This window comes from Ochotona princeps, chromosome 4 (assembly GCF_030435755.1).
Source record: "Ochotona princeps isolate mOchPri1 chromosome 4, mOchPri1.hap1, whole genome shotgun sequence".
NCBI lineage: Eukaryota > Metazoa > Chordata > Mammalia > Lagomorpha > Ochotonidae > Ochotona > Ochotona princeps.
Window position 1 is genome coordinate 10,885,556 of NC_080835.1, and position 143,603 is coordinate 11,029,158.

At 43.9% G+C, this 143,603-nt stretch overlaps 5 protein-coding genes and 1 pseudogene across 6 annotated transcripts; 3 read left to right on the forward strand and 3 right to left on the reverse strand.

The window, feature by feature from the left end:
• The first annotated feature begins 2,791 nt into the window (after positions 1-2,791).
• LOC101519268 (olfactory receptor 5A1-like) lies at positions 2,792-4,273 on the forward strand. The gene has a single exon (XM_004585484.2). The coding sequence runs from the start codon at positions 3,258-3,260 to the stop codon at positions 4,230-4,232; it is 975 nt and encodes a 324-aa protein (XP_004585541.2). The 5' UTR covers positions 2,792-3,257; the 3' UTR covers positions 4,233-4,273.
• A 21,531-nt stretch (positions 4,274-25,804) lies between these two features.
• Positions 25,805-28,417, forward strand: MPEG1 (macrophage expressed 1). The gene has a single exon (XM_004585485.2). The coding sequence runs from the start codon at positions 25,863-25,865 to the stop codon at positions 28,014-28,016; it is 2,154 nt and encodes a 717-aa protein (XP_004585542.2). The 5' UTR covers positions 25,805-25,862; the 3' UTR covers positions 28,017-28,417.
• Positions 28,418-31,068: 2,651 nt separating this feature from the next.
• Positions 31,069-62,111, reverse strand: DTX4 (deltex E3 ubiquitin ligase 4). Its single transcript, XM_004585279.2, has 9 exons — positions 61,485-62,111; positions 53,252-53,978; positions 47,309-47,370; positions 46,792-46,953; positions 44,478-44,539; positions 43,388-43,540; positions 40,090-40,251; positions 35,990-36,079; positions 31,069-33,671 (listed from the first exon to the last, which is right to left on the reverse strand). The coding sequence occupies exons 1-9, from the start codon at positions 61,693-61,695 to the stop codon at positions 33,438-33,440; spliced, it is 1,863 nt and encodes a 620-aa protein (XP_004585336.1). The 5' UTR covers positions 61,696-62,111; the 3' UTR covers positions 31,069-33,437.
• Positions 62,112-77,508: 15,397 nt separating this feature from the next.
• FAM111A (FAM111 trypsin like peptidase A) lies at positions 77,509-83,999 on the reverse strand. 2 transcript variants are annotated; one of them, XM_058662993.1, is made up of 4 exons: positions 83,934-83,999; positions 81,421-81,516; positions 80,962-81,072; positions 77,509-79,371 (listed from the first exon to the last, which is right to left on the reverse strand). In XM_058662993.1, the coding sequence occupies exons 3-4, from the start codon at positions 81,040-81,042 to the stop codon at positions 77,620-77,622; spliced, it is 1,833 nt and encodes a 610-aa protein (XP_058518976.1). In that variant the 5' UTR covers positions 81,043-81,072; positions 81,421-81,516; positions 83,934-83,999; the 3' UTR covers positions 77,509-77,619. The 2 variants fall into 2 exon arrangements, with proteins under 2 accessions (XP_058518976.1, XP_058518977.1); XM_058662994.1 differs by lacking the exon at positions 83,934-83,999 and having other exon boundaries at positions 81,421-81,668.
• A 17,356-nt stretch (positions 84,000-101,355) lies between these two features.
• Positions 101,356-114,973, forward strand: LOC101520259 (glycine N-phenylacetyltransferase-like). Its single transcript, XM_004585487.3, has 6 exons — positions 101,356-101,476; positions 108,452-108,540; positions 109,710-109,817; positions 112,452-112,578; positions 113,324-113,495; positions 114,344-114,973. The coding sequence occupies exons 2-6, from the start codon at positions 108,463-108,465 to the stop codon at positions 114,756-114,758; spliced, it is 900 nt and encodes a 299-aa protein (XP_004585544.2). The 5' UTR covers positions 101,356-101,476; positions 108,452-108,462; the 3' UTR covers positions 114,759-114,973.
• LOC118760003 (rRNA-processing protein FCF1 homolog) lies at positions 104,138-104,652 on the reverse strand (annotated as a pseudogene).
• Positions 114,974-143,603: the final 28,630 nt, after the last annotated feature.

Genomic DNA, 143,603 nt, shown 5'->3' on the forward strand with positions numbered 1-143,603 from the left:
ATCTATTTCTTAGGCCAAAGCTTGTACTCCAGGTGCTGGCAGAGCTGAATCTCATTGTTGTCCCAAGGCTCTGCTCTTAGGCATCCAACTGAAATGCAGAGCTTAAGGATGTCTCTGAGTCCGCTCTTTTCTTCCTTAGGATGGTGCCTGGTAAGTCCTAGAATCCCAGAATAGTACAGTAAGACAGATCATTGAAGCTGGGAAAAGCAGAGCAGGGAAGATGCTTGGATCTCCTCTGCTACAGCTCCGACTTCAACCAGAGGCAACTGGATTTACCTTTTCATGTTCTGTAATTCTGCAAAAAAAAAAAAAAAAATCTGTGGTTTTAAAAACAGGTCTGTTTTACTTACAAATAGAAATAAGGAAGGAAGAAAAATGGGCCAGAAAGCATTAATCTAAATTAGTCCTAAACTACCTCCTAGAACGTTAAAGTTCAGAAAGGCAAATAGTTTTGCAGAGGTTACAGAATATAAAAGCAAGACCAACAGCACTTGAGTCAGAGTTGAGCTTTCTGGTGGGAACATTCTGTGAACGTCTAGACTCCTAGATGTATGCAGTGTGATTGCTTTTGGATCATCTCCATTCAGTTTTGAGATACCGTATTTTAAAAAACAAAAGAGTGGACACAGTTACTCCTGGAGAATGAAGAATCAATTCTCTGTTCACCTCTGGTGTCAATGATCTGTTCAGACACTCATTCCATTTCTTTTGGAATCAGTTTTGTTATCTATCATGGGGAAAGACTAGGTTAACTGGTTTATGACTTTCATATTTTATAATTCTAGCATTTTAGATGTGTCTTCAGACTTTTTGGGACATTTATGAAGTATTTAAGATAGGGTAACCCCAGTGATGAACAGATTAGGACAAGTTTACTGTGTCTATGTAGTAACTACATAGTAACTATTGGACAACCCTTTATTTGGCCTAAGAGTAACACAATCACCAAGCACTGATGATAATGCCAGACACTGAAGCAGATCAGGAGGGAAATAAATGACCAGGGTAGATAGTTCATTTTTTCCCCTTCATGTTAGTTTTTCCAGGTTGCCTTAGACATGTCTCACAAAAACCATCTGAACTGCAAATACCATACCTCCAATTCCTGGTTCACTTGGGAAATATTGCATTAGAAATTCATTCCTGTGTTCTAGATTTGCAACCTTCAGGACAAAAAGCTTTTCATAGTCATTTTCAGAACTCAGACTGTACAAAACCATTTTTGTCCAGTCAGTTGGGATGGGAGTAGGATAGGATCTATTGTAGTCATAGCTGTTATAGTCCAATATACTTCCCAGGGTCAGATTATTTAATTACATCCATGAAAGAGACCCTGGAGTCAACAAATTAGGGTGTAAACCTCAAGCCGGTCACTCAGCACAGCCTTGAGCTTTCATAACCTCAGCCGTCTTCTCATCTGTAAATGTGGGTTTTTGGAATGGCAGTTAACCTCACTCAGCAAATGTTGCTTTAATGCCTGCTTTGTAATAGCTCTGGACAAGTCTTTGAGGACCTAATAGCCTAGCGGAGCTTGTAGTTAAGGAGACAGGAAGTCAGCATGTTGATGCGAATCCAAAGTGTACAAAGTTTTATTAAGGAAAGGGCATGTAGTGTTTAGTTATATACAAGTTCATTCACTGAGTTCAGGCAGCAGGGATGGTGGAGAAAAGACACTGAATGGACAATGAAATGGTATGAGTTCAAATTCTGCCACTACAGATTATTTGAAAAGTAATGAAAACAGTTTTTATCTCTAAAACTTTTTTTTATTTCATTTGATATTCTTAACCTATGAGGTAGTTCCATGATTGCCTCCATTTTACAGTAAAGGAAAAATCTCAAAAGGTGATTAAGCAATCTTGTGTCCACTTGTCCAAAGCCACAAGGTGGTGAGCAGGAATTCAAGGATTAGAAACTAGTTTTACCTGACCTCAAAACCCTGCTTTTGATGACAACAAATAACAGAAACACACTAAAAATAAGTGGCACTGGCCCAAAAAGCAGGCAGACAATTACATATACGTTGCTTAATTTGAAAAGGAAATGTAATGTATATGATACAAACCATTTCTTTATTTCTACCTCCAGATGCTTCCGTTCAAAATAACAAGGTGATCTATGTAAGAATTGCAGAAAATAATCAGAAATTAGTTTTTGTTACACTTTTAAAATGCCATGGAATAGACCTTCTAGGAACTAAATAGAGCAAAAAGGATGAATTTGGTAAAATGCACTTCTGATGGCAAATGTAGAGGTACAGAAATAAGTAGTGGGTGGGGAGGACACAGCTTGCCTGGCCTGATAAGGTTTCCTGTTTGGAGGCTTCATTTCTCTTATACTGTCCATGCTGCTCCCAGTTACGTGGTTAAAGAATGTTTCCTAACTAATCATACCTCTGAAAACAGCTTCTGCTACATCTAGGCTGCCAGATATTGTTGCAGTAAATCAAAATTGACCTGTGAATTTATCTCTCTTGTGAATTAAGCTTAATACTTTGAATTTATGAATATTCATTAATCTATATATCATTGGGATTTACTTCTGTCACAAACTTGTCCATGTTTGTGCACAAGCAGCAATAGGATTTTAATGTCAGACTTTTTTTTTAACCCTATTGTGTAGTCTCTAAAAGGTATGCCAATTTTTCACAATTCCATGTGGTTCACCCAGGTGCTTAAAGGAAAAAGACAACCTTAACCCATAAAACAAAATATAATAATAAGAAACACAATTTGTTTTACCAAATGTTTTGAATTATGATGTTTCTTTTTAAATTTTTTTTTATTTTGCATGATGATTACATGGTTGATCAGGCTGTAAAGAATCAAAGGTTAGGGAAAAGTGGGTGAAATCATTGTTTCCAAATTTTCTATTTCTTTTTCTTGTTTCTGACAGGATGTAAATCTGAGTAACCTAATAATTTAATCCCATTACTTGGTGCAACTGAAAAAAAGAATACTTAATTTGAGTATTATTTATAATTTTCTTTGATAGTATCGTGGTGTTAACAATGAAGCCTGATTTTCCAATGTGGAAACGATGGGGAATTATTCTAGATCCTGTCAGTGCACAAAAGGTGACAGTGATCTTCCTGAAAGACCCAACTGATGGGGTCGAGAGAATTTCTGCATCAGAGATAGGATGTTTGCCTTTCGGGGTTTCCTCTGATTCTGGGAGTCTATTATTCTCCTGTAGATTCTGGTTACCATTGCCCCAAGAATTTCCTTTTGGGACTCTGAGGGAAACAGAGTTGATCCATGGATGTGAGAAGGAATAGCACACATTTCATCCTTTTGGGATTTCCAGAATGTCTGGAGCTGCAAGTTCTGCTCTTTTTGTTGTGTCTGGGGATCTACTTCATGACTCTGGCTGGGAACCTGGGACTCATCGTACTCATCAGCAGAGAGTCACACCTCCATTCTCCCATGTATTTCTTTCTTGGTAACTTGTCCTTTGTGGACATAGCGTACACTACCTCCGTAGCCCCCAAGATGCTCTGTGACTTCTTCCAGGCACAGAAGGTCATCTCCTTGGTGGGCTGTGCAGTTCAGTTGTTTTTCTTCCTTGCGATGGGAGGCACCGAGTGCTGCCTCCTGGCAGCCATGGCCTATGATCGATATGCTGCCATTTCCAGTCCCCTACTCTACACAGTGCTCATGTCTCCCACAGTCTGTCTCAGGTTGGCCACGACAGCCTATGCTGGAGGATTCCTCACTGGTCTGGTGCAAACCAGCTTCATATTCCAGCTCCATTTCTGTGAGCCACGAATCATTAATCACTTCTTCTGTGACCTGCCACCCCTGCTGGGCTTGTCTTGCTCCAGTATCTTCCTCAGCCAGTTGGTAAACTTTCTAGTTGTGTGTGCAGTTGGTGGCACATCAGCTCTTGTTGTTTTGGTTTCTTATGGCTACATCATTGCTGCTGTTATACAGAGCCATTCAACCCCAGGGCGGATGAAGGCTTTCAACACCTGTGCCTCTCATCTGACCACAGTGATTCTCTTCTATGGCTCTGGGCTCTTCTCATACCTTCATTCTACCGTTGGGTACTCACAGAGCCAAGATAAAGTGGCTTCCATGTTTTATAGTGCTGTGGTTCCCATGCTGAACCCCATCATCTACAGTCTGAGAAACAAAGAGATCAAAGATGCGTTGAAAAAACTCAGGAAGAGGAAGAAGCAGACACTCTTTCTGTGGTGTACAGGTTCTGCAGTTGAGAATAAGTTTTGCTGATCCTAAATAGGCGTAAGAATAAGTGGCATGAGACTCTGAGTAGTATTAGAGAAACTCAAATAAAATCCCTAGGCTACATGTCCATGAACAGGGGCTTGTGTTTTTTATTTAGTATTTTTTCTCATGAGCTGATATGGCTTCAGTTTTGACCATTTGCGATAGAATATAAATATCACTTCCCACAACATTGCTTAGCTGTGACAAATCAAGTGCTTCAGATGGAACACCATTCCAGGACTACTGACATTCACCAAGGCTCTTTTTATAATACAACAGTTCTCCCACCAATTGACTTAACAATTAGGCACCGATCTTGAATTTCTGTTTGACTTGGATTCCTACCCAATCAAGCACTGTCACTGACCAGGAAAGTTGATTTTGGGCTAGGAATCTGATTCCTGTCTCATTTGACTTGAGCAATGGTTACTCAGCCAAAGGAGGAAGAGGAAGCTGTAAACCATGTTGCAGAAGAGCCAATGCCACATCATCAGGGTTATTAAATCCATTGGGGCCCAAAAACAGAAGTTCCAGAGCTGTAAAGCAACGCCAAGCAAAAACCATCAAAAAGTTGAAATGAGAAGGCATAACAGAGAATATAGTGTTCATAATGTTAATTTTCATATTTCAAATTTTCCTGTGATGGGGAGGCCACTAGGTTTAAGGAACAGGGTCAGAGAAGGGAGATTTTTCTCTGGCAGCTCTGACTGTACATCTACTGAACCAGTTCTGTTCTTGGCCTTATATGGCTATCTGACTCTCTCCTCTGCCACTCCAGCCTCACTTGACTTTTATGTCATGCACTAGCAATTGTTGACCGTCTGCTGTCCCTGGAATTTAACCTCGGTTCGTCCCATGATTCTGACATCCTTGTTTTAATTTTCATCCTTTATTTTAGACAGGGGTCCCATTCCAGGATACAGTCTGAGATAGGAAAATCACGTCAGTGAGTGTGTACCGGAATCGAATGTGAATTTTTAAGTTGTCTTTGATCTTGTTTTAAAGATGGCTCTTGAGGAAAGGATAATAAAAATTGCGTGTTTAAATCATGGTGAACTGTTACAACTCACCCTAAATCACGTCGGCTATGGCCATAACTATTCTGCCTTAATGCCACTGTAATTCATGCTGTTGTCATTTGATCTGTCTTCTTGGATTATTGGCTGTTTATGCAGGGGAACAGTGGTGACTTGGACAGCAAATTCCACTGTAAAGCCTTCCTCCATTGCAACCTCCTGCATGCTAGATTAAATGTATGGCCTTCCTATAGCATTCTCTATTTCACCTTTTGTCACCTTGAGATTTTGTCATTTTTGTATGTGTGTCTAATTGTTAACATCCTTTTTAAAATTTCCCCTCTATTCTTTCTCCCAAATAGGACATGACTAGGGGAAACTATGTGTCTAATGAATATTGGTTTAACAAATGAATCCAAGTTCACTTAGCAAGTAATTTAGAGATGCTATAGACAAAGAAGAGAATCAGCCTTCACTGAATTGTTATATCAGGAACTGCACACCACAGTCTTAAAAAATTTTATTTTAATTCAGTAAAATAAATACTGATTCCTTGTTTGTCAAATTCAAACCTACAGGTGAAAAAAATCTTCTTTGACACAACCCTCAATGTAATTCTGTTTTTATAACCCCCAAGAAGCATTAATTGTCATGCTGTGCCCCATCATCTATGATACATAAATGTATACATTTATGCACATTAACATTCATATGTACTTGAATTGGAACTGCATTGTATGGTATTTTTGTGTGTATTAAGATAAATGGTATCTTACTTAATAATTATTCTACACATTGTGTTATTGCCTTTAACATTGTTCCTTGAAGCTCTTTTGGTGTTGGAATGTTCATATCAACATCCATCTTATTGTTTCATAGAATTAAATGCAAAAGTTTGTTTTATTCCTCCCCTGATGGACATTAGGCAGTGTCCAAGTTTTGCTTGTTACATGAATGTCCATCAGGTTGAGATACACATATTTGTAGATGCCATTTCATAGGCACCTTTTAACAAAGGAACTGGGAGACTGAAGTGCTATTTAGAGGGTGTGTGTCCAACAGTGTGACAGGCATCTTGCTCCTCACACTTTGAGGAAGTCATATGATCAGTTAAATTGATTATTCCTTTAGTTCTTGAAACAACCAAGTGGTTTATTGTCCTCATTTACATGACACTATTATTTTAGTTCTCACAATCACATGATAATTGCACTAGGGTTGAGAAAACCTTTCCAAGGTCTATTGACTGACCAATAGACTAGTGCATCCATAGATCCAGACATTTGCTGCTTGGCCAGGAGAGTTGTCCAACCTGCTGTGTTTTCCATCCTCTGATGAGGCCCTCGCTGTCCTCTGCTAACCTAGATGAGCTTGCTGTTATGTCCCCCGTGTGCTTCTGGGCATGCCCTCCACTAAACAGGCATGAGCAACTGAGGAGGCCCAGACTCCATATATGCAATTCAAGGTTGGACCACATATCTTGTGATTTTTCCTTATGGCTAGGGTTTGAATCCATTGGTCTAGTTGGAGAGTCCCCCGAGAAACCTCATCTGGGGTGACCTCAGATTTAACTCTTGCGTGCACCAGCCAGCACAGGGTCAGGTTTGGTCCATCACCTGCACCAACCAATGCACATCCAGGTGGCTGTAGCTACATCGACAGTTCTACCCCAGCCCTATCTCTCATGCAAACTGGTGGGTGTTGTAGCCTAGCCCAGCACAGTCTGCCAAAGCATGGTATTCATACACACTGATGGGTGTTATCGCCTAGTCAGGACAACTCCCAATAACCCCCATCAGACCCTCAGCCCAGGTTTCTGCATTTGACAGCAGGTGCTGTGGCCAAACCTGGCAAGGCCAGCATCCCATTTGACTCTCATGAACACTCTTGAATGCTGTGGCCTAGCTCAACTGGCCCCACCCCCATATCTGGCCCATATGTATGCTTATGGGTGCTGCTGTATTGTCTGGCCTGGCCTGCTGCCATCCCTGGCTCACCAGCGCGAGCTGCAGCCTAGCAGGGGAATATACACAGTTCTACCAGGCCTGCTCCCAGCTCTGGATCTTGTGCTTGCTAGAGAGTGCTATAGTCCAGCCTGACATGACTTGCACCTAGTCCCAGTACTTGCCAGTGGATGCTGTGGCCTAGCCTGGCTGGCCTGCACCTGTTCTGGCTCTCACATGTGACAGAAGGTACAGCAGTCTAGCCCAGCCTGGCCTGCCCCCAGACTCAGCTCTCTCACCAGCAGAAGCAACAGTCTTGCTAAAGTTCCTCTACCAGGCCTCCTTCTAGCCCTAGGTCTTGCATATGCTGTGACCTGGTCTAGCATGGCCTGCCCCCAGTCTTGGCATTCATCAGCAGGTGCTGAAGCCTGGCTCAGCCCATCTTGCCTTAGTTCCAGCTCTCATAGGCAGGTACTAGAGCCTAGCCTAGCCTGGCCTGCCCCTATCCCTTACCCTCACGTTAACTGGCAGGTGCTGCAGCCCAACATGGCTTGGTCTTCCAGCTGTTCTGACTCTCATTTGTACCAGTAGGTACTGCGGACTGGCTCTGCCAGGCTTGCCTCCTTACCCAGTCCATACATACGCTGATGGGTGCTGCAACCTGCTCTTCTGTCAGCTTCAGCTCTTGGGTTCACCAATAGGAGCTGGGGCCTAGTGGGAGAATTCCCCAAGTTCTCCTACCAGGCCTTCTCCCAGCTCAGGATCTTATGTGTGTCAGCAGGTGCTGCAGCCTAGCCTGTCATGGACCACTCCAAGTGCTGGCACTCACTGATAAGTACTACAGCCTATCCCAACGCATTCTGGCTCTCCTGAGTGCCAGTGGGTGCTGGGGCCTAGCCATGTCCTGCCCACCTCCAGACACAGCCCACACTCAGGTTATTGGCTGATGGTGCTACAACCTTGCCCAGCCAAGTTTGTCCTCAGCTCCAGTTCTCTTGCTCACAGTGGGAGCAGGTGAGTCCCCAAAGCTCCTCTATCAGGCCCATTCTCAGCCCTGGATTCTGTGTGTGCCAGTGGGTACTTTGACCCAGCCTGGTGTGGCCTACTCCTGGTCTTGGCGATTGTCGGTGGATGCTGCAGCTTGGCCTGGTCCAGCCTAAAAGAATTAAGGGAAAACAGATACATTAAAGCACTGAAATACACCAATTGAATACAAATTGTTTCATCTGATCTGAAACTTTAAGTGCTCTGCTAATCTGAAGTAGATGAGGGAGACTTCATCCATCCCAGAAATTAACTTAGAGCTTTGGATACAGGCTCTTGAGGGACGCCTTCAACTTCAGGTATTCTGTATGAATAATATTGACACCTTTCTCTGTGTGACTAAAAACCCTCAGCTCTGTTTTATCCTTCTCAAATTCTCTACTTAAGCATGGTCCATTGTAATTTGCTTAAAGACTAGAAGCGAGTGATGTAATGTGAATTTCCTGGTTTTGGTTTATGTTAGCAGATTCCTGACTCCTGTGGGCATTGGCATTGGAATTCATGAGGTTAGGAAGCTGCTACCTTGCAGAAGGTTGATAACTTCAATTGTAGTGACTGGCAGATAACAATGATCGTCCTATAATCCCAATGGCTATAGCACACGATGACAACAAAAGATTTTACGATTTTATTTCTTAACAGAACAATTTTAGAATTAGTTTTATTAACAAATGACTGAAATGAAGAAGAAACTTAAATGTTAAAATAAAACAATTAATTATGAATGAATTTCCAAAAGTTAGCATAGTTGTGAGACACCCCCCATCCCAGCATATAGTGCCTGTGTCTGCATTCAGCGAAAGGATTGGCCATCAGGTAGTAGACTAGCACAGGCAAGCAGGCTTGAGTGGCAGGGAGGGAAAAGGGTCAGGTAATAAGGGTGTATCTGATGCTTTACAGTCTACCTCCAGATGGAACCACATAAGACTTCAACACACATCATGATTTGACAATCCATTCAGCAATGTTTATACTGAAGGACTCTGACAACATCCCTCTGACAGCACTGCCTGATTCTCAACCTGTGTTGAACTGTGTCACTGCAATGGAAATGTGAGCTATTCCCACATTGGCCACTGAGAAATCCTGAGTATAATTAGTGGCTCGTTTGCAGCAAGAATTTGGGTCACTCTGGCAAGCACTTTTGTTTGTATTCCTGGCTTTACTCTTCGGCATCTCTATTTTTTTTTTTTTTGTTCTTTAGTCTTTTAATTTGATGTTTCTATATTTACAAATTCCTCAAGCTGTGTGCTTACACATGTTGGAGTAAAGTAAAAAATAAAAATGACCAAAATTCTCTGTTCTACTCATAAGGATGATGCATTTAAAAGTGAATTTGTTTTAAAAAAGAAAAGTGAATTAGTGATAACTTCTTTTTAGTCAAAAATGTCAGAAAATTGAAAAGAAGTCTAATTAGGAATTAGGAGAATTTCGCTCTTGTTTTTTTTCTAATTTCTAAAATAAAAGCAGAATTCTCAAAGGTACAATTCTAAGAAGATAGCCATACTCCCTCCCTCTGTCCCTAACCTCCCTTAACCTCACCCTTTACTTTCTTCTTTTTTTCTTTATTTTGTGCATAGCTGTAATTCTAATGCACTCTATAGTCACAAACATAATCTACCACTGACCATCAAGTAAAAAAAAATAGACATGCCACAATTCCACAGCAGTACAAACAAGACTAAAACAATGATTACACCCTACATTTCATTTCTTTTTTATGATGATTACATGGTTGATCAACATCGGTAAGATTGAGGGATAAGGAAAAGTGGGTGAAATTATTGTTTCCAATTTTTTAATTTCTTCTTATAATTTCTGGGGGAAGGAGAGAGGTAAAGAGGTAAAGCCACGCCCAGCCTCCCAGATGACCCAGGGGTAGGGGAACCACCACCCCATATCAACCCAGGGTCCTGATGTGGTGCATGTTCTGAGGGTTTGACCCAGGTGGTTAGGATAGTTCTGAAATGCTGTCAGTTTCATGGATCCAAGGGTTAAGTGGTCCTCCCAATGTCCATTGGCTGACATTTTCCACCTCAAGTCTCCATTCACCCGGGTTTGCATGCACTGCTCCACCTTTTTCATTCGTAGACAGGTCTCAGCAACTGGGCCAGGGGACCTGATGCCAACCAAACCCCTGCTCACAGTGCTCACTAACCCAACACACTCCTCACAGCTGGGCCCAAGGATCCAGGCCAGGTGACCCAAGCCCCACTGGATACCCCAACCTTGGGGCTCATAAATCCAGCACCCACCTTCTTGGTAGACCCAAGGACATGAGACAGGCAATCCCAATACCCACTGATGAAAGGCTGGCATGGCTCACCTCACCTCAGCATCCACCGTCGCATTGCGCATCCTGGCTAAGTCCAGCCTGTTTCCAGTTCCAGCACCTGCTGGTGGTTGTTACAGCCTAGCCCAATCCAGCCAGGTCCCTGTGTCTTCTCTAATGTGAACTGGCTGGTGGCCCAACCTAGCCCACCTGAACTGTGTCCTGGTTTTCATATCTGCCAATAGGATGTTATGAACTGGCTCAGCCTTGTCTGTCCCCAGACCTGAGAGCCCCATGTATGCTGGCAGATACAGTAACTTGGCATGGTCTGGGCTGGTCATTGCCTTGGTTCTTGTGCTTACCTGCAGGGACTGCATCCCAATGAAGGAGTCCCCCAAGCTCCCCTGTTGGATCTCCTCAGATTTCACATTGGCAGGTCTTGCGCACAACAGTGGGTCCTTGGCCCAGGTTGACCTTGTTCACTTCTTGTCCTAGCAGGAACAGTGACTTTATTGAACCAGCGCATACCCATTCTGGTTCTTACTGTTGAGTGTTGCAACCCAGCCACACCTGGTCCACACCAAACATAGCTTTTGTGTGGTTCAACAGGAGACAGACCTATCACAGCCCATTCTTCACCTATCCTGGCTCTCACAAGAACCAGTGGGTACTGGAGTGTAGCCCAGTCTGTCACTCTCCAGATCCCATCCCCACCCATGGGGAGGCTGTAGCCATGTCCAGCCCAGACTCAGCTGGGGCGTCCCCTTAGCTCCCCAGCAAGGCCTGATCCCATCCACAGCTTTTGGGCATGCCAGCGGAGATTGTAGTTTTGTAGGGGTGAGTCCACATATCTCCCACAGATTCTGGTTCCAGACCAGATTCATTCACATGCAAGCTATTGTCATGTGCAGCCTAACATCACCTGTCCCCTGTTCCAGCTCTCACTGGTAGGTACTGTGATCTTGCTCTGTCAGGTAGGCCCCTACCTTTAGCTTCAGTGTATGCCAATGAGTGGTGCTTGGTGATGGTCGAAGCTAATTACTCCAGTTCAGGTCTCTGATCCTTTAATGCCCTCCTGCTCCCCCCTCCAAACCATTTGGTCTCAGTCCCTCGCTTACCTACACGTACAGTGGCCTTATCCATGGATGTCCCTCAGCAATAATTCTTGACCTGGGCATGAGCCCACAGGTCATGTTCAGTCCCACATATGTTATCCCCCAGTCCCTCTGCAAATCAGCACAAACCAAGCCTTCAGAACATGCCGCTGGGTGGCCTGAGGGCTTTGTCCAGCACCGTTGTCACCAGGACCACTTGAGCAGCTACCTGTCCTAGGCAGGAGAGATCCCCTACCAGCATGGCAGCTGGCGACTGTCTGAGCAGCTGCATCCTGTGTTTCATTTCCAGAAGCATTTTTATTCTATATTAACAACTACGTATCAGAGAAAATGTATAATACCCATCTTTTAGAGATTGGCTTATTTCACTAAGCATGATGATTTCCAATTGCATCCATTTTTGTCGCAAAAGGTAGACTCTCTTTTTTATGGCTGCGTAGTATTCCACAGGATATTTTTTCTTTGACCAGACATTGGTTTCTTTTTTTTTTTTTTTTAAAGATTTATTCATTTTTATTACAGCCAGATATACACAGAGGAGAGACAGAGAGGAAGATCTTCCGTCCGATGATTCACTCCCCAAGTGAGCCGCAACGGGCCGATGCGCGCCAATCCGAAGCCGGGAACCTGGAACCTCTTCCGGGTCCCCCACGCGGGTGCAGTGTCCCAATGCATTGGGCCGTCCTCAACTGCTTTCCCAGGCCACAAGCAGGGAGCTGGATGGGAAGTGGAGCTGCCGGGATTAGAACCGGCGCCCATATGGGATCCCGGGGCTTTCAAGGCGAGGACTTTAGCCGCTAGGCCACGCCGCCGGGCCCCAGACATTGGTTTCTTTATCTAAACATCAGTTGGTAGACACTGGGTTGCTTCTCTATCTTAGCTATTGCTAATTAAGCTTCAATAAACACAGTAGTACAAATAACTCGTATGCTAAGAAGACTCTTACTGTCCTTTACTCATTTGTTCACTGGATGGCTTGTTTTGTTGTTGAATTACTGAGTTTTTTATAGAACCTGGATATTATTCCTTTATCAGTTTTATAGTTTACAATTATTTTTCTTCCATTCTGTAGCTGCTTCTTAAGTTTGTGGATGATTTCCTCTGCAGTGCAGAAACATCTTAGCTTGACATATTCCCACTTGTTTATATATTCCCATTTTTTCCCTTAATCACTTGTGTTCTGGGTTTTTTTCCAAAAAGGTTTTGCTTATACCACTGTCTTGCGGAGTTTTCCTCATGTTTTCCTCTAGTAATTTGATGCTATCTATCTATTTGTCTATCTATCTATCTATATTTTTGTGCATTTATCTGTATCTATATATCTTTTGACTGTTATTGAAAGGCTACCCTATTATAATAATATTGGAGGAATCACTATAGGGAGAAGGAGCATAGGAATGGAAAATTATTGAGCCTATGGAACTGTATCATAAAAAACAAAAAATATCTATAAGATAAAATAAAACCTTATTCAATATTTAAGAAAGACATGGATAATTTGACTTCATTCTTTCCAATTTGTATCCCTTTGATTTATTTTTCTTGACTAATGGCTCTGGCTAAAACTATATTGGTCTATGAAACTCTACTGAATAACAATGGTGAAAATGGGCACCCTCTTCTGATTTTGGATCTTAGTGAAAATTCTTCCTGCTATTCCCCATTCAATACAATGCTGGCTGGGGTTTGTCATAGAGCACTTTGTGTTGAAGACTGTTCATTCTAAACCAAATTTACTTAGGTTTTTACAATGAAAGAAAGTTTTATTCTATCAAATGTTTTCTTTGCATCTATTAAGAACTATTAAAAACTATCTCACAAAACTGTTAGCTATGTCTTGACAATAGAATGCTGAACTCTGCCATTGTCTATGTCTACAATGATGGACCTATGACTGTTTATAAAAAACTACGCTATAGTAATAATATAGAAGAACTCAGTGGGATGGGGGAGGGAGGAAGGGAAATCCCAGGGTCTATGGAACTGTATAATAAAGTGATAACAACAACAATAATAAAAAGTAAAATAAAAGAGAATTATTTTTCTGCCCTGTGATGGCTTTAACTAAAGTACATGAATGTTTGAACCTTTGACCATTACTTACCAATAGTGGTGAGCTGAAAATATAGCCTGCCAAAGATGTGTACATTCAAACCCCTAGATCTTGTGAATGTATTTTTATTTGACATAAAAATCTCATTAGTGGGAAATGTGTTGATTGCAGCAAAAACTTGGAGTGATTTAAAAATGACTCTGCAAGTTAAGAGTGCAGTTGGTTTCTCCAATCCAAAAAAGCAAAACCACAGATACTCTGTAGCCTCCAAAAGAATAATGTTCTGAAAGCACTTTGATTTTAGATGTTGGAACTTCAGGAGAAGAAATCTGTGTTGTTTCAAATCACAATGTTTATGCAAGTTTGTTGTGATATAATGGGAGATTAAAGGAGGGCTGCCTCATTCTTGGATCAGCGAAATTGACAGCATTTTAGTGCTACCTAGACAACTTGGGCAGAACCCTTGGATGATGCACCACGTCGGGACCCTGGGTTGATATCAGGTGGAGGTTCCCAACCCCTGAGTACTGAGACGTTTTGGAGACTGGGTGTGGCCCCCGCTTTGTGTCTCCCCTTCATGTCTGCTCTTCTCCCAGAAATTAGAAGAAGAAATAAAAAAAAATTGGAAACAATAATTTCACCCACTTTTTCTTATCTCTCGATCCTACCCATGCTGATCAACCACGTAATCATCATCAACAACAAAAAAGTAATTAAAATTTTAAAAAAGAAAGTTAATACAAAGATATACATAATGACTTTGTTCTACTGTGACCAGTGTGGCATGAATTGGAATAATGTGCAATTAAGAAAATAAGAAAAGACATACAGAAGATAAAGAATTAGCAGGCCTAGAGTGGTGGCCTAGCGGCTAAAGTCCTCGCCTTAAACATACCGGGATCCCGTATGGGTGCCGGTTCTATTCCCAGGAGCCCTGCTTCCCATTCAGCACCCTGGCTGCGGTCTGGGAAAGCAGTCTAGGACGGCCCAAAGCCTTGGGATCCTGCACCCGTGTGGGAGACCCAGAAGAGGCTCCAGGCTCCTGGCTTTGGATTGGCTCAGTTCTAACCGTTGTGGACGCTTGGGGAGTGAATCATTGGACAGAAAATCTTCCTCTCTGTATCTCCTTCTTTCTGTGTATCTGACTTTGCAATAAAAATAAATCATCTTAAAAAAAAGATTAAGACTATGAAAGTGGACAGCCAGAGGGAAGCCCCCTTCTGATGGAGGAGGTCGACCTAGAAGGCTTGTGGCCTCATTCTCTTATTGAACTGCCTGGGGAGTCAAATTACAGGAAGTGATGTGGCACAAACATGGATAGCTATGTCCCATATTGATGTTAATCAGCCAAAGCTTGATGATCAGGAAGCAACTGTGTGGCTCAGGTACTTAGAAGCGAGTCCATGACTGTTTCAAGGTCACCCTAAAGCATACATGTGGCTCAACTGTAGACACTCAACCTGCAAGGCCTGAGCCTTGCTCTTGGACTCATGCCCACTTGCAGATCAAAGCTTCTGGAATTTGCCCTCGGTCTCTGGCATCAGCAATCTGTGAACTCAAGTTTCCAGACACAGTGTGCCCTGTTCTTCCACATCCAGTCATGGTGTTATTTATTTATTTTACAAACTGCCTATGTTATCTCCCATTTCCTGTTTTTGTAAAAGTTGCAATAACCGAATTAGTGTACCACATAAACAAAATTTATTTTTTTTTACTGTTATTTGCCTTTTTTCTTGCTATACTACCTCTCACCCTTTCTGTTTTGGTAAAGGTTGCAATAATCAAGTTTGATGCTGGCCAGCATAAGCAGAATATTTACAGCTACTTGATATCCATTTTGGCAGAATTCCCTCCCCTAAAAGAATAGATTCCAAATGTTTCTAAAAATATGTGGGATGAGGCTTATGACCTCTCTGGCTGCTTTATGCTGAGAGGGGCATTATTATTGAGGGACTCTAGTAGGGCATTGTTCTGAGGGTCTCTGGTGGAGTGTAGACTTCCTCAGGCAGGCAGGTTCTATGAGGTCCACCTGGAACCTGAAGGTTTCTTGTTGTTTGCTCACAAGCACAAGGCAGTTCTCATCTTTTCCAGTTGGGAGCCTCCTCATTTGGGGGTTTCAGTGCTGCAAAAGACTGGAAGCCTCAAGGCCAAAGACTCAGTTTTAGATACAGGAGAATTGTTACAGGTTTAAATCATTTGTCAAAATTAAAAGCTTAGCTCTGAGTATTTGAAATGAAACTATAAATTATATCTTGTTAGCTCCTTCATGTTTCAAATTTTTGGAGCAACTAAACCCAATAAATAGATGTAATAGAGAAAACTTTTTTGAAACGCGTAAAGCTTTGCTACCTAGGTCAGTTGCAAAATGCAGAAAAAAATCTCAGATGAAGGAATTAGCAGAAGAGAAATTCATCCTGTGGGAAAGTTAATGCATCATCCAAAAGAATTGGGCAATCTGGTCTCAGAGCAAAAAGAGCGAGCTTATTTTTGACATTCCCTTTTGATCTCAACCAAACTAAGCTTGCACAATATTTGACTTCCACAAACCTTTTGTGACACACTTATTCCTTCTCTTTCTCTATCAGTTTTTTCTTTCTGCCAAAACATCCTTTTAACCTTTCACAGTCAAGAATATATTCTCATGCTTATAGTTTTCTGTCTATACCTCTCTTTCCTACCTACTGGTTCTTTCAGTTCACCTCACAATCTTAATGTCTCTGAATTAAGATAAAAAACACATCCTAAAAGAAAATACAGTTTAATCCATAGCTACTTTATCGAAACTTGAATTCTGAAAATGGCCAAGCAATATTTGAATCCAGGTAGGAAACAGGTAAATAATTTTTGTACTATTATACTTTTCCAAAGGGTTGTGATCTTGAGGTCTTAGGGAAACATTTAACCTCGAAGACAGGACATTTCAACAAAGTACCAAAGCACTTTGCTAATAGTAGACGTTTTTGAGAATTACATTGTGGATGGCAAAAGATTTCAACCAGTCCTGATTTATGATAACTCAGCAGTTTGTTGTATTTTAAGAAGTAGAGTAGGGTTTCATAGACCTTCTGCATTCTAAGACAGTGGGAAACAATCAGAGACATCTGTAGTTTCAAAAAGACACCTATGGATGAAGGGAGGACAGGGAAATCTTAAATTGGTGGACAGAAAACCTTTCACAATTTAACAAATGAGAGACATGTTGCCTTGAGTCAGAGCAGTTAGAGACCGCTGGCGGGGGGATGGGGCCCTCCTTCCCCACCCACAGGAGCCCCGCTCTCCTCCAGCTGCCAGGCTCCAGGACCTGACTTTTCCTGCTCTCAAAAAGAGAAAGTAAAAGAAAGCAACTTTTCAATCTGTTGGTGGATTTTTTTTAACATGACTTCCACTTGCTCCCACACAGGAAGCTCTAAAGTATGTTTAGGAAAGCAAGGATTATATTCAAGAACAGTAGAAAGAAATTGTGTAAGTACTCTACAATATTGTCTACTGAAAGTTTGTTACTCTGTTGGCAAGAACTGCCGTCTGCAAAACTCAAGGTAATGACTCCAAGATACGTTGTGCTTGCAACACGGCTGAATCCTGTCTTCAGTAGCTGGCGGCAACATTTGGCTGAACTCTGTCTTAGATCACTGGTGGTAGTATTTGCTCTAGGCAATACTTCCTCTTCAGGTGCTGTGTTTGGATGGCATTTTACTGTGGCCTGTGTGGCATGAACAGGGCTGGAGAAGATATGACGTGCAATTAAGAAAATAAGAAAAGAGACAAACACCAGATAAAGGTTATGATGGAGGAGGTCGACCTAGAAGGCTTGCTGCCTCAATCTCTTATTGAACTGCCTGGGGAGTCAAATTACAGGAAGTGATGTGGCACAAACATGGATAGCTATGTCCCATATTGATGCTAACCAGCCAAAGCTTGATGATCAGGAAGCAACTGTGTGGTCCAGGTACTTAGAAGCGAGTCCATGACTGTTTCAAGGTCACCCTAAAGCATACATGTGGCTCAACTGTAGACACTCAACCTGCAAGGCAAGGCCTGAGCCTTGCTCTTGGACTCATGCCCACTTGCAGATCAAAGCTTCTGGAATTTGCCCTCGGTCTCTGGCATCAGCAGTCTGTGAACTCAAGTTTCCAGACACAGTGTGTCCTGTTCTTCCACATCCAGTCATGGCATTATTATTATTATTACTGTTATTATTGTTGTTATTATTATTATTATTTACAAACTGCCTGTGGCACTATCCCTCCGGAGTATACTGAGGGATCTTTTAAAACAGAAACCCTATGATCTTCACATTCCTGAATAAAACCCCTCATTTGTTACATTGTCCTCAGGATGCAGTCCACAGCCTTGATCATAGGTATATACAATGCAGAATAAACCCCACAGATGTGATTTTAACTGTACTCAAACTACACTTATCTCCAGGGTCTCCACCCATCTTCTCCATCCTCTCTCTGTTTCTATCTCTATTTCACTGTCTCTGTTTTCTCTCCTCTGTCTCTGTATTTCTTTGTTCTCTTACGTCTGTCTCCATCTCTACCTTTGTTTTTCTGTCTGTGTGCCGCTAGTTGCCCCTCCATGTAGGAGGATCATTATGACCCCCTGGGTCAAGACCCCCTTTAAATTCTCTTAGTATTCTCGTCTTCCCTTTGTCTAAAGCTTCTTACTCAATGTCGTGTTCCCATTAGACTCACCTCCATGCCAAAGCAAATAATATCTGATATATAGCCCAAGAAATGTTGGTATAGGAAAGCTGATCTTAATTCTGACCATTTTTAGGGGGTGTTAATGACCTTTTGTGATGAGTTTATCTGTTCTCCTGTTTACAAATAAAGAACTGAAGCTCCAAGTGGTGAAATACTTTGTGAATATCTCACAGCTGGTTAACAAAAGATATCCTTTCCAGCCCAGCAATCTTTCCATGGACCACGCACCAGCTGACCACAGCTTGTTGACAACTTAGTCCAAAGGAGGTGAAAGGTTCTAGAAGGAAGGATAATGCGTGCAGCACAGTCTGAGAACTTCTGCTTCATAGTTTGGCAGCTAACTTGCTGTTTTCAGGGAAATCATGCTATGGCAGCTGAATTCTCTGGAGTTTTACAGCTAGGGAAAGTTTCCTTTTTCTTCTCCTAATTAGAATGCCTAAACTGCAGGGAACACCAACACAAGGTTCCAAGTGGCAACTTTCAGACAGTATTGCAGGGAATGCCAGGATTCTGTATAGGGAGTGAAGCTATGTCAATGGCTGTGAGAAATGGTCTCCTGCTCAACCAAGGCAGCTTTTCTTTTAAATATTCTATATCTTAGCTTCTGTGTAAGCTTGTATTTGAAAATATAGGTTCCAGGGCCAAAACAATGTTTATAACCCTCAGGTATAATCCAATTCTCTAATTAGATGAGTGAATAAATTGGGTATCGGAGGAAAAAATGCAATCTGCATGGGAGTGACAGCGCAAGAACTGATTTTTCCTAATTCCTCACGTCCTCATCAAACACTTTTCTCTCCACGAAGAATTCGCTCATTTTATCACACACTGTGAAAGTTAAGCAAAAAGGGTAAGATCTGGCTCTTGTTAACAAGCAACTGTCAGTAAAAACAGTCTCCAAATTGCTCTTCATCTAAGATTCAACATTTTTCATCTTTTCCTTGCTCTACCTGACTTGCGCAGAATCCGTTCCTGCTCTGTGCCATTCTTTTCATTTTCCTAGCAAGAAAAGTAGAAGGAAGGACAGACTTCTTTGAAGACCTGAGCTTTCCTCATAAGAAAAACAGTCATTACTTCTGGACAAAGGATCTTGGATTTCGATAAAGGTGTTATTTGATTTGCAGCAGCGTGTGATCACAGCAAAGTTCCTTCTCAGAGCTGTGATATCCCAAACTGTGTGGACCATCAACTCTATCTATGAAAAGATGAACCATAATTAAAAACAATTTAGCTGGTTAAGCTGACACCTGGAAACTCCCCACCCCAATGTATTCAGGCAGACCCAAAGACTCAAGCTAAAATCCTAAAAGGGGAAATACGTGAGTGCCAAAAAGAAAATATGCAAAATTGGTACTGTCAGTGGGCGCTAATGGGTTGTCTGAGACAAATGTAGCTCTAGTAACAGAGGATGGGGGTGGCAGGCGATGAGAGGCTGTCGAGGCTACTGTTCCTATGTGCTTGGGAGATCAGGAAGGTCTGAATCCGCATATACAGGAGGTGTTAGTTCACACTGACCCCCCCAATACAAACACTGGGTCAGTGTAAGGCCTTAGCTGAGGCAAAGCAAAAAGCCACAACGGGGCAAACTGGCTTCTCAGAGCAAGTGTTTTCAGTAGGAAAGGAGCTCCAGAGGAACAATTTACAAACCACAGAGGAAAAGTATCAACAGAACGTACCAATGGGAAATTTTGTAAACCACGGCTCCACAGAACGCAATTTAACTATTTTAGTAAACCTACAGTTGTAGTTTTTAGTTGGAGCAGGTTTCAGTAACTGAGACATAGGATCCTGGACCGTGCATCGTGGACCCCAGAGAGGACCACAAGGAACCCTCTTGTTTTGTATTGGGGAAGCAGAAACTCAGTGGGAGGGAAATGACTCATCAATTGTTATTGACAGGTCAGCGGCAGTTTGAGGAAGAGAAACCAAGGGTCCAAAGTCCTGGCCAGATGCTGATTGTCCTGTGAGGCATTCATTTTGCAAGGCAGGAATTAAAACTCTGGAGGTCAAGAGAAAGGAGGAACAGAAACGCCTGCCTGCATACCAAGGCTTGGAGAAAACCAAGAGCGAGAGGCCCTGGTTCTTGTTTCCAGAGCTCCAATCTGGCTTTATGTGAACTAGGAATTTGAAATAAATATATCCTACTTTTTTTTTGCATAATGTTTACTTGTTTCTCTTTCTTATTAATCTTCTATTTTTCTGATTCTTTTTTGTGACTGCCTGCAAGGAAAGGTGTTATTACAATCAGGAGGTCAACTTTTGTGGTAATCCCTCCTTTCTTCCCAAACTGTGTCCCATTTTGCTTGCGCTATCATGCATTGCATAAAGGCGTGTTGATAAATGGCAGCAGAGACACAGTGGTGGGTCCATGAGACTTTAATGAAGCTACAAGGTTATTCCCTGGTGATAGCACAGCTGTTCTAGCATTGTAGCCACCATAAAACTGTAATGATACATATTATCCACCCTTTGTGGTATTGCTTGTGTAAACACACCCACAGGTGCTGCCAGCAATGTAAAAGAATAGTACATTCCATTAAGTACAGTAAGATAAACAATGATGCTACTGGTATACTTACTATATGTTTTATTATTTTTATAGTTTATTCCTTTTGTTTTTTTTAAAGATTTATTTATTTTTATTACAAAGTCAGATATACCGAGAAGAGGAGAGACAGAGAGGAAGATCTTCTGTCCAATGATTCATTCCCCAAGTGACCGCAACGGCTAGTGCTGTGTCAATCCAAATCCGGGAACCAGGAACCTCCTCCAGGTCTCCCACGTGGGTGCAGGGTCCCAAGGCCTTGGGCTGTCCTCGACTGCTTTCCCAGGCCACAAGCAGGGAGCTGGATGGGAAGTGGAGCTGCCAGAATTAGAACCGGCACCCATATGGGATCCGGGCGTGTTCAAGGCGAGGTCTTTAGCCGCTAGACCATGGCGCCAGGCCCTCAGAGTGTATTCCTAATCATAAAAATGTTTATTGGGGCTGGGGTAGTGGTGTAACGGGCTAACCCTCTGCCTGCAGCACTGGAATCAAATATGGGCACCAATTCATGTTGCAGTTGCTCCATTTCTGATTCAGCTCCCTGCTTATGGCCTGGGAAGCAGAGGATGGCCCAGGTCCTTGAGACCCTGGAAGTACTGCTTTGCAAGTAGTGGAAGCTAAACCCAGTGAGTGTGCTCAAAATTATCAAAGTAAATCTGAACAAAAATAACTAATAATGGGGGCTGATGTTGTGGTAAGACAGGTTCAGCCATCTGCTGTGAAGGCAACATCTCCTTTGAGTGCAGGTTGAGTTTTGAATGCTTCACCCCAATCCAGGTCTCTGCTAAAGCACCTGAAAGAGCAGAAGAACCAAGTACTTGTGCTCCTGCAACTCTTGTGGAAACTCTGCGTGAAGATCCAGGCTCCTGGCATAATCCTTGCTTAGCTCTGGCTGTTGAGGCCATTTAGGGAGTGGATCAGTGGATGCAAGATCTCCCTCTTTCTGGGTATGGGCCAGTTGGGCAAGGACATTGTTCCTGCTAGGATAAGAGGTGGACAAAGTCAACCTGGGCCAAGGACCCATCGGTATGATGGCAAGATCTGTCACTGGGAGAAGATTGGATAAAGGAGTTTGGTGAACCTCTGATTTTTAAAGATTTACTTATTTTTATTTCAAAGGTAGAGTTACAGAGAGAACGAGAGACATAGGGAAAGAAAGAGAGGTAGAGAGAGGTTTTCTGTCCGCTGGTCCACTCCCTGAATGGTTGCAATGGCCAGAACTTAGTTGATCCACGGCCAGGAGTTTCCTCTGGATATCCTACATGAGTGCAGGGGCCCAAGTACTTCAGTCATTGTCCTTTGCTGCCCCAGAACATAAGAAGGGAGCTGGATGGGAAGTGGAACAGTGGGCACATGAACTGGTGTCAAGATGTGACATCAGTGTTGCAGGCGGAGGATTAACCTCCTTTGTCACTGCCCCTGCCCCTGGAGTTTCCTTCTTCAAGCATTTATTTTTTGAAAGGCAGAGCAATGGAGAGAGAGGGCGAGACAAAGATCTTGCATTTGCTAGTTAACTCCCCAGAATGGTCTCAACAGTCAGGGTTGGTTTGTGCCAAAGCCAGGAGCATGGGACTTCATCCATGTCTCCCACATGGATGGCAGGGAACCAAGCACTTGGGCCATCTTCCTTTGTGCAGCAGCTAGACCATGAACCCACTCGCTGGTATGGGATGTCAGCGTGGCAAGCGTCAGCTTAACCTGCTGCACCATAATACAAACCTCTGCTTTGTCACATCGGAAGCACACTCCTTGAGTCACAGACACATGTCTTCCAAAGGGAAAGGAAAAGCAGAAAGGAAATAGTTCATTAGGGGAAAAAAAAAGGATAGGGAAAGAATGCATGAAAGAGGAAGGGAAAAGTACTAATACAAAAGGGAAATAGAGTGATTCTGGCTGGCAAACTCCGGCTTAGCTTTTAATGGGAATCTGCAGATTTCAGTAAAACCTCATAATTTTACCCTCCGGATTAGAGGAAATCAGAAACTCTCGCATTCTTGCATTTGTGATTATAAAACATCACGCAAGGAAGCACCTGTGCAGAAAAGATCGCTGTGTTCACTGGTACCCCCTACATTTTCCAGAACAAAATGTATTCCAGTATTTATAAAAGTTATTGTGATCGGATCTACTGAACAGATGAGGATCCTGGATTCCTGCTTCAAATAAAAAAGGAAGGGGTCCCAGCAAACACTAGCCAGGCGCTCGCTTCAGACCACAGGCGGAATGCAGAAGTGGGAAGCAGCTGGGCCAGGGCCAAGCCCACACAGAGTTGAGCCTCATGTGTGAGCTACATGAGCACCCCCTGAGGATGGTGTCAGAAGGCTCACACGTGCTCAAAGTGAGAAAGAAAGCTGCCTTGGGACTTCCCTTTGGTCTGTTTGGGAGGAAGTGAAATCGCCGTTGGGCAGTGCAGGTGCCTGTCTTTGTGGGAGAGCTGCCTCCTTCCTTCACAGTGTAACCTTGAGGTTTTAGCCACAGGCCCTCAGTCCTCCGGGGCAGCCATCTGGAGCGGTTACTCGGTCACTTGTGCATTTCAGGACAAGAAAAGAGCAGAGGAAATTGCTGGTGAGCAGAGCAGGACAGGAAAGGTGTGGGCGAACGGTACTGTTCCAGCCCTTGCCAGCACTTCCTCACTCCTGAGCATTATGAGTTGTTCTTTCTGCTCCTGGCATGAAGGTTCAAATCGAGCCTAAACTGCCATCACTGGCACTTCCATTTTCATTGTTGCTTCGCTAACTGACATGAAAATTTCTTTGCATTCAGCTATCCACAGACCTTGGATCATTTTGGGCAGACGAACATTCTGGAATAACTTGCTGCTTTTGCTTTTTAGGTGTATTCTGGGTGATTATTTCCTGAGTACAAAAGCAATGATTACTTTGTACTCCTCATTGTTTGATATTTAGTAGGTTCTCAAACTTAATTTTATTATTACAAAGTTACATAAGCTACACATTTTATTTTCAATTAGGATGTGTCTTGACAGACAAGTTCACTGTTGAAAATTCAAAACACGTGCAAAAAAAGTGGGACAAAAATTTGGAAATGATCCATGGCTACTAATAGTGGGTTAGGATACACTCTACTAGTTGTACTTGTTTGTGTATATTTTGGGTCATGTGAATGTGTCATCCTTTTTATTAATGTGATAGCGTAAGAATTTACCATGTTCACCAAATTGCCCGAAGTAATACTAGGCTACAAGATATTTTGGCATAAGAATGCCATACAGTTCCACTTTTGTTGGTTCTTTCAGTTCCCCTACGCTGCCCTCTTTTTCCTTTGATAAAAAATGAGCAGGAAGGTTGAGAAATAAAAGAAGGATGGAAGGAAGAAGCAGGAAGTGAGAGGGAGGGAATAAAAAGGAATGAATGGAAGAAAAGAAAGAAGGAAGAAGAAAGAAAAATAGGGAAAGATTTGTAATTTAGAGAAGCAGGACCATCTGAATACACAATTGTCTGTCTCACCTTGTTTCCATTCTCATTTCAGGTGAGTGAGTTTCCAATAGGATCTAGTTCAGATCTTACAGAGGGTAAGAAATCACCAGCACCTCTACACAACTGTCCTGCAAGGTGTCTGGGAAGGCAGTGGAAGGTAGTTCAAATGTTTGGGCCCTGTCACCTCTGAAGGAGACCCAGATGGAGTTTCTGATCCTTTGCTTTTGCCAGGCCTAGAACCAGTTATGCTTATTTCTGGACTGAATTAGCAGGTGGAAGCTCCTCCCCACCCCCATCTCTCCTTTTCTCTTAATTACGATTTTTAAATAAATATTGTACAAAATGGGCATATTTTTATTCTGAGGAACTATCTCCAAATCAGCTTGAAGAGAAATGTTCAGCTATTTTCACACACTTACATTAAATACTAGAGGACATTCCATTCTGCTTTTTAAAGTTCTGGCATCACAGTGAATGCATACACTTACACCTAGCTGATTAACAAACTTAGCCAGAGTGTCCTGTGCAGAGGTTGGTTTCCTGGTCAAGTGTAGACTTCACAGTGGATGGATGATGTGGATCTGTCCTCCCTCACAGCGTGGAAACTGCGGCATGAACACACCTCGAATGTGGCAGATGTATGCACTTTTATTTCTTGGGCACTGACTGCTTTTGGTAAGTCAAAATCTAGATTACAATGTGCTGCTTTTCTTGGTTAGAGTACCTTCGTCTGAAAAGAGGCACCAACACAGTGTAGGAAGGCTTGCTGCCACCGTCGATTCTTTAGGCAATGTAGACATATCTTGCATAAGGCAAACAAAATCCTCTTTGGATCCCTGTAGCTCTTCCAAATAATACCATCTCCAAAGCCCCATGCTCAGGGCTTATAACACTGAAATGCCATGGGATATGTGTCCAGGGCTGTTGTTGTTCTCTGCTGTGGGAGCAGCCTTCATCTCCATGAGAACGGAAAGCACAGGACTGGTCTTGACCTGCTCTGGACTGCTGTAGTCTAAGTGGGCTGTCTCAACAAAGTTGATGTTGCTACTCCCTGTTGCATTTTCAGAGAAAGGAAACTGAAACTGAAGTTTGAAGCAGTCAGAGAGAATTCAAAACAAATCCAAAGGAGTTAACAAAAATCAGATCCAACGTCTTCTGCTGGAGGAAGTGGTAAGCATGGGGTCATTGTTTTTCTGGGGGCTCGCTGTGGGTACAGAGTAATTAGCAGGAGTTGGGGACAGTTAGGGTGGTGAACTTAAGGACACAAAACTGTTTGCCTATCCCATAGAGCAAAATTTCTGGAAGTCCTCATGGCGGTAGCATTCCAACTGGCTCTCATTTCCTCATTTTGTAATTCTGTCTAAAGAGGAACTGGTGCGTCTAGGAGAACTTGAAATGTCTGTTTCAGTAACTGCCTTCTTTTCAATCCGTTCAGTTTGCAACAAGCCTACTCGCCCCTGCCTGCCTTGGGGTGGTGTGTAGCTGAGGCAGCTTGAGCCATGAAGAACTTCAGCATTGCCATCCTTTTCTGGGCTGTGGCAGCCTGGGCAGCAGCGGTGACAATTCCTGGGGAGACAGACAGAGCTGGATTTCAGAAATGCAAGGAAGCCCTGAAGCTCCCTGTCCTTGAAGTCCTGCCCGGAGGAGGCTGGGATAACCTGCGGAATGTGGACATGGGAAGGGTGATGAATTTGACCTATGCCAACTGCAGGACCACAGAGGATGGGCAATACATCATTCCAGATGAAATCTTCACCATTGCTCAAAAACAGAGCAACTTGGAGCTGAACTCAGAAATCTTGGAATCCTGGAAAAATTACCACAGCAGTAATTCCTACTCCATCAATGCGGAGCTCTCTCTTTTTTCCAAAATCAATGGCAAGTTCTCTTCTGAGTTCCAGAGGGTGAAGACGCTCCAGGTGAAGGATCAAGCTATAACCACCCGAGTTCAGGTCAGAAACCTGGTCTACACAGCCAAAATCAACCCAGACTCAGGACTGAGCAGGGCCTTCAGGAAGGAACTCACAGACATCGCTGACCGCCTGGAGAACAACCAGACGAGAATGGCCACCTACCTGGCAGAACTCTTGGTCCTTAACTATGGCACCCACGTTATCACCAGTGTGGATGCCGGGGCTGCGCTCATCCAGGAGGACCACATAATGTCCTCCTTCTTTGAGGACAGTCGGAACAACCGGGTCTCCCTGACCGCATCTGCTGGAGCTGCTTTCCTCAACACTGTGAACTTCAAATTTGAGGAGAACTACACTTCCCAGAGTGGCTTCACCAAGAGCTACCTCTCCAACAGAACCAACTCGAGGGTGCAGAGCCTGGGAGGGATTCCTTTCTACCCCGGGATCACCCTCCAGACCTGGCAACAAAACATTCCCAACCACCTGGTAGCTGTTGACCGTGCTGGGCTGCCCCTGCACTTCTTCATCAGCCCTGACATGCTGCCTGACTTGCCGGGCCCCTTGGTGAAGAAGTTGTCTAAGGTAGTGGAGATGGCTGTGAGACGCTACTACATGTTCAACACCTACCCTGGCTGCACAGATGTTAATTCGCCCAACTTCAATTTCCAGGCCAACATGGATGATGGCTCCTGTGATGGGAAAATGACCAACTTCTCCTTTGGTGGGGTTTATCAGGAATGCACACAGCTCTCAGGGAGTGACGCTGATGTCCTCTGCCAAAACCTGGAGCAGAAGAATCCACTTACTGGCAACTTCTCTTGTCCCTCTGGCTACTCGCCAGTCCACCTTCTAACCCAGATCCAAGAGGAGGGTCACAACCACTTGGAGTGTCAGCGCAAGTGCAAGGTCCTCATCTTTTGTAAGACAGTGTGTGAAGATGTTTTTCGGGTGGCCAGGGCTGAATTCCGGGCTTTTTGGTGTGTGTCCAATGGCCAAGTACCTGAAAACTCGGGGCTGCTCTTTGGGGGCCTCTTCAGCAGTAAGAGCATCAACCCCATGACCAATGCACAGTCATGCCCAGCAAGCTATTACCAACTGAAGCTCTTTGGAAGCCTCAAAGTGTGTGTTTCTCAGGACTATGAGCTGGGATACAAGTTTCTCGTCCCCTTTGGAGGGTTCTTTAGTTGCGAAGCTGGAAACCCCTTAGCAGATCCTGCAACCTCCAGAGATGTAGGCGCACCTTCCCTGAAAAAGTGTCCTGGGGGCTTCAGCCAACACCTGGCCCTCATCAGCGACGAGTGTCAAGTGTCCTACTGTGTCAAAGCTGGGATCTTCACTGGAGGGCCCCTGCCACCCGCCAGGCTCCCGCCTTACACACGGCCACCTGTCATGAGTCAGGCTGCCACCAACACCGTCATAGTGACCAATACCGAGAATGTCAGATCCTGGATTAAAGACCCTCAGACCCAGCAGTGGCGGCTAGGAGAGCCTTTGGAACTGCGCAGGGCCAGGAAGGACATCCATGGGGAAGGTGACGGTCTGTCAGGATGGGCAGCGGCTGGTGTCACACTTGCGGTCACCAGCTTCTTGGCAACTGTCATCGCCCTGGCCATCTATGGCACCCGGAAGTACAAGAAGAAGGAATACCAGACGATCGACGATGAGAGGCAGAGCCTAGTTCCAGACATCACCCCAAGTGGAAACACCCCTGCTATGGAACAGGAGCACAACTCAGTTTAAATTTCTTTGTGTGAAGTGTTTTACTTTCTCTGTAACCACAGCTTCAGGTCTGTCTTTCCTCACTTCTCTCTCTACTTCTGCCCTGCTAAGTCCTGAAGAGGCAAGTGCAACCAAAAGCAGGTATGGTTTTGTAACCTCTTGTTTAGATCTCTGTGCCAGGAAATAAATGGAGCCATGCAGACAAGGTGGTGGGTGGGGACAGGGAACTGCAGTGGCTTTTAAAGCAGAATCCACCCTGAGGACTCATCCATAAAGGGGATACTCCTTTCCAGGTATGTGTGTCCCCAGTGGTTTTCATCTGGGTACCTGTATGTAAAAAATAAGAGGGGGAATGGTGACATTTGGATATGGCAATTGTGATTTTAATCTGTGGCCTGCCTGGTTTGCGATTTTGAAAGCCACAGGAATTTCTGCCTTTAAACGCGTACTCCCTTTCTGTTGCTTTCACTCCACCAGGAAGACTTGTTCAGGCCAGATCACTCCTCACTTCTCATTGTCAGATCCTCAGAAAATATTTTAACACATAGATTTTCATTATAATCAAAGGGGATAGATGAGTAGAAGACGAGGGGTCAGCAAAGGTAAAAGCCGGGAGAGATTTTTTGGTGCTCAGGGGATGTTAGGATTTGTGTTCACAACCAACTAATGGATCTTTCTCTTGGCTCATCATAAAGGGACACTAAGAGGAATGGCAGACTTGGAAAGATCAAGAATTACAGTGTAATATTCTTTCCTCTTCTAGGAATGCCCCTGCTGCCTCTCTTCCCCTCATATGCCCACATGCTCGCACACACAAGAAATCAAACATTGTTACTGTTACATCCATCCTGAAAATTAAAGCCAAGCAGAAAGCAGCAGTAAGACACCCTACCTTTTTCCCCCAGCAAAAAGGGGGTTGCCATGATCAGCCTATGTTTTTAAGTAAACCAAAAGAGGCAGCCCGCACCACTCACTCGTTTCAAGCTGAGTTCCCTGGGGCATCCAGTAGGATGCCAGGAGTGTCATGTGGAAACATTCAGGCTTTTGCTTAATTTCAATGCCTAGTTCACCTAAATGTTAGGTATTTCTACATCATTAATGTTTCTCTACAACATTTAAAAAATTGTATATTTTTACTTCTCCAATCAAACATGATTAGTGAATTACATTGTCCCTGAAAGATAGTTCGTTCTTTCTGTGTTAATACTTGCAAGTAAGGTCCACGGCTTACTCCTTAATTTCCAACTCAGATATAGAGAATTTGAGCCGTGCCTTCCTGGCGGCCCGGCCAAGGTCATGGATTTCTACAACTTGAGCATTTAACTCTGTCTTGTAAGCACTGACATGTTCTAAACCTCTGGGTGTTCTGTGGTCTTTGGAGTGGTTGCATATGTTGCAAGCAAGCTAACCACTTTCTGGCAAATACTGATTTTCCAGTAACTTCTTTGAAGAATACTGAATATAAGCAATGATTCCCACACCTTTAATGTACTAACTGCCCACCAAAAAAGGACTGTTTTTCACATACTAGCATTTCTACTAACCAAACAGCATAGCAGTATGAACTAAAATAGGGACAAGGGAGCACGCCAAATGTACATCATTTTGAAAGCAACATTTGCCACATCATTCTGCTAAGTTGGAACTTGATGGGGGAGCTCAGAGCCTCTGCGTTCTGAGTCTTGGTATCTTGGGCTGGGAACTGTGGAAGGATTCATCCTGGCTTCTAAAGAATCCACACCCAGTGGGTTATGAGAAATGGAGAGAAAGTCAGGTGGTGCAGGTGGCTTTATGTGTGTTTTTTATTTTTGTGTTCTCATTAGTATCATGGTGATCATACTGAACATGTATTAGGAAAAAAAACCAGCCTGCGAACACCTGAGTCAGGTGAAGGGGCCCTGAAGAAGCGAATCTCTGGGGGTGATGTTGTGGCACAGCAGGTTAACTGCTGCCTATGCTGTTGACATCTCACGTTGGAAGGCCAGTTTGAGTCCTAGCTGCTCCACTTCTGATCCAGCTCCCTGATGATATGCTTGGGAAAGGAGAAGAATATGGCACAAGTACTTGAACCCTTGTTACACGGGAGACCCAGAAGGAGTTCCAGGCTCTTGGCTATGGCCCAGCTCTGTCCTGGACATTGTGGCCCTCTGTGGAGTGTCCCAGCAGATGAAGATGTCCTGTCTCCTCCCTCTCCCTCTGCTTTTCAAATAAACGGTTTTTTTAAAAAGTGAATGTTCGTGATTTTAGAGTGGTGTTCCCCCAAGATGTCTTCTTCGTTTCCTCTGCCATGTGTGTGGTTTACTTCATTAGGGGACAAGGAATCAAGCCAGATCAGATTTGTGGGTGGTAAAGAAAGTTAAAATACAGGAAAGGGACTCCCCCACCAGCATCCAGTGTAAAGACTTGTGGTTGTTTATGGACTCGGAGAGGGAACCCAATGTTGCACAGATAGGTGCCTGCATCTGCAGAAAGCAGAAGGTCAACAGTACATTGCGGTTGTTCATTTGCCATTTATTGTTCTGCACATACACCTCAAGAGCACCAGGTGGCGATGTCCTCTCACAGAGCAACACCAAGGACTTCAAAAACACACCAGTTAACAGAACAATTCACATTAGGACATACATCTGTCCCCGCCCCCAAACTCCCACTGAGATGCTGGGCAACCACAGATAAGGAAAGGGGGCACAGGGGCCCTTCTTGTACCACATGGGCCTCCCCTCAATCCTCTTCATGCACATCACAGTGCAATACCAGGACGAGTACTTTTGACCAATTATAAAACCACAGAGTCCAGATTTTACAAAAAAAAAAAGGTAGAGCAGGAGGGAAATGAAGACACAAAGGCACATACAACCACAGATACACATCTGACCTTTCAATGGATAAGCATCGGTAAGTTTGGTCTCCAATCCTGTTCTCCATCCCTGGGGACTGGCGCAGGGTGAAGCCATGCTGCTGGTGCTAAGACCATGGAAGGAACAGCACTGAATCCACCACTTGGGCCAGGAGAGCACAGCAGGGCTTCTGGTGGGACAATGTCCTGCGTCACAGTAGTCTGCACAGGGCCCTGCTGGTGGCATTCTAGCTGAAACTAAGACCACACCTTTCCAGGCAGGCACGAGAGAAGGAACAAAATATGCCCTTTGCCCAGCCCAGTGTTGGGAGGGAATTGTGGATCTCTTCCGTATAACAGGTCCCACAGGGACAGTGCCACAAGGATGAGGTAGCTCCTACTGAGCATGCCCAGACAGGGAGAGAACAGGGCGCAGACACAATCCACACCCCAGAAAGATTGGAAACATGAAGACAAACTCTCAAAGTGGTTAGGACCACTGCTGCACGGACCCTCCGACACAGTCTCTTTTGGCTGCTCCTTCCCCACCTGTGCCTTCTTCTGCTGATGCAGAGGAGCCAGCCACTCCCCCAGGCTCTGTTTCTAGCAGTCAATGTGTGTTTTCTTCCCTTCCCCACGTCCTAGTGCCTCGTTGTTTTTTTTTTTTTTTTTTCTAGCCAGGAGTGTTGAAGATAGGCATGATACTAAGCCTACCTCGAGGCTCTCCAGCAATCTTCGACACTTGATAAGCTGGCCAAGGATGTGGTCGTGGCATCAAGCACCATAGGAATGCCTCTTCCACTCGATTCAGATGTTTCCTTGTCAATTGTGGCCAGAAATTGCCCCATGGTGCAGGGAGCTCAGGATCTGGGTACTGGTTTGCTGGTGAAGGAATGGTTCCTCCTAACGAAGCTCCCTCTTGTACAGTCAATAAACAGCCCATTAGAGTGAGAGAAGGCTCAACACCCCTGTGTCCTGTCCTCCAGAACAGGGTGATCCTCCGGTGAAGGCACTGCCACACCAGGGCCAGAAGAGCCATCAGCCCAACAGGAAGTTGGCCTCCCATTGTAACACCAGTACCATTTTGAAGGTTCCTTTGCTTTAATTTTTCTAGCATCAAAATCATTTCAAATACTATGAAACACATATGCATATATATACGTTAAACCTCCAGAACATGAGGTATATAAATTCAAATGAGCATCCAGAGGAACTTTCCCCAGACACATAGCTCAAAGAACCCACTATCAAAGGGGCAGTTGGGTTTCCCTTCTTGATCCTTTCTGATCCCCAATTTCTTCTTTAAGGAGAATCAGAGGCAAGAGGCATATGTGGGAGGAATTAGGGCCTGGGGACACAATGAAGATACAACCTGGACCAAATCATAATGGAACTGCAACCAGTTAGAAATGGGCTAACAAGGCTTCCTGTTTGCTCCAAGTCAGTGTGTAATAGATTATGGAGCCCAGCACCATCTCTGGGCTTTAATGAGCAAAGCTGGATGGAGAGACATCAAAGTCATGGTAAAAAGGACTGGGTGGAATTAGCTCTGATCCAGTCCCATCACCTCATCACATCTCCTCCAGCACAGTCCTGTATCCGCCAGGTTTAAGCTTATGATGGGATGGAGTGGACAAAGAGACCACAACTCAACTGCTCAATCCTTCTCAGAACCAGAGTCTGGCATCATGCAAGACAGAATGAGGACTGTGATGGGGCTCTGCCACACCCACACACATACACAGATGGCACAGAGCCCAGTATGGGCTCCAGTCACAGTGACTTGATGAAACTCATGGAATCTTTGAGCTGGTCTGGGATGCGTTGGGAAGAAGGCTACAGGCTCCTCTCCCTGAGGACAGTTCAGATGCTCAATGGATGTAGGCTCTGGTTTGATCAGAGAGGGGCTAGAAACAGCATTGTGGAATGCCAACCCAGAGAGGCATCCCAGAGCCCAACCACCTCAGAGGTGTGAGGAGGAGGGGAGGGTCTGGAGAAGCCCAAGGACCATGATGAGAGTTGATCCGGCTTCCAGAGGTTTCTGACCCTCACAGCAGGAACAGCTTCCTCACTCTACACCGAGGCATCTGACTTCTGACGTTACAACAGGTGAGTGTTTCACCCCTTCATTCCCCAACCTTGCACAGTGAGAGCTCCCTGCCTCCTGTGGAGGAGAGAAAAGTGAAACTCCACTCTCATGTGGAGTGGAAGCAGCAAGAAAGCTAGCTGAGGCCAGGAGCCTTGGGTCTCGTAGGCTGGGGTGTGGAGTGCCCTTGCATGGTCTGTCCCCTGTGTGTGCTGACCATGCCCTTGCTTGGGGCATGTGGAGGGGGTGAGGCTTACTTCCTACCCAGCACCACCAACTCCATGGGAACCAACCCAGCATGGCCTTCATCTCATGCCCCCTTTGTATTGGATGGGGTTCATGAATGACAACACTGTATTCAGTCTATCTCCCCCTGGTTGCTGGACTGAGAGGGGTGAGGGCTAGAGACAAGACAGAAGGGGAGAAGTGGGTATTGAGAGGCCATGGTACCAAATGGCACCTAGACCCTCCTCCCTGTGTGCCCTCCATGGCCCCCTCCTACTTCAAGAGTTTTCCAGCTTCAGTCCTTCTCCTGGGCAGTACTGTCCTCAGAAATGCCCTGGGCAGCCAGTTCAGCCAGCACGTTATCCAGGTAATTGGCATCTGGGTAACCGTGGCCAGTGAGGTTAGAGCCAAACTCTGTCTTGTGGTGGACCTCATTCCAGATGACGGTATCTGATTCCCCCGTGGTGCTAGAAGTACCGATGGCGAAGATGAGGCGGCGATCCCAGGCCACAAGCAGCAGCTTGAGAACCTAGTGGGGCAAATATGGGAGACCCAAGGTGGGAAGTCAGTGTTGCTCGAAAGCTTTCCCTTGGACAACAGTGTCCTTCCTAGGGTCCCACTCCTGTCCGTGTCGTGATGCCCTAAGCAACAGAGTGGCAGGGAAAGGCATTTGAATGTGTAGTCACGTGACCATGAGTTGAGTCTTGGCTTTGTCACTTCCATTTTCTTATTTATTATGATCTATTTCTAAAAGTGTGAGCATTCAGTAAATAAATGTGAGTCCAGTATTCCAAACCACAGACAGCTACAACAGTTCCTAGCTTACCAATGTTCCTCTCATGAACACAATGTTTTGCCCACCTAGTTAGATATTATTGCCGCTCTGTATGTATTAGACACCGGAGGCCTGATGGCACACAGCTATTTGCCAATCCTCACTAACAGTCAAACTAGGACTGAGTCTGGGTTGGTTTAACAGTAAGTCTATACTCTGTTGCCACACTTTCCTCTGTATTAAAGGCCACAGTCAGGGTCCTGGGATGATGCTGACATGAAGCAGTAAGGTGGAGAGCGACTGGGAGGGGAAGGCTGAGGTCCACATTGTAACAAGTTGTAGGAGTTTATGGAGGGAGCCCTGCAGGAAGGGCAGCCCCTGGCAACAGGACTCCAGTTTTAGCTGTAGAACCACACAGCAGAGTCATTTAGCCAAGCGCTGGGGAGCAGGTACCGACACAGAAACCAGGCTGTGGAAGGCAATGAGGCATCAGGGCTGGGCACCATGCATTGGCCTACCATCCCTACTAGTTCTCTCACTGTTTCAAGCTCCCATCATGATGCACTCGGGCCCCACCCGCATCTGATGCCATCAGGTCTATCACAGCTTGCGCTGCAGTAACAAGCCTCCAGGGGCTCTTAATCAGGCTTCCACATGTCCACGTAAATTTCCTTTTTTGGCCCTCACCCTGATTCCCTGGAAAGGGACAGGATCACAGTGGGGTTTCAGGAAGTGAAGACACATGGAGCTGACTGGAGCTGACTACTGGGTCTGAATGTTTATGTTCCTCCCAAATTCAGCTGTTGAAATCCTCATCCCTACCCCCAAGGTGATAATATTAGGAAACAGGTCCTTTGAGAGGTGATTATTATTGCATAAGTTGGACTGGAGCACTTCCAAGTTGGATTAGAGGTCCCTCTATCCCTTGGGTTGTGTCCAAACCCAGCAAGAGGGCACCATCTGGGAACCAGGAAATGGGCCCTCACTGACAGTGCTTCAATCTTCTACTTCTCAGCCTCTAAAATGCTGAGATTAAGACACTATTCTGCAACCTGACTCGCTGACATGCAAGGTGCATGAGACATAAGGGTGCTCAAATTTGTTGCCGACATTCGGAAGGAGGGCTAATTAAAACACACGTCTTGTCCAACATTTTCCCAGAGCTTCCTTTAGGCCGATGTTCTTATCCCTTTTCAGACTATGAAAGACTGTGAAAACCTACTGTTTTTGCTGGTCTCATATATACAATCATGAACATATTTAAAAATTTTTAATGTTAGGGTTCCCAGAACCACTAAGGTCTGATCATGAGCCCTCAGACTCCAAAAACTCAATGACTTGTTCCCTTCGACCTTTTGAGGAAAAACACCCAAGAAATGCACAAGTGGAGAAGCAGAAAATAACCTAGCACCAGTTATAACTTCAGTGTGTTGTCAGACCAGTGATAGCGCTTGTTTAGATGAAGGAGGCCTTACTTCTATATTTCCTTTTTCTTTTTATGCTTTGAAAATTTGAGGAAAGGAGGCCAAGAGATACAGAGAATGACCTCGTATCTGCCGTCTCGCTCCCTAAATCCCTGTGGTAGCCAGGGTTGGGACAGCAACAGGAACAAAGTCAGGAATCGGGGATATAGTCCAGGTTCCCACAGGAGTGGCAGGAACTCAAACACTTGAACTGTCACCTCCTGCCTGTAGGGTCTCCATTGGCAAGAAACTGGAGTCGGGTGCTGCTGCTGGAAGCTGTCCTGCAGAGACAGACGTGAGCCTCTCCGCCACCAGGTGACGAGAACACGCTCCCAGATATCATCCCTGGTCTTAGCTCCAGGATCAGCCTGTAAGACTAACGCTTAGGCAAAGGTTCCTACAACAGAAGGATTACTGTCAATGATCTCTGGGGGGTGGGAACCCCAAAGCCCTGTCTCCATGCATCTGCTAAAGGATTTCTACTCCCATTAGATGCAAACATGAACCATCACCTGTGTGCACCCAGAGTTCAAAAAGACCCAGTGCACTGTGGGAAGCAAAACATCAGTCCCGAACATGCAAAGAAAACCCCACACCTTCTGCCCTTACCTTTCTCCCTTTCTCGCTGTCTGGAAGGTAACAGTGTCGTGGGAAGCCACGGGCACTGAAACTCTTCCCAGGATTTGGATGCTCTGGCCCCTAAAAAGGAAGCAAGGGCATTTTATCAAAACGCTTCTGATGAGTGGAGTAAATTAGGATGATGATGACAGTAATGACAAGCACAGAATCTGCACAGGGAATAGCAGTGTGATAGCCATGTAACACACATGTTTTGCTATCCTTGGGAGTGGACTTAAAGCTGGGTTACCTGGAGCCCTCCCTTGGGAATTTTCTTCCCATTCCTTCAGTAGGAATGATGTGGAATACTTGCCTCCTGGAACTGCTGTGAGTGTTAAATGTGTGTCGTGTCTGGTGCTTAGGAAGAGTTCAGTAAATGTCTGATCTTAGCATCATCATACTTTTGTGTTTAATCATCGTCATCATCATCCATTGCTTGAGGAAAGAAAAAAAAAATTCCCAGAGAACTAAATTACATCAGTGGCTTTGCTAGCTTGAAAGCCCAGGTTTTCTGGGGCACAAATTCTGGATGTTTCACACTTTAGGACCCAGGCAGATGACAAACTTTTCTGAATGATTTCCTTGTCTAACATTTTTTTCTTAAACAATGTGGATTTGGGACATCAGTGACACAAAAATCCAGTAACATGTCAATATCGTCACCCATGGCTGCTTTTGAGGAAAAGAAACTGAAACACAACTGAGCCATAGTCCTCGAGTTCCTTTAAGAAACCTGTGAAAAGCAACCGATTTTCTCCCTGGAATGGTGCGTAATTCCCCTCTCGCTACACAAATTTCCATCTGCTTTTTCTAAGCTCTCCCGAGCCCTGCTTTGGGGATGGAGTCCTGTTCAAAACCTCTAGGTGCAACCAGTATATCCTGATAATCCCATATGGCAATTGGCCCAAGCTTTCACACAGATGACCAGGAAGCGTGCTTTGGCTCAACACATATGAGTGAATAAATGGCCAAACTGCAAGGAAATAGATTTTTCATTTTCTCTTTTATGGAAATGGTTACAGATGATTAAAAAAAGACTTCTCTCGTTTCAATAGTTTTCAAAGTCATGATGGAAGATCATGGATTGTGTGGCTGCCTGAATGGTAAGACAGGTGCCATGGGGTCTCAGACAGATGAAAGAAGTAACAGTGTCTCCCTGGAGATGCAAAATCAGACAGACAGAAACTGCATATTTGTGGAAAATCATTACAAATGTATAACATTTCCATGGCCATGGTTATCACTAAGCCTGGCTGCCTGGCTGCCTGGCTGAAAGGCAACTTCAGCAGTGGCTCTAACTGCTCTGCTCCTGCCTGAGGGGGCCCATGGTGTGGCTGACTCACAGTCTGTAGGCACTGACCCAGCAAGGCTGTGAGCAACCAGGGCCATTACCACCTTGGCTCAGTCCCTGGATTCCTGCCCAGCGAATTAGTCCCTGCAGTGAAAGCAACACTCGAAAGACTCAGCTCCTCACAGAAGCCCAATCCGTGTGGTCCCCAGACTGGGCTGCTAAACAAACATCCTGCTGCTAACTCTGAGCGCAGTCTATGGAACAGTCGTGCTCACCACAGGGGGATGCGTTTCCCTGAAACATGCTGGGGTTCCCCATGGGAGCCAGGGCCTTAGTAGAGGTGGTATTTGGCCATCTCTATACACGAGTGCAGGTTCCCTTTTCCTTAGCCTTGGAAACGGGAAAAGGGCCTGTTCCAAGACAGTTGTCCCACCTGATCTTCACTTGCATTGGTCTGTCTTCTTCCTGTCAATGTCATCTGCTGTGTCTGACTTGTAGATTTGTGTTCCCACCCCTGTTGCCCTGACCAACCTCACAACCATTCCAGAGAACTCTCCTGACTCACATCCAATGGTAATTCCTCACTCCAGTTCTTGCCATGTTCAGGCCCCATCACTAGTTGACTGAAGCTACTGCGGCAGCTTGTTGGATTAACTGCAGTTCTTTTCCCTGGTCATGTCTCACTCTAGCCTGACCGAAGCCTAATCTTATAGTGTCCCGTAATCGTGATCATACATCAACAACCTTCATAGGCTCCCCGAAGCCTGGTCAGTACACTCCGTGGCTCCCAGCCTACCTTGCTGAAGGCCTTCTCTGACCTGGTTTAAAACTTGGCTCACTTCCCAGTTCCAGATCTCCATGTTTCCTCCCCACACCCCCTTTGCCACTCATTGGCTCTTACTGCCTTTGGACATCACCACTTTCTGCTTTCTAGACTCTGTTGTGAACTCCACATAAAAATGCCCTCCATTTCTCCATGTCTCTCAACATTCAGCTACACAGTGCCCTGTAACAGTCTTCCAAAACTCTACCTGGCAGGCAGACAGAAGCCTTCCTCCTTACAAAGTAGGATACTCAAAGGATGTTGGTGACCAGACGTGGAACCCCTGACTAATGTGCAGGTGCAAGGGTTGTCCCCATCCTCACCTCAGCTCTGCGTGTTTGGTGTCCAGTAGTACAGGTGAGTAAATCCAGCTCAGAAAGGTCAAGTGTCTGTCCTAAACCAGTGGTTAATCAAGCCTCACCCAGGAAGCATCAGCCAGTTTTATGAGGCTTTGACAGGCTCATGAATCCACTCTGTCTACACTGACTGCCATAGCTTTTATCAAGGACACCCATCAATGTTTTGTTCGGCAGTTGGATTAGTGAAGTGTGTGTTTCCTTCTCCGGCTGGCTGGCTGGTCCCTCAAAGAAGAATCAGCTTTTATTTAATTCTTCCACAGGAAATCACGCCTTTCTCTTTTATTTCCGCTATCTCACTTGCCACTACTTGAAAGTTGCTTATTTATTTGCTTGCTGACTCTGTTGTTTTTCTGGCACCACTACAAAGAGAACTTCAGGGAGCAAGGACTGACTTGATGTAGCTTATTGTTTCCCCAGCACTTGAAACATCCCTAGATCATAATCCACATTGAAATGCTTGTTAAAGAAGAGATAAAGGACTGGATTGTGAGGCAGTTTCTGGCACCCATATGAGTGTCCATTTGAGTTCCAGATGCTTTTCTTCGAATCCAGCTCCCAGCTAATGTGCCTGGGAAAGCAGTATGAGACGGCCCAAATTACCTAGTCAGCTGCCACCCACATGGGAGACCAGGATGGCGTTTTAGGCTCCTGGATTTGTCTTGGACTAAATCTGATCACTGTTGTAATTTGGGGGTGTGAACCAGAGGAGAAAAGATCTCTCTCTCTCTGAATGTGTGTGTATACAAGTTGTATGTGTGTCTTCCTCCCTGTGACTCTTTCAATTACATAAATAAATCTTTTCTAAAAAAAGAAAAAGTGGTAGAAGACAAGTAGGAGAGAGGAAGAGGGAGAACTAGTAAATATTTATCAAGTGTATGAAGCCACTGTGCACCCTATAACATCCTGAGATCTCTCACCAGTTCTTTTGGAATTGATAAATAAGTAAAAATTTTTAAAGCTTCATCATGTGAAGGATCAAACTGACATATAACAACTATGGGGGATTTTTTTTTTAATCTGTTCATTACAACTGCCTTTTAATGACTCAAAGAGACAAGAAAGACCCACAAAATATCAAAGCTGAGGATATATCAAATTACAGATGCAAATATCACTTGGCAAAGAAACTCTACCTCTAAAGAATTATTCGATAGATACACCCATGTGTATATAAGGTTGCAGCATTATGGCACTATTTATTGTAGCAAAAGACTGGAAACAATGCATATGTCCATCAAATATAGACTGTTGACTATATATTAAAAGACATTTATACAATGGATTATTATACAGACATAAGAAAGAATGAGGAAGCTCTCTGTACCAACATGAAAAGATCCATAGACTGTATTATTCATTGAAAAATACAGGATGCAAAACAATGTGCCCAAAATGTCACTCTGTGGAAAAACAGGAGGGGTGGATGCTATGTCAGTTGCAAATGCACAAAGAACCCTGATGGCGGTATCAGAAAGAACAATGGTGGTTACTGGGGAGGAAGTTGAGGGGTTGAGAATGCACACGTAGGAGGACAAGGGTGGGAAGGAGAGTTCCACAGTATAATATTTTAGCTGCAAAAATTTCAACTTCAAAAGTCTACCCCTGAGGGTGGGCTCACCTGAATGCCAGGGGGGATGCTGTAGATGATGCGGATGGTTTTGCAGTCTGGGTGGCCTGGCAAGGAGTGCGGGATCAGGTGGTACTCCATCTTCCCAGGAGGCTGGGTGCCTGTCTTCACCCCATAGATGGTCTTGCAGGTTGGACACTGCAGACTTCCATCCTGAGAAGGCAAGGCCAGAAGAGCCAGGCTGCAAACTGTGTCGACAATGACCTCTCCACCCAGTTCCAAAAGGTGCCAGAGACAAAGAGGAGAGAAAATGAACCCCAACGAGCATTAGGTCTGAAACTGGCCCAGCTGCTCAGGCCCTTTCTACTCCCCAAAGCAGTAAGAGTTCAATTCCACAAATACCCTCAAAGGCCCTTCTAGCCGACATGAGACATCTCTGTCCTTGAGACAGAGTGTAACTTGCTGGTGTGGGGAAACACACACACACAGCAAATTCATCTAGGCTCTAAGCAGCAGAGGAGTGCAATACACAGCAGGAAACCAGCCAGCTGCTGAGAACAGAAACCTGTTAACAGTAAAGATGCTTGAATCCCACATCAGGCTCAGTGAATTAGAACCAGGAGGCTTCAAAGTATAGTGGTTCCAAATGTGAACAGTGAAGTCAAACTGCCTCTTTGATTCTCAGATCTGCCATCTCTCTCCCTTCTGACCACCTTGGACAAATTAAGGGATCACTCTGCTTTCTTAGGGAGCTAGGAGAAGGGAAATATATGTCTCACTGATTGTTGGGAGGATTAAATGAGACGATCCACAGGAAGCGGTTAGCCATTAGAATCTAAAGTGTTCTGATTTCTGTGGGGAAGACTACCATGCATGCAAGTTTGAAAGCCTTTGCTGTACAAGAGGAGTTCAACACTAATGGGTTGTAGCAAAAGAGGATGACTGTGAGAAAACGGTCCTAGGGGCTGGTATTGTGTTGCAGTGTGCTAGCGCACCACTTGTGACATCAACATTCCAACTGGAGTGCCCGGTGAAGTCTGGCTACTCCACTTCCCATCCAGCTCCCTACAAATGTGTCCAGTGGGAAGAATTACTGGGACTCTTTGTCATCTGTGTGGGAGACCAGGATGGAGTTAGTCATTCCTGGCTTCAGCCTGGCTCTGCCCTAGAAAAACTGAGGAGTAAATCAGAGGATGGAGGATAACTCTCTTCGTTTCGCTGTCTTTCAAATAAAAAGCAGATATGTGCATAAATATATATGTGTATATATATACATATATATACATATATGTGTGTGTGCATATGTTTTCTTTAAATCATCTTTGAAAAATAATCTAGAGGGTGTAGGGTAAGTTCTATATAGATAATTAGAGGAGGGAATGACATCATGGGTTAGGACATTCTAAATCCCACAGCAGAATCTACATCTTTTACGGTTTTTGAGGCCTAAATTTCTGACATAATCAGGAAGAAGTCATTGGCCTCCTTCCATCTGAGAAGAAATCGAGTCACGGCAACATGAAAGGACCCACTGCCACTCACAGCTGGGGAGTCTATCTAAGCCCCCACAGGCCCTGAACCACCCCTCATTGGCCCTGCTTGCAGGAGGGAGAGGGGGACAGAGGTTCTGCCTACAGAGATGTCAAGAGCTGTGGTTTGATAGAGAGAACTGGGCAGGTGCTGCCTGGAGAGGAGGGAGGCAGCCAAGCACAAACCCCATTCCTGGGCTCATGGAAAGAACTGGGGTGAGGAGAAGCCAGGCACACACGGGCAGGGAGAGAGGTCTGTTCGCTGTGCTGTCACACAGCTGGGACCAAAGCTCTCGGGGACATTCCTGCATCTTCTGGAAGACAGAGATCCTCAGCTGAGCTAATGAGAGAGACTTCCACTCAAGTTCTACTCAGTTCATGGAACTGTTGGAACAGCAGGTGATTCAAAGCCCTGGTGCAGAGAGCCTAGGATGGCATTTGGCAGAATGCTCTGGAGACACCATGTAAAGAAAGGCAGAGTGTATAGATATCTCTTGCTAATACTTACTTCAGCTGAATGCTTTTTTTTTTCACCAAAATGGTAATGAGTGTGCTAACAAACCCCTATAAATCCAAAAGGACTTATGAAAATGTAACGTCCATCCAAAACTTCTGGCTCTGGGGTTGGGAAAGTGAAATGTGGGATCTAGATTTACATCTTCCATCCGTGACTGGCATCCCCTAAAAGCCTAGCCATATGGAACACTGAGAAAGAGCCCAAGATTAACACGTTGGGAACTTATACTGTATATAAAGATGAAGGGGGAGGGGGAGAATGATAGTCACAACACAAGGGAAATATCAACTCGAATAATAACAGTATTAACTGAGTCTAAAGCAGGGGTTGTTTTATTTCCACGCTCCAGAGGGAAAATGTCTTCCCAGAGATGATGAACCATCTTGCCCCAGGTCCTGCAGCTGAGAAGCCAGGATTTAGCCGGGTCTGCTGCCTCTTATTGTTTCTCAGACACGAGGCTCATGGAGTAGTCCCCAGGATCTGGATACTTTGGGGAATGAGTAAGAAGCTGGAAGTTATTTGTGAAATCTCCAGGGCAGGTCTGGAGAGATGAGGAGGCTTCACATTCACAGTGAAGAAGGATGACACGTATTCCAGGCACAGGAGAGACCATGAGAAAAGCCAATGACTCAGAAAGATCTCAGACATTGGCAGGAGAGAACGGCCACAGAGGAAGTCTCCCAGGAACCTGGAAATCAGCTCTCCAGGCTGAGACCACCTCACAATCCACTAACAGACAAACACCACAAACAACCTTCCCCTCTTCCAACAGAGGAGTTCCAGGGTGGGAAATGCCAGGTGCACTGTGGCAAAAGTGTGTATATCTTTGAAGGGACACCTTGATGGTTGTCTGAAGACAACAGACCATAAACAAGATTCACTAGCCTTGGAAAAGGGAGGTTGACTGGGAAACCCATTACACCAGCATCAGTGGGGCTCACCAGGGGCCAACAGTGGCCTAGCAAGGAGCTGCAATAATGGGTCACTTTTTTCAATACTCTGATGAGTCAAACTTTTCACTTCCCTTTGATAGCCACAATCAAGATTGGGACAGTTGGGTAGCAAGGCCCAAAGGGAGGGTGAAAAATAGACTTTGGTCAATGTGGCAATAAGGTGGATATTTGATCGAGCTGAGAATAACCAAGATTGTCACTCCCATTGGTCTGGGATGCATCTAGGATACCCAAAAACACCTGGGTGAGGACTACAGAGGGCCTCATGCTTCATGATCCATATCCCAGTGTGTGTGTGTGTGTGTGTGTGTGTGTGCGTGTGGTCAGCAGCCCCCAAAGCCAGCACTAACCTTGTTCCCATTGTTGTACATGGCGACCAGGCAGTAGATGTGATATATGTGGCCACACCTGGACAGCTTGCCCACCAGGTCAGGCTTGACTGTAGGCTGAGGACCCTTGTAGCCTGAGGGGGCTGTGAGGCGCTCCATACAGATAGTGCAGTCCTGGGGGAGGAGAGGACAGAGCAGAGAGGCTGTGAGTTCTCCCCTGGCCTAGGAGACCACAGTAACCCCATGATGATTCCTGCGAGATCTCAGAGACCAGATGAGCTGTTCTGAGTTCCCTTCCACCAAGCCCACAAGTTAGGGTGCCTGTGCTTTTAGGAACACAAGCATAGCTTTGTCTTGCTTTAAGCAAAAGAGATTTCTAAAGTAATTCCCTATAGTGGTATATGTTACCTTGGGCTGATTAACTAAATGGTAATCTCTCGGACTGCTGTGAAGATACACCATCCCTCCTTAGTGTCTTCTGATGGCTTATGAAAAACAATTGGTAACTGTTGATAGACTCATAAACTTTTCTTCAATGGAACTTTTGTAAAGGGATTTATAAGGGTCTGGAGGAGCTGCTATTTAAATAAATTGATAACACGCTTTCTCAACTTCAGCACTTTAGACATTTTGGATTGGGTCATTCTTTGCTGTGGGTACCTTGCTGGTCATGGTAGGATAGCAACATCCCTGATCTCTCCCCAGTAAATGTCAGTGGCATCCCCTTATCCCTCTCTCCTCCTCAACATGTCAACCATCATTGTCTCCATTGACATTCCCTGGGGATCCAATCATCTCCACGAGAACCATCAGTCTATAAAATCCATGTTCCCGTGACTTAACTGACCATTAAGGGGGTTTAGAAGCAATCAGCACTATGCAGAATGGGGAGGTGGGTGGAGGCAAGGTGCACTTGAGGCTCTGGACCACAAAACTTGGATTCCAGCATCAGCTCTGACCAGCTCTGACCAGCTCTGACCAGCTCTGACCACCTCTGACCAGCTCTGACCAGCTCTGAACCAGTCAGGGCTGGAAAGCAGTTCCTGTTTCCTACAGAAAACTTCTGGAATAACAGAAGAGGTTAGCCCTGCCTCCCTTCCCTTCTACTCACCTCATCAGGTGGGTGCCGGACCTTCTGCAGGTACTTCTTCAGCACTTCTTCTGGAGTTTTACCTGTGGAGACAGGAGGCTTAGTGGACGACCAAGGTGGAGGGGATGGATCAAACAGCCTGGTCATGCATGCAGGCCACAGAGGGGAGTTGCTAGTCAAGTTCAAAGCATAGTCTATAACTGGGTTTAAGAATGTGAAAGAACAGTTAGCTCTCTGTGTCCAGAAGCTGTACATCCAAGGATTCAACCAATGGATCAGATACACTGAAAAATGTTTGCATGTGTGTCGAGCATATACAGACTTTTCTTATCATGGTTTCTTAAACTGACCATAGCAGCTATTTACGTGGCATTTATATTGCATTGGGGATGAGAAATAATCCTGAGGTGATCTGCAGTATACAAGATGATGTACGGAAGCTATATGCAAATACTATGTCATCTTATGTGAGGGATTTAGACATCTCCAGATTTGGGTATCCTTGAGGGGTGCTAGAACCAAAGCCTCATGATCCTGGAGAGATGGTGGAACAGCCAGTGAGGTGATCTGAGGCAGGGATGGGGTTTATATCTGCATTCTCCTCTCAGAGTTACCCTCCTGAGAGCCTCCCATCCCATCTATTGCTAAAAAAAACCTACTTTTTAAAACAGATTCTATTTTTTAATTTTTATTGGAAAGTCAGATATATACAGAGAAGAGGAGAGACAAAGAAGATCTTCTGTCCACTGATTCACTCCCTAAGTGGCCGCAATGACTGTAGCTGAGGCGAACCAAAGCCAGGAGCCAGGAGCCTCTTCTGGATCTCCCGTGTGGGAGTCATCCTCGACAGCTTTCCCAGGCTACAAGCAGGGAGCTGGATGGGAAGTGGAGCCTCTGGTATTACAACTGGCGCCCATGTGGGATCCCGGTGCATGCATGGCAAAGGACTGTAGCTGCTAGGCTACCTCACCAGGTCCAGAAAACCTGCTTTTAAACCACATTCACTTGACAATTTATTAAGTCCAACCTTAGTGTATAGTGCAGCGTCTAAATGAGATTCGTTTTACGGGAAACCAGGAAGTTTTGAGCCACAGTGCCAGGACCTTCTCTGTGCCCGGAATGGCGCTGCTACTGCCAGCAGACACCGCCCCTAAGGAGGAAAAGGATGAAGTTCTGGGAAACACCTTCTCTGACCTCAAGGACATGGGGATTTTTCTGGGGACTCTATCTGTAGGTCATAGCTCAAGATCAAGGTGGAGGATGGGAGGTACAGAGGGGTAAAGATCAGTGCCACCTTGGGTTCTCTTGGCATCTTGATTTTGTCACCTTATAGAATGAGGAAGTGTGGTTGTACCTGTCTTAGATAATTGCTCTGACAATTTGATGAGCTAATGGAGGCACTTTGCCAGGAAAGGGCCCTCTATGTGCTATTTTAACAATAACAGGAAGAGTGTGAAAGTGTGAAACCCTGTCACTTCCCACCAGACTGGGAGCAAGGCAACTGAGTTCATCCAAGCAGGGAAACGTTCATACACTTAAAATGCAGGAAGTAGATGATGCAACAGCCAAAAACTGGGAAGCAGCAGGCCCTGCCCTCCCACTGTCTTGCTTCACTTATAAGAATTCAACTTCTATTAATGGAGAACTTATTTCTTGCCAGGTCCCAGGCTAAGTGCAAAATCTGTGAGATCCAATTTCAACTTCAAAAAAAAAAAAAAAAAAAACTTGCTTAACAGGGATGTTTAAATCCTCTCACAACCAACATAGATCAAAACGTGCAGCCCCAGAGCCGAGCCAGGGTCCTGCTGGGCTGCTGGCCTGTAGGCAGGTGGGCAAGGGTCCCTGAAGCAGGATTCGCGTGGTCAGAAAGGCTGGAGACTCTAGAAGGACAGCAAACAGCGGGAGCTTCCCAGATGGCATGGATGTGCTGCAAGGCATACCAACTGAAGGCAGGCTGTGGGCATTCTCACCCCATTACAAAGATGAGAAAACAGTTTCCACATTCCCATGAAGCATCCAAGTGGCTGAGTCAAGTCAGTTTGGGTTCTGACATCAAAGTTCTATTTCTCTATCCTATGTTCTCTTTGTCACACTTTCTGTGTGACTATCTCTTGCATTATCAATTTCTGTTTCTCCAAGTATGTCACCAATCCACACAGAATCCACTCCACTGTAATCCTAAAAAGACCCCTACGATTCAGATCCACACAGCAGATGCAGAGATGAACACCCAAAGAGGAAATCCCTGCCTAGGAACACTGGTGATGGAGGTAGAGTCAGAGTTAGGAGCCAAATCTTTGACTCCAGAGCTCTCAGAAAGTAATGAGGAGGGTACCTTTCTTGGCTTGCTTTTTGGTCGTCTTGCGGCTTGTGTTGGAAACCCCTGGAATGGACTTGATTTCGCTCTTGCTCACGGGGGGTGGGTGCAGGACCAGCTTTGGTGGCCTGGTGAGGCATACAGGCAGCCCTGCTGCACTCATGAGGATCCCGGTGATGCCTGGAAGGGTTGGTTATGGGTGAAGCAGGACTGGGGAATCGACTCCTAGCACTCCCTTAAACCCTCCCTCCCTGTTCGCTCTTTTACTTCTTCCCTGCAGACAGTGATAATTCACAGATCCTCGGATCCACCCTCTACTTTTCCAAGAAACTCAAGCATTCTCTGGTCTTCAGTAGTAGGTTTTGCTTTTAGTAATCATTTCTGTCCCAGGCTCTTCCTGCCTGTTCAATGCAGTCCCTAAAACCCTCTTTTGCTTTATTGAACGCCCGAATGGTGTTCTTTACAACTGCTCTCCACCTATTTCACGACTCTTTTTTCAGCACTTTAAACATGTCTGACCCAGAGTGGTTCTTACCTGCCAGGGCGGGATTGACAGGACTGGTCCCATTTAAATTCTTCACTGGGATGGTGGGAACCCTGTGAATGGCAAAAGTAGATATATTGTAATTTGGACAAGTGGGGCCAATGATGCAGCAAGTTCTCAACACGGTAGCTGGGAATGAAGAAAGGGATGTCTCCCGAACCTAACCCAGCCCACATCACTCCATGATTTGGTACCCCAGAGAACGGATCGACTCCTCAACACCCATTTGGCACTCCCATCAACATCCTGCTGCCAACACTCCCACGCTAATCGCCAGGTCTCTCTGGCCTCCTGGAATATCTCTTGCCTCTTGATCTTCCTCCTGCACACCAGGCCTGCTCCTGCTCAAAGCATTAGTTCTCCCTTTGGCCTGAGATGCTCTGCTGCCACAGCAATGCCTAGCTACTTCCTACACTTCCCAAGTCTGGGCTCACAGCTCACTTTCATGGTGAGGTTCCTGAGACCACCTTATTTCTTTATTTGACAACCTGCTCCTCCATCGCACCTGCGGGCCAATTAACTTTCTCTTTTGCTTAGTATTTTGTTTGTTTAGGAGTTAATTAACTACTTATTCATTTGAAAGAGTTAGAGTGAGGGAGAGACAGATCTTCCAGCTGCTGGTTCACTCCCTAAATGGCCACAAGGCTGGGGCTGGTCTAAGCTGAAGCCAGGAGCCAGGAGCTTCCCACAGTGTCCCACAGAAATGGTCCATTATCTGATGCTTTTGCCCAGGCCATTAGCATGGAGCTGGATTGGAAGTGAATCAGCAGGCACACAGACTGGTGCCCATACGGGATGCTGGCATTGCCGATGGCAGCTTTATCCACTATGCCACAAAGCCAGCCCACCAAAAACTTTCTCACCTTGCTCCTCCCCCACCCATACCCCCTGGAACTTTAGATATTTTAAAGCAAAATGTTACTTCTTATCTCTCTTTCTGGAGCTTCATCTCTACAAGGGCAAATATCTTGGTCTAGTTTGTTCAGAGCCTGACTCAAGGAGACATTACATTTGTATTTGTTGCAGATTTTGTTTTAAAAAGAAGCTCAGAGTTCAAAAGAGCCACCTGAGTAAGACACTTAAGAAAACAAAACAAGACAGAACTTCAGCCCTAGGTCAGAATCCATCATACTGTGAGGTCCACAAATACGCATTTTTCCAAAGCTCCAGAGGATACGGATGTCACCAAGTCCCAGTCCAACATCTGGAAACCTCTGCTTGAACAGCTGTCACTTCCCTTTTTCCCTGAAATGTGTGAATATCAGGCTGAGCCTCCTCCCTTTTCTGTCCTCCTCTCCAGACACACAACAGGCTGGAGAGGAGCTGGCACAGCTGCCTGGGAAAGGCCAGACCCCCCACAGTGCTGGCTGGCAAAACACGGGGCTCATGGGGCTAGGGTCAGCGCCAACCCCTCTGCCACCCAGGCTTTCCCCACAGCTGGGCTTGGAGATGCCATTGGGTCTCTGCCTTGGGGAGCCAGATGGCTTGAAAAGTCAGCAGCTCTGCTGTGGGAAAGCCAGTGGAGGTGCAAGGAGTCCTTATCTGTCCCTTTGAATAGCACGTACTGAGCTCTGCACAGCAAGGCACAAGACACAGGAGCTCCTTAGCCAACAGGTTAGAATTGTTCACACGGCCAGGGCTCACCTCCTACCAGAAGTGATACTCACTGCTCACAACCCAGCCACCTATGCAAGTGGGACTATCGTCAACGCCCTTACATAGGCAAAGGCGATGCATGCAGACACGGACTGGCCTAGGACCCCACGGCTGGGGATTCAGTTGAGAAAATCTGGCTCCAGAGCCCATTCCTTAAGCTACCCACTCCAGGGGGCCAGCTCCTTGTACCCTGTTGATCTTCACCTCACCCCTCCCTGCAGAGAACATGAGTGTCATGGAGTGTAAAGAATAAACCTGCCACCAGGAGAGGGGAGAGCCGGAGTGGGTCCTGGAGGCTGAGCACGGGGGTCAGTGTGACTCCATGTGTCCCTAAGGATGCGGGCTGGCTCTTCTGAGCCTGCACAGGTCCCTGTCTTTTCCCAGGCACAAAAACACATGTGTCCAAGTTGGGGGAAGCGTGTGAAGCAACAGAAAGGGAAAATGCTTGTATCTCACCAGACCACCAAAGGCAGCTCTTCTTCGGAAGCTGTCCCTAGGATAATGAAGCCCAGATGAGGGGAGGGAAAGCTGAATTCAACACAAGGGCCCCTGGACCGAGTAACTAGGGACAGACTCGGTTCCGACAATGTGGCTCCGTGTCTTGTCTCACAGGGCCTGGCATGGTATGGCGCACAGGGTGTGACGAAAACTAGGTTTGAGGTCCAACCCTGCAGGGGGTCCTTACTGAGTTAGTTAACTTTCCTGAGCACAACTTCCCCATGTGTAACCCTGTGAGTGCCTTGGGTTAGTAAATGCCAGAGGCATGTGGCATTACCATCCCAGGTCCTAAGAACAAGAAGAAATCCTGAGCCGCAAACTAACTGTCTCCCGAGCACAGAAGATGCTGGGGTGAAGATGCCACCTCCTGTGGCCTATTCCCCAGCTCCCCAGCAGGGGCCAGCACTGACTCCCCTGACCCGCATCTTCTTATAAGGCCCCCACTCCAGCTGATAAGTAGCTGTGATCTGTCACAAAAGCCACCTTTGTTCCCACAAACTGGACTGGCAGGTTTCCACACCCAATCTAGCCAACCAGGAAATACTCCAATACCCAGATCAGCCCAACGACTTGGGGGCAAGGTCTGGAGAGACAGGGGTGGGGGGGTGGGGTGGGCTGCCCATGGCAGGGTGGGGGAGGGGCTAGTATACATGAAGACGTTGGAGTGTTGCCTGGTCAGGGAACAGAGTTTGTTAACCAGCTCTGGGAAGGAGGGGAACAATTTGTGTATGAAGTGCAGAGGGTATAACAGAAGCAGCCCTGCACTGGACTTAGGGGGTCTCTATCCTGGTCCTAGCTCAGCCCTGATATGGGTGGGTCCTGGAGCCATTTCCCTCTGACCATGCCTGAGTCACCCCAGTTGCAAACAAGGCACCCTAAATGTTTGCTCATGGATCCCTCTGAGGATTCAGGTTCCTCTTGGCAAAGTCTCTGAGTCCCTGTGAATCTGCGTGACTGTTTACATTTCTATTTCCCAACTGTCAAAGCACAGTGGGTGTAGTGAAGACTTTACCTGCCTTGGTTTTCTACTTTTTTCAGACCCTTAGGGACATACAGGTCAAGTGTGAAGTGCAGAGTGAGGCCTGGGCAGTTCTTAGCATAGATGAGTTGGAAACACCTGCTCACCCCTTTCACACGGCACCTGATTAAAAGAGAAAACCTTAGAGAACAGCCCACGGTGTTGATGCTGGGCACAGTCAGTCCGGGCTCCAGCCTGGGCCCTCCTGGAAATAGCAAGCAGTGACCGGCGGGCAGGCGAGAGGCCCTCTTACACCCTCCACGCTGCTCTGCTCAGCTGGAGCTGACTGAAGCACCCGTAAACCAATCAGGAACCATTTCTTTCTCTACCCCTTCTGTTGGATTGTTCCTAGGGTTCAAGTTTTAATTTCTTTCACACACACAAAATATAAAACTTAGAAAAAAGAAGAGCTGAGAAGGCGGTGGAGTCTGGGCGGAGGGCGGGGAAGGGAGATGCCGGCATACAGGGCAATGAGAAGTGGATTTCCACCTACAGGACAATGGTCTGGTCTCTATAGCAACCAGGGCCTCGCTGGACAGAGAGGCCTCAACTTTGGAGGAGAGGGCCAGAGGGGTGACTCACACCCCCACTCTTGCTTTAGAAACTCCCTGCCTGTGTCTTTGAATAATTTACAGAATCTTTTGTTCCCCCTTCCGAATGCCCCCGTCTCTTCGCCCCACTTCTGCACCCTCTCTGGTCTTCCTTTTTTTTTTTTTTCCGTGGGAAAGTTGCTTAGAGAGGTCATGGGCAGAGGGAGGGGGACGGGACAGTTCGACGACAGAAGGTCGATGGCAGAGCCAGACAAAGGGAAGAAACACGCCAATTAAAGAGCCACAAAAGGCTGGGGGAGAAGATGGTAGCGGGGTGAGGGAGGTGGTGAGGTGAAAAGCAAAGGGCTGGAAGGTAGAGAGGATGGGCGGGGCCTTCCTTGTCCGGAAAACACTGCAGAGGGAAAAAAAACCCGTCGTGTTTCTATAGCTCTTTTGAAAAGCCTGCCTAGGTCTCCACCTCACTCTCTAGCTCCAAGCCTATTGGCAATTCCTCACAGAGGAGGCGCAAGGTGTTGGTGTCCCTCCTCGGTGATGGCAAGGAGCCAACCAGCCTTTGTGAAGGGTCCCCGAGATGAGGTGGCCATCAGATCCTGCTTAGCTGAGACTTCAACTCAACAACTGTGTTCACAGCATATATTCAATATTATATATATATATTTTAATAATGAGCAACACAGCAGCCGCTATCGACTGAACACACCAAGCCTGGCATCAAGTCTTTATCTGAGTGTCTCCTCCAATCCCCAAGACAACCCCAGAAGGAAGGAATGAGTACTACCCTCACCATTTACAGATAGGAAAGTGAACTGCTCCTATTCCAAGCAACACAGCAGAGAACCTGGGTTAGGTACAGCCAGTCAGCACAGACGCTGTCAGCAAATCCCCATGCATCTGGCCAGCCTTAGCCATTCATCTATTGTCTATCCCTCCAATGAGGACGTGGGATATACCCCAAAAAACAGAGGACCAGGAAATCCAAATCTGGGTTCCTGCACCTACAATGCAACTCATGGGTGACCATGGGTGGCCCAACTTCATTGTGAGCTAAGTGCCCCAGTGCAAGGGAGTGAGGTGACGTGAAAGAGTCCTTCTAGTGAGCTGCCAAGGGGTGGTCCCTTTTGGAGGCTTTCAGGATGACCTCATCCCCATTCGCTATAAGAGGATGCTGGATTTAGCAACAATCCTGTGGCTCACCCAAGAGGCAGAGGCAGGGGTAGAGCCCAGGCCTCTATACCCACAGGCTGCTTGTCCTCCCAGTCTGCAAGGTACTCCTGCTCCCTCCTCCAAGCTCTAAACTTCCAAATGCAGAGATCAAACTGAGTATAAACAGTGTCTCCTCCAGGCAGCCTGGGGTTGTCAACTCTTACACCGTCCTGACCACCAGGAGCTCAGGTAGGTCTAGGTCCCTCTGCAGAAAGGGAAGATTAAGGAGGACCGGGAGGCTGCCAGGAAGCCAGGGGCTGGCAGCCAAAGGATGCGGAGGTCGCACAGACCTGGGCAGCTCCTGCTAGTCTGTGATCAGGAAGATTCGGAAGAATCTAAAGCAGTGCTAATAAAATCCACACTACCAGGCCATCATGGGAACAATAGACAATACATGGGAAGCGTCCAGCATAAAGTAAGTGTACCCTAAATATGGGCTACGTTTGCGATTGGAAGTCACTCTCCAGCTTCCAGAGGAACAGCAGGAAAGGAACTAACCCTCCTTGGGCACCTACTGTGTGCTGGGCCAAGTGCTATCCACTTAGTAGGGAGTCAGAATCCAGGCTCTCAGCTTACGCTTCCTAAACGTTTGAATGACAGTCATTGCCTCCATCTTGTTCCTCTGTAAAATGGGTTTACAACACCTACCTCACACAGTAGCTGTACACATTGATTGGAAGGGTAAGGCTCTAGACTAGAACACAGTGGGAGTTCAATTAACATTGCCTATGATTATTTAGTATCCTTAGCCTCTAAAATTCTCACAGTAAATGTATCAGGACTGTTCCTGCCAGTATTCACAATTGAGAAAGTCAGACTTCTATTATGTTACCCTCGCAAAGGCGGTAAGCCTCAACTGGAAAGATGACACGTGTCCAGCATGACACCCTCCCTCTTGCACCTGCTCCCTCGGGCCTGCAGCTTTGGGGTCAGTCCCTCTGCCATCTCAGAAGTCAGATTTCATCCTGGCGGGGAGTGAGTGCTTTGTGGAAACCTGAAAGCACCTACCCGGAGGCGATCAGTACGCGGGACTGGGCGACAGCCAGTCGCTGCAGGTTGGTACGATTCAAGGTGGCCAAGGCTGCCCTTCCTGTCCTGCTGTTTGCTCCCGGGGGGCTGGCGGGAGAGCCCGCAGTTGCCCCAGCTGGTGTGTTGGAGGCTTGTCGCCGGATCACCTGCGGTGGAGCGGTCTTTACTGGGCCTCGAATGGTACCTGTGCTGTCCGGTAGCTTGGCTCCAGGGCCTGGTGGTGAAGACAGCTTGGCTACTCCAGAGGGGGGTATGTTTTTGCGGGCTGCAGGGTGTTGGGGGGGCCCAGTGCTTCCGTTGGTCACAGCCGCCTTAACACTCCTCACCAAGACACACTGTGGACAGGAGCAGGGTGGCGCAGGGGGTGAGGAGGCTGGCTGGCCAGGACTGACTGGCCAGGACTGAGCCTTAGGCAAGGTGCCAGTGACCATGGGGTAGATGAGATCCAGACGGCGGCGGACACGGCGCTGGCGCTGCGTCTGCCGGTTGATCTGGCCCATGGTGCTGAAGTCGATGACGTAGCTAAAGCCGATGGACGTGAGGTCGATCCAGGGGTGCTGCTTCTCGTAGGCGTGTTGAATGGTGATGCCCACCTCCATGTCGTAGGGCGTCCAAGAGCCATTGTCGTTCTCCCACTCCCACACCACGCCCTTCCCAGGGGCCGAGGATGGGTCGTAGTAATTGCGGCGAACTGGGCGGAGGGTCCCTGCCAGAGGGGCATAATAGGGGAGAGGTCAGGGTCAGCATGGCCATCACAGGAAAATACAAACTAGTCTGACTGTGTACACGGCACAACGCCCACCACCAAGGTGTCAGCTGGGACAGGGACACATTCCTGCTTTTCAAGGGTCTGCACAGAGGAGCCACAATCAGGTAACAGAAAAGATGGCCTCTGGTTTGGAGGATGGTTAGCAGCCAAACACATTCACCAACTGACCAAGGAAGGGCTGTAAGTCATGTCTTTCTTATAAAACAGGATAGCAACATCTTTCCAGGGATTTTATGAAATTAAATGCAACTCACTTATTCATTCAACAAACACTTATTTGCACATACAAGGTGCCTGATTTCATGTGCAGACCTCATGATTTGCACTGAGGCATAGGAAACCCATTGATTCATAGCAGATGTTCACTAGTGCCCTCTCTCTCCTTGTCCCTCCAAAGGTACTTGCACTGAGGGTTTTGGTTATGGAAACATTCAAGCCCCCTAAAAGGCAGCATCATCTTAATTTTAACAGTCTTAGCGTGAAACTGAAAAAGACCAGGCTTCATCCAGGGCAGTGGGACAGCAGCAACGAACCAGCAGGACAGAGGGTCAGTTGCCCACCTTAAGCCCCAATCCAGAAATGGTGTCAACATCAAGGCTGAACATGCATGGGCAGGCCAGAGAGGGCTCCCAGGATGCTGGAATCTCTGCATCTGTTGGCTTAAGCTCTATCCACCAAAGTGGTGGGAAAAGACTCCCCTTCCCTGGCCTCTGACCCACCCCCTCCTCTATCCCGGGGGCGGGGGAGACACCAAGATTGGGGACAGAATCCCATTCAAGAGGGGAAGAAAAGGAACAATAGCTATTCAGGCCTCTGCAGGGTCATAACCCAACCCCCCCACCCCATCTCCAAGCCCCTTAATGACCCAAAATATCACCATTCAGATACACAAGGGAGAAGAAGAACAATCCCCGATTCAGCACCCGGGCCTCTGCCAGGGGACATGGGGGGTCTCAGGATGGGAGGAGGAGAAGCGGTGGGGGGGGGCAATGGTTCCCTAGTTAGCCTCCATTTCCTTCCTAAATGGCCAATTTGCTGTAGAACAAAGAATATGGACTTTGGGTCCAACAGGGAAGGTTCTGCCCCTTCTAGCTGTGTGACTAAGCCTCAGTTTCCTCATCTTTTTGGGTCCCCGGTAGCTGCTTGAAAGGGTGGATTTGAGGATTAATGGAAGGAGTGAATACACAACACTGAAACTGCACCTGTCACATGGAAAAGGAATGTGAGCTGGTGATTATTATTGTGATTTATTTTCTATTATGTCTGAGCAGGATGGTGGCAGCATGGGGAAGCTTAGATTGGGGGATGATGTGGGCATACATGTGAGAGGGGAGGGCTCTATTTAACCCATAGTTGCAGATTTCACTGTTTGCAAAGGATGTCACATATCCCATCCATAAAATCTTCATGACAGGCCTATGAAACACCCTTCACAGATGAGGAAATTAGATTTAGAGACTTTAGGGGGCACGATGGCAGTTTTCTATTCAGGGCAGGGATAATGGACTTGACCCATTCTCGAACATGGGCTTAAAAGGCAACATTTGAACAATACTGTTGTCAATCCTGCAGATGCCAGAGGGTTGGCCTGGAACATCCAGAAACAATGTCCACCATCTACCTTTGCAGGCTGACCTTCCTCCATGCCCTGTATTGCCCTCTGCTCCGACCCATCAGAGGTGCCCTGTCTCCTCACATGTTGCCTTAGTCTCCACTCCCCACTCCCTCTGTCCTCTAAGTACCTTCCACAGAAACACAATCCCTTGTCATTGTTACTCAAAGCCTCCTTGTCATTCAGGTTCTACGCCATTTGCCTTCCACTCTTTGAAATGTTCTTTCAGCCCAGACCCTGATTTAGTGACATCTGGAATGCAGCCCCTGGCCACACCAGCTGTACATCTGTTTTGGTACATTCCTGTAATCCTTATGCGGGCGCAGAGTACTGCTGCATGGCTCTGTGCAGCCTAGGGCCTAAGGGAAGGCCTGGCAATTACGGAGCTCCATGAACTGTGATGTAATTGATTGAAGACTTCTGACTACTTTGATGTTACATCATTTATTACTTATTGCTGAGTTCTCATTAGCTGCTGTGAGAAATGCGACATTCAGGCATTCCTCAAGTAGCGCACCGTGTACGCCAGCGAGAGAAGACCACTGTGCGAGGCACAATATGCCAGAAGAATAAGCCAACAAGTGCATGTTGGCAGGAAATCTGACCACATCCCCTCCCTGACCAAGTCCCTTCCAAGGCCCTAAAGTCAGGACTGCAAGGCCCTAAAGTCAGGACTGCAAGGCCCTAAAGTCAGGACTGCAAGGCCCTCCACCACCAGCCTCGGCCGCCCTCTCACGTTCTAACACATTTCAGACACACAGGTCTTTGACTCTTCCCATTTCTCTGATTCTGAGCGTCTTTATAGTTCTGGTCCTTACGCCCACACACTCTGGCAAACTCTTCTCTGCTCAGCCTGCAGATTAAAGCCATTTCCTCAAGGAAGTCTCCCTGGGCTATGCTGGCCAGGTCAAACTCTTGCATGTATGCGTGTGTGTGTGTATGTGTGTGTGTACATATACATAAGTAGAGCTAAACATTCATAATGAATTTACCTCCATAGGCACTTACACATCTATTGAAGTGGCTACTTTATCTTCCCCACTAGGATTCTCAACCCCATTCGAGGAAGCATCAAGCTGTGTGAACACCATATCTCCCTTGCCTGGTGTGTCTTATGGGGTTCCATACATACTGAGTAAATGAAGTAACGATGCCTTGTGGAACATTTTAAGAAATGGATGACAAGCAACGCAGGACTGACCACGAAAGACAGTTTCAATAGGCAAAATGGCAATGCATTTTAGTAGCAGGAACCTGATGAAAAGCTGGCAGTGAGGAAGACTCTGAGGGGGCGCATGAAGATAAAGGGGGCTTTTGTTCGGTGGGAATAGAGAGTATAAGAAGATAAGCATGGAGAGGTCCGTTAGAGCTGGAGAATAGAAGGTCCGGAATGCCAGGCTGTGACATTTAATTTGCAGCAATGGAGAGCCAGTGGACCTTGCTAAAAAGAAATGACAAGACGAAGGATTTTCTGTTAATTAGGTTCTTGGTGAGTAGAAGGCTCCTGGCAGGAAAAAGACAAAGAGGTGACAAAATAGAGCAATGCTACTGGGAAGAAATGGCTAACATTTGACCAGGAGCAACTGAATACTTCTCAAAGTGAAAGCTGCTTCCTTCAGAATCTCCTGGGGTGTGGCTTGGAAATGCCCTGAACTCAACTAACTGGTTAGCATCTCCAAGTCCACGACCCCAGCATCTGCCTAAGAATGACCATCCTGGGTTTATATCCTACACAATAAGTTTCACCTGTTGGGTACCATATTAAGTACCTGTTCATATCAGGCACCCAAATAAGATCTTGAGTGAAGGAATGAGTCAAAGAATCCTGTGGTTTTAACCATGGGAATGTGGCAAAATGATAATGCCACTTAGCAGAAAATAGGCATGAGTTCGTTTTTGGAGAAGAAGTGTTGAGTTTAGTTTAGCCCTAGAACGATCTCACAGTAAAGAGATCTAAGAGGGTGGGAATTCATTCTCTGATAATTTTAAGAGACTCTCTATTTGGGGGCATTGCTAGTCCTGGACTTCCGTATAATCAGGACAATATACTAGCTGCCATGAGGACCAGTTCCAACCTCTCCTAAGAGACAGTAACATAAGGAAAAGATGCATAATAGGACAGAGACAGAAGATGCTTACAAACAAAAAATGGGGGAGAGAGAGAGAGAGATCCCAGCCCTCTGACATGTACACTCTAAGGCTTTCAAGCTGTTCAGGCTTCTGGGAAACGGGGGGCAGTGTCTTTCAGGCACGCCATCCACATCCATGCAAAGTGACTGAATGCTCTCAGCCCATGGCCTGTCCAGGAAATCCCAGGTCTCTCTGATCAGCACCTTGACCCTAACTAGAATCTTCCATTAGAACAAAGACTCAGATGTTCTCCTTGTGCTATCTCCTCCATGCCTAGAACAGTGCCTGTGCCAAGCATATACGTTCAGCAGTTGAAAGTCAGACACAGAACACTGAATCCTGCAACTCAGCTTTGCCATGTACTAGCACAAACTCACGAACAACAGGAGGAGACACATAGTGCCTCCTGCGTACGCTATTGTGCGGTCAAACTGGTGTCTGTTCCCTCCATCCTCATTCAGAGAAGGGGTGTCGTGGTGTCGAGGCTATAAAAAAGTCTGCTTCTGTCAAATCCCCAGCTAAATTCGTTTTCCCTATATAGGCCTTCTCGTGACACTCAAGGCCTAAGGGAGGCAAAACTTGCACAGAAAATTCTGACCTAGATAAAGCCCTTCTCTGCACCAAGCTATTTATTAGCACCATCCCTGGTACAGGAGCAAAGTCATTCACTTGCTGATCTGCAGGATGGAAACAAAGTAAAGAAGGGATCGTACACTTGCTGGTCATTCTACAGAGGAAAAGCAAGCCTGGCAAGTTAAGGGGCTTGCTTATGGCCCCACAATAAGCAGTGAGTCTGGGACAAGCATCTAAGTGGAGTGTCCCCACTCTCAGCCTAGGTCTTCCCCATGTCCCTGCTGCAGGACTCAGGGCAAGCGATGTTGAAACAAAGCCCCATAGACACTGTTCTACAACCAAAGAAGTAAGCCCAGCCAATGTAATGCATGGTGGGTGGAGAGCAGAGCCCACTGAGTGGGACAGAGGATGAGTCCCTCGTCTCAGTCCATCTCTTCCTTCCTTTCAGATTCTCTGGCCAAAAATGCCAAGAAGAGGCCAGGAGAGTATGCAGAAGAGGTTGGCATCCCTAGGAAGCTCAGAGTAGAAGCAGGGCCCCAGGGAAAACAGAGGCGGGCAGACGGGTGTCTACAGGCTCTTAGCCATCTCCCTGGAGACAGGCTGGATGAGGCCCAGAGCCCGGGAGGGGAGAGGCTGAGGACTGCCTTGGCAGCCAGGCGGGCAACTTCTAAAAAGGACAAAAGTCCACGTCAGGAAACGTCCCCACAGAGAGAAGGCAACAAAAAGAGAGAAAAATTGCCTCCAGGCAGGGGACTTCCATATCGCTTTTGTTGATGGGGATGTTTCTGGTTCCCAGATTTAAACTGTGGCTTGGGGGGACGGTGGGTAATTTAATTAAACATTGCCAGGGCTTGGCTGGGGTTGCCTGGGAAGCCGGTGGTATAAAGTTCCTACCTTGTCACGGTCCCATCAATGAGCTGCATTGAAAGGAGCTGTGTGTGTGTGTGTGTGTGTGTGCGTGCTGGGAAGAGAGAGGAGGGGGCTCAGGACCAAGAAACCCAGAGATTGCATTCTATGTTGACAAGTTCCCTCGTGGACCCAGCACGCTTAGAAACTGAGCCCTGGGGGGGGGGTTCAGAACCTGGCCCAGAGGGGGAAGGTGCTTGGAATGGTTGACCAGCTGACCACAGGAATGAGAGGTTGAAACCAAAGCAGTGTGAATGCAAAACATACCCAGAGACAAGCTTTTAAAGGAGCCGGGGCTTTTGCTGTACAGTGCAAGCACCCTCAGCTTCTGCCTAAGCTGCTAGCCGCCAGGCCTCACACAATGGAGATCAGACCCGGGGAGAGGGGGAACAACGGCTGTTTTTCAGTTCAGATTTCCCTACAGTCCTACTTTGGTCAAAAGGCCCTTTTGGGCCATGACTCTTCCCAGGTGCCAAGCTCATCCAAGGCACTGCCAGACACCATGCTAGAAGAACCACACCCTTCCTGGGTACTAGAGGGGGATCCCACCTTTCATATCTTCAGGGTAGCTCTCAGGACTGTACAGAGGTGTACTCTATAAACAAACACCTGCTCCTAAAGATGTTGTGCAGGATGGCAATCCCCTGACAGGTGCACTGGCTGCTGTGTTCCCTGAGTTGTCCTCCACTGCGCAGTGCCGGGACTCACGCACCTCTTTCTCTAGGCTCACCTGCCTGACCTCCATGCAAACTGCACAATTCCATCCTTTCCTTCTGCCAGCCACACTCACTGCCCTTTCCCGTTCTCTTACAACTCCACATCCCCACCAAGACTGAAGCCTGAGTGCTAACTCTCCTGGAAGCCTTTCCCCAGAAAGCTCTCCTCCTCAGTTGGCCAGTGTCTGCAAAGTCCTTGGCAAAGTGATTCCTGCGAGTTGGGACTAAAGATGGGGACAGGAGGATGGGAAGAAACCCCTTTCCCATGACAATCCGAATTAGCACACAGGATGTGGGGGCTTTCCAAGGAGGCTGAGATGCCTGCCCCAACAGCTGTTCTCTGAGCCGCAGGCTCTTCTAGTCATCTTCTCCACTCCCCTCCACCCCGCCACCCCCAGGACACCTGCTTTTCCAGGCTCCTTGGTGTGCCTCTTGGGAAAGCAGAGCCAAAATTCCAGAACAGCCCCTTCCCCACCCGAGTCACTGGAGTGTTTGCAAGGAACACAAGAACATCAGGTGCGCTTGGATACACTCCACCAAGCCAAGAAGTGCAGCTGTGGCCTGCCCTCCAATGACCCCTGTGCGCCCTGACCTCCACCCTGTCAGCCTCCCTTCCTGGCTGTGACCTGACCAATCTGCCCAGCTGCGAACTGGGAGCCTGGCCACCAGAATAGCAACTTGATTCTCCGGAGAAGACAGAAATTAGTTCAGCGCGTTGGAAAGTCAGAGTGTACCCGACCAGCTGCAGTTGCAGGAGGAAGCTCCCGGACAGTTTCTCCTTAGGAATCTATCGCCCCACCTCCTCCTCCTCTGGGGACAAAGGGAGGGAGCGGCTTCCCTGCCAGGCATTCCGGAGCCCCGACCTCCCCCTCCTCTCTCCATCTGTTGCTTTGGCACTCGGAGCGCACAGCAGAGGTACTCGCTAGCGCAGCAGCGCGGATGTCTCACGCTCCGGAATCTCCTGTCTGGGGAGCACGGGGCGGGGGGTGGTTTGTCCCACACTACACAAGATCTGGATCCTCCAGGGAATCCTTTCTGCCGCCTGCAATTTGCACACCTAGCACACCGCTGGGAGGGATGGGGAGGAGGAAGTGCGTGGCAGGCCCAACGGTGCCTGGGGCACACGCGGCAAGGCAAGTTGTGGGCAGCCAAGCATGCGAGAACAGGAAGCTTTGGCGAGGGGCTGGGAAGGCTTGTGGTCTAGGGCGGCCCTAGAATTTCTGCACCAAAGGACGTGGGCAAAGGAAGGCAGGAAAGGGACGCGGGGTTCCTAGCCGTCAGGTTTAAGCTGGGTTTTCATGACCACGACACCAAGACCACCTGCACGCACGCACGTGTGTGTGTGGCCGGGGCGTGTCCTGAGAGGATCAAGGGAAGTTAGGAGCTTTTTGTCAGCACCGCTCAGGTGACACCTGTGCGCCGCGGTGGGCTCACGAGGCGGGAGACCCTCGGGCAGGCAGGGAAGCGAGAGCGGGCTGGCAAGCAAGGTTGGGGCTGCCGGCTCACCCGTGTCTTGTCGGAACTGGTTCATGGACTGCAGATCGATGATGTAGGGCGCAAGCCGGCTGTCCACCTGGCCCAGCACCACGCTGCCCCCGGCGCGGGGGCCGGCACGGACCACCGCCTCGATGTGGTGGCTCACGGCCGGGCTGTAGGGACGCCAGCGGCCGTGCTCGTTCAGCCATTCCCAGACCACCACGGCCGAGGCCAGGAGCATGACGAACCCGGGGCTGCGGCAGCGAAGGCGGCGGCGCTGCGCTGGCCGCCTCCCGAGCGCGGCGTGCCCGACCTCCTCCTCTTCCTCCTGCGCCGCCGCCTCCGGGCCTCGACCGCGCCCCTCGCCGCTCGCCCCGACGCCCCGGGCAGCCTCAGCTCCGGCCCATGGGCTCCTCCCAGGCCACGCATCCACCGGGGCCCGGAGAGCGGGGCCGCCTGGCTCGGACCGCGCGCCGCCGCCGCTGCCCGGGTGCGCCGCTGCAGCCGCTGCTCGGCGGGGTCCAGTCGCTTCATGCAAATACCCGGCTTTCTGCAAACAGGCCGGCGCCTTGCAAAGCCCCGGCCCCCGGCGGCCGCGAGCTGGCGCGGACGGCGAGGCGAAGAGCAGGCGCTTGCACCAGTTGCGCCGCGGGGCTCTGCAGGCGCCGGGGTGGGCTCCCGCCGCGCGCCCGCGCTCGGAAGGCACGCTCGGTCCCTTCCCCGCCCCTCCCCGCCCCGCCCCGCACGGCCGCCCGCGGGCAGAGCTCCCCCTCCTTGTGACTCCGCTCAGTCGCTTCCAGAAGGAATCGCTCCTTCCCGGCCGAGCGCCCAGGCAAGCCCTCGCCCTCGGGGGAGCCCCCTGTCTCCGGGTGCACGGGTGCCCCCCGTCATGGCTCGGCGCCCGGACCGCTTCGCAGCCTCCTTTTCCAAGATGGGGTTTCCCTCCTCCCTGTCCTTTCTGCACAGCCTGGTCCGAGGCACTCGGGGGTCTCCGGCTCGTGCACACACGCGCGCACCCCCACGCCCCCCTCGTCAGGCTGCTATTACCTCATCTGCGCCTGCATCCTTAGCTGTCCGTCAAGGATGCAGAAGCCACGCCCCCGGCTCCTCGCCCGGTGCCCCGGCGCTGACGCGCCCCCTGCTGGCCCTCAGCGTCGCGCGCCGGGCCGGGGCCCTGCACCTGTTCTTGGCTAATGCGGTCCACGGATGGAGGAGTTTGTATTACCCATGTTAAGAGCATGGGGAGTTTTTTTTTGACCCGAAAAGGAGTTAATGGAGTCAAGAAGATACATGGTCAATCCAGTGATTCGCCAGCGTTTCTATGGCCAAAAAGTATGAGACACCAGGGCAAATCCAAGGTAGATTTAGTTGTTTTGGTCCTCTATAGTTACGGTGAAAAGTAATACAAAAAGGGGCTCTGACTCAAAGGGAAGGCTGAAATGAGGATTACATACTAGTCTTGTCAACATTAGCTTGCCACCACACAAAACAATGTATCTTGTCAGAATTCAAGACAAAATGTGGAAAAATTAAAATGGGTTGTTTGTTAGCAAATGGGATTATCATCTTTAATAATGTTTTTGTAATATGATATATCATTTTATGTTTTAAAAGACACGGACGAAAATAAAACCTAACCTACTTTTTCCCCCTGTGGACTGTCCAAGAACCCTCCCCCCGCCTATTACTATTGTAATTCCTAAATCAGGAATTCCTAGGAGGGAAAGCAGTGTACCAGATAAGAGGAGTCATTTGAAACATGAATAGGAAGCAGAAAAATGACCCTTCCCTATCTATTTCTAGCCTGATTTTGAACCTTCTTTTCTTCTTAAAATATTTGTTTATCGAAAGGTGGAGTGATTCAGAGAGAGAGAGAGAGAGAGAAAGAGATTGATTCTGACCACGGATTCATTCCCTGAATGGATGCAACAGCCTGAGGCAGATCGGGCCAAAGCCAAGACAGGAATTGCATGTGGGTGGCAGGGGCTGAAGCAGTGGGGCTATTATTTGCTGCTTTCCCAAGTACATCACTAGGAAGTTAGATTAGAAGTGAAGCAGTTGGAACTGAAGCTAGCCGTCAGATATGGGGATCCATCATCACAAGAGGTGGCATAATGTGCTATGCTACGAAGCCAGCACCGTATTCGGTCTTGTGTCTGGCATGTTAAACGTGACGGAATATTACAGTAAAATTGAAATGCACAGTGACGCAGGAGAGAGCTGTTACACAGTCCAATTCATTTGTAAGAGGAAGTAAGTAGATGGTTTGGCAGTATTAATCAGTTATAATTGTAAACGTACATTTATTAATGTGTCACTTATAAGTCATAACAGATAATTTAGAAATAACCTATTAATCAATGAGAAGCATATGGTTCTTAGGTATTCTAAGAGAATCTTAGTTAATCTGTACCATAAATTTCTAAAAATCTCAGCCATCCCAGTTCAGAACCAAAACTATGTTTTTTATTACCTCTAAGTGGCATGGAATTGTTGACCAAGTGACATACCCAATTTGTAACTTGGTCATACTGTGGCCATGTTAAAACTTGACCAGTTAAGACCAATTTGAATGAAGCAGTTTTTAAAACTGTCCAATGATACAGTTTTATGATGCTTGTAAAAATGTTATCAGCCGTAACATGAAGGTTCTATCAAAATGCCATTCCTTTTCTGTGGAATATGCATAGACAAAACAGCTGTTCCTCTCCCCTCCCCGCCCACCACCCAGCTACCTGTTGCTCTAGTAGCAAGCTACTCTAAAGCTGTTGGGTGAAAACAGCACCATGGTGTTTGGTCGGCACACAAGTCTGCACTTTGAGGAGGACTCCCAAACCCAAGGACAGCCCGTCTCTGCTCCACACGAAGTGGGCAAGGTAGTTGGGAGGATGCATGGAGGGGACTCTGTCGGCAAGCCCCTGACTTGTGCTCGATGCCACTGTTGTCAGGGAACAGGTAGGACTAGCATCAAACCCCGTGCCTACACCTCGCCTGTGCTTCTTGCTGACTCGCCTGCCCACAACACAGAGGTTGGTTTCCAACTTAGTTTGGCTCAATAAAAAGAGCCAGACAAAAGCTTAATTCCATTTTTTTTTTAAATTTTGAAAAGTTTGGAAGGTTTTTTTTTTAAGGTTTATTTATTTTTCATGAAATTCAGAGTTACAGTGAGAGAGAGGGAGAGGCAGAGAGGGCTCATCCATCTACTTGTTCACTCCCCAAATAGCCAGAGCTGGACTTGTCCAAGGCTGGGAATCAGGAGATTGTTCCAGGTCTCCTAAGTAGGTACAGGTTCCCAAGAACTACTTTTTTTCAGGCCATAAGCAGGGAATTGGGTTGGAAGTGGAACCGCTGAGACTTGAACTGGTGCCCATGTGGGATGCCAGTGCTACAGGCAGAAGATTAGCTTGATATGCCACCATGCTAGCCCTGAATACACAGTTTTAAAGAAATGAGACAAAATCTCATGGATTCTCTTCCTCCACATTGTCCAAACTAGATTTATAAAACTGCAGTACAGAGCTTCTGATGGCACCAGAATAGATGCAAGTCCACACCTTCACTGATGCAGCACATTGGGCTATTCGTTACACAACAGACGCTTTCTGTAAAGTGCACAATTGTGTTACCTCTAGAGTCCTTTACATTGTCCTTCCTTCTCTTTTCATTCTACTTTAACCCTTAGCAATCATGAACATGTTCTGCCTGCTTGCAATTTCATTATTTTCAAGAATGTCAATGGAACCTTAGAGGCTTTGCACCTTTTGGAATGAGTTTTTTCCTACGGCACACTTCTCTAATGATTCCTTTAAACTGTTGTGTATCTAAGGAATCTGTCCCATTTTATTGTCCATGGACACTTCTTTGTATCAATGTGCAACTATTTGTCTTGTAGTTCACCCACTGAAGGACCTATTGTTTCAAGTTTGTACTATTATTAACAAAGCTGCCATATACACCTTCATACAAACTTGTATATGTCTATCAAGTTTCTACGACTTTGGGATGAAGTTATTTTGTCAACAAGTTATGTGTTCATTTGAAAGGCAGAGCATCAGAGAGAACACACACACATGCGTGCGTACACACACACACACACACACACACCCACACCCACACACCTTGTATGTGTTGGCTCACAGCCTCCAAATGGTGTTAATGGCTGGGGTTGACCAAGGCCAAAGTCAGGAACCCAGAATGGCGTCTTGGTCTCTCACATAGGTGGCCATCTTCTGCCTTTCCCAGGGAATGCAACTGGATCAGAAGCACAGCAGCCAGGCTTTCAACTCAGCATTGCAATAAGGGATACCAGTGTTACAAGCTTCAGCCTGACCTCCTGCGTGACAATGCCACTCCTTGTATGTGTGCTTCTCAGGGACCTCACCCGTGTCCCATTTTCAACAGCACACTAATGGTCTGATCGCTGCAGCCTCACTAGCGCTCTGTGTTGTCAGGGTGTGGTGTGTAGTGATGCCTCATTGTATTTAGTTAGTGTTTCCCTATTGGCTAATAATGTTGAACATCGTTCTGTGGGATTATTTGCCATTTAAATGTCTTGCTTGATGAAATATCTGTACATCTAGTTTGTCTTTTTTCTTTAACTGTTGAAATGAAACATTCTTTAAGTTTTCTGTCATTATGCTTGATGGATATGTGATTTCAAAAGATTTTCTCAAAGGATCCTGGACGCTCTGCCATTGTCTATACCCGCAATGATGGACATAAGACTGAGTATGAACAACTATATGTTAGTAATGATATAGAGGAACTGGGGGAGGAGGAAACTGGGGAGGGGATAAGGGAATATGAAACTGTATTATAAAATAACAACAAAAATAAAAAAATAAAAAAAAGATTGTCTCTCTGATTCATCTTTTTATCCTCTTTACAGAGCCTCTCACAAAGCAATTTTTAATTTTTAGAATTTATTTTTAAGCAACCCAAATTTATCAATTTTTCTCTATTTTAAATTTTACTTTCCAAGTCAATGGTAAGAAATCTTTGGATAGCCTTAGGACTTGGATATTCCTTCCTAGATTTTTATAGCTATAAGACTTACAATTAAATCAGTGGTTTATTTTGGGTTAATGTTTGCATAAGTAGCAAGGTTTCAGGGAGTGGTTCATTTGACTGATTGGTTGCTTGTTGTTGCCGCCTCATCGCTTGTTGAACTGTTTCATTTCAGCTACTTTCACGTCTTTGATAAAAATTGATCAGGCATATTTAGGTGGATCTATTTCTGGTTTTTCTGTTCTGTCCCATTGATCTGTGCAGTCATGCCAACAATGTCACACAGTGTTGATTGACAAGTTGTAGTAAGGAGTTATAGACTATCTAATTACTAAGTTGGTAAATAGTGTTACCCTATTTTATTCTTTCTCTTCTTAAAATAGAATTATTTTCCTTTATTATTTTATGATACAGCTCTACAGGCTCTGTCAGCCCTCTCCAATTCTCCCCCTTACCCTCCCATTGATTCTCTTTATATTTTTACAATAGTGTAGTCCTTCATAAACAGTCATAAGTGCATCATTCTGTTATTGAAGTGTATCGTGATATTGTAGGCATGGACAATGGCAGAGAGTCCAGCATCCTATTGTCAAGATATATTTAACAGTGTTATTGGGAGTCCAGCTTTGCTTTGGAAGGAGAGATGCAGATTGCAGTGTGTCTTCACATTTGGACAGGATAGTCTCTATTACACAGTTATAATACACCCCTACAAAGGAAAAACTGTAAAGCAAAACAACAGAAAGAAAAATAAAAATTTCAACAACATGAAGTTAAACAACATGATACTGAATGACCAATGTATCGTTGTAAATAAAAAAAAAAAGCTTCCTGGAGAAAATGATGCTACTGTATAACCTATGTCACTGAAGAAATTAACCAGAAAACATTTTTAAATAAATGAAAATAAAAATTTAACAAAAATATCAAAACCCATGAGATGTAGCAGAAACAATATTGAAAGGGACATTTATGACATCAGGTGCTTACCAAAAAACTCAGAAATATCTCAAACAAATGACCTAATAATGCATCTCAAGGACTTATTAAAAACAGAAAAAATGATCAGGAAACAAGAAATGATAAAAAGCATGGCAAAAATAAATGTAATTGAAACTAAAAAAAAACACATAGATTGCAACAAGAAAGAGCCATTTTTTTAAAGAAGATGAACAAAGCAAACTTTTAGCTAGACTAGCAAAGGAATGCAAGAGAGAAAAACCAGGTAAACACAGAGATGAAAAAGAAAACATCCCAAGAAACTACGAAGGTGATCTCTTCATGGTGAATGGATCCTTTGTTCATTGTGTGGTACCCGTGTTTATCTCTTTCATGTTTTTCACGTCAAAGTCTATATTATTTGATATAAGAATGGCTACACCAGCTTCTTTTCTTTTATGTTAGCCTGGAATATCTTTTCCCACACTTTCACTTTCAGTTTTTGCATATCTTTGTTGGTTAGATGTGTCTCACGTAGGCATACATGGGCTTTGCTTTTTGATCCAGTCTACTAATCAATGACACTTCATCGGTGAGTTGAAACCATTAACTTTCAGGGTTAATATGGATAGCTGGTAGGTTGATGCTCTCATTTTAGCAATGGGTTATTTTTTATTTGATTTAGTCTTCCTTTGCTGTTTTATTGGGACATTCTCCACATTTGCCTTTGGTTTGGTAGTGCTATTCATTTAATCCGTCAATAGAACATCTTTAAATATCATTTGTAAGACAGGTATAAAAGAGGTGAATTCTTTGAGCTTTTCTTTGCAGTTCAAGAATTTTATTTCATTTTCAAAGACAAAGTACATTAGTCTGGACTGACAATTTTTTGCTTTTAGAATCTGTAATATGTTCTGGCCTGTAGGATTTTCTCTATGAATCTGTTGAAGAGAACTGGATTATCATGTTTTGTGATGAAGATTTCTTTTGATCAATCCTACTGGGAGTTCTGCGCCCATTCTGTAGTTTTTTTCCCTATTTTTTTCTCCAAACTAACGAAGCTTTCTTTTATTATTTAAGTGAATACATTTTTAAACCCAGCTTCTCTTTCTGTGCCTTCTGATAGCTTTCTCATAATGTCCCTTAATTCTTGAATACTTACATAGTTTAACTTAGTTCCTCTTCCAGCTTTTTCATTTTCCATCATGGTTGAGGAAATGTCTTCCAATCTGGAGACTCTTCTGCCTTGCTCATTATTATTGAGACTTTCTATTGAGTTTTTAATTTATTCCTTTGTGTCCTTCATTTCTAATAATTCTTCTTATATTCTTCATTTTAGGGCCAGTCTCTAAACTGTGTTGCCCACTTGTCTACAGGCTGATTTTACTCATTGCATTTGGTACCTGGTTCTTCATTTGCAGTCACTTGTGCCACTCGCTCCAGCAAGTTTCAGTCCTGGGCTGTTTTGCTAGGATTTTACCACAGTCTCTATAGCCCCAGTTCCTAGCTCACCAGTTTCAGCACCCTGTGATCTTGTGCTGTGGTCACACCATTGCCTGCACAGCCTTTCTCCCACTTCTGGTTCAGACAGTGCCAAGGATTAGGGAGACACGAGTTGTCCTAAATCACTGGGTTGTCAGCAGTGCTGTTCTTGGCGGAATCTGCTGGCCATTAGATCTGAAGGCAACCAGGACCTATTTTGGGTGGAATCTGTAGGATGCCAAGTTGGTACTATTTTTTCTGTGAGACAAGTGCAATGCATTGAGCCAGAAGTGAATTCTCTCCTGGCATAGGCCTGTGCAGCTCACCATTTTTCCTTCAGCCCCACAACATTTTCCTCAGTGCACAAAATGGTGCCCAATGTGGCATTGGTTGGGGTCTTGGCCTGCTGACCATTAAGTCTGGAGGTCACCCAGACCTATTTTGAGCAGAACCTGTAGGGTACCAAGCTGGTACCCTTTTCCCTGTGGGACCAGTGCATCAAGACAGAAATGAGCTTGCTCCTGGCTCAGCCCATTGTTGTCCCTTCAGCCCCACAGCTTTTTCTTCCTTACACAAAATGGCACCTGATGTACACTGGTGTGTGTGGGGGTCTGAGCCATGAAATCCACTCTGTTTCTGCATCTTCCTGCTTGGACTCTGCCACTCTGCTTCTGTTTATGGTCAAATCAAGCAAGTCTGCAGAATGGGCAGTTCTGTCCCCAGTCTACCACCTTTGCTCCTGATGAACTCCCCTTTCATCTCATGACCATCACAAATCTGCCGTTACCTTTGTTTCACTTCACAATTGCTTGCTTGGGTTGACTTTGTGGCAGTCAACTGTCACTCTCTAACACTTACTAGGTTTCTGCATGGATCAGGCTGAGAGTAAGTGCATACATGGCAGGGACCAACTTTTATTCTTTGGGCCCTTAAAGATGGCACTAAAATTTCCATGTCCTTCCCACGTTTAAGTAATGTAACAAAACGAAGTAGAGTTCATAAAAGACTTACAACGCTTCTAGAATAAAAGCCAAATTTCTGAATTTAGCATAGAACAGGATAGAAATAAATATTTGAGGCTTGAGTTGGGACTGCTAGGAGGCTACACTAAACAAGTGGGACTGACCTGAGGATGACAGACTGAACATTCTGCAACTCAGACTCAATTCAGTTTTCCCCTGACTGAATTAAGGCGTTCTGATTTCACGTTATATCTGACACTACGGTCAACCCTTCCTGTTGTATAAGACAATAGCATGTGGTAAAGCAAAAAGCGAAGTGTTCCCCAGGAAGGCTTTAGTAAAGCTAAGGTAATAGCAAGGCTGGTTGGTTGAACTCTGGGATATACCATCAGCAGTTGCCTACCAATCAGGGCTTTCTGTAATTTTCACTTGTTAGTCAACAAATAGCAGTCAAACTGTTCCAAAAAGAGGATGCCAAGTGGAAGACTCTTCCTCAGGTGCAGTGATGTTGGCAGCAAAGTTCCAGGTTTATGTTTGGCTGTTGAGAAGGCATGCACTTGGTAGCTTCCTCAGGCAGGTGGCGATGTTGTACTAGAAAATAACTAACATCTTGGCATCCTCTGCCTGTGTTCCAGTCTTTACTCACATTCTCTGTTTGGACTTCATGCTGTGTGAACTAGATCATCCATAGTGGACAGAGAGGAGAGCTGGGGGGATGAGTTTCATGTCTGTCTGAGTTCATTTTCTGATGATATTTAGTACTTTATGGTAAAGAAATTCATTTAGATCATACTCAGCAAATTAAAACCCAAGGTCAAATGAACCCATCCATTAGGCTTCTGGTGAGAGTGTCTCTGGTTGCACCACAACAACACAGGAAAAAAATGGAAAGGGCAGCTGGGTATGGAGGGGCCAAGGGTGTGAAGTGGTTTCACTTTGTAACAGCCTGTCCTATTTTATTGAAAGTTATTTGTTTATTTCAAAGTCTCAGTGTGTGTGTGTGTGTGACAGATAGGAATTTTTAAAAAAGATTTATTCATTTTTATTGCTAAGTCAGATATACAGAGAGGATGAAAGACAGGGAAAAAGATCTTCCGTCCAATGATTTACTCCCCAAGTGACTGCAACGGCCAGTACTACACCGATTTGAAGCCAGAAGCCAGGAACCTCCTCCAGGTCTCCCACGCTGGTGCAGGGTCCCAAGGCTTTGGGCCATCCTTGACTGCTTTCCCAGGCCACAAGCAGGGAGCTGGATGGGAAGCGGGGCTGGCGGGATTAGAACCGGCACCCATATGGGCATGTTAGGAACTCAGTTGGGTGTCTCTGCTTTGGGAGCAGGAACAGAAGCACTTGAGCTGTTCCCAGCTGCATTAGCAGGGAGCTGGATTGTCAGCACCTAACTTGAACTGGCACTCTGCTATCAGATGTGGCCATTGCAATCAGTGGCTTAACCAGGTGTGTCACATGGCCCACACATTCCAACCGGCTCTCTTGGAAACCAACTCACTCAACAGATGAGCAGCATTAATGCCTTTGGAAAACAATGACTCCGTTACCCAACTAACCTGCCCCAGCCCCATCTCTTAAGGGATCCACTGGCTTTCTTTCTTTCTTTTTTTTTTAAAGAGTCATTTATTTTTATTGGAAAGGCGGATATACAGAAAGGAGGAGAGACAGAGAGGAAGATCTTCTTTCCGATGGTTCATTTCCCAAGCAGCCGCAATGGCTGGAGCTGAGCCAATCCTAAGCTAGGAACCAGGAGGAGCTCTTCCGGGGCTTCCACGCAGGTGCAGGGTCCCAAGGCTTTGGGCTGTCCTTGACTGCTTTCCCAGGCCACAAGTGGGGAACTGGGTGGGAAGTGGAGCTGCCGGGATTAGAACTGGCGCCCATATGGGATCCGGGTGTGTGCATGGTGAGGACTTTAACCCTATGCTATCGTGCCGGGCCCGATCCATTGGCTTTCAACACTACCACCGTGAGCACCAAGTTTCTTGTTTATGAACATTTAGGGGATGCATTCAAAGCACATCCAAATCGCAACAAATCCAATGTGGAGCGGCTGCTGAAAAGGATCCCCTCTGACACTTTGGGGGTGTGTAGTGCTGAGACACAACACATCACTCCACAACAGACATGTCTTGGACTTGCCCAAAGACCCCATCCATAAGGTCACTGCAGCTTTCTTTTCCCATTGCAAGTTTAGCCTAGACCCCATCAGCTAAATTAGCTAAATTTGGTTGCTTCGCTGTCTCTGAGAGCACAATGAGAATTGGAGGTTGCGACCACTGTTCCTGTCTAGGAGCTAGGGGAATACATGATGGCCAAAAAATGGTGGTAAGGATGGAGAGGGAAGGCCAGTGGAGACTTGGAGAGAAATTGTGGTCTCCTTTAGCTCCTTGCTTGAGGGTCAGCTCCTAAGCACTATTCTTCATGACGTCCCAGGGTTCATGAGCCCCCAGTCCCAGAGATCCCATTCTTCCTAATACTCTGAACCAGCATCATATACACGGTCTCGGGTTCATCCCTTCATTCTTGGTGATTGTTGTCACCTCTGTGCTCAGCATCTCATTCTCTAACAGGACCGAGCAGGATGACTTGCACCTGAACTCCACAGAGCCGTATGTTTGAGATCTTCCCTCTCCAAAGTCTCTGAGTACATTTTTAGAGATTGCCTGGTGTCTGTCTCCCCTGGAGACAGGATGGCCTTACTTCCATCTTTAATGTTTCAAAAGCAGCTGAAGTTAAGGTAGGAAGTAAAGGAAGGAAGAAGAGGTATGTATATGATTTTCAGCTTTGAATGGCTGATTTGTGTTCAACCAAGTGAATTTATAAAGATTTGATTCACCCGAAATTGTGTATCAAACAGTAAGATCTTTGTTTCTGAGATCATTGCTGTTGGCTTTGAGGATTCTCTCACTCAGCAAAAATAGCTACGTTGCTTTTCTGTGGGCCAAAGGTCCTGCTGCCTCATTGTCATTGTCCCTTTCTTGCTTCTGCCTGGATAACTGAGTAACAGAGGTAAACCCAAGGCACCATCTGACTACTTGCTTCAATGAAATTTCTGGCTATTCAGATTCACTCATCAGAAGGTCAGAGGGAGGGCCGGTAATCCTTCACTTTCACCTCTCCCGAATGTTCCTCACTAGGGTGAGAACATTGGCTGCCACATGGTAAGGAATGTTCTCATATTTCTGAATCCATGTCACAATGATTTTGGTCTTCCTCATCTAACCATGTAGGTATAACATTGTGTTTGTTTTCGTCTACTCAATCTGTCCTAGCAAAATTTCATAGCCTCGGTGGCTTACAAACAACAGAAATTGATTTCTCATGGTTCTGGAGCCTGGGAAGCTATGAGGAGCATAATAACAAAATGTGTTCAAGAATATTTTTGCACACAAACCATTTTCTCAAAATGTGAAATGTCTGATATTAACTGAGATACTGTAATGTTTAACCTGTGTGTGAGATGTGTGAAATATGAGTTCATGAAATGTAATATTGTGTGTTATCTTCTCCCCTTCACGTGAGGAGCAACATAAAGTGACATGTCAGTGTCATGTCTGTGAACTAGGACTTGGTGGTGATATCATTAGGAGTGTGCACAGATAACGTTCACTGACCACCGCCCGCCTCCCAACCTCCAGTAGTCTGTAAGGAGCAGCAAATGACATGGACTGAAGACTAACCAACCGGCAACAAGTGCCGGAGAGACGGAGCCCAATGGATATAAAAAGGGGCTCAATTGGACAGGCCGGTTGCTCACAGCTAGCTCGGGAAGGAACCAGACTGTGTCTCAAGTGCCAACAAGCGGGACTGAAGAGAGAGCCTAGCACCTCTCCACCGCCACCTCACCTCAGGGATGACTGCCTCTGCTTGTCTCTCTCCTGCTCCATCCAGGGCACAGAGTAAGCGTGATGGCCTCAGGGCATGTCCTCCTTCCTAAAAGGAAGAGGCCTTCAGGTAGAGATTCAGGATGGGATGTGCGTGAATTAGAAATGTTAATTGAAGTCATTATTAAGTAGAATTTAAGTTAGTTGTGTGGATAAGAATAAGGCATTGAAAGGCATGATCCTGTGAGTCTCTTTAATTCTGCTTGAAGGTAATAGAACTACTGACAGACACCCAGGAACAAAGTGTTACCCGACTTCACATCTGGGGAGAATCCATCCATCAAGGCTCATGCTTTCCAGCTGTGTTGCCTTGTGGCGGGAGCATCAAACGAAAGACCAGAATGGCCCCACCTCTTCATATTGCTGCTTTGGAGATCAGATGACATTTGGAGGGGTACAAGTTTTTCAGACACGGGATTTTACTATTAACAATAAGTAACCTGGATTTTCTCAGAATTTTTGATTCCAAGAATGCAGTGAAAAGTGAGAGACAAGCATACCTCCAATGATGGAAGGGGAAACTGAGGCACAGAAAAATGTTCTGTTTCGCAGTGGTAATGAATGAAGTGAAAATCAAGACTAAGATGCTCAACTGTCTTTCCCAGTAAATAACGTAATTTTTTTCATGAATTTTGTATTGTCAGTCTTATTTATAAGAGATTGTTTTTAGAACAAAATCTAAACAGCAAATTTAAACAATAGAAAATAAATCTAAAAAAAAAATCTGTTTCCCAAATCTTGAGGGTATATGAAGCTATATTAGAATGTCCTTGAGAAGTAGAAACAGATACTAATATTATTTTGATCTGAAAAATATTTTGAAATTTAGTTCTTGCATAATACACATTTTTCATGAACTTTGTGAAGATTCATGTACATGGATTTGAATTACTTTCTTGCACAAAAAAAACTTAGTTTCAGTTCCATTTTATGCCAGTTTTCTGGTACACCCTTATGTTTTCTCAGTTTATTCTCATTATGGTACATGAGGAAACTAAATAATGGCCCTCAAAGACTTGTTCACATCTTGGACACGTTTGTAGGCCCTGGAGCCTACGAATGCTGCGGAGTGTGGCAAAGACAGCAGATGTGGTTATGTTCAGGGTCTTGAGCACATTAGCATGTTCTGGGTTATCTTGTGTTGCCCTGAATGTCCTTACAAGAGGCAGGGTGACATTTCACATGAATAGGAGAGGAGGAAGACAACCTGACCAATGAGGCAGGGACTGCAGTGCTGTGGCCACAAGCCAAGGAATGCAGGAAGATCTTGGGGAGAAAAGAAACGAACTCTCTAGAAGTAGCACAGCCTTGCTAGTACCTTAATTTCACATTACAGATGAGAGTTCTATTGGCTTAATTATTTTAAGACTCTTAAGCAATGCAACAAACTTCCAAAATTTTGGTTTCTTAAAACAAGAAACCCTGGTGTCTTTCAGCACTGTTCTGCAGAAAAGCAATGTGAAATCAAGCGATTAGTAGAGGCAGGTCCCTCCGGAGGGCCTGTTTGATACTTCTCCTGCAGTTTCCACATCTGGGGCGTGTGGACGCATCATTCCAATCTCTGTGTCCATATACATGTGTACTTCTTTTCTGAGTCTCTCCTCTCTCAGTCTTAATGAAGTCTGCAAAGCCCCTTTGTATTCACAGGCAACAGTCTTACGACTGGGACAAACAAGGCGTCTTCAAAAAGTTGACTGAAAATGAGTAGTATGTGAAAACTAAGCATGAGTTTTAAACCTTTTTACACCAAATTAATTTCTTTTTTTAAATTCATGTTTTCCATGAACTTTTAGAAGTAAGGGTACCCACTATTCAGCCCACATATTCCCCTGAGCCTATTACTCCATTTCAAAAGAGTGCTGCACCACCATGTGATTGGTGGACTGGCTGTATTGGCAGATACTGTAGGAGTGAGTGATGGTAAATCCAGACCTAAAACTTGGGTTTTCTAGCTACCTGGCTTTCAAAGCTAAGAACAAAGAAAATCAGAAGAAATTTACATTCTGAGATATTTATAATACCTTTCAAATAAAAATAAATGAATTTGGAAAATTAAAAAATAAAAAAATATGAGAACTGTTTTTTTTTTCTCCAGAATTTCTGCATCAGCATCTGCCAATGAGGAAAACTCATCAGAAGCTTGGAGGGTTGAAACTAGATGGCACTCATTCCTTTGTGGAAGATGACAGCATTAAATAGCACTTTTCCATATCTCCACAAGGTTCCATCTAAACATTGTATCTGACGCACCAACTGTACAATCTCTTTGTAAGTTATTAGTAATGTAGTGCCATCACAATGACAAGATATGGTAACTTTCCAGATATCCCCACATCAATCAGCAACTTCTTTCATCTTCTAATGTTTTAGTTGGACATCCTCTAGTTGCAGCTTTAAATATTCGCTTCTTCTCTCCACTCCTAATTCTTAATACCTCCTTCCTATAATGCATATAGGGGCACTTTTCCTGAATGAATTCAGGATGATGTGACTTTTATGCACGCATATCCTAGGTCACTCAGGACAGCTCCAATTTCTGTTACATATATTTTTAATCCATTGATGAATACATGGCAATCCAAACTATCATTATTCCTAAAAGCAAAACCCAAACCTGAAAATACTGAACACTAACAAGTTTGTGGAAGTAGTATCTTCAATTAATTAGTAATACAAATGAAAAATGGTACAGTCACTTCAGAAGACAGTTTGGCAGATCCCTACAAAACCAAATACAATCTTCCCATACAACCCATTCATTTTTCTTCTTGGTATTTGCACAAGTGAATTGAAAAACGTGTTTTCATATGAACACTTGTACACTAGTGTTTACAGAATCTTTATTCATAATCAACTAAAGCTTTAGGCAGCTAAGAGATATTTCAAAAGATACTTAACAGTTTGTTTTCTGTTCATAAAATCCAGTATTAAATCAGTGACACAAGAAAATGAGTTTATCATGCTAACTTCTCTAGACATGGAGGAACTTTAATTGCTTATCTAAATCAAAGACGTTGTTCTAGAAAGGTAACATATTATAGGACTGCACTTATATGACATTCTGAAAAAGCAAAATTGTAGGCAATAAAAAGACAAGTGGTTCCAGACATTCAAGGAAGAGGGAGGGAAAAGTGGCAAAACTCAGGGGATTTGAAGTAGTGAAACCATTATGTCTTAATGACAGACACATTGCTCACGTGTTAAGACCCTCACAACCTTGTAACACACACTGGGCTTTAATGTGTGCAACTGAAATATTACAAGGAGGGCATCTGGCAAAAATGTTAACACGATGATTGGGACTCCTGACTCTCTGCCAGGGTTCAACTCCCAATTCCAGCATTCCATTGATGCGTACTCCTATCAAGGGTGACGGCTCAAGTACTTACATCCCTGCCACTCCCCTGGGAATCCCATACTGAGCTCACTGCTCCTGGATGCAGCCTGGCCCAGCCCCAGCCCCAGTTGTTGCAGACATTTAGATATGAGTTCTTTCTCTTTCAAATAAATGAAAATTTTTAAAAAAATGATAAAAATCATTTAGAGATCCAAGGGACAAAATGCAAGGTGTGAGAGGAAAAGTGCTGATCTAAATAGCTGACAATAAAAGGAGCAAGCTAAAACCAAAGTAACCTGCATATAAGTACTCTGTTCAGGTTGGTAAAGATATTTCTCACTTAATCTACCTCAAAGAGTTGTTAGGATTAATTTCTTCTGTGCTTAGAAAAAATGCCTTAAAATCTGCCTATGATAGTATTTTTTTTGTGTGTGTGTGAAACTTGTCCTTTTGGAATTTAGAAAACTGTTATAATTGCTTATGGAATAAAAACTCCAAAAGCAATTTCTTCAAAGGTAGTAAACAGGCTAAATTCTCAACAATCCTCAATCCTCATCAGACTCCATTTCCACATCCTGTTGATTCACACACAGTTCTTCATACAACCTACTATTGTTTTGACTAATATCAAGGAGAATGGACTTTGTAGTAGGGCCAAATTCAACGATACTGGAAAACCCAGGTTGGTACTTATGTTCAAAACCAGCAGCATGGATGGCCACCAATGTACCATGTGAATCAAACACTGGGGAACCAGAAGATCCAAAATAGAAACAAGTATCATAAGTGATCACATCGGCATCATCAATTATTTCCTGGAAACTTCTTTGAGTGTACAGATGGATAAATGACAGATTGAAGTCACACCCTTTCATTTTCCTACCCTGCGCATATTCCTGACATTTCTTTTCTCGCTCAGCCTGAGGGATCACAGCACAAGCATCAATCTGTTTCTTTTCTCCATTTGGATGGCCAATAATATATACCAACCCACTAAGTGGTACGGGAGCAATTCCATTATACAGTCCTGCAGGTATGGGTCGTCCATTTTCTTTCAGTTTCAGAATTGCATAGTCGAGATTGCCACCAGATATTTCAAACCAAGGCTCAACGCGAAAATGGTTGTCTTCTCTCTCATGGAGCTGTTCATAACCAAATGTCACCCTTACACATTGACCAAGGATGCGTGGCCATTCACTTGGTTCTATTCCTTCTTCCATAATGCCTTGGATTACATGTCCACAAGTGAAGATAAATGGTTCTTTAAAAACAAAGCAGGTGGCACAACCCTCTTTCCCATTGTTGTTATAGTATAGGTACCCAACGGAATCACTACGCTCTGCAAGAAGTTTGATTAATGTAACTGGAGTAGAGTTTTTGGTCACTTTTCCAAAGTTTGTTCTATGTGAGTTAAATAATGTTTTCCCTGTTCCTTTTTTGCTTTTTTTCTTTAAGTTTTCTTTGATCTTTTCACTTTCACTTTTCAAACAGGGGTACTGGTTCAAAATTTCCTCGTTCGACACACAAGTGTTTCTTTTCTCTGATTCAGAATTTTGAGGAGCTGCTGCTTCAGAGCCCATTTTATTCTCAACCTCAACCTGAAAGAGCTTTCCCTCTAATTCATCAACTGGCTGTGTGTTTTCATAAATTGAGTCCAGATTATTAATCAGCTTCCAATCGCCATTTTCCAGAAAGGAAAGAAATCTACCATCTTTGCACAAAGCGTCCTTGATGGTTTCTCCTTTAAAAGCATAGACACAGAGTTTGGAGCCTTCTTTGTGAAGTTCCCCACGTTTAACAATTCTGGTTTTCTTCTTCCCAACTGCATGAACATGAAACTTGACACAGTCAGTAGGGGCTTTGTCATGCCGGCCAAATACCTGGTCACCTTCTTTCTGCTTACTTTTGGAAAATGTAATTTCCACATGGCTTTCTTCAGGAAAACAATGGAGGGGCATTCCAAGATTGATGTACCCCTCAATCCCTTTTGTACCATGCACCAGCATTTCTTTGTCTTGTCGAGTTTCTATTTCTTCCTTCACTGCCTCCAGGGTGTTGAGTGCCACATACAAGCTGTCGGCCTCTCTGTGTGTGAGCACATGTTTCCTGCCTTTGTTTTTCCTCTGGCTTACATTCAAGGTAATGTGAATTGTCTTATTTTGGAGTGTTGTTTGTTCTCCTTGAGTTTTCTTAGGTGAATGGAATTCTTGAGCTGGGGTGTTGGTTATATCTTTTAGATGCTTTTTAGATTCCATCTTCCTTTGAGGAGTGCTGGTACCATTCTGTTCTTTAGGTATCTAAAAACAAATGTTAGATACTTGAAAATTTCGAATGCAATCTTAGTCTTTTGTCTCCCTTTTTAATACTTGATCTGCAGAATCTCTACGGGAAACTCATAAACCCAAACTTGACCTGACATCCAAAATATAAGCTTACCATTTTGTCACGTAAGTCAGATATACTCTTGATAGCAGTATAATAGTGCAATTTTCTAAGCAATACAATGGAAAATAAGACATTTTTCCCAGATGCTTATAAATCTACCAGCTCTCTAATAATGATATTTTGGGTCTTACTGTTTTCATACACATACAATTTTCTTTGTTGTGCTTAGTGATGGATTGCACTGAAACATTTTCTCTGAAAACATCAAATTCAGCTAGAATAAGTTGCCATGATTTATTATCAGGCATTAAATGTTGTAACCATCATGAGTTAACTAAGTATTTGGTTATAAAAAATATAGTTGTTTCTGGGGTATGCTTTTAGCGCAGTGGTTAAGATATCAGGAAACCTGCATTCCACATCTGAGTGGCTGGGCTCAACAGCCTGCCCCACCTCCCGACTCCAGCTTCCCACGAATGCACACTCTGCAGACAGCGTGGATGGAGTGACAGGCTCCTGTTACCCAATCAGGAGAGGTGCGTGAATTTTTAAATTTGTGCTCAGCCCTAGCTATTGTATACATTTAAGGAGTGAACCAGCAGACAGAAGTGCTGTCTCCTGGTTTCTGCCCAATTAAATAAAAAATTCAAAAATATAATTCTTTCCCATAAGTTCCTTGATTCACACAGCATCTATAATGCAAACAACTCAAATGATTTCTTCTAGCACCTAAATTAATTCTCAAAGCCAACCAAATGAGGAGGAACAAATATGATCTCTCTATCCTTTTAATGAGAGAAATGGAGGCACACAATGTTTTTCTTATAAGTGCCTACCTGACACAATAAATAATAGATGAAGAATGAAGTATCAGAAGTTCCCTACTTAGTCCATTATTTTTTTGAGTAGTCTATATGTTTTTAGTAAATTTTCATTTCTGATTCCATTTTCATACAGTATGCTTCAAGAACCAGAGGTGGAAGAAAGCAGAGAAATTAGATAAGGAAGATGAATAAAGTAGCAAAAATTTAAAGAAAAATTAAGAATATTCAATTTCTACATCTCAAAGGAACATTTTCTTCTTGTCATATTCATCACGGTGATAGTGTCAACAGGCAAGAATTCGTATGCCAAATGCCACTAACTGCTCAGAGGAGCAGCAACAAGGACTGTTATGAAGCTTTTATGATGTAAAATAGTAATGGTTTTGTGGTTTTCCCCATAACTTACTATGTTAATATTTGACATGTTTATTATTGCTTAGGAAGCATTACAAATGCTTTTTGTTAAAGAGTACTCTGATATGGCCAGGATTTGTACTGTGACCCCTTTCCCCACCAGCATCCCATAGAAACAAAAAGAATACAATGACTAAAAAAGCTTTTAATTTATACATAGTCCCAATACACATAAGGGTTATTTCTTTAGAACTGTGAAGCATAGTGCCAGGGATGGCTGAAAGTAATACTGATATAGGTTACAAATAATGATTACAGACATACCTGACAAAAAAACTGTTCAATTTTCATATTATTCTTACAATCACGAAAGCCCTTCTGTGACATACGCTTCTTCGAGCTCATGATGGCTTTGAAGATGAATGGATGCTTCCACTGAAATACAAACTTCAAATAAGTTTCCTGTTCTCACAGTAGCTTCACATTCGCCATTAGCTATACACAGGAAAAGATGAACTTGCAATCTGTATGCTACTCTCCCCTTTCATCTCTAGCCTTTCTCAACCTGCAGACATTAACTTCACAAGAAGATAGTTTGTCCCCCAACTAAACTCCCTTCTACAAAAATAGTCCAACAGGGCACTGTGTGCCAAGAACTACACCAACACATTTTATGAAAACCACCTACAATTGTCAGCAACTAAGGATACCAAGGAAAGTGGCCTTGTCTGCATTCTGTGGATGTGGAAAACCACAGAAGACAAAGTATCTGTCCACCATTACCTTCCAAAGATGAAATTCAAGTGCCGGTATATCCAACCGAGGAGTTGGGAGAATTCAAAGGTGTGTTCTGCTTGCACGGTTCTTAAACTCTGGTCTCTGTTTAAGACAGGGATGGCAAGCAAGGGCAAAATTACAGGAAAAGAGTGAGGAAAGAACTGGGTGGTACCCTGAAATCACTCCATGTTCTATGGCTTTTCATAAACTACCTTATGATTCTTACATAAGAGAGGTATCACTGGTTATCATTTTAATAGTAAGGAACTAGACGGACTGCTTTAAGTTTTATTTCAGAGAGTATAGCTTTGAGAATTTTTATTACCAACATCGCCTAACCAAAAAAGAGAATGGTATGATGAACCTCCACCTACCTATTCACAGGTTAATGATAATTCTTTATTTTTCAAATTTATACCATTTACAAATTTAACCAGAGACATGTCATTTTGACCATAATGATCACTTTCTACCTCTAAAAATGATTTAACAATAGATAGCTACCATACTAAGTCATTCACACCCACATTCAAATGAAATAGTTTTCTTCATTTGTGCCTTCAAAGTTTTTTTAATCCTTGAGTAAAAAACATTGATTTGTTGAAGAGAGCAGAGATGTTGACTATGGAAGGTTTACCTCCTGGGTTCCTTCTCCGCGTTGTAGTGTAACTTACACTTTCGCCCCTGAAGGTCTGATCAAGAGGATGTTATGTAAAGACTCTATGCTTGGCAAATACTTGCAGGGAGGGAATTTCAACTGAACTTGAACTATGGTTATGCAGCGGGGTGGAGGAACCCACCATGGGGGGAGGGTGGGGGGAGAATCCCAGATTCTATGTAATTACAACACAATGTAATTAATGAATAAATTTAATTTTTTTTTTAAAAAAAAGACAAAGTTTATTCTCTCAACCATTCTACCACTGGCAGGAATCTTGGCTTTCACATCTGCTGGTAATCAGCTACTAAGGAAATCCCCTTTGCCTCTAAGAATCTTAAAAGGAGGAAATGATTCTAAATGAGGTAATGTGGTTGAAAGTGCTGCTCCAACCTCGTTGGTTTTTATGTGACTCTCTGGGTGAAAATATTACGTTGCAACCTTTTAGCTTCACGACCTTGTATATAGTAATTGATGATTAGTCTGCTTTGTTTTCCTCATCCTAAAATGGGAGCGGCACTAGCAACAACCACCATGGTTAGGCAGATCTGAAAATATAAACAGAACTGGAAAACTTACTAAAACAGCTGGAACGCTACAGATTCCCCAGCAAATATTACTACTGTTACTATTTCCGATATCAATACACTTACCACGGTGATAGTTTTTAAACAGCAGGGACCCTGTGTAGACAAAGGTGGTTATAGCATTGAGGAAGTAGGATCTTTAAGGGATCCTTGAAGGAAGGCATAGCCGGGGATGTTTGGGGGTTCAGTGCCTGTTGCTACTGACTCATGTTACAGAGCTTGATTAAAAGACACAGAAGGTAAAATACAGTAGGCAGAAGGGAAAATGAACTTTCCAGTCCAATAGCGATTACAAAGGTAAGGAATGATTAAGAAATGAACGGGACTAGCCCATGCATTATCACCTCTACTCTCCATTTGCTGATGCCAGGATTTTTACTGACGCGAAGGACTTGCTTGACCTATAGGAAAGGGATAAGGCAGTGCAGCCCGCCCCAGGGGGCCTTCCCCAGCCCACCTGACCGCTCCCCTGGCACCAATCCCTCTTCTACCCCCTTTCCTTTTGCTCCTTCCCCTTTCTCTCCAGGCCTGAGCCTAGTAGTCCAAGCCCACCACTCCACCCCTCCCAGTATACAGAAGGCCAAGAAGCAGCTACTGAAGTACAATCTGCATCTTGCCGTCTAGTTAGACATTTCCTTCCGGCCTAGGTCTAGGGATCCCGGTTCGGAGTCTGCAGGGCACACTCACCAATTCCACTGTGCACCTTGCTCACCACCAGCAGTTGAACTCAAATCTGATCCCCCTCCTCTCTTAGTGGAGGAAGCCATGATGGCTTTCTGAGCTCCACAGGGATGCCACTGTTCTGTTCTAGCCAGCAGGTGTGTGTATCCACGTAAGCTCTGGGCAAGTGGGCATAAGGACTTGAAAAAAAAAAAATCGCCCGCCTTTTAAGAAACTGCTGTCGGACTGTCTTTGGGGAGACTTTCACTTTCGTTCTCCCTCCCCCCACTCTCGCCACATTGCCTTCCAAAACCTCGCCCCCTGGCACTCCTTATCTCGACCCCTCATTCATTTCCGCTTCAGTCATCAGTAAGAAAACCCTGAGCTGCTGCACCTGCTGCGAACTAGCCAAGCCTGTTCTCTTCTCTGACAGACGCTATACACTTTCCACACTCTATCTGCTTTGGCAAAGACAACCGCAAGTTCACAAGTAATAAAGCAGAGCTGTACCAAGCCTAACCCGGCGGGCAGTGGGCAGTTTTCCCCATGCCCAGCCGTTTCCTCCCCCTCCCCCCAAATGCCAGGTCAGTCCCAAGAGCAAAGGGGTAACTCACGTCACAGCTGAGTTCGCCCACCACCAAAGGCGTCTCTAGCCTGCACCTGCTGCCGGCTTGGAGTCTTCTTCCCTCCAGCCTGAAAAGCCCGCGCTTGGAGAGCTGACTCCGCCCAGGGAACCGTGGCGACTGGCGAATGGAGAAGCCTAAAGTCCCCGGAAGGCGATTGGCTGCTCTTCTGGAAGGTTCTAGTCGGGTTAGGTTGGGCTGGGCTAGTCCGGATTGGTTAGAGAGCGCGCAGGCGCCGCAGTCGCGCAAGTGGGTGGAACTAGGACGCTGGGAGTGGCACCACTGCAGGCGTCCCGACGCCCACGCGCGGGAAGTCAGGATGGGGAGATTCCCGGTAGGCAGTTCCAGCCTGGAGATGGGGAAATTCCCGGTAGGCAGTTCCAGCCTGGAGATGAGAGTTGAGGAGCAGCCGGTGAAAGCCGGCGTGCTGGAGCTGTCAAAGCTGGGCTGAGTGTGGAGAAGAGGTTTGGAGTGGTTCTGGCGCTTGCCGGGAAGTCACATTCCCCAGCAGACAGAGCAAACCCCAAGGAGAACCAGGGGCATTGCACGCCCTTGCAGCAAATGGACTTGACCAGCGAAGGGAACCGGCTATTCCAACTACAGACAGGAGATCCGTGGCATCCTAAAAGCAAAAGTAACAGATGCAAATCGTGAAATCTAAAGTGCTGGATCTAGTCTGCGTGGATACAGGAATAAGTAAGTCTGGGAAGGGTAGAATCAGGAGAGATAGCAGAGCTGGGCTCATTTAAAAAGCGGGTGCAATGACAATCATTCCAGATTGTAAGCATAGTGAGTTTCTTCCTTGGTCTTTTCGGTGAGGTTGCTCAAATCTGGCAGCCCGGTCTCTGTCTGCAGCGCTGTCCTCTGCTCTGAGCTCCAGATGTCAACATTTTGTGGCCCGATTGGCATGGATTCCTGGATGCACTGTTACAAACCCAAATCATAGCGCTTAGTGTTCCTCGCGCTGGTTTGCCTGTGTTCTCTGATTGAGTCATCACTTCCTCAAGCGCTCAAGCTGACACTCTGTGATTCAGCCTCAGCTTCCTCCTGGTTCTTTTATGCCGGTTTTTAAAAAACATGCTATGACACATTTCACGCGTGCGAAAGAGGTGCACAATATATACCAGAACTTCTTGGAGTGGTACATTCCTGTGTCGTCCATCTAGCTTAAGAAATAATATCTTACAAATCACTAGATTCCGCTTCTACTGTTACTCCTTCACATTCTAGCCCTTTCTTCTTCTCATCGGTAATCACAAATCCAGGCTTTGTTTTGAAAGTGTAATTGCCATACATGTATCCAGGGACATACTGATATATTTAGTTTTACATGGACACATTCTACTAAATGAGTTATTTCATTACTTTTTTCACATTCATCCTAGTTAGTGGAATCCTGTGTTCACAGTCACAGCCGAAACTAGTAATTTAATACATGATCTTTTTACACACACTGCAATTGTTTCTGGTTTTTATCTAGTGATAACAGTGGCACAATTTTGCATTAATAATTAGAATATGTTTGCTAGTGTATGAGTGAATATTTGAGATTGACTCTCAAGTATACTCCACTTCAAAATGGAGTTGCTTAACTCCAGGCCGAATTCATACCCCTCTTCATAGGGTACTGCCAAACTGTGCTACAAAATAGTTTTACAAGCTGGCACTGTCACCCACGGCAAGTGGGAGTTTTGATACTTTATGCCTGCATCAGAAGTTTTTATTGTGTAAATTTTAGTATTTGTCAACTGTGTGTGTATAAAATGGCTTTTTTGTTGTTGTTGATTTGAGTAGTTTTCTAGTTGCTAAGGGGGCTGAGTCTTTCATGCTTCAGCGGGCTATTCTATTGGATTATTTTTCTTTTTATGAATTTATTGAATACATTAAATATATATTCCAGAAACAAATTTAAATGTATTAAATTCTGAGTTTTTTTCCCCCAATTCCTATTAGGTGTCATTAAAGAAGGGCCTTTCTTCCTCTCCTCTTGGTTAGGTTTATTTGGTAAAGTAAATTGTAAAATAAAATCAGCAGCAAAACAACTGAGGCTCTTGCTTGAGAGCAAAATCATTACAGTTGGAGACGCATCACAAAAAGCATCTCATTACTTTCCTCCAGCTGGAATTTGGGGCTGGGGAAGCTTCCTTGCAAACAGGCAGGAGGTCTCTAAGGTTAAGGACTTTCCCGCAGCAGACTTGCTGCTCTTACTGATAGGTTTTAATTGAATTGTTAATTTGAAAGTTCTTACTGTGTTAAGTACTCTTATCTCAGAAGGGGGGGTGGGGAGTTAACAGGGCCTTCCGCTGGGGTGGGGGTTGAGGAGGGGAAAGCAACAATACCAACTTGGCTAGCGTGAACAACAGCAACAACAAGTGAAAGAAGGAAAATAGAAACCAGAATGGGAGTAGGAAGTGAGAGCAGTAAAATTACACCCAGTAAAGCTGAGAAAACCTCATAAATTTCATGACACAAAAGCATAAGCCTGTTTACTCTTACCACGTGGCATAGAAACAAGCCACATATTTTATCATTTCCCCCAAGAAGCATACCATTTTCAAACGTGCATTGATTTTGATTCTAGGCATGTTTAAGTATGCCACATAATGCTGTGAATTATCAGCAAAATGCTGTACAGCTCCCTGGAACTTCTTTATTTTAGCTAATCAAAACTTGCTAGCTTGACGAATATTTTCTTATTTCCCTCGCCACCTCTGCTTCTACAGATTTGATTATTTTAGATTATTCTTTTAAGGTATTTCCCACATGATGGTGACTTCATTTTTTAGTGTAAATTTATCCTTCTTTTCTCTCTATGTTAAAAGCCATTGTGCATCTTGATTTAGTATAATTATTTGTGTATCTTTTAAAGGCAAGCCTATGCTTCCTTGTTTCACACGTAAAGCTGATTTTGCATGTTTTGAATTAAATAATGCACCAATTAAAAATTGATCTGCAAAGTCTGACTTGAAAGCTTTAAGCAAGTTAGGCTTCAGTTTCTTCACTTGCAAAATATGGATGATGATAATACCTAGTTTTATTAACTACTAGAAAAGATAATGCATGTAAAATAATTCTAGGTACTCTTTTCCTGGAATCTATTTTTTCCAGTAAATATCAGCTGTTTAATTTTTGCCCGACTACTTTTTAAAATAAGATTTATTTTATTTTTTGTTGCAAAGTCAGATATACAGAGAGGAAGAAAGAGGAAGATCTTCCATTGAACGGTTCACTCCCCAAGGGACCAGCCAGGAGCCTGGAGCCTCACCTGGGTCTCCCACGTGTGTACAGGGTCCTAAGGCTTGGGCCGTCCTCGACTGCCCTCCCAGACCACAAGCAGGGAGCTGGATGGGAAGTGGGAATGCCAGGATTAGAACCGGCACCTATATGGGATTCCGGCATATTCAAAGCGAGGACTTTAGTCGCTAGGCCACCATGCCAGACCTGCGACTATATTTCTAGTGATGTTAAGTATCCATCCATTGCGCTGTTAATTCATAGTCTTTGTATTTTGCATTTAACAAGCACTTAGCTGTGTGATTTTCCCAAATATATTCTAGACAACACAAGAGAAAGGATTATAACCATTTTCCCCTTAACAGTGTGTTACCTGGGCCTGGAGCTGTAGCCTAGTGACTAAATCCTCACCTTGCATGCACTGGGATCCCATATGCTGTCAGTTCATGTCCTGGCTGCTCTACTTCCCATCCAGCTCCCTGCTTGTGGCCTGGGAAAGCAGTGCAGGACGGCCCAAAGCCTTGGGACTGTGCACCCTCATGGGAGACCTGGAAGAGGCTCCTGGCTCCTGGCTGTGGATCAGCTCAACTCTGGCCACTGTGGCCATTTGGGGGGTGGGATGGTGAACCAGTGGATGTTTCTGTCTCTCCTTCTCTTTGTAAATCTGCCTTTCAGATAAAAATTTTAAAAATCTTAACTAAATAAAAAAGAGCGTGTTGCCTTCCTAAAGTTGCGTGTTGTGGTAAGAGTGTGGTCCTCTGAAGCATAGCCATGCCTTCAACATTCCATACACGTTCAGCAACACCAAATGCCTTGTGTTCTATAGTCCTGATGGAATTCTTGACGAATCCAGAGTGTAATTGGCATGTACTGTTATCTATGGTGGAGAAACAAAGTTTGGATTTATTCTTCCTCCTGAAATGGTGTGTGTATATATATATACAGCGTTCAGACTCAAAACATCAAGCACCACTGGGCCATGCTGTCTCATCCACAAGGGGGAAGTGAAACAAGCCCTGTGGCTGTCCAGTTACTACGGAGTGCTCTGTAGCTATTATGAAGCTACGAAACTTTTGTTAGTGTCCTTGCCACTAATGGCCTCCACGTTCTTCTGGGATTAGAAAAACCACTTCCAAAAGGAGCGAGTTTGTCCCATCCCCGATGGTGATGGCTGCACAGTGATTTTCAAAAGCCGTGCTCTAACCCTGCCTACAGGAACCGCCTGACAGAGGGACACTACCTGCAGCCAGTGGGCAGAGAGCCTGGTGCTCTCGCTGGACAGTTGCGGGCGGTACTTACTCCGTAAGAGCTGGGTGAGGGGGTGGGGACAGCGCGATCGCTCCTGGGTCCAGAGCCTGGCCCGGCGGGGGTGTGCACACCCACCCTATTTCTTCGCTGGGCGGAACTCGGGTGTCATCCAGCCCTGCCCCCCTCACTTAGTTCACGACCCCGTTCTGTGTCCGGTGATGCGCTTTGAGCAATCAATTCCGTCGACTCCACCAGATGGCTGTCTGGGTCCCTGGGTGGAGGTGTGCAGTCTTGCAGGAATGGGAGGTGCGCAGAGGCGTCGCGCCTCCCTGGGTTCGGATTCCTCAGCTCCCAGCGGGGCCTGCTCCTTCGGTGGGGTCTGGCCTTGGCGCCCCCCGCAGATGGGCCGACTTGTAGGGACTCGCGGAACGGCTGGACTGCCTGCCTCAGAGTTCGGCATCCTCACACCGGGGACCTAAATGCTTTTCATTGGCTTGATGCTTTGAGTTTTGGGTGCTATGTCTGAGAAGTCGATCAAAGGGAAGAAAACAGGATGGACAGAGGGCAAGGAGGTGGCAATTGTTTCTGTGACTCACAGAAAGCATGTTTATGTAAAAGTTGATGGTGTGTTAAGTCCATCAGGAGCGCTTCTCCTTACCCAAGGTAAAACACACAGAGATGCTATCCCTGCAATTGTCAATGTGAACTCATGCCGAAGGTCACAACTTGTGCATCAGCAGCTGGGTTTTCAGCGTTCCAGGCAAGATTTCCTTGCAACACTGATCTTGGAGGAAGTCCAGCTATCTGGCAACAGAGAAAAGCTGCAAGAAACCAGTTTGAGTTGGACTGTTAAACATGCAGCGAAGGTGTCTGTGACTGGAAGAGGGAGCGCTCTCCCCTGCTCCCTCGTCCCCATAGGATAGGCAGACTTCTGCATTTAAAGTTGCAGTCAGCATGTTCTGGGAAATGCATGTCAGGGCTTGCAATGGGATGTGCAAAGAGGCAGAGGTGGTGCCATCTTCGCCCAGGAGTTCACAGTGGGCTCACATCATTCACTCCTGCAAACAGGCTGCTCCCGCCTGAGGTCCCGACCTTTCCAGCAACTGCACTGCGGGGAGGGTGTCAGCCCTGAAACTCAGGTAGCTAACAGCGCTCTGTATACATCCCGAGTCCACCTGGCCTACGCGTGCAGCGAGCCCACAGGACAGGTAATGCCAGCCTACCTGGGCTCCACGAGCCTCCAGCAGGAGTCTACCCACTTCAGGACAATTCTGTCTCTGGAATGAGAAAAATCCATGAAGCCTGGGTAGACAAGCCCGGGGCTAAATGCAGGGGAGCTGGGCGTTTCAACTATGCAAGTCAGATTACAGCATGGATGGGCCACGTGGCTGCATTTTCCATCAGCTCCTAGTCCCAGGGAAGCAGAGCTTGTGGTGGCTCCTCTAATGTCACTGGACCTTTGCAATATGACTTTTATCTCCATTTCACAGTTTGGGAAACAGCTAGTTTGCCAGAAGCCAGTTGGGAGCTGGAGCAAGTGGGATTTTAGCAATCAAGCTTCATAGTCTTAGTACCTCAGAAACTGCATCCTGCAAGATTCCCATGGGTAGAGGAGATCACTTATAAATTAAGGAGCTCTGCCAGTTTGTGATTCCCGTCCACTTGTTCTTGACAATCACTGGGGTAGGTTACTATTATTATCATTATTAATGTAGCTTCTGGGAATCAAAACCAAGACATTTAAGCTTGGAAGTTCTGGGTGGAACCTAATCACCTGCACCTTTGATGAAAACCTTGGCCCAGCACTTCATGAAATCTATGTCAAAACACACCTTCTCCAGTTGCATTTCCAGAAATTCTGATTCTGTGGTTTTGGGATGTGGCACAATAATGTGCCTTTCTTCAAAGGCAATAGCAGGGCTTGGCATGGTGGCCTAGTGGTCGAAGTCTTCATTTTGCACGCACCGGGATCCCATATGGGCGCCGGTTTGTGACCTGGTGGCCCCGCTTCCCATCCAGCTCCCTGCCTGTGGCCTGGGAAAGCAGTGGAGAATGGCCCAAAGCCTTGGGACCCTACACCCGTGTGGGAGACCGGAAAGAAGCTCCTGGCTCCTGGCTTCGGATTGGCGCAGCTCCAGCCGTTGTGGCCACTTGGGGAGTGAACCATCAGCAGATGGAATATCTTCCTCTCTGTGTATCCGACTTTCTATTAAAAATAATAAACCTTTTTTAAAAAGGCAATAGCAGTGCTACTTCTGCCTCGGTGGCCCTCCTATGGCGCCCCAGGTGTTTCTTTACTGGCAACTCCAGAGAATGAGATGCAGCGAGGGCAGTCCCTGGCTCAATCCCCAAGAATGGGGCTCCATGCCCAAGTCGTGAGGATGTAGTCCTGCGTACTGCCTGCAGATGGTGCTAGAAACAGATCCTGCTGGAACTTAGAAAGGCAAAACAGGCAGGAAAAACGGAAGTGAAAGAAAAGTTTATTTTGATACATAATGTGCATTTTGGGAAGTGAAGATACATTGCAATATGCATCCTTGTTCCTAAAGAAAAAGAGCACAACCAAAGAAATTGTTAAATATACCTTGACAATAGAGTGCTAGACTTCCTACCATGGTCTGTGCCTACATTTCCATGATAGTCTTAGGTGGCGGAATGTTGAGCTTGCGAGTAGCGCTGAAGGACTATACTATTGTAATAACATGGAGGGAAACAGTGGGGGGCGGGAACGGGCGAGGTAGAGAAGGGAAATTCCTTTTGTGCCTATTGGAACTGTATCTTGAAAATAATATATTTTTAAAATGCTGCCCAAATATGTTCATCTGGATGTGCTGCCTCACTTCAACCGTCTGACTTGCTCCTGTCACATTGACTTTGAAAATGTAACCACTCTTACTCCATCATCTAAACTTGCGTGACAACCTCCTCTTTAGAGATTTCTATTTGAAAGGCAGAATTAGAGAAAGATGTCACATTCATTGGTTCACTCTCCAAATGGCTGCCACAACAGTAGCTGGGTGAGCCTGAAGCCAGGGGTCAGGAGCTGCTTCTGGGTCTCCCACATGAGCGCAGGGTCCCAAGGCTTTAAGCCATCCTTTGCTGCTTTCTCAGGTCACAAACCAGGAGCTGGGCAGGAAGTGCAGCAGTGGGACTTGAACTTGTACCCATATGGGATGCTGGCACCATACGTGCCATGGTGCATGCCTTGAGATGCTCCATGTCTGATCCATCGCCCTGCTACTGTGCCTGGGAAGACTGCAGAGGATGGCCCAACTGCTTGGGCTTTTGTATCCACGTGGGATTCAAGGCTCCTGACTTTGGCTGGCATAGCACCCACCATTGTGGCCGTGTGGGGAGTGAGTCAGTGGATGGAAGAGTCTCTGTTTCTTGCTTTCTTTCTCTCTTTCCCTGTAACTTTCACTCTCAAATAAATAGAAACAAATATTTTTTTTTAAAAAAAAGAATGAGCTGGTGTGAATTCGTTGGTCATCACATATAGAAGACAAATTTGAAAGTTATGAAAGGTGAGATATTCAATACTAAGTTGCTATGAGTAAGGACACCAATTTCCTCAAAAGGTGATAAAGCAGGAGAAAAAGGAAGGCGAGGTGCGAAATTATTAACCTGTTAAAGCCAATGTGGGATTTTCATGCTTGTGTGAGTAACCGGCATACCTTACTTTTGTGACTGAAATGAACAACAGATGGGGTGGCATAGTGGGGAAGCACACTAACCCTTCGCCCACAGTGCCAATATCCCTAATGAGCTCTAGTTTGAGCCCCAGCTGCCTCACTTTTGATTCAACTTGCTGATAATGGCCTGGGAAAGCAATGAAAGATGTCCTAAAGCCTTGGGCCCTGAATCTATGTGGGAAACTCAGAAGCAGCTCCTGGCTGCTGGATTGCATCAGCTCTGACCATTGTGGCCATTTTGGAGGAGTGAACCCGTGGATGGAAGATTTCTCTGTCATTTGCTTTGTAACTCTGATTTTCATATAAAAATTAATCTTAAAAAAATGACAATGGATACTATGGAATACTACCCAGCCATGGAAAGAATGAAATCCTGTCTTGCAACAAAATGGATGCAAATAGAAACCATTACACTGAATGAAATAAGCCAGGCCCCCAAAGACAAATACCATATATTTTCCCTGAACTGTAGTACTGAAAATGCTGAGTAAAAAGTTGTAATTTATGTGTGAAATTGTCCTTTTGAGATTTGACTAATATTAACAGATTTCGACTATACTCTTGAGGTACCAATGTTGCTGTTTTTTTCTACTTGCTATTTGTAGGATTTCTCACTGAATAAAGCCTAGACCTGTGATTGTAAGGCCAACTGAAACCATGTAAAAATTTAAAAAATAAAATAAATCAAGGAGGGGAGTGGGTGAGGAACGTGGGCAGGAAGTGTCACTAAACTTCTAAACCTGTAGTATGAAATACATGAAATATTTTCACCCTAAGAAAAATAAATTCCCATCCCAGGGCTGGGCATACCAAACTAGGCACAGGCCAGAAGGAGGCCACTGGGCACTAACTGGAGGGAGGCCACTGGGCACTAACTGGAGGTGCATAAGGAAGTCTAGAGATTCCTTAGAATACATGCATGTCAGCAAGGCAGAGGAGAGAGGTGATGAGGCAGATAGAAGCACACAGATGTTCCCTTAGGTCCCCCACACTTGCTGGACACACACTATAGCTAGGCCTGAGGGTGAGCCAGGGAGGGTGCTTGGGAGATCTTTCAGGTCCAGACTATTGGTGCACAGGGAGTTAAAGAATGGGGGTGGCCTGGGCTAGGATGTAGTACCAACTGGCACACATGAATTCTGGATCAGGGAACTAGCTTGGTAGGGATTCTAGAGGGTCAGCCTCTCCAGGCTAATGAATCTGCAGGTGAGTGCAAGAGTTTGGTCTGGGACTAGACCAGTCCAGATCACTGCACTTGTTGGCACAGGAGAAATTTGGGGCAGGGGATGGGCCAGGTCACTCTGCAACTGCTGTTGGACGTGAGTCAGGTCTTGGGACTGACCTGAAATGGGTCCACAGGGAGACTTGACTAGGCAGATATACCTGCTGGCAAGCATGAAAATCAGGACTGGAAATGGGCCGGGTCAGGTTGCAGCACCGGCCAGAGTACATGGGAATCAGGTCTGGGATAAGGCCCAGTAGGAGTCTGATGGGTCTCCCTGTCTGAGACACTGCAACCAGTGGCATTCACAAGAGCTAACTCTGGGGACAGGCCAGGTAGGTTGCAGCACTCATGCAACTGCTGGATCTGGAAACTGCTGAGTGTGTGCTACAGCCAGGTCTGGGCACCAGTCTTTTAGGAGTTCTGGAGAATCATTTCTGCCATGCCAGGGCACCCACTAGTGGGCAGGGCTAGGGGCATATTGGGTTGGGTTGTTGTATCTACTGGTGCACATGAGAGCCAGTTCCAGGGAAAGACATATTAGGGATATTAGGGATCACCCCAACTGGACCACATTACCCACTGCTGCATATGAGAGCTGGGGTTGAGGGAGGTCAAGGTCAGACCGCTGCACCCATCGGTACTTGTAGGAGTTGAGGCTGGGGGTTGACTTGGTGGGGGTTCAGCAGGGGGTCTCTCACTCTGGTTGACCTCTGCAGGAGATAGGGCAGACGGTAGGTCTGGACCAGGCTGCAACACCAGCAGAGGAGAATGAGAACCTGGGCTGGGGTTGGGCTGGGTAAGGTGGTCTGACTGAGAGCGAGTTCCCTGAATCTCATGAGTACCTTAGATTCACAGGATCCCTGACCTCAGGGACATCCCCTGTACGTGTGGTCTAACTATGGAGCATATGGTATGGGACCAGCGTATTTCCATTGCTGACTGCAGAGAAAGCATGAAGAACACAGCCAAATGCACACGGAAGACAAGACAGCTGAATCTTTGACTCCAACAGAAGACTTCAAGCACCTCTTCAAATGATGGAAAGAGGACGTTTCGAGCTCTACGGAAAGCACCCAAACTTGTGGACACCCTGAGGTAGACACGGGCAACCAACAGGCCTTAAGACATATCTACAGAGAGAGCAGAGAGCGCCTGTGAGGACAGACTGTCCCACCTCTCCTCCAGTGACCGCACGTCAGGACATGGCCCTGCTGACCGCTGAGGCCCCTGAGGGATGTCACCGCAGCATCTCCATCCCCCGCACAAATACAGTCCCATAGCAATGAGCAGCATGCCCTCTGCAATGCACACACGTCTCTCCTCCCAACCCCTCCCCATCCAGAGGCCCACCTGACCGCAATCCTCATCACCTCACCTCTGCAGTGCACATTTTAAAATGGACGGTTTTGCTATTAAAAAAAAAAAAAACCCTAAAGTTTAAAAAATAATAAAGAATAAAATCGAAAAATGAACAAAAAATTTATTTTCCCCCCATAAATTGTTGTGCATCCCACACCTCAAGGTTCTTGTTCAGTAAGAAATTGACTTTTAATATTGAAAGAAACATGATATGATATAGAATTAGGCCAAATGAATGTTTTTCAAAGTAAATGGAATTATTTTACAGTGTTTCCATATAAATATATGTATATATGCATTTTAAAGACTTATTTTTATTGCAAAGTCAGATGTATAGAGAGGAGAGACAGAGAAGATCTTGTGTCTGTTGATTCACATTCTAAGCAGCCGCAACAGCTGGAACTGAGCTGATCTGAAGCCAGGATCCCGGAGCCTCTTCTGGGTTCCCTACATGGATGCAGGGTCTCAAGGCTTTGGGCCGTCCTCAACTGCTTTCCCAGGCCACAAGCAGGGAGCTGGATGGGATGCGGGGCCTCCGGGATTAGAACTGGCATCCATATGGGATCTTGGTGCATGTAAGGTGAGGACTTTAGCTGCTAGACTACTGGGCCCCATATTTTAATATTTTTAATATAATTTTTAGTATTTTTTATCTTATTTATTATTTTATTTACCTTAGCATAGTAAGAACTAGTCTTGCTTAAAGCCATGAAAACATTAAATCAAGGATTTGATGCCACAGTTGCATTGCTCAATAACAGAATGAGTACACAGTCACTTGAAGGGTTTTACTACATACAGTTGTTCAACATACCACATTTTTAAAGGAGTTTGGCATCTCCGGAATGCAATAAACAAACCATTAAAGGCTCAACATTCAATGACTGGGAAGTTGGGAGATTTGAGAAGGATTCTGAAGGGAAAGTGCCTAGAAGGGAGCTGTGGGGAGTGCACGCCTCCGTCTGGCCCCCACACGCTGCCCCCTCTCTTCTTTAGTTGGGCTCACGTCACTGTTTTCAGTATCCCAGTCCTGATGCCACTTGCAAGCTGGACACACAGCGTCTAGATTCACAGTGAGGCTGGGTTGTCCTTGTCAGGCTTCACTTCATTGATTCACTGTCCTCAAAACCAGGGAAGTGCCTAGGCATTTGAATACAAGGAAGCTTTGGTTTGCATTGCTACTTAATCACTTATTCCTTGTGCAACTTCACAAATATTCAGTAATACTTGCGACGATGTGCTATGTACTAAGCCTTTCATAGACTACATCTCATTTAAATCTTGTATTATCCTATTAAGAGGGTATCTGACTCGTCCCATTAAAAAAAAAAAAAAACATTTGTTTTAGCCATGTAAGTTATCCGCCAATTTGAATTTTTAAAAAAGTTTTATTTTTACTTTTCTTGGAAAGGCAGATATACAGAGAAGGAAAGACAGAGAGGAAGATCTGCCATCCGCTCATTTACTTCCCAAGTGGCCGCAACAGCTGGTGCTGCGCCGATCTGAAGCAGGAGCCAGAAACCTCTTCTGGGTCTCCCACACGGGTGCAGGAACCCAAGGCTTTGGGTTGTCCTCCACTGCTTTCCCAGGCCACAGGCAGGGAGCTGGATGGAAAGCAGGGCTTCCAGGATTAGAACTGGCATCCACATGGAATCCCAGCGTGTGCAGAGAGGACTTGAACCACTAGGCATCCGCGCCGGGCCGGACTCTTCCCATTTTATAGATAATGGAACTGAGTGTCCAAGAAGTACCTACTACACACCAAGCTAAATCAGCAAAGCCAATTGAACTTGAATTCAAGTCAGATATGATCTCCTTCAGTCATATGACTAATTATTTCTTAGCATGGCTTTCTCATGGTTAGTCTATGCTGATTCTGATACCTTATGTCTAACGGTACTATGTAAATTGACTATTGAATTCCTTGAGCCCGAGGTCACTACATCCTGCTGGGCACTAGATGGTGATCTAAGCCCACATTTTAAACAAGTCTCCCAAAGTCCCAGATGTCATGCTGCTGGCCTGGCAGAAAAAGAGGTTTGTGGGGGTGGATTTCAAGGAATTCAGACTTTGGAAGACTCATGTTGTGGGATTCACAGCATATGCTTTCAATTTGGTGCTCCTTTTGTAGACCCAGGCAGAATCTCCATGCTTGCCAACACTAACTGCACATTGGGATTGTGTCCTGTTAACTTCAGGCGGTTTAATCCCATGGGCATTCATCATGCGTCCTGCGGGCCCAGCAGAATCTCTTGCCCTGAAAAAGAAAATTCTAGAATTATAGGGAATCTTGCCTCCTGCCTCAAACTCACATACTCCATTTTAAACAACTTAGTCTAGGGCCCGGCGCGGGTGCCTAGTGGTTAAAATCCTCGCCTTGCAAGCACCGGGATCCCATACGGGTGCCGGTTCTAAACCCGGCAGCTCCTTCCCATTCAGCTCCCTGCTTGTGGCCTGGGAAAGCAGCAGAGGACAGCCCAAAGTCTTGAGTTCCTGCACCCGTGTGGGAGACCGGGAAGAAGCTCCTGGCTTCTGGCATCTGATTGGCCCAGCTCCAACCGTTGCAACCACTTGGGGAGTAAATCATGGGATGGAAAATCTTCCTCTCTGTCTCTCCTCCTCTCTGTGTATCTGCCTTTCTAAAAACAAAAAGCAAAAAACAAAACAAACAAACAAAAACCTGTTAGTCTACAGGGGCTTTTTTTCCTTTCTTTTTTTTTTCTTTTCTTTTTTTTTTTTTTTTTTTTTTTGCATGGGTTTGTTGGAGGGGATTGATTATGCTTGAAGAGTTGTGGTTCCTGTTACCTGCTGACACTTTCTCACTGGTCCATGGTTCCAGGGATCGCCACAGCCTAAGCTTTCAATTCCTGGATGTTGTAGGTGCTACTTTGGTCTATGACCAGTTGGCAATAAATGATTTATTTCTAGGATCTGTATTTTGTTCCAGGGGGTCTGTGTGTTTGTTTTCATACCAATATTTTGGCATTTTAATTACTGTAGCTTTGTAATATACATTTTTAAAGATTTATTTATTTTTATTACGAAGTCAGATATTCAGAGAGGAGGAGAGACAGAGAGGAAGATCTTCCATCCAATGATTCACTCCCCAAGTGAGTGCAACGGCCGGTGCTGCGCCGATCTGAAGCCAGGAACCAGGAACCTCTTCCAGGTCTCCCACGCGCGGGTCGCAGGGTCCCAAGGCATTGGGCTGTCCTCTACTGCTTTCCCAGGCCACAATCAGGGAGCTGGATGGGAAGTGGAGCTGCTGGGATTAGAACCAGAGCCCATATGGGATCCCAGGGTGCGTTCAAGGTGAGGACTTTAGCCACTAGGCCACGGCGCTGGGCCCTATAATACGTTTTAAATCAAGCAGTGAGAAGCTCCACGCTTTGTTCTCTGTGCTCACGATGGTTTTGGCTTTTGGCTTGTCTCATTGTACTACGAAAATTTATCTAGTTTTTTGCTAGTTCTGTGAAAAACATTGTTATTTTGATACAGGTTGAATTTAATCTGTAAATCGCTAAGGGTAACTTTGATTCCTTCAATCCAGGGACAAAGCATGTCTTTCTATGTCTTTGTATTCTCTTCAATTTCTTTAATCAATGTTTATAGTTATGATTTAGAAATATTTCATCTCTTCAGTTAAGTTTATTTGGAGTCTTTTTTTTTTTTTTGTAAATCCTGGAACTAGGATTGTCATCTTGATTTCTTTTTCATATAATTCACTCTGGGACAGTGCTCCAGTTTGCTGCACGCTGACACCTCACCCTGAAACTTCACTAAATCATTTATTATTCCTGAGCGTTGGTGCAGTTATGGTGGGTTTTGATGTAATCTTTGAGGTTTTTCTCTACAGAATATCATGGGATTTGCAAACTTATATAGTTTAAATGCCATTTCTTTGTCTTGTCTAATTGCCCTATCCAGGAGTCCAAGTACTGTGTAAAACAGTATGTGGGCATTCTGTTATTGTCTCACGTTTCAGAGGGAGAGTCTTCAACTGTTCCCAACTCATTTTGGCACTAGTTATTGGCTTGTTATCCATGACCTTATTATGCTGTGGTACATTTTTCTATACATAATTTATTTAGGTTTTAATCATGACAGCTTATTGGTTTTATTAAGTGCCTTTAGATATGATTACATGGCTTTTGTTCTTTGTTCTGTTCATGTGTTATTGCAATTACCGTTTTGAATCTGTTAAACCATCCTTGCTTCCGTGGGATGAGCTCCACTTGGTCGTGCAGACATGGCTTTAGGTGAAGAGGCTGTGGGTTTGTACTAGAGAAGCCCTTATTTGAGTGCAGGTTGCTTGGGCCAGGCTCCATGTTAATTCTCTGCAGAATGAGCCGGGCCCCATGTTCTAGTGTTCCCTGGTGCTTGAGGGAGGAGTATTCTGATACCTGGAACCAGATGAGTATCACGAGCTCTTTTTGTAACAGCCCACACTGTCATGTTGCCCTTGGTTGGTGGGGTCCCTGCACTTAGTGGTGCTGTCTTGTACTTCTCGTCTATTCCGTGGAAATGCCACGCCATGACGCAGGTAGGCGCAACCACCAGAGTTCGATGTGGCTGCAGAAGGCTCTGTTGTAGAGAGTTTGCCTTGATCACATCTACCAGGCTGGGAGTAGAGGCATAGGAGCAAGAAGCAGCTGCGTAGGAGTCATTAGGGTTCCTCAATGAGCACTGATACGGATGGACAAGGGTCTCATTCACAGAAGAGCAGCCAAAAACCTCATCTGGCCTCCCAGATGGAGAACAGGAGCTCAACTACTTGTGCCACCACATCTCCCGACACGTGCATTAGCAGGCAGTTGGAGGAACAGAGCCCAAGAGCATGTGAGCCAGGCATTCTGATATGGGATGTGGGCATCCCATTTAGCATTGTACCACTGTGCCAAATGCCTGCCTCTGCAAGTTTGTTGGCATTAAACATACGCACACACTCACACACACTCACACACACGTGTGCATTTGACAAAGCAGTTACGGTGGGCTCCCTGCATCTCCGTCAGAGGGCCTTGTATCCGGTTGGCTCTATTTTTGATTCAGCCTCCAGCTAATGTACATCAGGGGGAGACATCAGATGATGGCATAAGTACTCGTGCCCCTGACACTCAAGTGGGTGTCTTGTTTTTAGCCTGGAATGGCCCAGGCAGTGGTGGGTGTTTGGAAATGAACCAGCAGAAGAAAGATCCCTGCTTCATTATGTGTCTGTCTTTCAAATAGCATGAAAGTAAGCAAACAATAATTTTAGAAGATGTTCACCTCTGTGTTTATTGAGTACTCTGTTACAACACACATTCTTTTTTTTTAAAGTTTTGTTTCTAATTTTATTGGAAAGATAGAGATTTGTCCATATAAACAATATCTGTCACAATTACAAATTAAAAGGTACATTGTTTTCTAGACTTTATTATAAATAATCTCATGGTTAATCAGTAATTATTATTATTATTTCCCACGTGTAAGCATTTTTGACAACAAACGTTTTGATTTATTCCTGTGGGAGGTGGAGTCTGAAGGGTGGGCAGAGAGAGCAAGAAAGAATTTGCTGCCATCTGCTGGTTTGGAGTTGTGCCACGCTGGCAGTTGGGAATACAAACCAGGTCTCCCATTTAAGCGGCATGAACTCAGTTTCTCCAGCTATCACTGTTGCCTCAAAGGGTATGAATTAATAGGAAGCTGGAATTGAGAGCTGGGGGTGGGCATTGAATCCAGGCAATTAGATATGGCATGAGAACATCCTAATTGATCACTTAATTGTTAGGTCAAAATCCTGTTCCTGTAATACCTTCTTTTCCTCTGGTTGCTTTTAAAGTCATTATACTAGGACCCGGTGCCATGGCTCAATGGCTAAATCCTCACCTTAAAAGCGCTGGGATCCCATATGGGTGCTGATCCGTGTCCTGGCCACTCCACTTCCCATCCAGCTCTCTGTTTGTGGCCTGGGAAAGCAGTTGAGGATGGCCCAGAGTCTTGGAACCCTGCACTGACATGGGGGGTGCAGGGGCGGCTCCTGGCTCCTGGCTCCTGGCTTCAGCTAGGCTTGGCTCCGGCTGTTGAAACCATGTAAGGAGGGAACCAGAAGATGTAGGATCTTTCTCTCAGTCTCTACTTTCTAAATACAATCTGCCTTTCTAATAAAAATAAGTGGATTAGTTAAAAAAAAAAAAACTTAAGGTGTCTTGTCTTTTCACCCTTCTTGAAGTCCACCAAGTATATTCTAAATGAGTAGGATCCCAAGTCTTCATCTGAAAATAGGTATTTTTGTTTATGAAAAGAGCTCTAGTTCTTAACATAGAATTTGATTCATAGCTGGCTCTTTTTCCCCCCTTCCTTTAGCCACAGGTAATTGTGAAAAGAGAGGAAAAGAGGAGTATTACCTGCAAAGACCAACCTTTGTCCCAGTTGTTTTCCAGTTAGTTTCAGTGAGTTTTGCTGAGTCATGGTAGGGACACTGGGAGCAGAAAGAAATTCAGCTTTCTGGAAAAAAGTGCCTGAGATTTCTAACTGCCAACTTGTCAACATGATAGAATCTGCTCTCTGAACAGGGGTTCGAGGAGACTGAGCACACCCCCTGCTGTTGGAAGAGTGGTCGGTGAGTGCGTTTTGTTAACTTCAGCACAGTGATTCCTGGAAACCACCGATCAAAGTACACTCTGCAAGATCATTGTACATATGAGATGCATTTCATCTTTTGCAACAGTCCACCACCTCCTCCTGGGTTTTCCTAGGCACCTGTGCAGAGACTGAGTGAGAACGCAGCTTTGCAGGTGAGACCAAAGCAGAGTTGGTGTTCTGGGATCTGTGGTCTCCTTTTGCTTCCCTAGTGAAGTGGAATGAGCCAACATGTTCCTGTTGAAGTAGATAAAAATTATTGAGTTTATTTTTGCTAAGAATTATCCTGTGTAGGAGGTAGCTCTTTCACTTGAAAACCCTTGCCAGTCACCTACTGTATACAGAATAGTTGGCTAGATCTGTGAGATATTCTTGAGTGGACTGAGTCAACTTTTGCTCTGAACTGGCAAGTCTGGAGAGATTTGAAAGCTGGCTATTGGTAGATGGGTGACAAAAAGTGCAATTGCCTCTAAAAAAGAGCATGCTGGTTGAGATGACGTATTCTATGCAAGTGTACCTCATGCGATCTCTTGTGGCATTCTATAGCAGTGGGATATTCTTGGATAACTGGTATCCAGGGAATTCAGTGTCCTACTCAACGTCACAAATGGGGTAGGTAGATTCTGGCACAGGGACTAGACTATGCAGAAGATTAATTGCTACTTTGAAATAAAAATGAGACTAATTTCAGAAATCTTGCCTGTAATGCTATCATATTACTTGTTTGTAGAATTTTATCTATCATCTATCTATCTATCTAATCCATCATCTATCTCTACCATCTTTATATCATATCCACACATATTTGAATTCTTCAAAAAGTTCACAGAAAATGTGCTAACTTCACTAAAAAAAACTATGTGTGGCTTTCAATATATTTTTATACCACAAAATAAACTCATCTTAAACACAAAATCCAAAAGTAGAACTCCTAGGTTACAAGGTTTATTTAGTTATTTATGCACATTGTATTCATTTGAAAGGCAGAGTAAGAAGGACAGAGGAGAGAGAAAGAGAGGGAGAGACACTCCGTCAATTAATTGGTTTCCCAAATGGCAACATCTGGGATGGTCAGGGTTGAAGCAGAAGCTAAAAACGTCATACACATCCACACCTCCTCAAGGTATGTGGCAGGAACTCACGCACCTGAGCTATCATTGGCTGGCTCTCATGTGCATTACCAAGGAATTGAAGATGAGGCAGAGTAGACATTTATTTTATTTTTTTAATTGTTTATTTATATGGGAAAGACAGATTTACAGAGTGAAGAAAAAGAGAGAAATGTCTTCTGTCTACTGCCACAACAGCCAGGTTGAGCCAATCTGAAGCAAAAAGGCAGAAGGTTTTTCTGGGTCTCCCACGCGGGTGCAGGGTCCCAAGGTTTTGGGCCGTCTTCTGCTGCTTTCCCAGGCCACAGGCAGGGAGCTGGATGGGAAGTGGAGCTGCCGGGATTAGAACTGGCGCCCACATAGGATCCCATCATGTGCAAGACAAGGATTTAGCCATTGAGCCATCATGCCAGACCCTCAAGCAGAGATTTAGCCTTCTGAGCCACAATTCCCAGCCTGAAACCTAGCTTTTAATTCAATTTTACTTGAGAATTTGAAATAGCCCCATGAAAACTATATATCTAATTAAAAATTATGTATTCCTTTTTTCCTATTACTGTAACATTCAATCTAATATTTTCGTATGCCAACATGTACATCATAATTTCCATGTTGTGGGTTTGAGCATAATAAAATAGTGTTGACTATCATTTATATAAAGTATTTTATAGAGAGACAATGAAATTAAGCTTAGTCCTGTCCTATAAGCTTCTATTGTATTATGACATTTTTTGACCTTATGTTTGTTTTTCAATCTTAATTTATATAAGATTACATATATATACACATGTACACACACATACATATGGTGTTTCTTTTGATGGTTTGCTGTGTGATTATGGAGTGTACTATTTGAATCAGGATAACTATATTTATCCCCTCCAACATGTTTTCATTTCTTTGTGATGAAAACATTCAAATTCTTTGTTCTAGATTTTTTTGAAACTTGCAGCATTTTATGTTATCTATAGTCGTTCTGGCGCGTGAGCCTACTCTTCCTGGTCCCTGATAACCATTATCCTATATTCAGATTCTATGAGATCTGTGCCTGGATTATTCACGTAACAGAATGTTCTCCAGTTCTGTCTGTTGTCAATGAATTTTCATAGAATAATTTTACTCATTCCAAGGGCTGTGTCGGTTGTGTCAAGATTTCACAGTGCCATTTGTAGAACTTTGTCCATTGCCAATGCTGGAAACTTGCCCGAGTGAGTCAGTTTCCTGAGTCTCTTGGTTTTCAGGCAGCTACATCTATTAAACATCATATTTATGTGTTCAGGATATGTGAGTATGTACACAGCAGGTTGTACCAAATGTACTTGACAATTTATGAATATTACATCACCTCCAGTAATCTGGCAGCAAATTTGATGTTGCTTCTCATTTAGGATACACTTCTAGCAAAAATTTCAAAATGACCTTGTGTATGTTACACTGCTATTGTACTGAGGCTTTCTGAAACTCAGCACAGGTTTTTGCAGTCTCGAGAATTTTTTCAAAAACCTTATGGTACAAATTTTCATACACAATATATAGTTGTCTTTTTCCTTTTTAAAATCAGCATAAAAGTGAGTGTATTTAGTCATACTCAGTTCATAACACAACAAATATGTGACAAGAGTAACAGTTCCTGATACAGCATGTTTAGTGAACTGGCAAGAAAAAAAGTTGGTCAAAGGGAGGCAACGGAACTTTATCTTGAAGAGTTTAGAACCAAGAAGCTCCCCAGTCATCTGGCATCCACTCAATGTTGTATTTGTGGTCGCAAAAGTTCATGATAGGAACTTTAGTGATCTGGAGTCTTCGTGTAAGGGCTTGTTAGCTGTGCCTACTATGTAACACTTGTGCTGAGTCACTCTCTGTATGAAACAGTCACCTACATTACTTTTTGTGTAATCTTCCAAATCTTGGACCTTTTTGGCAATCCCCAGTGTCACTTGATCAATACTTCTGCCCCGATTTTTCCATTTCTGCGTTCTCATAATCAGTGATACAAGAGAAATATTTGAAATACAGGCAACCCATCTTGATTATATTAAATCCACTTTGGCTTTAGTGGAAAAGCTCATAAAGTTGATATCAACCACGATGTCCTTCAATTCACTAGGGTCTTTATTTTTCTTTTTAGGTTTCTAATTATTCTTTTCTTTAAGCCTCTCATCTCTTAGACTAAACATTTCCTACGTGGTTGCATACTTTCTTGCTTATTTTTACTTCCCCATACTCTGGATCTGCTCTTGTGTTGTTTTTTTTTTTTCCTGATTGTTGACTTCCAATAAGTATTTTTGTCTTCATTCGCTCAGGCTGCATAAATGGGATGGTGTATAGAAAGCAGAAACTAATTTATGACAGTTCTTGGAAGTAGAGAAGACCAATATCAAGATACTGGATCAGAAATATGGCAGTTAGGACACAAACCAGCACCCACAAGGGATGCCAGCACTACAGGCTGAGGCTTAGCCCACACACCATGGAGTTGCCAGCTCCTCACCCCGCCCCAGCAATTAGGTGTTTATCCTTCAGCGGTTTCTGTAAGGTTACTTATTCTATGATTCTGGAGACTGAAGTACACATGGAAAAGGTGGGGAAGGAAAAGTAGAGTTAAAGTAGAAAAAGCACAAAATGGAGATCACTGAGACAGACTAAAACCTTGCCAGTTCTTGCTGACTCTGGCCTTGGTTGACGATGTATCTGCATACATTCTTACACTGTGGGGCCGAATATACACACTTGGCACAGGTAGACAGAGAAAGTGCGGGGAATTGCAAACATAGCTACTGTTCAATTGTTTCCTCCCTGCAAGCCTCCTATGTCAATATCACTTGTGTGTCACCCATCATTCTTTTCCTACAGGGGAAATAATTCTAGGAAATGTTGTTCATGCTAAACATGGTAATACCTTGCAAAGTCACTACAGTATGTTTTCAATTGGGAGTTACTGAATAAAAGAACGAATGAATAAAAAGATTGATGCTTAGTTTTCTAGGCTAGTCATAAAATTAAATTTAGTTAGTAACAAAACCTATATCAATTTATGTTTATAAATAAAGGATATTCAGTCTTGGGTCATGAGGCTTTTTACTTAGAAGTCTTTGAAGAGTTAGAAAAGTGATAGAGAGAAGAAGGATTTTCTAGATCAATAAACATGCAGATATCTGAGAGAGTGGGTTGATAAGGTCTATTTATTTATTTATTTATTTATTTTATTACAAAGTCAGATATACAGAGAGGAGAGACAGAGAGGAAGATCTTCCGTCCGATGATTCACTCCCCAAGTGAGCCGCAATGGGCCGATGCGCGCCGATCCGAAGCCGGGAACCAGGAACCTCTTCCAGGTCTCCCACGCGGGTGCAGGGTCCCAACGCTCCGGGCCGTCCTCGACTGCTTTCCCAGGCCACAAGCAGGGAGCTGGATGGGAAGTGGAGCTGCCGGGATTAGAACCGATGCCCATATGGGATTCTGGGGCATTCAAGGTGAGGACTCTAGCCACTAGGCCACGCCGCCGGGCCCTGATAAGGTGTATTGTTTTATGGAGGGTGGTAAGCAAGTGTATGTAGTGTCTGCATAGAAAGGAAGACCTTTCTGCAAGCTCAGGAGCAAAGTAGGCCAAGGTTAATCGTCCTCAGCGGGAGGAGGAAAAGGTAACCACAGTTTATTTAGGTTGACTAACTAGCACTTTGTTCCCATGGATTACTGAGGATGAGCAGTTTTGTTAACGATTCATGAGTGAAGAAACAGGGCTAGAAAAAACACAGTGTGGGGGAGGTGGGATGATAGGGTGTCCAAATCCACAATAACAGATTAAAAAAACTCCACTCTTTTATCTAAGTTCCAATAGTTCTTGGTAGTGGTTTTTGGGCGTTTTGTGCTGTCTCAGCCTTGAGGAAGGGCAAGAGAGGACACTGCTCTTTGCTAACTGGCAGAGGCTAGTAGTTGAGCTACTCATTTATGAGACAAAGAATGGGATTTTGGAGGGTCCTATTCTTTAATCTTGTCACAGGCAAATAAGAGGAACACATGTGGGTTCAATCAAAGTCATGTAGGGAAGGTGGGTTCCTGTAGTAAGCAACTTCTAGAACAAAGAAGAATTGGAAAGATTTTTTTCCAACCTTCGCTATTTTGCAGTAGCAGGCCTTGGGTGAAGTTCAACATCATCAGTTTCTCAGAGAACAACATTCATTGGAAAACACTTTGACCTTAACCTTTTAGCTTGCTTTGCAAAGTAGCTCTACAAATACTCTTGCCATATGAATTGGAAGGGTTGTATTGGAGAATGTGTCCACTGTCTCAATGATCTTTGAATATGGCTGCATAAAGAAAGATTCTCTGCATATGTGTTAAAGATGCTGTGGAGTACACTGAAACCTCTTACGTTTCAATAAGGATGTAAAGCAGACACTTTGGAAAACAGGCAGCTTCCTTTATAAAGTTAAACATACACTTAGCATAGGATTCTGGAAATGTACTTTAAATGAAAAATGCACAGACACCAAAGACTTGTACATGGATTGTTTGTTAGCAACTCTATTTATCATTACCCAATCTAAAACTAACTCTCTTTCACTTGGTAATGAATACACAATCTCTGTTGTATTCATACAATATACAGTATGCAACGATTAAACTGGAAGACACAAACACATAGATCTCCTCAATGAAAAAACTAGTGTCAAAAACTTAATGAAACACATGTTGGCTTAGTGGTTAAGTCACCATGACAAGGTGCTTGTGCTGGAATCCCAGCTGTCTTTCAGTTTCAGCTTCCTACCACTTAGAAAGCACGAGGGGGTGGCTGTAATGCCTGGGCACCTCCAGGCCTAGCTGTTGCGGGTGTGTGGGAAGTGAACCGGCACACAGGAGTCTATCTGCCTGTCCAGCTCTCTTTATCTGTCCCCCTGCAACACACCCTCTCTGATTCTCAAGTGAATAAACAGTTTTTCAAACGTGTACACTACATAATTTGACAGTTTTAAAATGATAGCTATCAAGATTGATGTTGGAGTCACCACACAGCAAAGAAGATGCTGGATTCAAATGTCACTGCTGTCACTATTTATGTAAATCTGGTCGAACCGTATAAAAGCCTTCATTTCCTTCTGCTTTCTTCACTTTCTTCAATTCTCAGATTGCCCTCATGCATGATCTAACTTGGAAATACTGGGCTAGATAATTTTTAGGTTTTGCAACGAAAGTATTTTTGTTTCTATTTTGTTTTTGGTTTTAGTAGCAACCAAATATGTTTTACTAGGTTAATAATACTAGTAATGGCTAAAACTGACTGAAACACATAGAGTGTTACTAAAACCAGTTATTATGGCAAAGACTGGAAGTTCTCACTTACAGTACAACAAATTACATGGATTATTTCCAATTCACACTTTTCAGTTTGCTTATAATCTGCAGCACATTGTAGTGCACAGGAAAGGTCACCGAATGGAAGTTTCTGATGATGACATAAACTAATTCTGCTCGTGACAAGAATAAAAAGTACCAAAAATCATAAGCATTAATTGCTTACCATATCATAGATACTATTCAAAACACCTTCCAAAAATTAGATTTTTTTTCCTCATCTAATCTTTGGGAAAGCTATTATTTACAGTTCATGGCCATTTGTAAATGATGAAACCAAGGTGGTGAGATGAAGATTAAATAACTTGTCAATGGCACAGAACTTGTAAGTGGCATAGCGTGACTTGCTAAGAACAAAAATACACGTAGCCTCAAAAGATGCTAGGGCATGATTAGAGGTTACTAATCTCAGGGCACCTTTAATCACTGGAATTCTTGGTGATACAAAAATAAAAAGGAAAATTCTAGGAATTTTTGCAAAAGTTAATGAATTGTAAAAGACATGCACTAACCTTATACTTTGTTGAAACTATTGTAGTTACTGGGGTACCAGTGAACCAACAGGAGTGAAGGTAAGACCGGTAGCTAAAACTGCACACTGTGTCCAAACGTCTTCCAGTAACCTTAACTGATATTTCGTGCTCTTCTCTTTAACTTCTCTTTAACTAGGTATTGCCAAGATGATCCATTTGCAGAAACCACAGCTGCTGCAGATACTAGAAAAGTCCTTGAGAAAGAGCCTTCCCGAGTCTCTGAAGGTAGGAGTGCAAAATTCCTGGGAGGAGGGAAGGCCTGTAAACCACACAGAAGAGTGGAAAGGAGATGGAACATGAGCTGGGCACAGATTCTAAGTGCGATACTTGTGTCGTGTCACACTTGGTTTTCATCAACTTGATGTCAGGCAGGTGTTGTCATCACCTAAGGCAGTAACTAAGGGAGAAATGGAGGATATAAATGGATTGACCAGCAGCTCATCAAGAGTAATTCATAGTGCTAATATTTGAATATGGGATGTTCTTTGTTGTGTGATGACTTAAAAAACGTTCCTTGTATCCTTCAAAACATTATGTTTTGTGTCAGTGCACATTTTATTAGAGTTGCAAATGAACTAAAATGAACACACTGGTGTTTAATTTGTTCTTCCTAAATGATTATGTGTCTGACAAGGGGTTAACAATACGATCCTCATTTTCTCAAATCACAAAGGACTTTCATCCCAAAGCTTAGCACTCTGTTCTCTCTAGACAGGGAGCAGGAATTAGCATTTCCAGAAAGAAGTCTGAATATGTATTGCACATACGTCTTTCCAGAAATTTTTCTTTTAGAATTTGCAACAATAAACTTTATTTACAAAGATTTATACCAGAAATGCTCTTTGAAGAAATAGCTTAAATAAACTGTTAGACAAGATGGAAATTACAAGCAATTGAAGACAGTAGAATTGATTTAACATGCTTGTACCTAATTGATATTACGTAATCATTAAGCATGATTGCATAGACATGGAACTAAGTCTGTGGTATAGTATGTATGAAATCATTATATATTAAACAACATATTTTAGGTAATTTTATTGTTTATATAGAATTGAATATGTAAATCAATGGAAGAAAGTGGAAGATACAATGTTAAAATTTACAGTGTAAGACTGGATTTTTATTTGTTATCCTTTTAACTGATATTAAATCATACACATTTATGGGGTACCATGTGATGTTTTTAATTTATTAATTTCATTTATATGAATTATGAACTTTATATAATACTCTCATGAGTGGATATGGAAATCTGTTTCTATTTGTGGTAGTAAAATAGAATCTGAGAACTATTTGACCTAATTTCAGAGTTATAATCTTGGCTAAACAAGGCAGTTTACTATTCCTACATGATAAAGTGTTAACCCTCCTACTTTGTTGGAATTTAATAGGTTTATGGTACCATCTTCCATATGTACCATGGAAACCCATTCAATCTAAAGGCTGTAGTGGACAAGTGGCCTGATTTTAATACAGTGGTTGCTTGCCCTCAAGAGCAGGTAAGTTGTTGGTGGGTGAGGAAGAGTACTTATGATCCCACTTTCTAAGTGCCTACAATGTGCGTGGGAACAGAAACAGAGCACAGCGATACTCCCAGTTCTCAACAGGTTCAAAAGAAAACAGAGGTAAGGATGTTAATTACTGCATTAAAGTATAGAAAACATCTGTTATTGTTTTAAGAAATTGCTCTTATTTGACGATTATACCTTTTTTTTAATTAAATTTATTCATTAATTACATTGTGTTGTAATTACATAGAATCTGGGATTCTCCCCCCATGGTGGGTTCCTCCACCCCGCTGCATAACCATAGTTCAAGTTTAGTTGAAATTCCCTCCCTGCAAGAATTTGCCAAGCATAGAGTCCAACATCCCATAGTCCAGACAAGTCCAACTACTTATTGGGAAGACCCTCTCTGGTCTGAGGGCAGATTGACGATTATACCTTAAGATAGAGCAGAAGTACTGAGAGGTGATATTTAAGTTCCATGTTAATAATAATAACAAAAAGATTCAAAAATCTGTAATCAGCATGCAAACAACACAGAGAAAGTAATAAAGCCTTAGTGCTCTAGGAAGACACTAAATTGCAATAGTAGAAAACAAGATAGGAAGAAACAGATTCTATAAATAAACCAGAAAATAAATAAGAAAGTCCTTTTCAGTACCAATCTTGGATGCAAACAGATTTCAATCCAAAGAGTGGATGAATGAAGAAAAACAACATGTAACTAAATGTTGTCTGTAAGAGGGCCACTTGGTATTTAAGGACACAGATAGGTTGAAATTGAGGAGATAGAAGCAGAAACAGAAACCAAAAAACAATAGGGGGTGCTATCCTTAAAATGAACTTCAAGGTGAAAACTATCCCAGGAGACAAAGAAGATCAATTCACCAAGAATACTTTACAATCATAAAGACATATGTACCCCAACTAAAAACAAAAACAAAAACAAAAAAACCTAAAATAAATAAACAACAGAAAGCAGAACTTGAAATCTGACAGGAAAGAGCTGGCATGGATTGGCTCATGCCTCGCTGGGTGGGACACAAAGATTAGTTACTCCTCACCATGGTGTTGAGCATTTTCCTGCACTCCCCCCCCCAAAAATGTTCTGCACCTAAAATGTTGACATATATCTTGTTAGAGTTACAAGCCAGTCTGGATTATCCTAAAATCTGCCAAGATCAGCAAAATTTTACTTCAACACAACAAATGGCTAAATACTAAGATGAAATGGACACGAAACAGCTGAATGGTGCCTTATGGCCATTTTAAGGTATAGAACAGCCGGTCCTGTATATGAACTAAAATTGAAATGTCAATGAGCTAATCATAGGTTGTGGCTAGGACTTGTTTTCCTTTTTTTTTTTTTAATACACTGGTTACTCAAAACCATGTCAATTCCATAACATTGCAAATTGCTGTTGATGTTATATTGGGACTCTTAATTGACTGGGATGATATTCTGCCAGCTCAAACTTCAGACCAGAAAAGGTCTCCCCAAGAAACTGTTCAACCCATCTGGACAATAAGTAGCTGGACTCTATGCTTGGTATATGTTTGCAATGAAAGAATCTTGATTGAATTTGAACTGTAATACTGCATCAAGGTGGAGGAATCCACCGGGGGGAGGGGCGTGGGGAGGGGTGGGGGGATTCCCAGAGCCTATGAAACTGTCACATAATGCAAAATAATTAATAAAAAAAACATATGTACCCCAAATTAGAACACTTATCTAGATAAAGCAGACACGAATAAGCAAACAATAGTAGGGAATTTTAATGATCTACATCAACCAGAAAGAAAGTTGGTTAAGTGACATTAAACCTGAACAGCAGTTCATCTCCATTAACCCAGCAGACATGCACAGAGTTTCACATCCGACAGTAGCAGAACACGCAACTGTTCAGCACACATGGAACATTCTCTGGGGCAGATTATATGTTAGGCCACACAGCAAACTTTAACAAATTTAACATTGGAAATGTCTCCAGAGCGATTTCAGATCACAGTGCTCTGGATGTAGTGAGTATCAAGGGCAGAAAATATCTTGGAAAATTCACACAGATTTGGAAATTAAATATGTTTCTGAAAAACCTATAGATCAAGGAAAAAAAGTCAAGAGAAAAATTGGAAAAGATCTTTAAACAAGTGGCAATAACAAAAGTGTTCCAAATCCTATCTTTTTTCTCTTAATAGAGAAATATGTAGTTACCTTAACATTATAGAAATTCTTACTGCTTGATTTTAGTGTTGTCAGATTCAAAACAGGTGTTATCTGAGACTCTTTGAGACAGAGCATGCGTTAGTATTGGAACAGAAGCTTACCTTTGGCAATAACACTTTCGTTCTTTCTCCTGAGGGTTACAAAATTACAGAGGAATGCTTCTTAAGCCAGTTCATTGATTTGAAACTGTAATGCAACATATAAATGTTTGACTCAGCAATTTTTCCTTTATCCTGAAGTGAATGGAGCCCCTGATTTGTTTCCATGATATAAATGATTCCATAATTATGTTAATACATAAAGAAATAGATCCATACTCTAGCATATAAAGTACCAATATGATGAAATACTAAGTGAAATCACTTCCTGTAAGCCATTTGATTAATTTAGTGTTTGTCAAACAGGAGATGACCAACAACTTTGATCACTACACCAATACCTACCTAATCTACTCTAAGGATCTCAACAAGTGTCAAGAATTTCTTGCCACGTCAGATATCATTAACTGGAAACAGCATTTGCAGATCCAAAGTAAGAATGTGGCCTGGCTGCTGGGACTTCTCTTGCTCACATCTGTCAGCTCACTTTTCATCCTGATCACATTGTCTCCTAACATTGAATTTTGTCCACCAAACCCTAATCTGTCATCCTGCGGCTCATTCCTTCAGTTAATTAGCATCCCCTCTTCTTTGGGATAGAAATCAAGTATTGCAGACAGTGGGGTTGTTAAAAGGAACTTTGAGTAGCACAATTTCTTGTTAGTGAGGATTCCAGCTATTCTAGATCCCTTTAGATGGTTGTGGGTGAAAACAGAGCTGTCCCTATATCTGTGCATACCTGGGATAAGAAAGCCAGCTAACTGTGTCATACAGTGCCTCTCAGGGCAGCACAGACAGCAGCCTCTGCAACGGTGGGCGTGCCTGTCACCTGCTTCAAGTTCTTGACTGACGTCGCTAACACATCATTACCTTCCTCGTATACCAAACGGAGCATAATGAAAGAATTTGAAGCACAGAATTATATAAGGATGAGGTGATGTTAGATCATATAGTATGGGCACATAATTTCGGCGCAATCAGTTCTACTACTATGGTTTCATGATGATACAGCTGGAATTTTTGGTGCTATTTCTGCTTTTCCAAAGAGCAAGTACACTCAGGGAGCAACTCAGTCAGAAGGAGCAAAGTTGCCTGACTCTAAGTGTTGTGTACATCCACTGGGTCACTGTTGGTGGTGATTAAATGGACTATTCTGTCCTGAACTTACTCCCCTCTAGGTACACAGGGCAGCCTAGATGAAGTAATACAAAATCTTGCAGCTTCTAAGTCGGTCAAGGTCAAGAGAACACAGTGCATTCTTTATATGATGCCCGACACAGCAAAGAAACTGGTCCCTTCACTCTCGGAAACAATGAACTTCTCTCCTCAACCTGTCAAATCCAAGGCTATGTGAGTTTGATAAAAGATGTTATACGTTATGATATTTTCCACTACTGTAGACAGGGAGTTGATCTGAAATTCATATTGTAACACTCTCTGTTAATTCCTAAGCAAGCTTTATTTAGACTGTGATGTCTAGAATCTTATTGGAGACAGATCCATTATTTTGCTGGTAGAAAGTGTGCCTGGATGATGACTTGACTTTGTCATCACTGTGGGTGATCAAGGATGACCTGGCCTTGAATGTAGACCTAATTACACAGCCTGGGTACTTTCCAAGATGTCTCCTGTTGCTGCGAGAGGTTTCAAACTTTGGCAGCCCATAACGAGGGTCGTCTGCACTCTACTACTGCCCGTCTCTGCCTCTCAACTCTCTCATTTGTTCAACACGATGGCCCAAGGATCTTCTGACACCATCGTTATGCCTTTTTGTCTTGATAGCCTATACTCCAGAACATTTATTTTTAAATTTTTAGTCGTATTTCTGATCTACACAACAGGCATTATGTCATTTGGCCCATATTACATGATTCATCACAATGTGAAGAATCAAGTTTTCTGGGATTACTGTTTGTGTGACTTGGTCTAGGTGCTTGACACGCAATGGTTTTTTTCATACTCATCTGCGTTTTGATAGAAGTGCTATTACTATTCTAATTTTATGTAAGAGGAAGTAATGCCAGAAAGACATTAAACTATCTCCTCAAGCAATCAGATTCCACCAGATTATGAATCCAAGCAATCTGGCTGCAAGCAGAGTCTCTGACCTGCGCTCCTGTTCTCTCTTAAAAAAATTGTGCGGAAAACATACAGAATATTTCACATTATCAGCTATCACTGTCCCTTTCTCTCCACAGTAACCAAGAGATGCTTAAACCTTCAACAATGGATGTGGCCTACGCACCGTTGGTAAATAAATTCTGGCATTTTGGTGGCAATGAGTGGAGCCAGAGATTCATAGAGCGTTGCATCCGGACTTTCCCCAGTTTCTGCCTGCTGGGGCCTGAGGGGAGCCCTGTGTCATGGTGTCTGATGGACCACACTGGAGAGCTGCGAATGGGAGCTACGGTGCCCGAGTACCGAAACCAAGGCCTCATCTCCTACGTCAGCAACAAGCAGAACGAGGCTCTGAACAAACTGGGCTTCCCTTTATACTGCCACACAGACAAATCCAACAAAATCGTGCAGAAAATGGGGGACTCTCAACGCTATGTCCGCATGCCATGTGACTGGAACCAGTGGAACTGTGTGCCTTTGGGAAGTGAGCTCTAAGTATGCCCTGAACACAAGACAGTGTTGTGGGCTGTGCATGCTGCCACCAAGGTGGATGAATGCACAGAGAGAAGCAATCCTGTCAATCAGCAGTATTGGAGGGGGCATACTGACACTTTATGGATTATCTTCACAGAGAGGAAAGCTTTCACCAATAAACCTATCTAAATTTCCTAATGATCATGCAAATATTTTCTGTATAAGTATCTTATCTGGACTTAGGCATGTAAACTCCTAATTAGAAGTATTTGCTTTTTTTTTTTTTTTTTTTGCTCTAGAAGTCTGTGATCTCTTGCTACTCTGCTGTTTATCTGCCATCTTACAGGTCTTCAGGAGCAACCACACTCTGACCAGAGGAGCCCAGTCATCAAGAAGACTGAAGCCAGAACTCAGGCAGCCTCCCCAGACACCTAATGTTTGAACTTGAGTCTTCTCTCTCCAGAGAGACTACAGGAGCTGTGAGTTTTCCAGGCTGAGCCAGGCTGGTCCAGTGCAGAGGGACTCTGGTGACTGAGTGGGTGCTAGTCCCACCTTTGCTCTCAGCTCCCCTACTCCTCAGGCATCTGGAGTTTGTTAGTCCCATCAGCATACTGATACAGGCAACACAGGCAGCCACCCATAAAGGCCAAATGATGGATGAATGTTTCAGCTCTTTCTCTTAGCAGGAATACAATAGGATTTTGGTGGTTTTGCTTGCTTACTACACATTAAGATAAGGAGAGGTGCTATTGCCAGCACATGTGGGTTATTCCACACCATTCCTTTTGTGTTCAGCGGCCCCTACCCCGATCTCTTTTCCCTCAGCATTCAGACTTAGGAATGACAAAATCCATCACTTGCTCACCTTGGAAAGATCAGGCAACAGAACAAATTGCCCAGACTGCTCTTTCCCCTTTCAGGGAGAAACCAGGAGTCAGGGCCTTGCAGTTATGGGTATTATAACAGGTGAGGCGTTGTAGCAAGAGGGTACTATGAGTTTTCCTGCTGGCTTTGCTGGGCTTCATCCTCATCTGATGTACAGGAGTGTCTTCACAGGTCTCTGGATTTCTCCAAAGGCAAATCGATCTCTGTGTTAACTTGCTTCATGTGTCCAGGGCAGCCAGTGAGAGGTTTTGCAGGGCGTACTATTCCACTATCTTGTTGAAACAAATTGATATCTGTACTCACTTATTTTATTTGATAATTTCTACTGTTGTATTCACCCTAATTAGTGCTAATTGAGATCCTAGGATCTGGATATTCATATTTCAAATAAAATTTACAAAGTGTACTGTTTCTGTTCTATGTCTGTTTGCTCTCTTTTGAGACCCCGATTACACAGAGGTCAGATAACTTGATGTAATCTCACATGTCACCTGGAGACCGATCCTGATGTAACTCAGAATTTTAGACTATTACAACTGGAATGAGCTAAATCATTGAACTTTTATGAACTCCCATGTCCTAAAGTAGCATTATCATACATCTATAACTGATACTTCTAAGTGAATTTTACTTGATAGTCTAATAAAAATACTCTTTCACATATTTCAAGCTAAACATCTAGAGTATTACCAGTATGATTCTTACTGGTTATTTATATCTAGGCAATACATTTTGTTTATTTTATATTTATACTTTTAAGGACATAATGTTGTTTCCTACCCTTCCTTCCTCCTTCCTTGCCTCTCATCATCCTTCTAGTTTTCTTGCTTATTTTACTTTGATGTTTTCAGTGACATAATTTTCATTTAAGTGTAACCACAAGCTTCATCCCCCACTAAAAAAAAGAATTCAAAAGCAGTAAGTAGGAAAATCACCCCTCATGAATTTAAACAAGGGCTATAAGCAGTGGCCGATCTCAAAATGTCAATCTCACTCATACACCTTACATTCTTAGATTCTATATATTATTTCCCATAAGTCAAGAAAACATGATAGTTGCCTTATTTGGGGACTTTCTAGTTTTATGGGAAAGGCAGAGTACAGAGAGGAGAGAAGGAGAGGTAGATAGAATGATCTTCTGCTGGTTCGCTCCCCAGGTGGCCATGCCTGGAGCTGAGCTGGTGTGAAGCCAGGAGCCAGGAGCTTCTTCCAGGTCTCCCATGCAGGTGCAAGGTTCTAAGACCTTGGGTTGACCTCAGCTGCTCTCTCAGCCCACAGTCAGGGAGCTGGATGGGAAGCAGAGCAGCCAGGATTAGAACTGGCATCATATGGGACCCTGGCACTTGCAAGGTAACGACTTTAGCTACTAGGCTGCCACAACAGGCCTGGAACAGTTTATTTCACTAAGAATAATGATGTCCAATGGCATCCATTCTCTCATTTTGTTGAGTATTTTATGCTTAGTAGCATTCTAGCATGTATTATATATGTATTATATATGTATATGTATATAAAACATACATATATATATTACATATCTGAAACAAAATTTTAAAAATATTTCTTTTGGGTCCAGGCACAAAAGCCTAATCGCTAAAGTCCTCAGCTTGCATGTTCTAGGATCCCATAGGCACCGTTTCATGTCTCAGCTGCTCCACTTCCCATCCAGCACCCTGCTTGTGGCCTGGGAAAGCAACAGACGATGACCAAAGCCTTGGAACCGTGTGCCCACGTGGGAGCCCTGGAGAAGGTTCAAGGTTCCTGGCTCCTGGCTTCAGATCAGCTCAACAGTTGTGGTCACTTGGGGAGTGAATCATCAGACGGAAGATCTTTTTTTTTGTATATCCTTATCTGCGTATTTCTGCCGTCTCAATAAAAATAGAATGAATCATTTATAAAGCTTTTTTTATTTTTATTCAGAAAGCAGATATAAAGAATGAGGGAAAGACTGAGAGAAAGATACTCCATCCACCGGTCCATTTTCTAACTGGCTGCAACGGCAGGAACTGAGTTGATCCAAAGTCAGGAGCAAGGAGATTCTTCTGGGGCTCCCACATGGGCACACGGTCCCAAGGCTAGGACCCATCTGTTATGCTTTCTCAGGTACAGGCAGGAAGCTGGATGGGAAGTGGAGCAGCCAGAACGTGAATCTGTGCCTGTATTGGATCCTACCACACGCAGAGCAAGGATTTAGAGCCACTGATCTCTCTTCTAGTAGATTATTTTGCATTATAGTCACCTCACTGTGTTGTGGAACACTCTAGAACATATTCCTTCTGTGTAATTGTGTTTTGGTTATCCCAGTATAGCCTTCTTCTATTCTCACTTATCTTTCCATCCTACTAGACTATCAAATAAATAAATCTGTTTTAAAAAAGAAATTCAAGAAGAAGACAGTGATATTGATGAACCTGAGCTTGTGTAAGCCTACTAATGTGCCTATTTGTGTTTTAACTTTTTAGCGGAAATTTAGAAATAGAAAAACCTGAAAGGATAAGAAGGTAAAGTAAAAACATATGTTTATGTACCTGTAATTGGTATTGTGGGCTAAGTTAATCCCAAAGTAGTCAAAAAGTCAAAAAAAATATTATTTCTTTTTCCTTTTTTATTTGCAAAGACAAAGCATATTTAATACAGTTGATAGATAACATTCAAAGATTATGATACTTCAATGCTCCCCTTGCTCCCTGTCTTCCTCCTCCTTTTCTTTCTCTTTTGCTTGTTATAGCACATTTTTGATTAGCTTTATAGTCCAGGGCTTCCTACTGCGCTAAATGAAGAGTTCAAGCAATGGAAAGTAAAGAGCTCCCTGGTCCGCTGGTATATGGACTAGTGTTATAAACAACAATCAAATCAAATTTCTTATACCTCTCTATGTGTTAACTACCACAAATTGAAAAATGAAAAAGAAAAATTACACTAAGATGAATTATTATAAAGAAAGGAATTTTTTGAGCCCAGGCACAGTAGCCTTGTGGCCAACGTCCTCTCCAAGCATGTGCCAGCGTCCCATACATGTTCCAGTTGTGTCCTGGCAGCCCTGTTTCGCATTCAGCTCCCTGCTTGTGGTCTGGGAAAGCAGTTGAGGATGGCCCAAAGCCTTAGGACCCCGTGGTTGCGTGAAAACCCAGAAGAAGCTTCTGGCTCCTGGCTTCAGATCAGCTCAGCTCTGGCTGCTTTCGGGCACTTGGGGAGTGAATCAGCAGATGGAAGATCTTCCTCTCTGTCTCCCCTTCTCTCTGTATTCTGACTTTCCAATGAAAATACGTAAAGCTTGAAGAAAAAGCTAACAAATTAAAAATGAATTTAGTGTTGCCTAATTTATAGTGTTTATAAAAACAGTCATCATGTGTAGCAATGTCCGAGGCATTTACATTCACTCATGCTTTCTCAGCAACCCACCCTTAGCAGTTTCAAGTCCTGCAAGGTGATTCAGAATAAGCACCTATACAATTTCGCCATGTAAAGATCTTCTAGGCAATATGTTCACCACTCCTTTTCTATGTTTAGGTATGTTTGGTATGTAAGTACTTACCATTGTATTATAAGTTCCTACACTGTTCAGTACAGTTGCATGCTGTGTAGGTTTACAGGCGAGGACCAACGGGCTATTTCATATAGCTTAGGGACATAGTGGATTCTGCCATCCAGGTTTAATAAGCACATTCTATGACTTCACACAGCAATCAAACTTGCCTCACATTTCATTTGTTTAAATATTTATTTTTATTTGAAAGGCAGATTTTTAGAGAGAAGAGGAAAGACACAGAGAGAAAGAGATCTTCTATCTGCTGCTTCACCCCCCAAATGGATGGAACAAGCAGAGCCGAACTGACCTGAGGACAGGTGTCAGGAGCTTCTTCTGGGTCTCCCATGTGGGTACAGAGCCCCAAAGGTTTAAATCATCCTCCAATGATTCCCTAGCCTTAAGCAGGGAGCTGGATTGGAAATGGAGCAACCAGGACACAAACCAGGGCCCATAGGGGAAACTGAGGCTGCAGGTGTAGGGTTGGCCTTCCAGGTTACTGTACTGTCTCCCTAACACTGAATTTTTCAAACTGTATTGCTGGGGCCAGTGTAATGCTGCTGCCTACAGCACTGTCATCCTACACGGGCTCCAGTTTGCATCCTAGATGGTCCACTTCCAATCCAACTGCCTGCTAATGCTCTGGGAGAAGCAGTGGAGGACGACTCAAGTACTTGGGTCCCTGCATGCATGTGGGAGCTCAGATGAAGCTCTTGGCCTTGGCCTGGCCCTGTGCTGGCCATTGTGGCCATTTAGGGAGTGAACGAGTAGATAGGAAAAGCTCTCTCTCCTTCCACTCCATCCCATGAGTCTTCTTCCTGTATCTCTTACTCTTTCAAATATATATATATATATATATGTATATATATATATATAAAATATATATATATACTATATATATATACTATATATATACATATATATATATATAGTATAAAGTATTAGAAAGTGCATTACTGTTATTTACTTCTTAATGTTGATATAGAAATGGAGGCAAGGCAACATATAATAATTTTCCCAATGTTACACAGTCAATCAGTGATTCTGTAAAAAACCTAGCCCTGCCGATCTGGGCGGGCCATTTCCAGTCTGAGCTACTAGCACATGCTGCCTGCATTGTCATTGCCAGCACTTTATCTGGATCCCAGAGCAGATGTGCCCGTGAAGACTGAGCCTGGTGTCCCTGGACCCTCCTCAGTTATTTCATGTAACAAAGCAAGAACAATAACTACAAAGAGCAGGAGAAACAGTGGGCTACTTAGAGTAGCACCAACTTGTTAAACGTGAGAAAAAACCCAATGATGTTACAAACTAGTCTCTGAACAGACTCAATGGCGGCAGTGGTGTGTGAGCCCTGGTCTTTGGATTGGTTGTGTAGGGGACTGAGTGAGTGTGTGAGCTGTAGGATGCTGAAAAGGTGCGGAAGTTCTGGTTCCTGTGATGGAAGGAAAGAGGATGCTGCTGTTTACTGAAGTCAGGCTCTGTGAAGTGACTGCTGCTGTCCACTGTTTGCAAGTACAAATCAGTCAGGGATGGACTTAGGCCTTAGTGCAAGAGTAATGAATACTTAGCATGACTTCAACTCCAGGAAATAAAATCAATAATGAATATTCCAGGAGAAAGTAGAGTGAGTTAGAGAGGCCAAAGAAAAGTATGTGTACTCTGCTGTTCCACTGACTGAAGTCACACACAGGTGCTTTCAACTTTCGATCCAGAAAACCTTCTCCCTTGTCCCTGGTCCTCTGATTAGAGTGTTCCTCCCTCCATGAAAAAGTTGCTAACATGGGAACAAGGTGGTGAAGACAATGAGCCAGCTGAGGACAAACGTCCCTCCTTGGCTGTCTTGTACTGTGCAGTGGAGACTAAAAATGCATTTCTTTAAGATCCTCTTTCTTTCCAGAGAATGATACAGTGCCAAGACGAAGTAAAAAGGCTGTGAACTCAACCTCTGTTATTGTTTTTTTTTAAATAAGGAAATAAATCTTTTTTTTGAATTTTGAATTTTATGATACAATTCCATAGTTTGGGATTCACCCTGCCAAATTCCAACCCTCCACATTGTTAAAATAGTATAGTCCTTCATTAGGAATTATAATTCATCAATGTGCCCCAACATTGTTTTTGTTTGTTTGTTTGTTTTTATTATTAATTATTTTGCATTATGTGACAGTTTCATAGGCTCTGGGAATCCCCCCACTCCTCCCCCCTCCCCTCCCCTCTGGTGGATTCCTCCACCTTGATGTAGTATTACAGTTCAAATTCAATCAAGATTCTTTCCTTGCAAACGTATACCAAGCATAGAGTCCAGCTACTTATTGTCCAGATGGGTTGAACAGTTTCTTGGGGAGACCATTTCTGGTCCGAAGTTAGAGCTGGTAGAGTATCATCCCAGTCAATTAAGAGTCCCAATATAACATCAACAGCAATTTGCAACATTATGGAATTGACATGGTTTTGAGTAACCAGTATGTAAAAAAAAAAAAAAAGCAAGTTCTTAACCACAACCTATGATTAGCTCATTGACATTTCAATTTTAGTTCATATACAGGACCGGACCAGCTGCTATATACCTTAAAATGGCTATAAGGTACCATTCTTTTTTTTTTTTTTAAATAATCTATTCTATTGTGTTGTTGACAATCTTTACATAGTTAATTACAGTTAAAGAAAGAAAAAGAAAAGAAAAAAAAAAGGTTCAGGGGGATAGGGAAGTGGGCAATACTATTATGTCCACATTGTTTCCATCTTGTATCTGAGGTAAAGGGGGATATTGAGGGGGAAGCCCCACCCGGTTTCCCGCCCACCCCGAGTCCCGGATGTGGGGCATGCTCTGAGATATGTGCTCGAGTGGTGTTAATAGTTCTCTGGTTATGAATCGCTGCCAGTTTCGCTCGATGAGGTCGTCCACTGATTGATATGGTCCATCATAAAGTCTCCGTTTGCCCCATATATCGCTGCCAACATATAGCTGAGATGAATGATTGATCTGCTCTGTCTTCTGTCTTTTCTTGATTAGAGTTCTGAGTCCAGCAGTTCGATTAGGGAGATCTCCATTCAGCTGTCTCGTGTCTATTTCATTTTAGTATTTAGCCATTTGTTGTGTTGAAGTATAATTTTGCTGATCTTGGCAGATTTTAGACTGGCTTGTAACTCTAACAAGACATTTGTCGACAATTAAGGTGCAGAACATTTTTTTGGGGGGTGGGGTGTGCAGGGAAATCCCCAACACCATGGTGAGGAGTGACTAATCTTTGTGTCCCACCCAGCGAGGCATGAGCCAATCCACGCCAGCTCTTTCCTATCAGATTCCAAGCTCTACTTTTTGTTGTTTGTCTATTTATTTTAGGTTTTTTTAGTTTGCATGATTATTTGTTTGCTATGAGGGGTTTTCATTGCGAGGGAGGGTGGAGGTCCAGAGGTGGAGCCAGGCTCAGACCAGAGAAAGCTCTCCTCCCTGGTCCCGAAGGACGTTTATCGTTCTTCTGTGTCTGCGGACTGCTCAGGGCTTCTGGTTGTCTTTCCAATGACGTTGGTTTCTGCATGGTAGTGTTTGGACTTCTTCCATCCCCTGTGGAAGCTTTGGTTGGGGGTGGGTGACCTCAGAGTACTCGGCCTCCGAGGGCATCCAATTCCCTGTGGCCTCCTTGGCAGTTGGGATATAGTCCTTGTTGCTCGTATTAATAGTTTGTGGTGAAGGTCTGAGAGTCTTCATGGTTGGGATCCAAGCTTCCTCCTTACCACCTGCTCCACTCTGGAGTGCCCCCTTGCTCCACGCACATGACCTCCTGTTAAGAGGTTGTCAGAGTCGCACCCGGTTCCCCCCTCATGCATTGGTATAGTAGTTTTACTCTTGTTTACTGCCGCTTTGAGTCTGTTGTCTATGAATTACCAGATTTGATCTTGATAGGCTAGATTGTACTTTTTCCTCACTCTTTTTATGGTCCTGAAAGACTTCCCTGAACTCCCTCCCCATCATGGAGTATTGAGGGTATAGTAGGTTTTACAGTTTTTCGATGTAGATCTTAAGTATTCTGACATTAATTGTTGGTTTATAGTTTATATCGCTTTATCTTGTTGCATTGCATACAGGCTGTTAGAGATTGCACTAATATTACAATATACAGGTACTATCTGCCAAGTTGTCATCTTTTCATCTTAGATTAAGGCAAACATGTGGTATTTAACCTTTTGGGATTGGTTCATTTCTCTTAGCATGATGGATTCCAGTCGGGCCCATTTGGCCAGAAAGGACTGCATTTCATTTTTTTTTAATAGCTGAGTAGTATTCCATAGAGTAGATGAACCATAGCTTTTTTATCCAGTCTTCTATTGATGGGCATTTTGATTGCTTCCAGGTTTTTGCGATTGTAGATTGTGCTGCTATGAACATAGGCGTGCATGTTGGTTTCTTGTGTAGGAGATGTTTTGGATATATCCCTAGGAGTGCTATTGCTGGATCATATGTTGATTTTCAGTTGTTTGAGTATTCGCCAAACTGATTCCCATAGAGGCTGTACAAGTCTGCAGTCCCACCAGCAGTGGAGAAGGGTTTCCTTTTCCCCACATCCTCGCCAGCAAGTGTTGGTGGTATTATGTATGTGTGCCATCCTTACTGGAGTTAGGTGGTACCTCATTGTTGTCTTCATTTGGATTTCCCTTATTGCCAGGGAGCTTGAGCATTTTTTCATATGCTTGTTTGCCATTTGGGTTTGTTCTTTTGTGAAATGTCTGCCCATTTCCCATGCCCATTTCTTGAGCAGTTTGTTTGTTCTGGTGTTTTGGTTTCTCTGGAGATCTTTGTATATTCTGGAGATCAGCTCTCTATCTCCTATGTAGTGTGCAAAGATCTTCTCCCATTCTGTGGGTTGTTTTTTTACTTTGTTGATTGTTTCCCTAGCTGTACAGAAGCTTCTTAGTTTGATGAGGTCCCAATTGTTTATTTTGGTCTCGATTTCTACTGCTTTTGGAGTCTTTTTTAGGAAGGCAGGGCCTACTCCTAAGTGTTGCAGTGTGTTTCCAACATTTTCTTCCAAAAGTTTGAAGGTTTCTGGATGTAGGTTTAGGTCTTTTATCCATTTAGATTCGATCTTAGTGTATGGTGAGAGATGTGGGTCTATCTTTTTGTTTCTGCAGGCTATCAACCAGTTTTCCCAACAGCCTTTATTGAAGAGAACTTCCCATTTGCTTGGATTGTTTCTGTCTTTTTGTCAAAGATTAATTGACTGTATCTGTGTGGGTTTCCATCTGTTGTTTCTATTCTGTTCCACTGATCTTCCTCTCTATCTTTGTGCCAGTACCAGGCTGTTTTGATGACCACTGCCCATAGTATGTCCATAGATCCAGTACTGTGATTCCCCCTGATAAGTTCCTGTTCTTCAGAGTGGTTCTGGCTATTCGTGGTTTTTTGTGTTTCCAGATGAATCTGTGTATCATTTTTTCCAATTCAATGAAGAATGCTGTGGGTAATTTGATTGGGATTGCATTGAATGTATATATTGCTTTTGGTAGTATAGACATTTTGATGATATTAATTTTGCCTATCCATGAGCATGGGATGTTGTTACATGTTTTGAGGTCTGCTTCTATTTGTTTTTTGAGTGTTTTGTAGTTTTCTTCATAAAGGTCTTCTACGCTTTTGGTTAAATTTATTCCCAGATATTTTATGCTTTTCTCTGTTATCTTGAATGGCAGCTTGTTGGTTAGATCTTCTTCCATCTTGCGGCCGTTTGCATACACTATGGCTGTTGATTTTTGTTCATTTATCTTGTATCCTGCCACTCTGCCAAATTCTTGTATGAGTTCTAGGAGTCTTTGTATTGAGTTTTTTGGTTCTTCTATGCAAAGGATCATGTCGTCTGCGAATAGTGAAAGCTTGACTTCTTCATTTCCAATTTGGATTCCTTTGATTTCTTTGTCTTGTCTTATGGCTTCTGCAAGTACCTCTAGGACTATATTGAATTACAGTGGTAATAGTGGGCAGCCTTGTCTTGTTCCAGATCTCAGTGGGAAGGGATCCAGTTTTTCTCCATTTAGTATGATGCTGGCATTGGGTTTTTCATATATTGCTTTGATTATATTGTGGATTGTTTCTTCTATCCCCACCCTGGTTAGGGTTTTTAACATGAAGTGGTGTTGAATTTTGTTGAAGGCTCTTTCTGCATCTATTGATACTATTATACGGTTTTTGTTTTTCAGTTTTTGGATGTGATGTATCACATTTATGGATTTCCTTATGTTGAACCATCCCTGCATTCCCTGGATGAAACCCACTTGGTCTGGATGGATGATCTGTCTGATGTTTTTTTGTATTCTATTGGCTAGGATTTTGTTGAGAATCTTAGCGTCAACGTTCATCAGGGAGATCGGTTTGTAGTTTTCCTTCTCTGTTAATTCTCTGTTCGGTTTGGGGATTAAGGTGATATTGGCTTCATAGAATGAGTTTGGGAGAGTTGCTTCCTTTTCTATTGTTTTGAAGAGCTTGTTAAAGGATTGGGGTTAGCTCTGGTTGGAATGTTTTGTAGAATTCTGCGGTAAAACCATCTGGGCCTGGGCTTTTCTTTGTTGGGAGCTCTTTAATCACTGATTCTATCTCTGATTCAGTAATGAGTTTTTTCAGATCTTCTGTTGCTTCTGGGGTGAGTTTTGGTAAGTGGTGGGAGTCTAGGAATCTTTCCATTTCCAGGTGGTTATCGGATTTGTTGGCGTATAGTTCTTTGTAATAATTTCTAATTATTTCCTTAATGGTAGTAGTGCTTGTTGTTATGTTGCCTTTTTCATCTTTGATGCTAATTCTTGCTTTGTCTTGTTTTTTTCTTTGTCAATCGGGCCAGTGGGGTATCTATTTTGTTTATCCTCTCAAACACCAGCTTTTTGATTCATTGATTTTCTGAATGGTTTTTAAAATTTCTTTCTGATTTAGTTCTTGTCTTGTTTTGATAATTTCTTGTTTCCTCTTGTTTGTGGGGTCCTTCTGCTGTTGCTTTTCCAGTTCCTGGAGGTGTGTGCTTAATTCCTGCATTTGTTGCCTTTCTTGGGCTTTGACGTGCGCACTAATTGCAATAAACTTACTATGTAACAATGCTTTGGCAGTGTCCCATAAGTTTTGGACTTTTGTATCTGGGTTTTTGTTGGTTTCCATAAATTTTTTGATCTCGTCTTTAATTTCTTCTCTGACCCATTGTTCATTTAGTAGCATTGTTCAGCCTCCAGGAGTTTACGTGTTTCCTGGGACATTTTGAATTGTTGATTTCCAGTTTCACTCGGTGATGGTCTGAGAAGGTACATGGTATGATTCTGATATTTTGTAGTTAGTTAAACTTGCTTTGTGTCCTATTATGTGGTCTATCCTGGAGAAGGTGCCATGCACTGCTGAGAAGAAGGTGTAGTCTGTGGCCTTAGGATGAAATATTCTATAGATGTCTACTAGGTCCAGTTGTTCTATTGTATGTGTGAGTTCTGTGGCTTCTCTGTTGAGCTTTTCTGCGTTGATCTATCTATTGGTGTTAGTGGGGTATTCAGATCTCCCAGAATTATCATATGTTCATCTATGTCTCCCTTTAAGTCCAAAAGTAGTTGTTTCACGTAGCTGGGTGCATCCGGGCTAGGAGCATAAATGTTAAGAATGGCGATTGGTTCTTGTTGGATCCTCCCTTTCAAGAAAATGTACCGCCCTTCCCTGTCCTTTTTTTTTTTTTTTCGATTTTAAGACTTATTTTATTTTATTTATTTATTATTTATTATTTTTAATTCATTAATTACATTGTATTATTTTTTAAATTCTTTTTAATTCATTAATTACATTGTATTATGTGACACAGTTTCATAGGTACTTGGGTTCTCCCCACCCCTCCCCAAACCCTCTCACCATGGTGGATTCCTCCACCTTGTTGCATAACCACAGCTCAAGTTCAGTTGAGATTCCTCCATTGCAAGCATATACCAAACATAGAGTCCAGCATCTTATTGTCCCATCAAGTTCAACGGCTTCTTAGGCATACCCTTTCTGGTCTGAAGACAGAGCCAGCAGAGTATCATCCCAGTCAATTGAAAGCTCCAACATACCATCAGCAAAAATTTACATCATTATGGAATTAATTGACATAGTAATGAGTAACCAATATGTTAAAAGTAAATGTGAGTTCCTAGCCACCTTCTGTGACCACCTCACTTACATTTCAATTTTAGTTTATACACAACATATAACATTCATAACATAACATGTTATACATAACATCATATCCTCTTAAATTAACGCAAACATGTGGTATTTAACCTTTTGGGATTGGCTCATTTCCCTTAGCATAATGTTTTCCAGTTTGGCCCATTTGGCCACAAAGAACTGCATTTTGTTTTTTTTAATAGCTGAGTAGTATTCCATGGAGTAGATGAACCATAGCTTTCTTATCCAATCCTCTGCTGATGGGCATTTTGGTTGTTTCCATGTTTTTGCAATTACTGATTGTGCTGCTATGAACATAGGAGTGCATGTTGGTTTCTCATAAAACAATTGTTCTGAATATATTCCTAGGAGTGCTATTGCTGGATCATACGGTATGTTGATTTTGAGTTGTTTGAATATTCTCCATACTGATTTCCATAGAGTCTGTACCAGCCTGCAGCCCCTTCCCTGTCCTTTTTGACGTTCGTTACTTTGAATTCCATATCATCTGAGAATAGGACTGCCACACCAGCCTTTTTTTCTCGTCCATTGGCATGGAATATTTGTTTCCACCCTTTCACTTTTAGTTTCTTCGAGTTTCTTCTGGTTAGATGTGTTTCTTGCAAGCAGCATATAGTTGGGTCCTGATATTTAACCCAGTCTGCTAATCGGTGCCTTTTGAGTGATGAATTTAAGCCATTTGTGTTGAGGGTTAATATTGAGAAATTATAATTTTGCCGTGCCATATGCCTGTGTTTTTGAGGTTGTTGGTAATTGATTGTCATTTCTGTGGATGGGCTTTATTGAGATCTCCCTGATTGCCATCCTTGCTTATGGCTTGCTTCCTTTTTCTCTGGGAGTAGCGCATTTCTAAGGAGATTTTGTAGAGTTGGTTTTGTGTTGGCATATTTTTCTAATTTTTCTTTGCTGTGGAAGTATCTAGTTTCATTCTCGTATACAAATGAAATCTTTGTTGGGTAGAGTATTCTTGGTTGACAGTTGTTTTCTTTCAGTACTTGAAAAATTTTGTTCCACTCCCTTCTTGCCTGGAGCATCTGTTCTGAGAAGTCGGCAGTGATTCTGATGGTCCTGCCCCTAAATGTAAGCTTATCTTTGGTTAGTGCTAACCTTAGGATTCTTTCTTTGTAGTCATTGGAGGGTAACTTGATTACCACGTGTCTTGGGGAAGATCGTTTTGGGTCAACCCTGTGGGGAGTCCTCTGGCCTTCCTGAATTTGGATTGGGTTCATGTTCCAGGTATTTTGGAAGTTCTCCTGCATAATTTCCTGAAGTACTGGCTGTATGCCTGTCTCTCTTTCCACTCCTTCTGGGAGCCCCATGATTCTGATATTTGACTTCTTGATGTTGTCGTTCATCTCCTGGATTGGTCACCTTGTGTAGTTGTGATTCTAATTGGTTAATAATCTGCCTGCTTTCATTCTGGGAATCTTCCAAGTTGGATATCCTGTCTTCTGCTGCTGTAATTCTGTTGCCTAAGCTCTCAACTTTGTTCTTCAAGTCTAGGATCTCGTTTTTGAGTAATTTTTTTCTGTGATTATGTGGTTTTTGAAATCTTTGAGCTTGTCCCATCATTTTTCACTGTCTCTGAAGAGTTTTATAATTATTTTTCTGAACTCCTTATCAGAGACATCTTCAATTTCTTCATTTGTAATCTCTGCGATTGACCAGGCTTTATGGTGGCTTTTTGGGGTGGCGTTAGCTGCTTCCACTTCACTAATTCTCCTGTTGCGTCTCATACTTGTGGCCCAAGGTGTTGCTGGATTCTCACCCTTGACCTCTGTTGCCACCTAGTGGGTGGCCTGAGGTCTTGCTAGCCTAGGTTTTTGTTTTCCTCCTGGACCAGGGAGTTTTTGTTTCCCTTCTGGGTTTCAGGATTCAGGGCCTCAGGTTTCAGTGCCTAGGAGCCTGGGTCTTGTCTCTTGGGTTTTTTTTTTTTGTTTGAGGTAAGGGATCTGGTGGACCCCGACCCCGCTCCACGCCTCTTTTCTCCACCCCCCCCCCCACTGGGTTGTCCCAGAATTTAGATTAGCTGTGATCCTGGGGATTTCACCCTTGCTGCCGCAGCTGCCGGCTACTGCACTTCAGGGTCCTAGCGCCCTTCCAGTACCGCAGTAGCAATTTTTTCCCCCTCAACCTCTGTTATTGTTAAGATTTATTTTATTTTTTTATTGGAAGGGCAGATTTACAGCCAGAAGAAGAGAAAGGTCTTTTGTCTGCTGGTTCACTCCCAATGGCTGCAACAACCAAAGCTGAGCTGATCCAAAACCAGGAGTCAGGAGCTTTTATTGGTCTCCCAAGTGAACTCAGAGTCCCAAGGCTTTGGGCTGTCTTCTACTGCCTTCCCAGGCCTGAATTAGGCAGCTGGATGGCAAGTGGAGCAGCTGGGACATGAACTGGCACCCATATGGGATTTCGTTGTGTGCAAGGCCGGGGCTTGATCCACTGAGCCATCTCGCTGGGCCCTGGGTTCAGTTTCTAATTCAGCCCCACTGAAACTCAATTTACATCTTTATGAAAGTGACACTAAGAACTGCCTATATGGAATCATTGTTGGGATGTTTAAGTGTAGCCTCCGAAGGAGTATGGGAGTGGAAGGACAAAACTTACTCTAAACAAAAGAGGACCCAGCTAGCTTAAATCATTCTGTTCACATCATTTTCTGCATGCATGTGAGAACAAGTTCTGCAACTCAGACTTCATTCTCTCATTCCCACTGCTGCACTTCTGTTGCAGTTGTTTGAGAGTGAGCTCCTCCACTGGCCTATTGGTTTCCTGCAGCTTTGCCTTACACAGAACTGGCAGGGCCAATAGGGACAAATGATAGTGTAGTGTTTTGGAAAGAGTGGGCACAGAGGGCACAGGTCCAAGCTGGCAGCGTTGCAGAGCCAGTTCCTTGCACACATGACCAGGAGGGCAGGGCTGGATTCCACAAAGGCTGTCTCTCAGAAATTTTCACCAGTTTAGCTCAAGGTTCAAATTACAAGCGTCAGCTCAGCACTGTTTCTGGAGCAAGCACAACAGAAGTCAGCAGCAGGCAAGACCGCTGAGCCCACTGCACTGGGAAGATTGTGGCTGAAGTCTGCGGCTCCCAGTCATTTGTTCCTGGGATAGCTGTGAAGAGCAGCGTGAAGTCAGCTCTTAAGGTGAGGCCCCTTGGTGATGTAGTAGATTTGTCAGGTGAAGAAATCTGTAGATCTAATCTACTGTGAGCACTATAGAGAGCAAATTGTACTGCATATGAGATTTAACCACTCTTGCCACAATGATTAAAATATAGGGTAACTGCAAGTTGATGAACATGTTAACTTTCTTCATCAGGATTACAGTTTATGGCCTCTAAATACCCAGCAACATTTATAAAGCATAATATGTAGAACAAAATTAGTTTTACAGAAGATAGTCAATGCTTTGTGACATTTCCTTTTCTTAGATAAGTCAGAATGAAATGCTGATGTTGAATCATGCTCATGATACGTAGGCAAGTCTGCTTAAGGAAAAGGACCAATCTCAACATAAGACACAGTTGTTTGACACATGCTCTGTAGAGGGCATTTTGTCAAGGGTTCTGAAAGATTCTTAGAGGATTTAGCTCTGAACTAATAAATGAGCAAGGGTCAATGTGGGTGCTGTCTGGAGACAAGTGGCTGAACAGAACACTTACTGCATGTGAACACTGCAAAACACTAACATAGTTAGGTCTATTCATGTTATCAGGTAAGCAGGTATGACTGATCAAAACTTAAAGCCATAGATAAAGCAGATGAATAAGGATAAACATATAGAACATATTTACTGTTTATTTAAATAATTTGGAGGACAGATTTTATTTCATTTTCATGTCACCAACACAAAGCCGTTTTTTAAAATTTCAATGTTCTCTATTTAACATCAGTTAGTACTCCATGTGTATAATTTTTTTCATTTTTTATTCATTGATTACATTGTATTATGTGATACAGTTTCGTTGGAACTGGGAATCACCCCACCCTTCCCCCCTGCCCTCCCCCCATGTGGAATATTCCACCTTGTTGCATATCCACTGATCAAGAACAGATGAGATTCCTTCTTTGCAAGAATAAACTAAACATAGAGTCCAACATTTTATAGACCAGTCTAGTTCCTCAGCTTCTTGGGGAGACCCTGTCCGGTCCGAAGGCAGAACCATCAGATTATCAACCCAATCAATTAAAGGCTCCAACATACCCTCAGCAACAATTAACTTCGTTGTGTAACTAATAGTTATAGTATTAAGTAACCAATATGTTAAAAACAATTGCAATTTCTTAACCATCTTCTGTGATCACCTCATTGTCAATTCAGTTTGTTTATACACAACATATAACATAATATACATAAAATAACATGTTTTACATAACATCATATCCTCTTAAATTAACGCAAACATGTGGTATCTGACCTTTTGGGATTGGCTCATTTTTGTGAGCATTATGGTTTCTAGTTTGGCCCATTTGGCCACAAAGAACTGCATTTTGTTTTTTTTAATAGCTGAGTAGCATTCCATGGAGTAGAGAACCATAGCTTTCTTATCCAGTCTTCTGCTGATGGGCATTTTGGTTGCTTCCATGTTTTTGCAATTACTGATTGTTTTGCTATGAGCATAGGGGTGCATGTTGGTTTCTCATAAAACAGGTGTTTTGGGTATATTCCTAGGAATGCTATTGCTGGATCATACGGTATGTCGATTTTGGGTTGTTTGAATGTTCTCTATACTGATTTCCATAGAGGCTGTACCAACCTGACTTAATCTGTGGTTTCTAAATATATTTGAAAATATTAATTAAAAACAGCAACATTTTGGGAAAAGGAAGATTATTGCATTTCTCTTTCGTAGGTCAGTGGCATGGAAGCAAGGAGTTAATATGCCTTTGTTTATGTACTCATTCATGTGTGGAAGGAAGCAGCAGTGAGCATAGACAGTCGGCCTGCTTCTTTAACCTTCCCGGCAAATCACAACTCCATAAGTAGAAAAGCCAGGGATCCATGACCTCTATTTCTTGTCATTTAATTACCCAGAATCAGACTGGACTCTGAGACTCATTGCTTTCTGAAATTTTTTATAAAAAGCCCACTTTTGAAATGTTCAGCAAAAATCTGAATCAAGTACAAGAACATTCTGCTTTTTCATTTGTGGTAAATCTATGCCATTAAGTGTAATGAGGTTCAAATAATAAACAGAAGATTATTCACACTTGGGAAATATCTGAATGTCTTGAAATGAATCTTCTCAATAAAAGAAATACATCAAGGAAAGGCATTCACAAAAGGAAAACTGCTTGGCAAAAAAAGAGCAATAAAGGAACATATAAAAAATTTTTAAAAATTTCAATGTTCTGTCTTACACTGTGCTTCTATGTGCTGCATATGAACTGCACTGTATCCTAAATGTTTCATGTTATTTCTCTCCACTATGTCTGTTGTGTTAATTCCGTAGAGATTTTTTCACCCTGCTGTGTCTTTCTGTTGTTGGACATTGAGAGTTTGTTTAGTGCTTATTCATGCTTATGTGGTTTCAAAAAAAAATCTTTTTAGCTCTATTTCTTCCTTGTAACTGTTTTCTTTGGATCAATTTCCAGTTCTGCAATGTCAGGGTCAGTTTCTGAAGTTCACGCACAAGGACATTGCCCACTGCCCAATGCTGTGTCAGTGAGTGTTTGAAATTTTCTGAGAACTCTCTCTTTTGGTGCTCTTTAATGTGTTTTATTTACTGGAAGCACATTTCACTGTCAGAGTCTGTGTAGACTCTTAGAGTGTGGTTGTAGTCTCGACCTCTCGGGAAATGCAATGATGTTATACCCCACGTATTTAACATCTAACATTACTTTGCAATTTATGTTCATGTAACTTCCTTGTGTGCTACTTATAGACAAAAGACAATATGAAAGCAGCAATACGAAACTTTCACCATTCTAAGACCCTAATGTACAGTACATGACAGTCCAAAGTGTCTACAAACCACTGTCATGTCCAGGATATGTTATGCACTCAATATATGTACATTGATTGAAAGAATGGATTAACGCTTCTGTTTCTTTGGAAAGTTGAGAGACTAGACCGACAGGTTAATGCAGACATTTCATATGTCCAGTCATTTGTCACACATCTATTGTCCACTTGCAATAGTGAGCATTAATAATAGGAGAATAAATAAAACGGCCCTCTTGCCTCAGAAATGTGGTCTAGAAAAAGAGGCCTGCCTATAAGCCAATTTGAAAACATTCTGTTACACATCAGAAATGCATATAATATGTATCAGTCATGTAGAAAAGAAAGCATGAACCCAACGTAGCAAGGTTTGTAATTGAGACACACATAAACATGCATGAAAACATCAAAAAGGGGTTATTTATTCTTCCTGAAATTAGAGATAACAGATAACATGGTCTTGAGCTGATTTTTGAAGAATGAGTGGAATCTGAATGTAGAAAACAGGGCAGAAGTAGGACAGTCCAAACCAGGAATAACATGTTGGAAGGTCCTAGGGGTTGTACTTTGTGTTGCATGAATATCCTGAGGACTTGTATTTGTGAGGGAGATGGTTTGGGGTCAGCACCAGCAGAACAAGCACATTTCTGAAGTGAAATCTTCAGCTCAGCAAGTATAATCAAGGCATATCACACCCTTGATTCTACCAAGTCTCCCCTCTCCTCACATCCTGAAGGAGATACAAGGGAATATTAAGCACCTGCTGCCAAATGGCTAAGAGAAATCTGGGCAAATGAGGGGCATTCACCAGTCCACTTACTAATATGCTATATGGCAGAACCCTGAACCTGGATGTTTTTCCATAGACACAAGTGACTATGGGTTTCATTTCTGCAAATCCAACTCTTTGTGGACTATTTTAAAGACAGCTGGTCCTGAGGAGTTATGCTAAAAGACTCTGAAATCGGAGAAGTTCAAGTGAATAAGCATGAAGCCAGTAAGAGCTGTTGGGTCAGAGCTTGTTGGTTCACTTCTAGTCAAAAACCATGTTATTCATCTGACAGGCTATTTATTGTCTTTCACAAACAGAGGAACTTCACACCATGAGGACATGTGGTGCTTCTCATCCAGGATGACCTGGGAGGGACTAGAGTGTGACGTTCTGGGCAAAGACTCAGGCAAGCCTGATTTTGCTCTGACTTGGACAATTCTATGTCTTTGCCCAATCAACCAGAAAAAACAGATCTGAGTGAAAAAAGCAACAGAATTTATTAACTTAGGAGAAGGACATTGGGGCACTTTTTTTCTCTTCCTGACAGGCCTTGCTCTAGCCTGTGCATGGAATGGTATTGAGTTGTTTTTTGTATCTTTCTATTATGACAACAAAATAATGTTGCTTGATGTTACCTTCATTGTATAAAAATATTACACTTTAACTGCTGCATTTTCTCACTGGTATTCCAAAAGGTCTTAATTTAGAATAGGGAGCTATTTTTAATAAGTGATTTGGGAAATAGAAAGCAGAACAGAGCAAGAAATACAGATAATAGTGTATTTCTTCTAATTGACAATTCTCTGAGTCTACCAAAAAGTCATTCTGATTTTAAAAATAAATTTCTACGTCATTTGTTGAAAAGATTGGTAGCTAACCCCCATTGAATTATCTAGGTATTTTTGTAGAAAATCAGTTCTTTGGTTTTCTGTTACACTTCATGGATTTTCATGGATTTGCATAACCTTATGCAGATACCACTCCGTCATGATTCTATAGCCTCCTTGTACTTGTCAATCAAAATCATGCCAATTTTGTAAGCAGTTTGTCATTCTCTAGAGATACAACCTGAGATGTTTTGTGATTTATTTGAATGAGCAGATCCATACTCATTAATCATTGATGCTTTCTTCTCTGCTTAGCATTATAAATCCTTTTAATTGTTGTCTAACTTTACTGCTCTTGTCTCATTTAACATCTAATCTGCTATTACCCACATTTCACACACATTTCCTGAATGTATTCTCACAGATCAGATATAATATATTTCATATTTCCAAGTTTAAGCCTGGGTCTTTCATCTCCTATTTTCCTCAGTGTTAGCATGTGTTCTCTGCCCTAAGCAAAGAGAGCAAAATTATCATAGCTAGTCAGTATCCTTGTCTGTTGCCTCCAACATCAGGATCTATTCATTTTATCATCATTTCTATGTTTACCTAAGAATAAACCTGCTGTGATTTGAATTTGGGGAGAGATACTGTTTTGAACAACTCTGTAAGCATCTTTTCTGAATCCATTGTTGCTGAGGTCCGTGCAGTAGGTGTGGATGGCACGAAGGTGTGAAGAGAACAGCTCCCCAGTTTGGCAGGGCCCGGGGGAGCTTCCAGCTGTTTGGCAGGGCCCGGCGGATTTCTCTCTGACCACCTTGATGCAGTCTCACCACCCTTTTGCATGGACACTCCAGCACCCCATTAAGAATTCTGTAATCTATTGAGGCATTGTTTGCCCCTGTGAGATGGCTTTGGCAAGTAATGTGAGCTTCAGAGTTAATGTTATTGAGAGATGAAAAAAATTGCCGACCATGGAGGGTTGATGTAGAGGGGAAGGCAGAGAGAGAGGGCCAAAGAGTGCCGGAAGAAGGAGCAAGTCTAGCTAAAAATAGTATAAGCAGGTGTGCGAACCTCCCAGGACACTACGGAATCAACAAGATCCACACAATCTGGAGAATCAACCAAAAATAACAACAACAAAACCAAGGCAGCGCTCAGTCGGCTCAGCGGTGCCTCAGAAAAGGGTGAGTTGGAAACCCAGCAGGGGAAAGGCCGGCGGGAATTTTAACCGGAGGATATGCATAGGCAACTTTGGGAAGTTGTTGCACAAAGCCCCTCCAGTGGTGGCTAGAAACTGCAGGAGTGCTGAAACCTCTAGCACTGGTGGCGATATTAATAACCTTGGCGGGACCCAGGCAAAGACAGGGACGGCTACCTGACACACACTCCCCCATAACAAAACGCTGCGGTACTGGAAGGGCGCTAGGACCCTGAAGTGCAGTAGCCGGCAGCTGCGGCAGCAAGGGTGAAGTCCCCAGGATCACAGCTAAACTAAATTCTGGGACAACCCATGTCTGGGGAAAGAGGCGGTGGTGGAGCGGGGTCGCCAGATCCCTTACCTCAAACAAAAAAAAATAAAGCAAAAAAAAAAAAAAAATCCAAGAGACAAGACCCAGGCTCCTAGGCGCTGAAACCTAAGGCGCTGAAACCTGAAACCCAGAAGGGAAACAAAAAAACAAAAACTCCCTGGTCCAGAAGGAAAACAAAAACCTAGGCTAGCAAGACCTCAGGCCACCCACTAGGTGGCAACAGAGGTCAAGGGTGAGAATCCAGCAACACCTTGGGCCACAAATATGAGACTTAATAAGAGAGTTAGCGACATAGACACAGCTTGCTCCACTCCAAAAAGCCACCATAAAGCCTGGTCAATCGCAGAGATTACAGATGAAGAAATTGAAGATGTCTCTGATAAGGAGTTCAGAGTTATTGCTTTCTCTTTTTTTTCTTTCTTTTTTTCTTTCTTTCTTTTTTTTTTTTTTTTTTGTAACACACTGGTTACTCACAACCATGTCAATTCCATAGTGTTGCAAATTGCTATTGATGTTATGTTGGGACTCTTGGTTGAATGGGATGATATTCTGCCAGCTCTAACAACGGACCAGAAATGGTCTCCCCAAGAGACTGTCCAACCCATCTGAACAATAAATAGCTGGACTTTATACTTGGTATATGTTTACAAGGAAAGAATCTTGATTGAATTTGAACTGTAATACTGCATCAAGGTGGAGGAAGCCACCAGGGGGGAGGGGCGTGGGGGGGATTCCCAGAGCCTATGAAACTGTAACATAATGCAAAATAATTAATAATAAAAAAAAGACATAGTCACCTGCAGATCAGGAAATATCCCCTTACCAGACTTGCCAGGACCTGGATCTCAGACTTCCCAGGTTCCAGAAATGTGAGAAATAAATATTCATTGTGGAGTACTATCTATTTAGTTGCTGGTGCTTGTTATACCTTTGCAAACTGTAAGACACTATTTCATCCATCTATGTGCTGCCGTGAACATGCCTTTCTATAAACATGTATGGGCATCTGTTGGATAGATACCTACAAGTTATTGGGTCATGGACTATAAATTTTCTTAGCTGTAATAGACATCTTTCCTAACTATGCATACCAATGTATATTTTCTCTAGCAGTTTATGAATTCTTTCTTTACTCTAAATATTTGGTTTGATTATTTTCATTTTAGAATTTCTAATGGGAATGAAATTTTTCTGTGATTTTAGTTTGAATGTCTCTCTTAACTGTAGTTATGGAATACATGAAATCTCTTTTCTTTATACTGAATAAACAATTTAAAACAATTAAAAAAAGTTATTGATAATATTTTTGGTGAGTGGGCCTTTAATTGCACACAGGAGTACAATTAAACCCATGCCATTTCTGGACACCTTTTTGTGTACCTACCCATTGCCCTGAAATCGGGCCCAGATATATAGCATGCCTTCTGGGAAATGGCTTGATAAGAATTTTACAAAGTAATGGAAGTCGTGGGAGTGAGAGCTGAGGCTGTTATGTCAATGAATGTGGTTGTGATTGACTTAGGGGCTAGCCTGTCTTTGCAATTTTTTGGAGCGTGGAGAGTGTAATTGTTTTAGCCGCTTTTATGATTTTTAGCTGGAGGAATTGGTAATGCTTTTGTTAGGGAAGGATACTTTTGATTGTTGTCTCATTGTTTGTGGGGTTGGGGGGTCTGTAGTTGTGGGGGTTTCTGTATTTGGGATTTCTGTTTTGGATTTTAGGTTTTTTTCCTTGTGGCCTGTTTTCCTGTTAGATGATGGGTGGATTGTGTAAGTGAAGAATGTGGTGAGAATGTGCTACTGGTTGGCCGATGGTTGCGTGTGCCTTGGCCTTGGAGTCTTGACTGTTGCTCCATAGCTACTATTAAAGAGTGAATAGTGGCTTGCTTTAAAAAGTATGAATACAGTATTTTGCAGAATTATCTTTTGAGATCCTGCATAGCCTTGAAGTGCAGACGGAGTGACCAAATGTCTGTACATGCCCCGTGAGTCATGAAGTAAAAATAAATAATTAGTTGCTTGTGCAGAGGTGTGAGAGGTATCTGAGTAAATAAAAAGGACATGTTTTTCTTAGGCTGTGTGTGAGAACGCACCAAGTGTCAGTGTCTGTGTCTTTCTTTATCGCCGACTCCACCCAACCTTCCCGAGTTCCGCACTCAGAGCTGGACTCGGGCACACTGTTACCAATTTTTCAACTTAGGACTGTTGATTAAGATTTCCAGTTTACTTTTATGCCTACCATTTTGATTGGATGCTGCACTATGTGATTTACACACTGTTGGGTAACATATTTTGTGTTGCAGCTGTTTGTCAGGTTGTATTTTGTCTCACACACAGCTAGTCATTGGAATCAGTAGAGTCATTTCAAGGCTTGCTTTTAACTAGTTGTTGGGGTTGATCTAGAACAAAGCCATTTTGCTATTCTATTTTCTGCTGTAGCCAGTGGGCCAATAAACAGTTCTCAACCTGTGTGAGTTGTAGGAATGCTTGTTTCCTGTCCTTTACAGTAACTCTTTGCTGTGGCCAAGGTAGTTTCTCCTCTTGCATGTTTTGGACAATGATTAAGCAAAGATCTTAGGGGCACTATTCAAATCTGTAGAAATTCTTTCCCTCCTCCTTCACCCTCTACCTCTCCTTCTCACCCAGTCCCTTTCCTTCTCCCCACCCTCTTTTCTCCCCTTCTCTCTGATATATCTCTATAGCTGAAGCTCCAACATGGCCTCCTCCAATTCCAATCTCCGTATACTCATCCGTGAGCCATGCTGTGCTCTGTGGCATTTCATGATCCTGAATGTAGCCTGGAAAGCACATCCACAATATCCGATCAATCCTAGGGACCAACTTATCATTTCTCTTTTCCTAAGTATCATAGCTCTGTGGGATCAGGTATTTAATATTGTAGAAACAGCCGTTGTTCCAGGTGTGACCATAAATGCAGCTTGGTTACCTTACTTTGATAAGAAGCAGAAGAGTTTTCCATGTTATTCTAAAAGACCACATGACATGCATTCTGATCTGTAGTGCGACAACTCAATTTAACACATTGCGCTGAGAAAACTTTCCTACTGCTTTCACTTGGCAATTTTCTCTACTCCAAATATCAGAATTGTGGTAACATAACCTCTTTTCACGATTTTTCATGTAGTTCAGTGTTAGGGACTGTCTGGATAATCTTGTTTTGATGCAATGAGTCTAAGATGTAAAATATTTAAAAATTTGTTTTATCATTTTATGATTCAGTTCCCTAGGCTGTGGGATTTTCATTCCCCTTTCCCCAAGCCCTTACTCTCCTTTTCCCACATATGATTACACTAGTATAGTCATTTCAACAATGTACATAAAATCAAATACTGTGAGAAAACCCTTTTTCTCTCTCCCTCTCTTTTTAAAATTAATTATATTGCATTATGTGACACAGTTTTATGGGCACTGGGATTCCCCCCACTCCTCCCCTAATCCTCCCCTCATGGTGGATTCCTACACCATGTTGCAATACCACAGTTCAAATTCAGTTGAGATTCTTTCATTGCAAGCATATACCAAGTATAGAATCCAGCATCTTATTGTTCAGATGAGTTCAACGGTTTCTTGGGGAGACCATCCCTGGTCTGAAGGTAGAGCCGGAAGAGTAGCATCCCCATCAATTAAAAGCCCCAACATAACATTAGCAAAAATTCATAACGTTATGGAATTAATTGACATGTTATTGAGTAACCAGTATGTTAAAAAAATGCAAGTTCTTAACCACATCCTGTACTTCTTCATTGACATTTCAATATTAGTTTATATACAACCGGGTTCTATACACCTTAAAATGGCTATAGACTATTATTCAGCTGCCTTGTGTCTATTTTCATTGTAGTATTTAGCAGTTTATAGTGTTGAAGCAGGATTTTGCTGAACCTGGCTGTTTTTTGTGTTGTCTAAACTGGCTTATAACTCTAACAAGACGTGTCAACAGTTTAGGTGCAGAACAGTTTTAGGAGGGGTGTGCAGAGAAATCTTCAATACCCCAGTGAGGAGTAACTAATCTTTGTGTCCCACCTAGTGAGGTATAAGTGAATCCATGCTGGCCATTTCCTGTCTGATTGTAAGCTTTCCTTGTTGTTTTCTGTCCATTCTAGAATTTTGTTTGTTTGTTTTGAGGGGTATCTGGAGCAATCCTGATGATCATTAAGAGAGAGGGTGGGGACCCAAAGTTGGAACCAAGCAAGGACCAGAGAAAGCTCCCCTCCCTAGTCCCGAAGGAAGTTTACTGTTCTATTTCTGCAGATCCCTCAGGGCTCCTGGCTGCTTTTCCGATGACCTTGGATCCTGCCAGGCAGGATCTGGACTTCTTCCAACCCACGTGGTAGACCCAGATGAGGGTGGGTGACCTCAGAGTTCTCGGCCTCCGAAGGCACTCCAATTCCCTGTGGTCTCTTTGGCAGTTGGGATGTAGTCCTTGGTGCCCATACTGATAGTCCTTGGTGAGGATCTGGGAGTATTCAGGGTTGGGATGCAAGCCTCCTCCTGTCTTCCCGCTCCACTCTAGGGTCCCCCGCTCCCTGCTCCATGCGCATGACCTCCTGTTAATAGGTTGTCAGGATCGCTCCTGGTTCCCCCCATATGCCTTTGTAGTTTTACTGTTGTCTAATGCTGATTCGAGTCTGTTGTCTATGAGTTACCAGTTATGATCCTGATAGGTTATACTTTGCATCTTCCTCACAATATTAAGGAGATGGAAGTTTTTTCTGCTCTCCCTCTCCATTATGGAATAACATAAGGAATTAAAAGTATATTAGGTTTTACAGTTCTTTGATGTTGATCATAAGCAGTCTGACTCACAATGATTGTTCATTTATTAGTTATGTCACAAAATCTTATTGCATGTGAGATAGGCTGTTTGAGGTTGAGATGATATTACATTTTATAGGTATTATTTTTCATATTGACATCATTTCATCTTAAATTAAGGCACACCTGTGGTATCTAACCTTTTGGGATTGGCTCATTTCCCTGAGCATAATGTTTTCCAGTTGGGCCCATTTGGCCACAAAGAACTGCATTTTGTTTTTGAATAGCTGAGTAGCATTCCATGGAGTAGATGAACCATAGCTTTCTTATCCAGTCTTCTGCTGATGGGCATTTCGGTTGCTTCCATGATTTTGCAATTACTGATTGTGCTGCTATGAGCATGGGGTGCATGTTGGCTTCTCATAAAAGAGGTGTCTTGGGTATATTCCTAGGAGTGCTATTGCTGGATCATATGGTATGCAGATTTTGAGTTGTTTGAATGTTCTCCATACTGATTTCCATAGAGGCTGTACCAATCTGCAGCCCCACCAGCAGTGGAGTAGGGTTCCCTTTTCCCCACATCCTCGCCAGCAAGTGTTGTTGGTGTTTTTTTGTATGTGGGCCAACCTTAGTGGCGTTAGGTGGTACCTCATTGATGTCTTAATTTGGATTTCCTTTATTGCCAGGGGACTTGAGCATTTTTTCATGTGTTTGTTTGCCATTTGGGTTTGTTCCTTTGTGAAATGTCTGCCCATTTCCCGTGCCCATTTCTTGAGTGGCTTGCTTGTTTTGGTATTTTGGTTGTTTTGGAGTTTCTTGTATATTCTGCAGATTAGCCCCCTATCACCTATGTAGTCTGCAAAGATCTTCTCCCATTCTGTGGGCTGCTTTTTTACTTTGTTGATTGTTTCTCTTGCTGTAGAGAAGCTTCTTAGTTTGATAAAGTCCCATGTGTTTATTTTGGTCTTGATCGCTATTGCTTTTGGTGTTCTTTTTAGGAAGTCAGGACCTATCCCTAGATCTTACAGGGTATTTCCAACATTTTCTTCCAAACATTTGAAGGTTTATGGATGTAGGTTTAGTTCTTTTATCCATTTAGATCTGATCTTAGTGTATGGTGAAAGATGTGGGTCTATTTTTTTGTTTCTACAGGCTATCAACCAGTTTTCCCAACAGCCTTTATTGAAGAGACCTTCCCATTTGCTTGGATTGTCGTCTGTCCTTTTGTCAAAGATCATTTGGATGTATTGTGTGGGTTCCCTTCTGGTGTTTCTATTATGCTCCATTGATCTTCCTCTCTATCTTTGTGCCAGTACCAGGCTGTTTTGATAACCACTGCTCTATAGTATGTCCAGAGGTCCGGGACCGTGATTCCCCCTGTTAAGTTCCTATTCTTCAGGATGGTTCTAGCTATTCTTGGTTTTCTGTGTTTCCAGATGAACCTTTGTATCATTGTTTCCAGTTCCATGAAGAATGTTTTGGGCAATTTGATTGGGATTGCGTTGAATGTATATATTGCTTTTGGTAACATGGACATTTTAATGATATTGATTTTGCCCATCCAGGAACATGGTATGTTACTCCATCTTTTGAGATCTTGTTCAACTTCTTTTTCAAGCAGTTTGCAGTTTTCTTCATAGATTTCTCTTACATTTTTGGTTAGATTTATTCCTAGATACTTCATATTATTCTCTGTTATTTTGAATGGTACCTTGCTGGTTAGATCTTTGTCCATCTTGGGGCTGTTTGCATACACTACGGCTGGTGGTTTTTGGTCATTTATTTTGTACCCTGCCACTACCAAACTCTCGTATACGTTCTAGCAGTCTCTGTATTTAGTCTCTTGGTTCTTCTATGTAAAGGCTCATGTAATCTGCGTATAGTGAAAGTTTGACTTCTTTGTGTTCCATTTGAATTCCTTTAATTTCTTTTTCTTGTCTTATGGCCTCAGCGAGTAGCTCTAGAACTATGTTGAATAGTAGTGGAGAAAGTGGACATCCCTGTTTTGTTCAAGATCTCAGTGGGAAGGGTTCCAGCTTTTCTCCATTCAGTATGATGCTGGCATTGCGTTTTTCATATATTGTTCTTATTATGTTATTGATTGTCCCTTCTATGCCTACCTTGGTTAGGGTTTTTAGCATGAAGTGGTGTTGGATTTTGTCAAAAGGTTTTCTGCATCTATTGATACTATTGTGTGATTCTTGTTTTTCAGTTTTTGGATGTGGTGTATCACATTTATGGATTTGCGAATGTTGAACCATCCCTGCATTCCAGGGATGAATCCTACTTGATCCGGATGAATGATCTGGTGATGTTTGTTGAATTTTATTGGCAAGGACTTTGTTGAGAAACTTATTTTTTCATAGAATACATTTTAAATGTGGCTTCTCTTTCTGCACCATCTGCGACTCCCATAACTCATATATTTG

What these genes read in the sequence shown, in the direction of transcription:
- LOC101519268 (XM_004585484.2), top strand. Translation starts at nt 3,258, where the DNA reads ATGGATGTGAGAAGGAATAGCACACATTTCATCCTTTTGGGATTTCCA.
- LOC101520259 (XM_004585487.3), top strand. Translation starts at nt 108,463, where the DNA reads ATGATCCATTTGCAGAAACCACAGCTGCTGCAGATACTAGAAAAGTCC. An exon ending in ACAGCATTTGCAGATCCAAA is followed by an intron (nt 112,579 to 113,323) that starts GTAAGAATGTGG and finishes ACTCCCCTCTAG; the next exon opens with GTACACAGGGCAGCCTAGAT. An exon ending in CCTGTCAAATCCAAGGCTAT is followed by an intron (nt 113,496 to 114,343) that starts GTGAGTTTGATA and finishes TTCTCTCCACAG; the next exon opens with TAACCAAGAGATGCTTAAAC.
- DTX4 (XM_004585279.2), bottom strand. Translation starts at nt 61,695, where the DNA reads ATGCTCCTGGCCTCGGCCGTGGTGGTCTGGGAATGGCTGAACGAGCAC. An exon ending in CGCGTACTGATCGCCTCCGG is followed by an intron (nt 47,371 to 53,251) that starts GTAGGTGCTTTC and finishes TGCCATTCACAG; the next exon opens with GGTTCCCACCATCCCAGTGA. An exon ending in GCATCCCCCCTGGCATTCAG is followed by an intron (nt 36,080 to 40,089) that starts GTGAGCCCACCC and finishes CTTCCTTTTTAG; the next exon opens with GGGCCAGAGCATCCAAATCC.
- MPEG1 (XM_004585485.2), top strand. Translation starts at nt 25,863, where the DNA reads ATGAAGAACTTCAGCATTGCCATCCTTTTCTGGGCTGTGGCAGCCTGG.
- FAM111A (XM_058662993.1), bottom strand. Translation starts at nt 81,042, where the DNA reads ATGAGCTCGAAGAAGCGTATGTCACAGAAGGGCTTTCGTGATTGTAAG. An exon ending in TTGAACAGTTTTTTTGTCAG is followed by an intron (nt 79,372 to 80,961) that starts GTATGTCTGTAA and finishes ATTTGTTTTTAG; the next exon opens with ATACCTAAAGAACAGAATGG.